The following is a 144,179-nucleotide window of genomic DNA, read 5'->3' as shown; positions in this document are numbered from 1 at the left end:
ATTACCGGCCTTGGTGTTTTGTTAAATGACTACAGAAGTGACTAGAGCATGTAGATGATAAACTTGGCGATGGATAGAAGGAAAAGGGGTCAGGGAAGCATTTATTAAACTGTATGAAGGGAGACATCATAGCAGTGACATAGCTTATATGGCAAGAGTTCAGTTGGCCCATATGATTATACAGTCATGAGAAATTCCTTAGGAACTATGGTTTTGCCATCAAGGAGCAGTGATGTCATTATACTTCAGCCCAATAAACACATGAACAGTGAACACCTTGAAAGCACCTTAAAGCCCTTTTCTGGGCAAAATGTTCACTTTAAACTCTGATCCACACGATGGCACTATTTAAATGAATAAAAAGAATAACAAGCATGATTTTGGGGACAATAGGCCCAGTGTTCTTCCATTAATGACAACAGGAAAAAACTCTGTATATGACAGTTGTCAGTTTGTTTACCCACATAAGCTACTTGAGATTTTCTACCCTTCCATAAATTAACACAGGATTACTATATTAAAGTATAACTACACTCTGAAAAATAAAAAAAAATGCTGGGAGAAAGAGATTATTGAAAAAGAGACAAGCAAAGTCTTCCTCTTTCCATTTTCTGTGCACACTGCATGGCACATGCACCATGCAGTGTATACCTCTGATTTGTTTGCAGCATAAGATGCCGAGAATGAAGCTGGGTATTGGGGATGAGGTAACTCCTGTGTACATGTGCAAGATTTACATCATTAGTAGGTGCTCAATGGTCTGGGAACCCAGAAGTAGTGGCAGCGGAAACAGTGGTGGCAGGAGACAACTAGGAGTGGTGGCTAGGAGCCTGCATCGGAGAGCACTGGAGGAGGACATACTTGAATATTCTCTAAGCTCCTCTCACATGCATATATTATATTTCCTAAACCCTGCCCTTTGTGTCCTTACTACACTGAAATACAAAGAGCATTTTTAGGTTGGAAAACGGCAATGTTTATATTTAAAGATCAGGTAATATTGTGCTAAATCACTTGCCAAATGCATTCAACACCTTTATTGGTCTCCCAGTTCAGAAGGCAACTATTGTCATCATGACCCCACTGTGACATGAATATTCAGAATACAGGATGCAAAAACTAGATTGTATAAATTATTGCTTAAAAGCCACTTAATGTTTATAACACTCCTCAGCTATTTCATAAATGACCCTTCACTGCCCAGAACATTCCATGACTCATTTGCAGGGTTGGCAGATTGGAAGGCAAGTAGATGAAGTTTGGTGCTAATACATACACATTATGAGAAACACAATTCCCGGATGGCTCATTCAAGGCTATGGAAAAGCAAATGTTCAAAAGGCTTAGTTTTCCCTAACTGCTAGAGTTCCAACTTTACCTCTATCTCGCATTGTCTCCAAGAGTTAATTGGCCATTTGTCCCTGATATTGCCACCAATTTAGATGTCAGGAGGCGAGGGAGTCCGTTCCAGACCCTGTATGTTAGATTTAAATTACTATCACATGGAGGTTTGGAACTTTTGAATGCAACTCCCGACATTTCATATTCTTGCAAGCCTACACAGTGGAGACAGATGGTTTTAATAAATTCCTCATTGTTGTTAATGAAGTGTTTAGTTTATCTACATCTAGATGCAAGGGGAGGGGGGGTCATTCACTGTACTATGAAAAACACTAGTCTGTGTTCAATGTGCGTTATGTAATAGGGGAATAGACATGAACATGTTAAGGCAGTAGGATGTATGTTGGGGTTGTGCTGCCCTGCTCCATCGTTAGGAAGAGAAATGCTAATTTGGTTCAATTTATCCTATCAGAAATGAAATACAGTTTGTTTGGTTTCCTTCTAGTTAATGCTTGTTTTTAAGCTCAATAAACCACAAACTTAGCATGTCCCTGAACTGCTACTATAATTTCGTCTTTGATATATGACCTTTTCCCAGACTGTTCCTAAACCTGCCAACTAAAACACTCCCCAATTGCTCATAAAACGTATCCATCTAACTGTGCCTATTATCTTCTACCAACAACTACTATAGCTCCAGTAACGACCCTGTAATATTTTGTTTCCACTCAGAAAGAGGCTTCATTTTTTTTACTCTTTTTATAATTGCCCATCATCAGACTTTACCTAAAGTCCCATCAACAGAGAAAGTAAAGGGGGCCTGGCTTCCCACACAAATATATGAAAAGGCTGACTCCAACATCACAGCAAATTTGGTCATAAAGATGTAAAGTAAGTAGCCACTTACCTGTTGTCAAAGAACACCATGAAAGCGAAAATGATCTGCAGCTCTGTGTAGTTCTATCACAATGTCATCTATCACAATGTCATCTTGCTTACCTTGTACTGCAGCCTGCTCTGATTCACAGGACTGGGAGGTATAAATGTAGCCAAATTCCACCTGCTGATTGATACAGTAGCCACACAGCCTGTCAGTCAACTTCATATTTTTGATGTGCTTAGGCTAACACACATTGCCTGAGCAATAGGTTTATTTCCTAGCCCAAGGCTCCAGTCTGTTAGCTCCCGCACTCCTGTATCTCTGCTTACCGATTTTGACCGATTTTGTGCATGGTCACATAGTCTTCTAGGACCTGTCAAGTGTCCCAGGTAGGGAGGGGAGGAGAACAACTTCCACTTTCGATCGCCAAGGCGATCGCAGCGGAAGTGGGAGTGGGTGCCTGTCAAATTTGGGTACCCTTTCTCTCCTGCTCCCCAAAGGTGTCAATCCTCGATGGGGAGTGGGGGACAAAGTATTAAAGCAGAACTTTCCCTTGTAAAATCCCAAATAAAATACATTTACGTTTTTGGTTGTAACATGGCAAAATGTGGAAAATGTCAAGGGGTATGAATACTTTTTTAAGGCACTGTAAATCGTTCAATGGGCATAAATAAATCAGTTTGATTTTTAACCATTTGCCCTACAGAGGATTTACCCCCCTTCCTACCCCCCTTCCTAACCGGCGCTGCGTTACTTTAACAATTGCGTGGTCATGCAATGCTGCACCCAAATGAAATTTATGTATTTTTTTCCCACAAATAGAGCTTTCTGGTATTTCATCACCTCTGTGATTTTTATTTTTTGAGCTAAAAACAAAAAAAGACCAGCAATTTTGAAAAAAACAATATTTTTGATTTTTTGCTATAAAACATATTCAATAAAAAAAATTTAAAAATCAAATTTCTTCATACATTTAGGCCAAAATATCTTTGATACAAAAAAATCCCAATACGTGTAAATTAATTGGTTTTCGTGAAAGTTATAGCGTCTACAAATGGCGGTATATATACTGGAACTTTAATTAATTATTTTTATACTTAAATGGCGGCGATCAGCGACTTATAGCGGGACTGCGGGACTCTGAAGGGCATTCTGACACTGGGTGGGAACTGAGTAACTGTCACTGACATCCCCAGGGACAATAATACAGGGATCAGTTCTAATAAAAGTGCCAGCCATCGATTCCGTGATCTCTAGCCGTCAATAGTGGCGTGGGTAGGGCATCCCGCACGCACATGCACCCCCTACCTGAAATGCAAATCACGTATATATACATATATATATATATGTGATTTTGCGCAGCCCTGACATCCTGTAGCAGTACTTCTGCTACAGGGTGGAGGGAAAGTGGTTCATGGGCAATAAACACATTAACCTTTCAATCTAGTTTCTGTTCAGCATTCATTTTCCAACCTTTTTCATTTTGGCTCAAAATATTCAAAACTGACTTGCTTATTGTGCCCATCAACTGCACGAAAAACGAACGAACTGTCTAAATGGTGGATTTTTGAATTATTTTTCTTCTAGTGCAGGGGTGTTCAACCCACGGCCCAAAACGGTAATGAAAACAGTCCACAACAAAATTCATAAACTGGCTTAAAGTGGTTGCAAACCTAAAAAACACAAATCAATCTAATCTTACAGTTGAATAGATTTTACCTTTACTAAGCATTTGAGCTTAGTTTGGTATCTTGAAGCAATCCTTTCTCCAGAAATCCCCCCTGCTCTTCTGAACAGAATAAATCCGACACAAGCAGAAAAATGGTGTCGCCACTCCCCTTCTCCTGTGAGTGACAGGCTGTGCTGAAGACGAGACCAGCATGAGCCTCCATGTAATACACTGCAAAAGGGTGTAGGAGCTGGTGTCCTCTCCCTGCTGGTCTCTGCCCTCACAAGATCAAGAACTCAGCACCAGTGATTTATGACATAGATCGGCATCACTTCAGTAATGCTGTAGTTTTCTAGGTAAGTCTGATGACAGCTGATTATTGTCCTGCTGTATTCACAGCACCTAGCTTGTGAATTGCTGTTTACAGAGTTTTACATGAAAATGTTTCCTGGTTTACATTGACACTTTAGGCTGCAAGATTTCTAGGATTTTTAACATTAACCCCTCCCTACCAGCTTTCTCCTGATTAGCACAGATCCTGTGCTGTAAGCAGAGCTGACATAGTCACTGGCACCTGTGTATTCCCCCAAATGCACTCAGGAGACATGCTCGCAGGCACAGAGATGTCAGATAGCTGTGCACTACTTTCGGCTAGAGGGGAGAGAGGACACGTCCGCTCCCCTCTCCTTTTTGTCCTGATCCAGAAGTGATGTTATGATGTCACTTCCGGGTTCCTGTTGAGAGATTCCTGGCCATGGAAGCCGGGAAAGAATGTAATGCGGTGCGATGTGCACCGCATTACATTCAGTGGAGCACAGGGGAGATATGCAGGGTCACCAAAAAATCATCACAGTTTTTTTTTTTATTGTAAAAAATTAAAGTTACACCCAAGCACATAACCATCCCCCCCAAAAAAAAAATTGAAGTCCCAAATATACACACGTACAAACGTAAAAGCACACACTGGGGCGCCTTCGCACGACGTCGATTGCGATACACGTCACATATCGCCGCACACACCAGAGGGCAATAATTCTAGCACCAGACCTCCTCTGTAATGCTAAACTGATAACCTATAAGGAGCTTTAAAAGTGTCGACCTATCGAAAATATAGGGCACTGAAGTTCGTTGCCATTTCACAAGCGCGCACAATTTAAGGTTTGACAAGTTTGATATCTATTTACTCACTGCAACCTCATATTTTACATTTTACAAAAAAATAGGATAATTTATTGCTGCTTTGTGGCCTAAAATTAACTTGTATTTTTCACTGAAACGGTTAAAGAATAAGCCTTGACCCACCCTTTCCTGAGGAGCAGCCAATTGGTACTCATTACACTGCAAGGTCTCCCTCCTCCCTGCTAGTCCCTGGGTGCAGTGCTGGAGACAGGCAGGGAGGGTAGGAGGACATAAACAGTGCAATGTTAAAAATATTAAATGTTTAAGTCGCCATAAAGCCCCTTTCGTTTTTAAAAGCCCCAGACATTCCATAAAGCACCTCCAATTTAAATACGGTTTTGGTTAAAAAAAAATTTTTTATCAGGACAAGTGGCTTGGACAAGAAGTAGATTGGGGCACCGATATAGTCTCTGGAAAAGTAGTTTTTTCAAAAATTTGCACACCCCTGCTATATCAGCGATTGATAACTTGTGATCTGCCCGACTTTTTCTGCTCATCAGCTATCCTTATTGTTAGTGTATTTTATGTGTGGCCCAGGACAATTCCTCTTCTTCCAATGTGGCCTAGGAAAGTCAAAAGGCTGGACACCCCTGGTCTAGTGTATGGTCCCCATACGTCTGTTAAGGCATTGTGCATCATAAACAGTTGCAATTTTATTTGTCATGAATTTTTTGTTTCCAGCCTTTAATTATCCGTTGTTTCATATCAAAGCTGCGGATCTCCTGCAACCATTTTTTTGCAGACACTTCCTGTGTACATGCACTCCAGCAAAAGCTATACAGTATTTTGTCAGGGCGTTTCCTAAATGGAACAATACAAACAGTGAAACACTGGAACATTGAACTATGCCTGCCAGAATTTTTTAACTGGTCAATTGTACATCAGAAGCCTATTTGGCAGGGTGACAATGCAGGAGAACAACTATGAGAAAGGGACAGAGGGTTATCACATTATAATAGGAAGCATCCCAACATGGATGTTCATGGCAGGATCAATAGATATTATTTTAAGAAAAGCTGCAAAATTGAAAATATTAAAAATTAAGTCTGAAAATATTTTAACATGATAAAGCATATTTATTAGATACTAATGACTGGGTATATATATATTCTTTAACAATTATTTCTGACACTCTTTAACCTCCCTGGCAGTATTCCCGAGTGTAGCTCGGGGTAAAGTTTCAGTACCACAAGCGGTAACTCCAAGCTACACTCGGGCTTACCATGCGGCGCTGCTCCGGGATCCCTCGATCACTTACCTTGTCCTGCGCTCCCTCGATGTCCCTCCTGCAGTGTCCCCGGCAATGTAATCCGGCAGATGCCGGCATCTGTCACCTGGGTTCCGTCCCCTGCGAGTGTCGGGAGGACGGAACTGGCGGGAAATTTGAAAATGACAAAAAGTGACATTCACTAAAATCACATAGTAAAACATTACTGTATCAAACCATTTCACATACATTTTGTCCCGAGTGCTTTGTCCTGTGCCCTGCCTGCATTTTTACTGTTCTTTCTGCCTGCAAACTGAGAAACGTCCATGGTGTCCAAAAAGCGTCCCTTTAGGTCAAAAGTGGTTTTAGAGCAGCTAGAGAACAGCGATAGTAAATCAGAACCACTTGCAGAATTGAGTGATAATGATTCGTGGAGAAATTGGTCATCAGACACTGAAAACGATTTTGCGACCTTGCTCAGTGATGTGCGAACTTGGCGCTCTATTTCAAATTTCAGTGTTTTTGGCTTGATTATATTATTGAATTAAATTTATTATTATTGCATTATTATTTTTTATGATTATTTATTAAATTATAATTTATGATTTCGTGTTTCAAGTTTTATCCTACCCGGGATGTTTACTAGACTCTTGTTCGGACAGAGTTATTCCTAAAAATTACAGGCCTACAATAAAAAAAAAAACATATTTCCATGCAAAAAAATACCACTTTGAGCACAGAAATATGGACATAATCATACCGCTAGGGAGGTTAATCCAGCTTACTATATAACTCACCCATGTCTCTGCTTTATCTCAGGATAACAAAAAGAAATGGCTGTAAAAAAGCCAACTCTGGAAATCCATTCTTCTCCCACAAATAACTATATTGTATACAGAGGTCACAGACAGCTCCATACACATCTGTCAGAACAAGCACTGATCTCCTAATCACCCACAGATATGAGACAGCAGCTGCTCCATTCAGCTGAATTGGGAAACAATTTTATGTATATGGGAAGCTCACAATTGCGTCAGTCTGCTCACTGAGAAAAGCTTTTGCTACGGTTTCCCCTGAGATAAGACAGCAATGTGCCTGTACATTGGCCCACTGTGACTACATCACAGGTTAACAGAACACTTTTAGTCTGTCTACTATCAATAAAACAATTTGTAAATCTGCAAACATAGACATGCACTGGGAAGAAGAGACCACAGTCCTTTAGCAAAGGCATGTCAACAGAAGTTTCAAATTTTATACCTTGTAATAAACACAGCTGCCAGTAAGTCAATTAATTCTCTGCTGAACATAAAATTGAACAAGTCTCCTCTCTTCTCTGAACTTCGAAACATTATAACTCAATATTAATACAGTTTACGTTTAAAGGGAACCTGTCAGCCATTTTAAACTTTAATAAATAAAACTTCTTCCATGTTAAAAAGCACCCCTTTGATCCAGGCTTCCCTTTGCAACTAAAAGAACTTCAATACTGATCCCCACCCCTGGAGCTGAGCCTACCCTTGTAATCCAATACAATCACAATGACCTCTTTGGCCACTGAGGAGCACTCACTGGAGAGGGGGATAATGGATGGGTGGGGTTTAGAGTCAAAATCAGGGAATTCAAGCCTCAACAAGATTTTTAAAAAGCTCTATGTCTTCCGAGGGTATTATCACTTTGTAATGGCGCTCTGATGAATACATTTTAAACTTTAACCATTTTGCTATAAGGGCAATTTTTAACTTGGTGTGGTGCAGCACATTCCGGCGTGAAGGCAAAACTCAACACCAAGCTTATGGCTGCAGAAGCAGGCACACTTAAAGATGGAGGCCCAGGAGGTTCCAAATTAGACTAAATACCATGGATGAGGCCACAGCACAAACAAAAATTCTGAGTGGGCACAAGGGAGGTTGCAGCTTCCTATGGCAGGGCTATAGAAGACTCCAAAGAGGACAGCCCTATAGTAACAGTGGTATCAGCATCCAGGTTACAGACATTAGTAATTCTAAAATTTGACAAAGACCCTGGCAGATGCTCTGCACACTAAACAGGAACACAGAACTCTCAGGAAAGCTATTAGTAAATTAACTTGCTCCTTTGTTACCCACATTGTTCACAAAGAAGAATCAGGTTCATGGCTGGCAAGGGTACTGATATTAATATGAGCAGTTATTGCCTCGCTAGATGCTGAGAAGCATTTGACTTGGTGGAATGGCAATACCTGTGGGCCGTATTGGCAAAATAAAGCATTGACACAAATGTATCTCTTGGGTCAACCTTCTTCATGTGCCAATACCAATATACTGTTCCCTGTTCTGTGCCCTACACCAAGGCACCTGCCGGGGCTGCTTTCTACAGAGGTAAAAAACTGTAAGGAGATAAAGGGATTTAAAAAAAGACCTACGGAGGAAAAACTTATGTTATACACAGGTGATGGTCAAATGTTAATAGAATGCTGTTTCTCTCCAAATTTACATATTTATTTTGTAATTCCCTCTAACAGGGTACCCAATTCGTTCTTCAATAAACTGAATAGAGTTGTATCTTAGTTTATTTGGACCTGCAAATCCCCTTATTCCATGGACTCTACTTTACAACTGCAGAACTCTGGACCTGGACTTGCTCTCCCCAAATTTAAAAAATACTATCTGGCATCTGTCATGTTCAATCTAGGATGGTAGCTCATCCTTCCCTCAAACAACCCAGCCATTGATTTGGAATGTGGCATTCTGTGCTTTGCAGGGATGGCTGTTGTATAGTACCCTGCTGGTATGATGGGGGTCTGGAAGGCTAGTACCGGGGGGACAGAAACCGGGATGCCCACACGTAGCTGGGACCTGGGAGTAATTCCCCCGAGGAGACCGGAAGGACCCAGTACCTCCTGATTTGGACGGATCTACCTTGTCTGGCCAGGGGTCGGGAAGGCAGAAAGTCCGCAAACCAGTGCCCCCTGAGTAGACGCCCTCAGGGGTGCCACTAGTAATACCTGGGTGTGGGACCCCACAGTGTGAAGATGGCACAAGGTCACTGTGTTTTCACTCTTTTTGCACAAGCGCCCTTAGGACCAGGCCTTTTGGCTAGGACCAGGGCAATTTTTGCTACAGGCCTCAGGGCCTGGTCTGTGCACAATTTGGCACGGCCACTTTTTTATTTTCTATTTATTTAATTTATTTTCACAAGTGACATTTTGTCACTTTTTCTTACTTTTGTGTGTGTTTTCACAGGATGGAGGGTGTGGGTCCTCGGGCCTGCCCTGAAGTCTAGGGGGAGGATGTGTGGCCTTTTGGTTCCTTCCTCCCCTGATCCCTAGGGGGTTTTCTCTTCGGGAGAGCCCCCTGACCAAGTACTGGGTGTCCGGCTTCGGCTGGACACAAGGAACGGTGGTCCACCAGGCCTTTTGGCCAGGAGGACCAAATGGGAACCTTGTCCCTGTCAGGAGCTTCGTGCCCTGGGGGATCAGGGTAGCGGTCCAGCCCCTTTAGGGGTAGGACAAAAGCACACCCCTAAGTGCACTTTTTCGTGTGGTGTTTTGCACTTGCACTTTTTTTGTGAACACTTACGGGTTTTTTCATTATAGTTGCACGTTTGCGGACTTAAAAAAATTCTGTGCTTTCCTCAGGGACTGTTTTCAACCTATAAAACCCAATGTCCGTGGTTTAGTCCCCCTACCCCCATGAAGCGGTGTCTTAGGGCCTGGCTGTATGTTAAAGTAAACAGCTCCCCCAACACCTGGTCTCTTCTCTCCCCACTCAGGTATAATCCAACTCTCTCCCATTTCTCTTCTATTCTGGATTGCCTGTTTTGATTCAGAGCAGTATAGCCACACCGCAGCATATCCTATTTGTGGACACTTTCTATGATTTTGATCAATTAAAGTCCTCCTTCAATCTGCCCATATGGATTTTTGTTCAGATACTTAAAAATCCGACATGCTTTCCACTCCCAATTTCCATCTGCACCACAGAGACAAACTGCTCCACAGTCCGATCTTCTCTCTTCTCTTTATCTGTTCCTAATGAGCTTGTAATTCACCATATTTATTCAACTTTTCATAAATGTTAGGCTGACATTCCTGAGCTTCAGGAAGAGGACTGGGGTGATGGAATTGCACAATACCTCACCCATTCGAGCCGATTCACATATGTGCAGTGTGGATTGAAGCTCAGGTTTCACAGCTAATTGATACAGTAGCTGTTCACAGGTTCACCTCAGGTTTAGGTCAGGTTCAGGACAGGATTAGCTCAGGATCTTATCTTGTTCACACATATGAGGTTTAGAAATGGTTCCCATAGAAATCAATAGCCTGTAATCCGCACCTACACCGGACCGCACTGCTCAGAAATCGGACATGACTCTTTTTAAAACCGCACTGAATCTGCACCGCAAGTGCACCAGACATGTGTGAACAGGCACCATAGGAAACATGTTTTTTCACATGTCATGCAGATTGGATGCGGTTCAAACCGCATCCAATCCACATATATGTGAACGGGCACTTACGATTACTATAAAAGAAAATATATCCAGGCAAAGTTTCTCTTCTAGGGTTACTACACCCCCTCCCCCAAAAACGTTATATAAAAATAACCCAACAATCCCTGAAACCTGCTACAAGTGCAAGGACGTGGTGGGCACTTTTATCCATGTAGTATATGTAAGGTTTGAATTTCTGCATCTTCTTAATCCAAGTAGTTGCTAAGCATAATAATGTTGTTGGTCTCTCCGTGGAGCAAGACCCTCAGCTATTACTGTATAGCTATGTGGGCATTCCTAAACATCAACATCTACTGCTCTTCTATGCTGCATTTTATGCCCGATGGGAAATCGTACTGAATCAGAAACTACTCTCTCCTCACATCTATGCAGACTGGGTTACAGCAATAAATACTGTGCTCTGGTTATATCAGCTCACCAACATGAGTAGAGGCAGCCTGGCAAATTTGACAAGGTGAGGTAAAGATGGATAACTTAATAATAAGTTCCCCTCTTACTACTCGGTCCCCTACATTATGTTCTGTGCCTGGAACATTTCTACTTCTCAACTGCAGCTTTACTTTTAACCAATCTAGCCAAGAAAGCCCCTCCAACAGGACACCTAGTGCTTCCACACTCCTTTTATTAGGCTGTACAGCATATTTCAGTAGTGTCACCCATACATTATTTAATATGGAAATTCTCCTTTATATATATATACCCATTTTATGTCCTGTTTTTCTGTTATGAGCTTTCTTTATTTTTGCCTTTGTGCTTGTACTTTAACAAAATGGCAAAATTAATAAGAAACTTACCTGTATAAAAAAAATGGAAACACCAACCCAGATAGTTTGATTCTAGAACAGTCTTGGGAAACCAACCAACAAGCATTATGGCCCTAACATTTTGAGAAGAAAACAAAATTGGAGAAAGTGTGAAACACCAATGAGATTAAAAAGAATTTATTACCGAGATGAGAAGAATTAAGAATAACTTTCCAGGCAAGTCACCCTGGCATTGGATTGACTTTCCCTCCAAAGAACACAGTGTAAAATTACCTTACAATTACTAGATTCTGGCATGTACAAAATAAAAGATTAAATAACCGCAGTGCTATAATTTTCTTGTAATTTCTAGGAAATTCTTCTAGCACTGAACTTATATGTTGTACTGCACAGTCATTTGCTAGAGACTGCCTGAATTGTTGCCCACTTGCCAATGAAAAAGCCTAGTGCTGACCTACAACCTCACTTACAGTCAGGTAATGTGTGGACATTTTTTTTTCTCTGACACTGAGCTGAAACAGCGCCTTCTCTAAAGCCGGCCACAGACAGGTCGAAATTCGGCCGCTTCAGTAAGAACCAGCCAAATTTTAATCCATCTACATTGACTGTTTCTATGGAGGAATCGAGCAATTTTCTTTCCTTCAATCCATGGTTGAAGGAAAGAAAACTGCATAATCTATGACCAGCCCAAGGTTGAAAAAAAAAAAACCCATCACAGCAGGTGAAAGCGACTACTTCTGAAAATCATGGAAAATGGTCCTGGAGATGTTGTCGTTGAAGCAAACTATGTACATAGTGTAAGCTGGGTATTGGGGTGTCTTTTTTCCTTAAAAAGCATAGCATTGCATGACTTAATTTCCCATTGCATGCCTAAAACATTGAACAAGGAACTTTGTTTTTCTTGTAACAACACATGCAAAACACAAAAATCAGACACAAATATCTTTTCACATCACAATCATTGCATTGCAAGTTTTGTCAGAAGATCTGACATTTTCTCTGTACCAGATCATAAACTTTATGTGCACACATTGAATGAAAAGAGTTGTTTGAGTTGCGGCTAGAATGCTCAGTACTGGCAAAAACAGTGAGAGGGAAATGTTAGGTCTTCAGTCACATCCAAAAATATAACCCCTTGGCTGTTACTAAATACAGCTTTGCATATGAAATTTGGCAATAAAATGTAGGTGACTACAATAATCATGCAACAGGTTTGGGGACAAAGGGAGTGAAGTCTGTAAGAATAAATATTACTATTCACCTAGATTCTTGATACCTGGTCATGTGGTTTTGCCATAATATACATTGCACTAGACCTCCGCTATCATACTGAACACAACAGGTTCTCTCAATTGCAACTCCATTGTTTTCCTGCACATATTGTTCTTCAGAGAAGTGTTTGATGGAAGGAATTCCTTTTAGGGATGGGCTGGACTTCTTATAAAGGGGCTTAATGAAAACCACTCTATTGCTAACGGCATAGTCTGAAAGACATTGTCTCAGTGGGCGATGGCATCATCGGCACCATGGTTTGTCCAATGGCTCGACATTTGGTGCTCCTTGAAGTGTGTATCAAAGAAGCACAAAATACCAAACCCTGTTCTCAGGCAAATGACCCCAGGAGCTTTCCCACAATGATTCAGTGAATGTGGTGAAAGCATTGCTTTGTATGGAAGTTATTCTCCGACATGAAATGCTGAGCACATAATTAAATAATAATGATAGTCATTTGGTCTGTTTGGTGGGGTTCGGATACCATTATTGGCCCAATGGTAGGAAACTGTAAACACTGAAGACCTGAGACAGTGGTAGATGTTCCAACACAAACTGAATTATACGATAAAATTGGCTGTGCTTTAGTTCTCTTTATAGAAGTGTTCAGCTCATTTACATTTAAGCTGGATGTAAAGAAGAGATGTAGCAAGAGCCACTGCATTCTGACACAACCATACAGACCTTCAAATCTAGGCACTTACTGTATGACTGGGGCTCATTCACACCAACTACGTTGAGTTGTGTTGATATATATAGATCAACGCAGACTCAGTCCTAGGCCAACATAGAATTTTTGCTATATGTCCTGTTCATACCACACACCTCCCACGTCTTGTCACTTTTTTCTTTACTTATGTGTGTGTTTTCACACGATGGAGGGTGTGGGTCCTCGGGCCTACCCTGAAGTCTAGGGGGAGGATGTGTGGCCTTTTGGTTCCTTCCTCCCCTGTCCCTAGGGGGTTTTCTCTCCAGGAAAGCCCCCTGACCAAGTACTGGGTGTCTGGCTTCGGCTGGACACAAGGAACGGTGGTCCACCAGGCCTTTTGGCCAGGAGGACCAAATGGGAACCTTGTCCCCGTCAGGAGCTTCATGCCCCGGGGATCAGGGTAGTGGTCCAGCCCCTTTAGGGGTAGGACAAAGCACACCCCTAAGTGCACTTTTTCGTGTGGTGTTTTGCACTTTTTTTGTGATTCACTTACGGGTTTTTCGTTATAGTTGCACGTTTGCGGACTTTAAAAAAAAAAAAAATGATGGGGCAAGGTGCTGTGCAAAGAAATGCAAACATGCTGCAGTTTCATGCAGCTCAATTTACTAAAGATAAAGAAAGGAGAAACAAGTGAACAGTGTGATATACTGCAACAGTGCATCACACCACCCCTTACTGCCCCTACACATATGCACACCAGCAGTGTTTTAGTGTGGGTACTGTTCTCTTGGCAACCGCCAAACCCAGACATGTCCATCAGATTGCCAGACAGAGAAGCATGATTCGTCACTACGGAGACCACACCTCCACTGCTCTAGAGTCCAGTGGTGGCGTGCTTTGCTCCACTACGTCTGACACTTTGCATTGCACTTGGTGATGTAAGGCTTGGATGCAGCTGCTCGGCCATGGAAACTCATTCCATGAAGCTCTCTACACACTGTTGTTGTGCTAATCTGAAGGCCACATGAAGTTTGGAGGTCTTTAGCTATTGACTCTGCAGACAGTTGGTGACTTCTGCGCACTGTACGCTTCAGCATGCGCTGACCCCGCTCTGTCATGTGACGTGGCCTACCACTTGGTGGCTGAGTTGCTGTTGTTTCCAGTTACTTCCACTTTGTTATAATCCCACTAACAGTTGAGCGTGGAATATTTTGTAGCCAGGAAATGTCACGGATGGACTTATTGCACAGGTGGCAACCTATCACGGTACCACGCTTGGAGTCACTGAGCTCCTGAGAGCGACCCATTCTTTAACAAATGTTTGTAGAAGCAGTCTGCATGCCTAGGTGCTTGATTGTATACACCTGTGGCCATGGAAGTGATTGGAACACCTGAATCCAATGATTTGGATGGGTGTCCCAATGCTTTTGGTAATATAGTTTTTCCTACTGGTTGTAGGGACCACACCATAGAAATCCAACTTGGAATCCTTCAAATTTTTCGAAACACAAGAAGAAATCTATTCATTTATATTCAGGGGAAAAAGATCTGACGACATGCTTCATGAAAAATGAAATCTGTTTTCCTGTAACCTAAGGATGCCTTGTTTGACCCAGTCAAGTCATTATACAGAATTTCAAACACGTACAAACAGCTGTCTTTAAATTCTAAATTTCTACATGGTCATAGATGTCAACGGCCCAGCATGAATAGAGGATAAAAACTGAAAATCTCCCATTTTACACTATGTTTTTAATTATAATTCCTCTTTCATTTAGAACAGACCACTATATCTTACAAAACACACAGGAGGGCTGCAAGATAACACGGCACACTCAACAGACAACATCCCAATGTGAAATGACAGGGAACTTTTGCAGACAGCCAGATCCCTGATTGTGAATTGGGCTAATTCAGGTCAGTTCTCAAACTTGAAGAATTAATTCTGTCTTCTCTTTTCATAATTCTGATGTTTTTTTAAATTAACTTTTTTTCAGCTCAAGAGATTGAATATTTCTGTGTTTCATGTATCCCTTATAATGATATAAAATAAAAACAAGTGAAATATATTATTCAAATAATTATTTCAGAGTTTCAGACTGAATTTTAGTGAAACAGTAAATCACAACTATGTAAACTACAGCGGCTTACAAATCTAAGCTTATGTTAATGAGCTGTAGAGTAGACCTGAAAAATGAAGTGCATTGTGGGAATCCATCTTGTTAGGTGTCTAATGATATCAGGAGTAAGCCGTAGCAGGACACTTTGTATATTTGTGCAGTATGCATTGATATTGTGTTTGGTAACAGGCCTCTTTTGTATACGTATATAAACATACTGTTTAAATTAGGCCCATCTCACAAATGGATCTCCAGCGGGCGGCAAGGCCTCCTGGGAAATGATACAATTTGCATATAGGATGGCAGCCCTCTGTGTGAAGTGCTATCTGATACGGGCGTTTCAAACACAAATAACGTGATGCAGGACACAAAACAGAGAATGTGCACGGGATGGATGCTGGGACTGTGTTCTGTCCCATAGATGAGAAAAGACATTATTTAGCCTTAATGCTAATGCTGGGGGTATGGGGAATTTGCATGCAAGACAGAATTGATACTAAATTATTTCACCTCTGACCTCACCACGTACCTTCAAGATCTGTAATGCATCAACCTTCTTGTACTGTATATTTTTTCCAGCAAGAGGTTTACTGTTCGGTTTCTGAAAATAAAGTAACATGGAGTTAAAATTCACATTTGACAAATAAAAAAAAAAAAAGGTCAGATGGTCTATGCTGAATATATTTCATTTGTATATATGCAATATATACACAGCACAGTGGCTAAATGGTTAGCACTTCCACCTGGCAGTACTAGGGTTGTAGGTTCGAATCCCAACCACGGCACCACCTGCCTGGAGTTTGCATGTTCTCCCTGTGCCTGCGTGGGTTTCCTCCGGGTACTCCGGTTTCCTACCACAATCCAAAGACATGCTGGTAGGTGAATTGGATCCTGTCTAAATTTGTCCTAGTATATGTATGTATGAATGTGAGTTAGGGACCTTAGATTGTACGCCCCTTGTGGGTTAGGGACTGATGTGAATGTACAATATATATGTAAAGTGCTGTGTAAATTGATGGCACTATATAAGTACCTGAAATGTCTGTATAGAGGACCTCTCAAATCGGTTATTGACCCGTTTTATGAAGATGGGGGGGGGGGGGGGGTGACACTGACCCCTGTATTATGAAAGGGGGGGGTGACACTAACCCCTGTATTATGGGGAAGGGGGTGACACAGACCTCTGTATTATGATGGAGGGATGACACAAACCCCTGTATTATGAAGGGGGGGGTGACACTGACACCTGTATTATGAAGGGGGGGGGTGACACTGACACCTGTATTATGAAGGGGGGGGGGGTGACACTGACACCTGTATTATGAAGGGGGTGACACAGACCTCTGTATTATAAAGGGGGGATGACACTGACCTCTTTATTATGGGAAGGGGGGTGACACTGACCCCAGTATAAAGACAGTCTTTCAAAGCACAAATAGTGTCTTTCTACAGCAAATCATTTGGAAAGTTGCGATTAACTCCATATGATTAGAAATGTTATTTAATCACAAAATATATGCATAATGTATACTACAAGAGTTGCTGCATGCTGCTGTGTATGGCTTTGGCTTGAAGAAAAGGTGGCAATCCTACCGCCAAGCCTGGTAATATTTCCATCTGTTTCCACTGCTGAACAGAATGGTGGGAATGGGGGGTAAATGGAATGTTAAAGCAAACCTTTTGCTGGGGCCTGTGCGGCAAAGCTTTTGGGTTACATAAGTGTTAGAGCAGAGTGAATGTTAAGGGTTAATTGTGTGACTTAGTTTAGGAGTTATATTTAAGGTTAGGTGGTAGTCTCAGCAATAAAGGTTAAAGTTATCAGTAAATGTTAAGGTTGGCAGAAATAAGATGTTAAACAGAAGTTCAGTTCTCTTCTGGGTTGAATGTCACTCAGTTTGGCCACTGCAGTCACATAACTTACCTATGATGTCCCACATCCTGCAGGCTGTCCACCGACACAGCGGATTGCGACTCCTGATAGCCGCCAGGGGATTGCTATACAAACACATGATCACAATGTTAGCAAAGCTTTTATGAATTAATTTCATTCATAATAGCTGTGATTCCTATAGAGTGATGCTGTGATTGTCCAACAGCTACCACAGCTATCACATGGTACCTAGGCCAATCACAGCACCCTGTACCATGTGATAGCTGTGGGCCAATCACAGCACACAATAATAATCACTGCTTTTATGAATGCAACCCATTCATGAAAGTTCAAAACATTGCTGTTCCAGTGATGATTGCTGTAACAGCAATCAAAGTGTTAACAAAAATCCTTGATCATCCCCCATAGTAGTACAGTGTCACTATGGTGGCACTGAACTACTCTAATAAAAGTATGTAAAAAAAAAATGTTAAAAAAAGAAAAATAATTTTAAAAAATGTAATAAAAAATAATTTTTTTTAGCATGCTGTCACCAGTCAGTATCCCTGATCACCACCACACCAGTCATATAATGATGCTGTACTGCACTGGTGACAGGATGTTAAAAAAATGTGAAAAAAGAAAAAAAAAAAAACACATTTTAATAAATTTCTTAATTTTTATAAATTATGACAAAATTACAACTTTGCCATGCTTCTTACTAAATACTTCAGACTTTATACTTTTCAAAAAGGGGTTATTTGGGGGATATTTGTTCTGTCCTGGCATTTTAGGACTTGAAGAAATGAGATACCCCATCAGACTTGATCAATTTTCAAATGCATATACTATAGTTTGTGCTATAACTTTCACACAAAACAATTAATATACACTTTCTGGGATTTTTTATTTAACCAAAGACATTTAGCAGAATAAATTTTGGCCTGACCTGAGTTTATGAAAAAATTTTATTGGATGTGTTTTATAGCAGAGTAGAAAATATTGTTTTCTATTTTGATCGAAACGCGTTGGCGCTCCCACCTGGATATTGTATGAGAATCAGTTATGAACCTATGATCAACAACAGTTTATAATGTTTATGATGTATATTGTATGGCGAGTATATCATACTGGAACCACATATTTTAGGGTATCGCAGGTTAATCGCTTTGAAATATGCATAAATAACATTATATTCTTTTAAAAATGTTTAATGTTTGGTTGCTGTCCTAAAGTCTCAAGGGGTATGAGTAGTGTGCTTTGCAATCCATTATTCCTTGCGTGCCAGCAAAAGAGAAACAGAGCGGTACAAGCAGCGCCAGAGCACTAACAAAATAGTTTAATCACTTTTATACCTTGATTAATATTTTTGTTTATTTTGGGTAGTTCCTTCTTCTATTGGGACAATTATAAATTCCTAGTTGAAGTGACACTAACAGTTGAAGCTAAACACAACAGGTAGCTATCCAGACACACTGAAATTTAGGACTTTTAGTCTGGGAATAAAACACCAACTCTCCTAATCATATGGGCATCCAGAGGGCAAGACTGTAATATGAAGTTACCATGCGTGCTGCTGTGCAGAGTGAAACAGTTATTTCCTAAACTTGTCTGGGGCTGTGATGGTAAGATCTCTGTGCTTGAAATCCCATGTTTGTACACTTGCCACTACCATGAAAAAGGGAAGCCTAGAAGAACAGATATCAGCAAAGGGACCAACAACAGACAAAGAGCAATACTGGACAAACTGATCTGACTGCATAAGGCAGCTTACAAAAAAAAGAGTTAATTTGACCATCATTCTTCAGAATTCAATACAGATTTTTTTTTCTGTCACTACCATGACTACCACTCAGAAGGATAAAGATACTGAACCGTCATGGCTGTACCATCACCCTCATGGCTGTACCATCACCCTCATGGCTGTACCATCACCCTCATGGCTGTACCATCACCCTCATGGCTGTACCATCTCTCGCACTCTCGTTTTTGTAAATATACCTTCCATGCCATTTTTGGTTCCTGGGTGCCCTTTTTAGACTCATATAAGCTTGCCCAAAATCCCATTCTCCTTCATCTGAGGGGACATAATGTGGTTATCGCATGTTCAAATAGAAGCCAGTTATTCCATTACACTAAACATGGTCCTGGTTCTGGGTGACCCACCAGCAGACTGACTAGCTGCAATTTCTATATGAAACCTACTGAAATCGCAGGTATCAGACAAAAAGTTTCCACAACCTATCTACAGCAGTCATGTAACACCGCAGTGTTTGTAGACATGAGTGATATCCCAAAGTCAACACACGTGTTTGTGATTAAAACACAGTTACACATAACCCAATATAAATTGTTTTGTGTTGCCATACAATATTCTAGTACCTTTGTGATAAATTATAACACCGTGTAACATAAATACTGTGGTTACTGTGGCCAAACTTGCAGCTGAAGACAGCCATTTCCGAGAACAATTATCCAGAATGAAGTGCTTATTACATCCCAGAGAGATTTAAATAATCATCACATGTGAGGATGTTTAGGTACCTTGGCTAATATACATATTATTTCAAGAAGCACTCCAAGTAAATGGAAAAACGTAACATATACTATATAACGGTGACAGATAATAACGCCATTTTGGTCCAGAGCAGTTTGCTAGAGACGGTTGCGGTTTTCCTCTTTCTGCTTCCTTTGGCTAGTATCTTCAGTTTCAGTAGCCTGGCTAGTTGGAGCCATGTTACAGTTAAAGTGGAGGGGTCAGTAATGTCAAATTCTTAAAGTGGTTGTAAACCTGAGAAATGAAATATGAACAAAGCATGTTCCTCTATAGTGTGTACTTGTCTCAGTCCAGAGCACTAAGTATCATTTCTGTCCAGTGCCTCAGTCCTCTGTTATAAGTATGAGTCACTTCTGAAAATTTTTTCTGACACCAAGAGAAAAAAGGTGACAAGGGAGGGCACAGCCTGTGATTGACCCTTCCCTCTAATAAGCCCTCATTGAATGCACCTTCAGTTCCCCACCCCTGCTTTTCAGAGCTTAGAGATCCTGTGTATATTCTGCACCTTGAATGGATGTAGGGGAAAGATGGCTTTAGGTAAACAAGTACAATGTATGTATGAGGATTTGTTTAATCTCTGTGTATCATACGAGGCCAGTCCCTTCCTGGGTGTATGTGATGGTTCACAACCACTTTAAAAGGCTAAACCCAACCATCAGGATTGGCTTTCTAGAACATCCTGGGAACAGAGGGCTCCTATGGCTGCAGCAGTTAATGGTGCATGGGTAGGCCAAAAAGAGAAGGAATACTAGACTTTTCTTAGTCACTTCTTCGTGTAAAACAAGATCTTTGCTAATGGGAATTATTAACCAATCTAAACTTTGATCATCACCTACAAGACCAAATACCTTTATTTATCGATCCTATGCCTCTAAAATAGTTAAGCTGACATCTGAGTATAGGTCAACTGGCACCATTAGCAGTTCCCTGACTAATTTTATGAGTTGCCTGTAGCTGCTCTCAAAGAGTGTTCCTAGAAAAAAAAGATATGGATGTTTGATGACAGCTGGCAGGTGCAGTTTCTTGCTGTGCCTTGATCTGGCTGACCACAGCTTGTCAGAGAAAAGATTGAGCAGTAAACAGAGGACCTGGCTGGGCTTGCAATCTCTGGAGGGATGGTAGGAGGACAAGAAGACAAAAGGCCCCTGGAAGATAAGAGCATTCAGGACAGCAAAGGTCCTGCAGGAACCCAAAATAAGACGCTTATCATTGAAGGGTTTCAATTGTGAGAGTGATACATGTCAAAATGACTGTGACACTTCTTTTCAATGCTCTGTAGGAGGTCTCTTCAGAAACATGGCTGTTTGCAATTCGACCACTTCAATTGTCACCAAGCATCTATTAGGATGAAGCAAGAATGCATACGTGCCATTAAACAAAACTATCAGTCTGTCAAACATTAGAAAGACAGAGCACATTGCCAGTATATTTCCAGGATCCTGCACTGTCCATGCTCATAGAGTGGACGCATACGAGCAGAAAGTTCACTTAGGAAGCCTAGCAATACAGCATAATTAAACATTGCTTATGACAGGTTATCGGGTGATGGGTCTACCAAACACATACTAAGCAAATTTAACATACTTAAGGCATGATGACCATTTTACTTATTCTGGCTTCAACTTGTCTCTATAGGGGCTACAGTTAGGGAGAACCCTATCATGTCCAGGGTGAGGTCCTGAATTAATGTTCAATCATGTTGGTGACTAGTGACCCATTTCAACAGTATTAGGTCCACTACAGTTTTATTTCAGGCGTTTTCTGGCTCCAATAGTGAGCATAGGTAGGGAATGAAGTGCCATCTGTATTGCTTTAGGATATTAAGAACAGCTGATCTAACCACCCACTACCGCCACCAAAATAAATGATCAAGCAATGCCACAGTTGCCATGTAACTTGTTTAGCAAATCAGATCAATCCACTTGTTAAAATGTCCTTTGAGTATTGAATAATACTTTTCCTGTCATAAAAAAATGGTTGAAAACAACAAACCTCCAACATGGTCTTTCATACATTGAAGATTGCAGCACATGACACTGGCATTCCAAAACAGGAATTGGATAACGGTCACCACTCACCGTAAGGGAGCTGCTCATCTGTGGCTACCCTTATCCAAACAAAACCTGTTTAATTAATGTTACTCATGTCTTCCCATGCTCTGATTTCAGCCTGTCTACAAGGCCTTTAACATATCCCTGACCTTGGTGACACTGACCTTGTATTTTAAAAAAATCGACTCCATTTATCAACAGATTCTGTCACGGACTCCAAACAGTAGATTCTCTGATCCCAGGAAACATCTTGCTGTATCCTTCATGCAATAAGTGAAGGTTAAAGTTGCTGCTCTTCTGTCTCGCCTCCCTTTTCCTCCACATCTTCTTTACCCTTCCTCACCAGCTCTCATCTATCATCGAAATGAAATCTTTCACCTCTTTTTCATTTGGAATGTTCTGTGTTCTATAAGGTATGCACTGATGTCACCCTTTCCAAAAAAAAAAAAGCCTTTTCTCATTGCAGAAGCCATCTTATGACCTCTATTCTCTCTAAGCATGAAATACTTCCCTCCAGCCTCTGTTATGCAAGACATTCAGAGACCCACAGATTCTATCGATATGACAGATTTCAGCTTGTATGGTGTAAGGAAAAGATTAGAATCCCTTCAAATGTGTTATTGTTTTCTGTGTCACTGCTAGGTAGAGTCGCTCTCTCTGTTTGTCATGGTGACCATTATCACTGAGATCAAAGGAGCAGGGAAATCCAAAATGTTACATAGGAAATCTTTCAATGGGTGGCGACTGTTTAAAAGGAGATGTCCCCTCATTTTGTAGAGATGTCCTCTCGCCTTCTGTTGAAGTAAAGCGAATAGCCACACATACATTTTAACTAGACGGCAAAAACAAGCACATGCAAGTGTTTTAATTAAAGGTCCCTTTAAATGCCAGAGACATTTCCCATCTGAACACTGCTCACCCACTTATCTACAGGTCTACTACCACACGTGTGCCATGTCCTGAGGCCTGTTACATATGCCTGCCTTCCTAACTTTTTTGCTGACCAAACACAGACATTTTGAAGGTACTGCGTATGCTAAAGAATGTGTCTATGTGATGGATGAAAAAAAACGAGGGCTGGATTGTTCAGAGACCTCTAAATATCTTTGTGTGTGGTTACCATAACTATTTCTCCCTCTCTCATTACTAATACCAGTAAAGCATTTTTTAATCATGCATTATTTTCCTCCCCGACGTTTGTAACTCCACTAATTGGACTTCTACTAGCCAAACTGGCCCCACTTTAATCCATCTTGAATATAGAACTAACTGCCAGTTTCTTAAAAAATACAATCCAAAATTCTTTCTCATTGTTAAACCTTCTTATTGCTCTTTGATGTGCTGTGACCTATGACCCTTATGTCCAGCTCCCACCCCATTTCCTAAGAGTTCTCCCATGCTACACCTACAGTCTGGAATGTAATCCTTCAGACTGTCAGACTTGTACGCTACCCTCCGAAGGTTTGCACCAGACTCTAGGAGTATGTTTATCAAATTTACTTAGCACCTTGATATCACAGCCCCCCATCCCATAGCAGCTTCACTAGTTCTCTCTCATTTTTCTATTTGAAATGACTGTCTTTAATGGACACTGAGCCTCCTGAACTGTATGAAGGTGTTTGAAAGAAAGACTGCATGAGCTCACCAATAACACATATCATGAAAGTAGAAGTGTGGCCAAAGCTGTTTTGGCTATGCTTTTCCTATGGATTACAGGAGTTCAGTTCATTCTGCACTGCTGTGACCAGTGTTCTTTTTGACCTCATATTTCGATTCAGTTTTAGTCATATTCTTGACTAAAATGCCATCTTAGTTTTAGTCCTATCTTAGTCATCTGAATTGTTTTAGTTTTAGCCATATTTTAGTCAACTAAAATCTCCAGCACATTTTAGTTGACTAAAATCTAATGGGTTTAGTTAAATTGTAATGCATTATTTAAGCATTTCTCTAGAATTTCCATACTCATTATATACTCCTGGAATAAAAATCTAATAACATGTTATTATTTATGGTATTAAGGATTGAACATGCACTACAGACACAGACTTAGCCGTTGTGATATATAAGCAGTGTTAATTTTCACGTCAAATTTCAGTTTACTTTTAGTCGTAGTCTGTTGACTAAAATGCCATTTTACTTTTAGTCGTATTTTAGTCAACTGAATTGTTTTAGCTTCAGTTGTATTTTAGTCTATGAAAATATTTTCAGCAACAAAATTAACTCTGCCTGTGACCTGTTTTCAGCCGTCAGTGGGCTTTAGCCCACTGTCAGCTGATGTCACTCATCCAGTCCAGTTTCAGGAAAGATCCTGACTTTAAAGTTGGGATCCACACAGATACCGGGACTGGCAGCTGTCTCAGCTTCTCAGCACACCTCTGAGAGCCTGAGACAGCTGCTCCCACCTCTTCCACAGCCCGATGCTCCACTGAGCGCTTGAGGGGCAGAGCAGAGAGCCGGTGATTGACAATCACCGGCTCTCTGCAAACTGAAGATTGAGAACTGAGTAATCAGTGGAGTTTGACTGTTCAGTTCTTGGTCTTAGAAGCAGCAGGGCACAGCTACAGCTGGGATCGCTCCTGAAGCCATCTAGGTGAGTATGACTGTTTTTTTCTTTTAAGCCATACTTCTCTTTTAAAGCCACAAAGCAAACAATAGCAAGATACTGGAGGTCAAGGTAATATTTAATGCAACTCTAATTCCCAAGATTCTTCTTAATAAGCGCAAGTTTCCAAAGATATGGCAACCTTGATTAGTCAATAGCTACCCACAGATTTTAAAACAGACCTTGCACCCAAATGCAAGGTCAACATAATAATTACTACCCCACCCCCAAGTAAAAATGCTGCAATCCACTAAAAAAAAAAAACCACTGCAAAAAAGCTACTTACCTTATTCCCAACTTCTGCATAGGAGAGACTGACGTCACAATTCCTGGGCAAGTACCCCAAGTCAGAAGGAATGACAAGTTCACCTAAGCACCAAGGATGAAAGTTGTGTGTGGATTGCTGCATTTTAACATAGGGGTGGGCGGTATTTAATAAGTGGACCTCACATTTCTGCCTAACAACTATAAATCCTTTTCCAAAAGATAAAGAGTACTTTATATGTGGGAGAGACTCAACACGGATCATGACCCGGGATTAGCTATATCACTGATACTAAACTGTCATTGTCTTTGAATGTAAAATATCTACCTGCTATATGTATACTGATTCTCTATCAATGTGCTCTCATACTGCATCAGGCCTTGTTATAATAATGACTGCAGTGTGGTTGTGACTCATATTATCAGAAAGCCTTACACGTCACTTCAATGCATCCTAGATTGTAAACTCGAAAGAGCAGGGCCCTCAATCCCCTCATGTTTTGCATTGTATTGGTATTGTTCTGTCACATGTTCTGTCCCCCTCTGTAATGTACAGCGCTGAGCAAACTATTGGCGCTTTATAAATACTGTATAATAATAATAATAATTACAGAGAAACAGTTACGACTTTACCTGCCTAGCTCAGTAGAGGATTCTATCCAGCGCTAAAAGCTGCCGCCAAGACTGTACTTAACGATTACTAAATTATGATATCCTTTTGTACAAGTTTCACCCTTGAAATGACATTAGCAAAAAATAATACCAGAACTCACTATTGGAGGAAACATGCTGTCTACTTCATATTCAGTATGCAGCATCTGTGCTGCTGGCACGGAATGCCCTTGGCCTTCAGATATTCTGAATGAGTGAGAGCCAAGGTCATTCTGCACCTGCACCACCTAGTGAATGACTCCCTGGAGTCAGTTAGGGTTGGGGAGATGTTAGCCCATACATGCTGCCCATAGGCATCTCAGCTCATACAGATATAAGTGCATGTAAAGCCTGGTACACACTATGAGAAAACTGGACAAATTATCATTCAATTTTCCACGAAAGTGCTTATCAAGATGTAGTTGGAATATTGACTTGTAAGAAAATTCTTGGCCGACAAAGGCAAATGTAGCTGTGGACTAGAAAAGTAGAAGAGGAAGTGAAGGATTATTCTATGCTTCTGATCATAACCATTTTTTTCTATCCGATTACTTCCATACAATTACTGTACGCATTAAAGGAAAATCGGATGTTGTGTTCGCGTACAAGAAAAATTTTCCAGCTTGCGCCTTGGTTTTTTTGCAGTCCAAAACGTCGGAATCGGCTGTCTAAAACACTACACTTACGATCAAATAATCGGCCAATCGTTTCTTATACAGAACTTTTCGTACGATTTTCTTATTGTGTTTACGGGCCATATGTCTGTATGAGCTGAGATGCACTACAGACCACATTATACACAGGATTTTGCTGGCATATCTTCCTGCATAAATTCATATGTCTGTGTGCATGAGGTTCTAAGTGTATTCTAATACAAGAATCAGGATCAGGACCCTCCTAACCCTCTTGTGTTGAACTGTATTGTTGCTGTATTGTCTCCCGTTATATTGTAAAGCGCTGAGCATTTCTATTTACTTGGTGATCCTACATCTATGGAGCAGCAGCATTGTCACTCTAGGTCAAGAGCAGGGGCGGACTGACCATTTGGAAACACGGGCACTGCCCAAGGGCCCGGGGTCAGTAGAGGGCCCCATGAGATGCCCCTGGTACCTTTTTCATAGGCTTTTTTGAGTTTGGGCAAGGACACAGGGGCCCCATGATCCCCTATTGCCCGGGGGCCCCATGAGTTGTCAGTCCGCCCCTGGTCAAGAGGTATGTTAGAACTATAGAACCCCTGCAACACATGCTCATCTCTGTAACATAGCAGGGAGGTGTTCTGCAGTCCACTGAGAGAACTGTGAACAATGCTAACTGGTAAAAGTGCAGCAGAGGCAGAGAGCACAGGAATTTCACTGGATCACTGGATTTTTGAACTTTTCAAACACACATAACAAAACACTTTTAATGCTATATGATCATAAAAGAGAGAAAATGAGAAAGAATATTTGTTAAGGTTTACTGCTTTCAGTGCTTTGTGTCAACACAGCACTTCCCCTCATCCTCCACTAGAGGGAAGCAAGTCAATTTTTTTTTTTAAATCTCATTGTGTGAAGTCATGTGTATATTATTATTTTACATTTTCCCTAAATATTCAAATGATGTATTTTTGTTATTTTAAAAGCACATTGGGCTCATGCAAACATAGGACACTGATTTAAAAGGAGGATCCATCAAACCTGTTGTAATAACAGTGAAATAAAACTTGCTGCTAGAGTGTGATTCTGCATATACTTAATAGAATAATGTCAATATAGTAGCGCTAGCATGTAAAAACAGGAAAGCTATACCTATATTCATTTGCAATCTGTATGAAATGATTACTGTATATGTTTCAGCAGTCTGCATTAATCCCAGTAAAATCTCTAAAAGGGTTGTCAGGACATTGCAGAGAGAAACAACGACAAAAAGACAAAGAGGAGATCCGGATCACTTCCCAATGGTCTATGAATGAATTTCATCTTGGAAGACTTTTAAAGAGATCCAAGACAGAAGTCATCCCTGTGTGTGTGTGTGTATTATTTATTTATTTCAGGTACTTGTATAGCGCCGTCAATTTACGCAGAACTTTACATATATATTGTACATTCACATCAGTCCCTAACCCTCAAGGGGCGTACAATCTAAGGTCCCTAACTCACATTCATACATACACATATTAGGGCCAATTTAGACAGGAGCCAATTAACCTACCAGCATGTCTTTGGAGGGTGGGAGGAAACCGGAGGAAACCCACGCAGGCACAGGGAGAACATGCAAACCCCAGGCAGGTGGGGCTGTGGCTGGGATACGAACCAATGACCCTAGTACTGCCAGGTGGAAGTGCTAACCATTTAGCCACTGTGCTGCCCTACATATGATAACATCACTAGTCTATGAACACGGGTTTGATTTGAGTGGTGTTACAGCACTATTACCTTCCACAAATACAAGATGGTGTCTCCACATGTAAGAATGCTTGTCATAGTTATTAACCAACACTGAGTCTATAGACAGACTGCTGTGGAGCCCAGAGGCATGTGAAGGATAGGAGCAAGGTGCCACAAACTACCTGACAGTAAATGAGACATCTGTTTGGTCCTTTGATTCTTCCCCCTTCTGTACATATTTGGGCCCTGCATTTGAGATGATTTTCCAGCACACTGAAAAACATTCTTTTGCCGTAATGAACATCTCTGATTTCCAACAGATTTCTTATCACCAACGTAGGACAATCTTACTGCTTGAGCACTGAGCTGTGGATACTGAGCTGTCCTAAGGCCTCCCTTATTACAAAGCAAAAAAGAAAAAGCTTTCATAAATGTACAAATGTCCACTGAGCTGGAAGAAATAAATCATTAGGCTACAATATTACTCATTTCCACACACACATATTTCAGAGTTCATCATTTTCTTGTAGAAGCATAGATACTTTCCATGATTATCATATAATCACTGCTCAATTTTTCTGAAAATAACAAAAACCATGGGATGGAAGTGTAGCCAAGTATGGGACATAAGGTTGATGATAGTTTGGGAATTAAAAAAAAAAAAACAATCATACTCACCTAGATGGCTGCAGCAATGATCCCAGCTACAGCTGTCCCCCACCAGCTCTACACCAAGAACTGAGCGATCAAAGACTGCCGATTACTCAGTTCTCGGTATTCAGTGTGCTGTCAGTCACTGGCTCTCTGTTCTGCCCCTCCAGCACTCCCTGGAGCACCTAGCTGCGGATGGGGTGTGAGTGGCTGGCTTAGGCTTTAGGCAGCTTGCTGATAGGCTGAGCCAGCTACTGGTCCAGGTGTCTGGGTGGATCTTGACATTAAAGTTGGGATTCCTCTAGAGTCTGGACTGGCTATGTGACATCAGCTGACAGTGGGCTTTAGCTTTAGCCCACTGTCAGCTGAAAACAGATCACAGAAGTGCAGAACTAAGCGCACTCCTGTGACCTATAGCAGATGTAGGGTCAAAAGAGCTACTTCTCCTTTAACTTGTTTCCTTCCTTTTTCTCTAAAGTTCCCACCAGGGGCGGACTGACAACTCATGGGGCCCTCGTGCAATAGGGGATCATGGGGCCCCTGTGTCCTCACCCACACCCAAAAAAGCCTATGAAGAAGCCAATGAAAGGTACCAGGGGCATCTCATGGGGACCCCTACTGACCCCGGGCCCTCGGGCAGTGCCCGAGTGCTCGAATGGTCAGTCCGCCCCTGGTTCCCACTGACAACAGTAATCTTTTTGCTATCTGTAAGGGTGACAATCTTCCCAATGACCATAAATATAAGGAGCATTCTTCTGTATGACTATCATGCTTATGTACTGGGAGATCTACAGTATATATAGTTATCATTAGCAGGATCCTCAAAGTTAAAGACGTAGTAAACACTTTTTGTATACTTTTAACTACAGGTAAGTTTATAATAAAGTGTACCATTTAGGAGATATTCGCTCTTTTTGAGAGCCGGCCCATGCGCTCTGAAGGAACAGCATACCTATGATGTTCTTGCAGAGCACTGTGCCATGACCCAGGACTCCCATGTGCACGTCATCGTGGCTTGGCCAGTAAGATGGATGGAGCTCACAAACCCGGATGGAAGACCAGGTGAAGATGGAAAGCCTCTGCAGTGGAGACAGCGTGCCGCGAGAGGGCTACGTTTTAAGGTAAGTCCTTCATAAAGTGCTAGTATGTGATGCATACTAGCACATTATAACATTACCTTGCAGGGGATTTTTTTTTTTTTTTTACGTGCGGTTTACTATGGCTTTAAGGAGTTCGAGAAAGTCTGGTATAGTTAGTGCAGTACAAGGGAACAATACTATACTGATAAAAGTTACAGCTGTAGTAATAATAATTACCACCATTATTCTATCAGCTGTCCTATAAGGTTTTAGCGGAGGAGAAACTCTGCTATCTTTGGTTGCACATGATTCATTTCAATCCATAGCAGAAGTTCATAAGGCAAGAGATCTACACTAGAAGGACAGCTAAGCAAATGCTCCTTACTGTGACAAGTGATGATCCCGAGGTCTGACTTCAGCTACACAGAAATACAAAGTAAAATAGTTCCCATATTTAAACTGCGCTTTTTGCTGCTTGCCTGATGTCTAAATTGAAGCCTTCACTATAAAAAAGACCTTCAGAGCCCCACAGAAACTTTTAAGCCTTATTGGGCAAGTCAGATTTTCTAACCTATTCCATTGCTTGTTACTCCTTAGCGGTACCCACATCCACCAACTTGTTTTCAAAATTCCCTGAAATATTCCTATTCCCGTAACAAATGCTACCAGTCATTAAAGGAGCCTATTATGTCATCTGATGTCTATGTTCACCTGTATTCTGCAGTCACTGTGCAGTATTTTTCTGAACTGACCAAAATCTGTTACCACTAGCTCTAAGGAGGACTAAAAGAGACATGGCCGAAGTGGCTTGTCCAAATCTTATATTAAATCTTATATTAAAAGAAGAAATATGGGAATAGAAACAAAAATAAACATTTATACTCAGTCTGATGCTGCAGCTGTCCTCCACAACTGAGACTGAGAACTGAGCAATCGCACGACCACCGAATGCTCAGTTCCTGGTCTGCTCTAATAGTCACCGCTCTGTGCGCTGACCCTCCAGAGCTCACTGGAGTGGCGGGCTGTGGAGGAGGCAGGAGTGGCTGGCTCAGGCTCTCATCGGCACACTGAAAGGCTAAACCAGCTGCTGATCAGACATCTGGGTGGATATCAACATTATTGTCAGAATTCCTGTAGAGCCTGGAGCGGTAATGTGATATCAGACAACAGCGGGCTTTAGCCCACTGTCGGCTGGTTCTGGGTCACAGGAGAGCACAAGTAATTGCAGTCTAGTGACCCAAAAGAGAAGTATGGCCAAAAATGCTTCTCTTTTAATTCAATCAGAGAGGAACTTAGCCTAGTCCATTGTTTAATACTGAAAGGGCTGTCCACTCAATGTGGGAACCTTAAAGCGGTTCTAAACCCACATGCAAAAATGTAATATATTGCAGTTTACCAAATCTTACACATGGCAGCTGCATTAGGTTTCTTTATTTAGGCTTTCTTTTTTTGTTTATTTTCACCTATGAATCCTGCAAGCAAATCTGTTATTTTTCAATTTCCTTTAACAGACCAAACTGTTGATCAAAATTGGAAGTTAGAGGTTTGAGTTGGTGCATTTTTCCACTCTGTAGTGCAATGCACATCACACTTGTACTGCACTGTGAACAGAGCACACAGAAAACAGTTATGCGTCCTAGAAGTGACTCTCATTTATCCAGTGCATAAAAATGAAGGTCACTGCAAATAGTGTGAACAAGCCCTAAACAGTACCTAGTGGAACCTAGTGCTGCCTATTCCTCTTCCATCAGCGGAAGGACGATAGTGGAGCATTGTGTCATTAACTGTCACATGTTTGCACTCTCAAAGACAGAGACAAGCACCAGAAGACAGTACTGAAGTAAAAATCACCAATTAACACCTATCAAAGTATAGTCTAACTGCAATGATTGTATATTTATTACTAAAACGGGAAGTGAGGGGAGAGATTCTGAGAGAGCGCTGGAGTGGTGACATGGAGCCAGGTAAAGGTTTAGAGACGGGATTAGGACAGGTAGTGGGGCACTTTTTATCCTAATCCACAGAATGCATTCAAATAGAAGTATGGTAAAACCATACCATACCATTTTGGCTTGTGCTCCCCTGTGACCCAGAATCAACTGACAGAAGGCTAAAGACCACTGTCAGCTGATGTTACAGAGCTGCTCCAGGCTCTGGAAGGATCCCATCCATATTGTCGGGATCCACCTGAATGCCTGATCAACATCTGGCTCAGACTCTTGGTGAGCCAGCTGCTCCCGCCCAGTGCTGGAGGAGCAAAGCAGAGATCGATGACTGGCAGTCATCGCTCTCTGGATACAAATGGAGAAACAGAAAAAGGGCGCACTGACCTAGTGCATTATCGTTTAAAATAATTTATTAAAGAAACAAAAATAGGTATCATACTCACAATGGACATAATAACACAGGCATGTCAAACTGAACAAGATGTATGATCCAAACAACATCTGAGTCCATACGATGGAACCCTGGATGACCAACCTTCTAACGCGTTTCGAGGACACAACCTCTTCCTCAGAGCCAAGTCATCGCTCTCTGCTCAGGACTGACCAAGAACAGAGTGATCAGCGGTCATGTGAACTGACAGGGAAAAGAGATGTTGCAGCCACAGAGGTGAGTTTTTACTGTATGTTTATTTTTTTCTATTCCCACACTACTCCTTTAAGGTGAAAAACTTTAAACTTAGACTTTAGAACCTACAGGTGCGACTAAGTGCAGGCGTGTTTCCACACATCGCGTGTAGGACAGCTCATTAATTTCAATGGGCTGCCCTATGCATAAGAAATGCGGAAAAGAAGTTCCTGACATTTATGAAAAGGTGCTGCATCGAACCTTGTGGTGCTGTGCCACCATGCAGTTTGGTACGTATGAAAACACATGCATTTGGGGCAGCACAGTGGCTAAATGGTTAGCATTTCCACCTGGCAGTACTCGGGTCGTAGGTTCAATTCCCAACCACGGCACCACCTGCCTGGGGTTTGCATGTTCTCCCTGTGCCTGCGTGGGTTTCCTCCAGGTACTCCGGTTTCCTCCCACACTCCAAAGACATGCTGGTAGGTGAATTGGCTCCTGTCTAAATTGTCCCTAGTATGTGTATGTATGGATGTAAGTTAGGGACCTTAGACTGTACGCCCCTTGAGGGTTAGGGACTGATGTGAATGTACAATATATATGTAAAGTGCTGCGTAAATGGACAGCGCTATATAAGTACCTGAAATAAATAAATAAATTTGCAGATGCATTGGTGCCATTAACAATTAATGGCACCGCTGTGCATCTGCTAAATGATTTTGTTCGCATTCCTGACACGCAGTAATGTAAACCTAGCCTAAAGCTTCTAGTTTGCATACTTGTGCCAGGTCAATAAAACTTATGAAGCCCTTGGATCAGCATGACAGACAGCCAAGGAGAACAAGAGGACGACAGGAGGAATTACGACAGTTTCCATACTTCTTGAGTACAGTTTTCCTTTTACAAACATCTGTGCTTCATACCTAAAAGGGGACAGCTGTGCAGGAAAAGGGGACAGAGGTACCTGGGTCCAAAGGAGGGACATTTGTGTTTGTACACATGGGTGAGTGTAGTATGTACTGCGTGGGTGAAGTAGTAAGATGAGGTGTATACTTTGTAAGTATGAATGAACAGCCAGCGTGCATTGTAATAGTCTGCAGGATCCTGCAAGTCTCCACCTCTCCTAAGTTTAACCTATAACTGCCAAGCTCCATTAAATCTAACAACACTGGACAGGCTGCCTTCAGGAACACATTAGTATGTGATCAGACAGAGCTCGGCGTTCCCCATCAACAGCAGCCCCTGTGTTACACAAGTAGTGCTGACACCGGCCAAGGAACAGACCCTTCTCATCACAGCTGAAGTGTAACTTCTACAGGAACCAAAACTTATCCTGTGCCCAACACCGACTTCTCCTGGAGGGATGGCTCATAGATGGTACTGCGCCCTGGGATGCTTTCTGGGTAAGCCATGAAGTTTTTACTGTGTGCTTTGCATTGCAATGTCAGCCATCCTTCATCTGTATTAATCTGTGCACCAAATTCATCACAGCTGGTGCTTTAACATCTGTCTGTTGGTGCCACTGAAAGCTCTTTAGATTGCTCACCTAGATATTACATAGGACTGACTGGTTCCTAATTGCTGCAGTTTGCCCAGGATGTTACCAGTGTCTGATTGTAGAGCAATGAAATATCCTACACACTGGAAAATCATTTTCCAGGAACATCTTGCTCCTGAAGCTTTGTACCTAACCTAGTAACTCATCCCATCCCATCAAAAGGTTTCATGTTCTCCGTCTCTTTAAAAGTATTTAAAAAAATGGATTAATTGAAGAGAGTTGAGATCACTGAACCCATATGCAAAGGCGATGATCTGACTTTATTTGCTGAATTGCACTTTCAGTTCACCAAAATATCGTCATGCAAATTTGCTCAGTCCTTGCAATTCATGCAGGTCATAAATCCAGACAATCACAAACTGCATGATACCTGCCTACATATGATTAAGCTGCTTTCACACTGCTGCCTTGAAAACCACAGTTTCCGGTGCATTTTGCACCTGTGAAAAAAGGACATGGGATTGAAAAAACACACAAAGACGCATGTAGCCTGCAACTGACCCGTGTGAAGAGTTCCATAGGATTTAATGGTCATGCATTTTTCTTCTGCGTTTTATAACGCAATTATGAAAGAAAAACGGATGAGTATGAAAGCAGCTCAAGATGAATTGAATATTTAAAGTGGAGTTAAGCTCACAAGTGTAGTGGTTGCATTAGTTTTTTTTTTTAGGCTTATTTTCTCTTTATTTTCACATGGTGATCTGGCCAGTAACGCACTTCCTGTCGTAGGGTGTCTCCACTCTGGATGGAGGCGACACCTCTGGATGGAGGTGACACCTCTCGACAGCAGCATTGTCAATCTGAGAAAAGGGGACTGTCAGATTCACTAACAGATTTGGGGTTCTTTCAAGGTGCTGTTCCACTCCCTCCAGAAGGTGATCCGAAAGCAGATGCCCTGCCGAACTGAAGATGAATGGGAAGGATGTCAGTTCTGTGACATCTGTGCCCATTCAATTTTTGTCCTCATTTTGACAGCGGACTGTGGTGGACCCATGATGGCTCTACAGGCAGCCGAATGTAAATGGACTTCCGGCTACATCTGATCCATCACGTTTAGGTCTGGAAAGACAGAAACAGATTCAGTCCATTAGATCTACAAACAGACATGTTCTGATCCTAATCCTTTTCCCTAAAATGACCAGGATCCACAGGCAGCTGGTTTTGTTGCCATTTAGTAAACAGACTATAGAGAACAGTACCTTATTTATCATTTTTCTTGTGATGATATAGAGTGTACCTCACCAGTCTGATCTGGATACTATATCTTGGCTCTAACACCTAATGTCCCATAAGGCTAGGTTCACATCTGAGCAGGTGGTGCCGCTGCAGATCCACATGAAAATCCATGGAGCCGCACCACCCGCACAGAGAAATGTAGTCCAGCTGCCCGCACTGGAAAACGCAACCATACTCCGAACCGAGGTTCCCGTGTGGGATGCGTTTTCGGAAGAAGTGCAGGGACTTCTTCCCTGTGTCACGGGGCACAAGAATCCATTCAAATGCCACACGGCCATATATGTGAACCGGGGCTAAGTGCACGGAGGCTCTGTTCACACAATAATACGTGTTTTTAAGGTGCATCATAGCGTGTTTTGTGCACATCGCTTGTATACATTTTTTTGTATGTACATGAGGAGGGGACTTTAAATTCCAGTGGCAGGCATTAAAACCGCACAAATGGGCTGACAATTTGTTTGGTTACCTTTCTTTTCTGTGGCAAGAATGGACACTGCCACACAAAAAGTGCTGGAAGTCTGTGATGGTGCAGTTCAAAGAATTAAACAGTTTACATGTAAGATATGTTTTTAGCATACCTGCAGGGTTTCCTTGGCATGGAAATGTTTAATACCATTGATCACCACAGAGATATGGTGCCCATCGCCAGTTTGCTGCAGAAGTAAATATAAATCTGTATTTTTTTTAGTATCTTTGCAGCTCCCAGATTTTGACCACACTTCACACCTCACACAGGCTTTTATTTAAGGAAAAGAGGGAACACCCACAGCAGCCAACCACCCATCTGACTTGTGTAAGCTGGAATCTGATTGGTTGCTGTAGCATACTGCACAACATTAATGCTCTTTGCCTAGTTGGTCATTTTCCTAGGTTTTTGGAAAAGAAGGAATTTTCATGAATATATTACACATTATAGCCACAAACATAATACCTTTTAGTAATACAATAATGATTTGAGGCAGTAAACAAAAAGCAAGTTTTTATATCAGTGATGAAAAAATCACCAGTGTATTGGACAATATGGGGTTGATTTACTAAAAGGCAGGCCATACATTAGTCAGTGTTAATGGGGGAATCCCTCTTGCAGTGCTTTTGTGTTCTGCTGGCAGGGAGTGTGAGAAGCCTTCCCCACCGGCAGAGTACAATGATTACTGCTAGCAGCTATAGCCACTGCCAGTCTTTGGGCAAAAAAACCCAACAGACTGGTTGTACTGAAGTCAATCAATGGATCAACTTCAGTACAACCAGCCTGCCCATAGATGTATAGAAATTTGCCCGATTACTGCTGAACCAGGCATATTTTGATCCATCTATGGCCAACTTTACATTCTTAGAGTCAGTGGTGTGCTGCTTCTCGTCCAATCAGCGGTTGAGGAGTGGGTTCCTTGAGAAACGGTGTTACCTAAAGTGGTTCTAAAGGCATTCTCTGCATTAAGGTAAAAAACCTTCCAATGTCTGTGCCCCCACCACCCACCCCTAAACACTTACCCGAGTCCTCGGTCAGAGAAGAGCAGGAGCCGAGAGTGCCGGCAGGGGACCCCGGAAGAGAAGGTAAGGTTTAGAATTACTTGAACTTAAAGTGGAACTAAATGAAACTAAATGAGACAAGCAATGTCTCCTCTGTGATATAATAATCCTACCTGCTTGCTCACAACCTTCTGTAGCATGTAAACAGGGCTGAGCATGTGCAGCTCAGTTTACATCGTTAGCACGGACCCCAAGTACTGGGGTGACTGACTCCTGCACATGCACATGAGTTATGTCATCCTGAGCCAGCCAATTTAGACGGCCGAAGTCCAGCATCCATAACAAAAGCCAGGAAGAAGATGCCGGTGAGGGACCATTGGAGAGGAGGTAAGTATCGGGACTTTCATTCCTCTTCAACTGGAGGTCATGAAACTGACTGTGTGGTGCCCAAATCGCAAGACTATCAAAACAGAATGACATATCTTTCAGCATGTAAGACAGTTTAAACACATGCATTTTAACTCTGCATTTAGCTGTTTGCCTGCAGACTACTTTTTAAAGCTGAACTCAAGGGAAAAGAAAAATCATCCCTTGCAGTGGGGATCCCAACTACAGAGCAAGGGATAAATGCTTGTTTATACCTAGGATACCAGTAACAAGGACCTTTACGTAACCTTATCTCTCACTGTCCTCAACTCTTCTCTCTGCGCTGAGTATTGGGAGGTCCCTATGTGCTGAGTTGTGGGCGCTCCCTATGTGCTGAGTATTGGGCAGTCCCTATGTGCTGAGTATTGGGCAGTCCCTATGTGCTGAGTATTGGGCAGTCCCTATGTGCTGAGTTGTGAGCGGTCCCTATGTGCTGAGTATTGGGCAGTCCCTATGTGCTGAGTTGTGGGCGGTCCCTATGTGCTGAGTTGTGGGCGGTCCCTATGTGCTGAGTTGTGGGCGGTCCCTATGTGCTGAGTTGTGGGCGGTCCCTATGTGCTGAGTTGTGGGCGGTCCCTATGTGCTGAGTTGTGAGCGGTCCCTATGTGCTGAGTATTGGGCAGTCCCTATGTGCTGAGTTGTGGGCGGTCCCTATGTGCTGAGTTGTGGGCGGTCCCTATGTGCTGAGTTGTGGGCGGTCCCTATGTGCTGAGTTGTGGGCGGTCCCTATGTGCTGAGTTGTGGGCGGTCCCTATGTGCTGAGTTGTGGGCGGTCCCTATGTGCTGAGTTGTGGGCGGTCCCTATGTGCTGAGTATTGGGCGGTCCCCATGTGCTGAGTTGTGGGCGGTCCCTATGTGCTGCATTGTGGGCGGTCCCTATGTGCTGAGTTGTGGGCGGTCCCTATGTGTCTTCATGTACAATGTAGAACTATTGGCCATTCGTTGTACTTGATGATGTAAGAGCACCTGTGGTCTCAGGAGCACCTTAGGGGAGGACCTGTGGCAGCTGGTCTTCGGGTGTGTAGGATACCCCTGTCTTCTCAGAGATCCTTTATTACCCAAAACCACCAGTTAGGGGACACTGTTATCCTTCTCAGAGTCCTTTACCCCGCAGAACAATATGCTGATATTGGAAACTGAGACTTTTTTATATATTGTAACCTTTTGGCATTATTGAAAAGTGTTTGAACTGAAAAAAAAATACAAGTAAAATGTTTTTCATCAAAAGAATAGATAAGTGTTCAATTCACAATAAATACAGACAAATAGGCAACTTGGTCAGATTTTCTGCATGTGCATATTTGTAAACAACAATAATTTACCGAAGGCATCATGAATGTACAGTCACCCAATAACTGAAACATGTGGCTAGTGGCTCTCCAGCTAATGTTTGCTAGTTTTTATTCAATACAGGAGGAAAGGGGGCATTGAAAATAACTTGGAGTTCTATTTTGTTTGGCATTGATAATATAAAACCAAATCCAGCTTTAAGAAAATATATAGGAATCCAATGCTCCGCCATAGTAAATACAGAAAAAAGCAGTTCTCACTGCAATGCTCACTTTACAGTTTGGTTTAAGGGCCAGTTCACACCACAAAAACGCACTCTGGATGCATTCCGGATATGTTTTTGCTTACGGTTCACATCACACGCAGTTCCGGTGCAGTTTTGGTGCTGTGTGCTATGTTCCCGTATGGTTTTGTGCAGAAAAAATGCAGCATGTTCTACTTTTTTTTCTACACCAGCAACTGACTGCACTAGTGTGAACCAGGGCCATTGGAATACATTAAAAACACTGTGCATGCATTTTTGATGCAGAAAAAAGCACACTGAACTGCATCTAGTGTGAACTAGCCCTTAAAAGATAAGTTCACCTTTCATAACATGTTATATGTTACACTCATATTCAAGGTGTAACAAGTAACAATCAGACCAGCCCCCGCTCCTCCCTGCTGTGACAGCTAGTGGGGGATCTTCTCTAAAAAAAAGACATGGCCCTGTGGGGCTCTGGCCGCGTCACTCATTCACAGTATTCTGTGAATGGGAAACTACAAGTCCCAGCAGCCTTTGCAGCTGTCGGCTTATAGTTTTCAAAGGACTACCATGGTGCTCCACAGCATTTTACATTGAAGTCAATTATCATTATCAGCACCTTTTTTCTTATATCGGCAAAACGACGATAACCCTATTTTTGCATCAGTAAGAGAGACGATATAAAATTCCATCTGATTTATCTGATTTGCTAGTCGAAAGTGAACACTGGAGGCCAGCATTCCAAGGATTCATTGCTACCCGTAGTAACATTTTGTTCAGCTCATTTTGCTTGAAATGCACCAATAAATGAGCTTTGTGTAATTTGTGTTTTCAAGTGTCAACAGCATACAGAGTGGTTATACAGGAGTTATAAAAACACTCTGCAAACTGACAATCACAACCAAGAAAGGAAAACCAACATCTTTCATGACCCCTCTCACAGCGCGCAATGTGCTGTCAATCGCTATGAATTACTGGAAAGCACATTCTGTCAGGATGATAGGCGGCTGATCATCTGCCGTTTAGCTGCTGTCTTTTTGTAAGGTATGGAAGAAACCATGATAAGTAGTTACATTCAGTCATGTCAGTTGATGATTTTGTGCAAATATCTGTCTGTTCTTGTGTCCTTTGTGTAAAATGTATGGAATGCTCGGTGTGTTGGAGGGCCATCACATATCTCCCAACTTTCCGAGGTGGGACAGAGTGCAATAACGATGACATATATTATTATTATTATTATTATACAGTATTTATAAAGCGCCAATAGTTCGCTCAGCGCTGTACATTACAAAGGGGGACAGAACATGTGACAGAACAATACCAATACAATGCAAAACATGAGGGGATTGAGGGCCCTGCTCTTTGAAGCTTACAATCTAGGAGGGAGGGGATGGTGGCACAGGAGGAGATAGCTGTGGGGGATGGAGTGGTAGGAAGAGTGGAGGAGGTCGGCAAGTTAGTAGGGGGTGGGGTAGGCTTCCCTGAAGAGATGGGTTTTCAGGGTGCGCCTAAAGGAGAGGAGAGTAGGTGATAATCTGATGGGTTGGGGCAGGGAGTTCCAGAGGATGGGTGACACCCTGGAGAAGTCCTGGAGGCGGGCATGGGAGGAGGAGACCAGGGAACTAGAGAGAAGGAGGTCTTGTGAGGAGCGGAGTGTGCGTGCTGGGTGGTACTTGGATATTAGGTCGGTGATGTAGTTCGGGGCAGTATGGTGGACAGCTTTGTACGTCAGTGTTAGGATTTTGAATTTGATCCGTTGCGCAATCGGAAGCCAGTGGAGGGATTGGCAGAGGGGGGTGGCGGAGATGGAGCGGTTGGAAAGGTGAATGAGTCTGGCAGCCGTATTCAGGATCGACTGAAGTGGGGATAGCCAGCGGTGAGGCAGGCCAGTGAGAAGGGAGTTGCAGTAGTCGAGTCGTGATATGATGAGGGAGTGGATGAGCTGTTTAGTGGTTTCTGGGGTTAGGAACGTGCGGATTTTGGCGATGTTGCGGAGGTGGAGTCTGCATGAGTTTGTTAAAGATATCCACTAATACTTTTCCTTTGCTGTTAGGATTTCTATATACTGGGGCTTAACAATAAATGCATTACATTGGAAGATGGGTACGAAATCTGGTGTAAAATAATCAGGTGGTAGTTAAACAACACAGTTATGTTGAGGTCTAGACATCAGATCGAGAGGGGAACCAGAGGAGGACAGACAGACACAAAGATCTGCTTCCAAAAGAAGGACAGGAGCTAGAAGATGAAAGAGACAGGAGCTGCAGAGTTTCTGCAGGCTGATGCTTCAAATCTTATGAAGCCAGCCAGCACAAGACCTACAATAATCTGCAATCACACTGATCATAACACATACATTTTATCAGGAATGATATTAAAGTGGAACTCCAGCCTAATCCAATCCCCTCACTTCTTTTCCTGGTGACAAGACAGGTAGTGAGGGGGAAATCTCCCCATTTGGGCCACAGAAACCAATAAAAGTCTAACAGAGGTTCCAAAAATAAAGGTTTGAGTGGAGTTCCACTTCCAAAGCCACAGAAAAGGAATTATTGGTGACAAGAGGTAAGCTGTGTCTGTGATACAGAAAGGAATTAGGAGAATGTGTATATTGATCGGTGAGCTTTGTTCCATCGTGCACTTTGTACTTTAGTAACTCACACCTAGTTACTGGTACATTATCACAGTGTCTGATTTGTTCCACAGCTTTACATTGATTTTGTTTTATTAGCGTTAGATAGAATAGGGAAGGGTTAGAAATCGGTCAGCTTTTTATTGCTGTATCCATATCAGGGAAAACAGTCCTCATTTCTTGTGTGGTTACCAGAACAGGGAGCTTCTGATGTTCCCTATTCTATCTAAAGCAAAATAAAATACAAATGTTTTTAGGTTTAAAGGCTTTTAACCACTTGACCTCTGAAAAGACTTTTACCCCCTTCATGACCAGGGCATTTTTTTGCTATTCGGCACTGTGCTACTTGCTCGGTCATGAAACACTGTATGCAAAATTACATTCATGTAATTCTTTTCCTTTCTTTTGGTGGTATATGATCACCACTGGGTTTTTTATTTTTTATTACATAAATGAAAAAAGAACGAAAATGTCGGAAAAAAATAATTTCTACTTTCTGTTAGAAAATATATCCAATTAGAAAATCAAATTTCTTCCTAAATTTAGGCCAAAATGTATTCTGCTACATTTCTTTGGTAAAAAAAAAAATCCCAACAAGTGTATATTAATTGATTTGTGTGAAAGTTACAGCATCTACAAACTATAGTATATATACTGGAATTTACACAGCTATGACGCTATAATTGTAATGGTGATGATCAGTGGCTTATAGTCGGACTGTGATTGTGTGGCGTGCAATCTGGCACTAACAGACCCTTGTTAGGAAGTACACTAACTGACACTGGCACATCGCTAGTGACACTAATACAGTGATCAGATATAATACTGTTCACTGTCACTGTACTAATGACACTGGCTGGGAAGGGGTTAAGATCAAGGGGCAATCAAAATGCCTAACAAGTGTAATGTGTGTAATATGTGCTGCTTTTACTAAGAGATCTGGCTGGTTTTTTTTCTCCCTTCAGGGAGAAGAAACAGCCAGATCACTGTTTTGTACACAGAGTCCTGTGTGTTTCAGCCATAAATCATTGGCTGAAACCTGCTGAATCTGGATTTTCTATAATTCTCCAGAACCTAACAAAAGCTGAAATATCCTTTTTATGCGGGTCATCTGTTTAAACAGCAGCTGCCATCTTTTTCCATTATTCTCTGCATACCAAATGATGTTTAAAACCAAGGTGACAGTGACATTTCTTGTAATGGATTAGAGACAAGGAGGACAGCATCAATGACTTCCACCTTTATAGTAAAAAGCTGTTGTAAAGTCAAAGCTGGTATATCCAGGTTATCCAAACACCACATTTAGAAAGAGAGCTCAAGCCTAATGGTTAGTGAGGCTGTCCATTGCATTCATGGACCAACACCAGGCATGGGAGAGGGTGGGAAAAAACTTTCCGAGAGTAAAACAGATTTTGGCTCTCACAATAGACATAGGAAGAAAGGTACACTCATAATTGTAGTTTATATCTAGTTCCCTGGTCTCCTCCTCCCATGCCCGCCTCCAGGACTTCTCCAGGGTGTCACCCATCCTCTGAAACTCCCTGCCCCAACCCATCAGATTATCACCTACTCTCATCTCCTTTAGGCGCACCCTGAAAACCCATCTCTTCAGGGAAGCCTCCCCCACCCCCTGCTAACCTGCCGACCTCCTCCACTCTTCCTACCACTCCATCCCCCACAGCTATCTCCTCCTGTGCCACCATCCCCTCCCTCCTAGATTGTAAGCTCTGAAGAGCAGGGCCCTCAATCCCCTCATGTTTTGCATTGTATTGGTATTGTTCTGTCACATGTTCTGTCCCCCTTTGTAACATACAGCGTTGAGCGAACTATTGGCGCTTTATAAATACTGTATAATAATAATAATAATTTCAACTCTGAAATATTTCTTTCGCTTTGTTTCAGGGCAGGGTGAGCGTAGTAAATGAGTTTAGGCTGAGTTTAGGATAATAAAATATGGTGTGTCTCTTTACACCAAAGAAGCCAAGTTGACTGTTAGATTAAATAGAAGCCAATCAAGGAATGGCTGCAAAAACAAAGCATGTCACACATATTTATCACAATTAGAAAAATGTGCACAATAAGTTAAAGGTCATTTAAATGTGGCCTTTGCCTGTTGAAAAATGAAATCTGACCTACCTGGTGTCCAGCATTTCTTGGCAGACCACTCTGCTTTATGTGTAGTCACCCTGTGCACTGTCCAGGCCCACTGAACTTCTGAAATAAAAGGGAGAGGTCATTACTTAGCTGCTGTAGCAATGACACTAAATCCTAGTAAATTTCAAGCCTTTACTTTTGTAAATATGTGACCACTTTCAAAATGACTGCATCCACAATAACATGTCAACTGAAACCTAGAAGTCATTAAATACTGAAAAAAGGTATCCTGGCGTGAATGTCAACTACAAAGACATCATGGCATCTTAAAAGGAGGCTGTTCAAGGTTGGATGAAGAGAGACCCTCTGTGGCCTCTAAATGATGGTTGATCTATACCCCAAGTAAAATCCATCCTTCAGCTTTCAACCTGTAGCATGATTTGTCAAGTTAGTGATAGGATTCAGACACCTAACTACAGGTGTAGCTTGGTTTATGAATGCCTCGGTTAATGTAACTTTCAGTTTACGAATGAAAATCCATTGAAAATAATGCCTCGGTTTACAAATTTTTTACTATTTTTAGAAGCAGTTGCCGGGATTTTTTTTCTTCACCATAGCTCACAGAATTAGCTGTCACTTTCCCCGGAGTTAATGGAAACTTTCTTTCTTTTAGCTGGGGGCAAAGTGACAGCTGAATCTCTGCTCCCTCCTCACTGGCAGTGACTGACAGCAATGGAAGCCAATAGCTCCCGCTGCTGTCTGAACTAATGAGGAGAGAAAAACCTGAGAGAGCCACTGTTCTCTTGCACATCGCTGGATCGATATCGAGCTTGGGTAAGGGGGGGGGGGTGGGGGGAAACTGCTAACCTTCAGCCTTTAGGACCACTTTAAGTGTAAGCCTTTATATTTCTCCCTAAAAGGATTGCCTTTGACAGTTAGAGCTTCCAAGACTATAGCTTTGGTAATAGGAGGTTAGATCTGCAAAGAAATAACGCGTGCGAAAAGGATCATTACATTTATTCTTGTTATTTTCAGCTGTCACAGATAAAAAATAATGTTATGGCCCATAATACTGCCAGGTTGGCCACAGGCTAAACACACAACAAAGCAATTTGGACCAGAAGGAATGGAGCAGATGAGTCACTGACCAGTAGGGACCCCAGTTCCTCTGGAATGGACAAGCCTCATTTATGTAAATATTGGATTGGTTCGGTCACAAATCAGCTAATGCCAGTGAAGTGCAAAAGCAAATCCGGCTAAAGCCAAGCAACAGTACCATTACAGAAAGAGCACAACATATAAGTCATTACTAGTGCCTTAATAAACAATTTCACGCTGCCAGTGAATGAATAGGCCTCATTTGTGCGATTGCCGATGTAGTTACAAAATGGCCACCCCCACAGTGAAAAGGCGAATACATCCGTGGCCATGCAACAAAGCTGTTTGTTATTGTGTATAGTGGATAATTAATTGTTCGGAAGAGATGGAAGATTCATTAAGGGAGATTAGAGGTCTCTCAGTGAGAAGTAGCAGCTGTTCAGAACATTTGCTCATATTTTGGCACCGCGGTGTGTTTTTGTGGTTTAAAGCAGAAATAAACACAAACTGATGAATCCGCCGATAGGATTTACTGGGCATATTTCTTACTTGATTAATCTTGCATTGTTTTAGCAATTTCACTCCATTGTCATTCCAGAAGCTACACTCGGTGCTACATGTAATGTAAATACCTACAAATAGTCTGTGATCTAAATAAAGTGTTACTATTCTGAATCTTAAGAACAGGATTAAAAGTGATATATACAAAGGCTGAAACAAAAATTAACATAGAAATCCCACACTAGAATATATATTATATTGGCAGAAGTTCTGCAACTACCCTTTAAAAGGGACATAATATATGGCGACAAATGAGAGGGAAAAGCAGCAGAGCTAAGGCAGGACTACAAAACTTTCAGGTGTCAATCAGGTCTAAAGCTGCCTTCTCATTATAATCTAATTATATACTGCTCAAAAAAATTAAAGGAACACTTCTTAATCAGATTGTAGCATCAAGCCAATGAAACTCCTGGGATATGGATCTGGTCAGTTAAGAAGCAGAGGGGGTTGTTAATCAGTTTCAGCTGCTTTGGTGTTAATAAAATTAACAACAGGTGCACTAGACGGGCAACAATGAGACGACCTCCAAAACAGGAATGGTTTTACAGGTGGAGGCCACTGACATTTTTTCTCTACTCATCTTTTCTGACTATTTTTCACTAGTTTTGCATTTGGCTAGGGTCAGTGTCACTGCTGGTAGCATGAGACGATACCTGGACCCTACAGAGGTTGCACAGGCAGTCCAACTCCTCCAGGATGGCACATCAATGCAAGAAGGTTTGCTGTGTCTCCCAGCACAGTCTCAAGAGCATGGAGGAGATTCCAGGAGACGGGCAGTTACTCTAGGAGAGCTGGACAGGGCCGTAGAAGATCCTTAACCCATCAGCAGGACCGGTATCTGCTCCTTTGTGTGAGGAGGTACAGGATGAGCACTGCCAGAGCCCTACAAAATGACCTCCAGAAGGCCACTGGTGTGAGTGTCTCTGACCAATCAGAAACAGACTTCATGAGGGTGACCTGAGGGGCCAACATCCTCTAGTGGGCCCTGTGCTCACTGCCCAGCACCATAGAACTCGATTGGCATTTCCCATTGAACACCAGAATTGGCAGGTCCACCATTGGTGCCCTGTGCTTTTCACAGATGAGAGCAGGTTCACCCTGAGCACGTGACAGACGTGAAAGGGTCTGGAGAAGCCGTGGAGAACGTTCTGCTGCCTGTAACATGGTTCAGCATGACCGTTTTGGTGGTGGGTCAGTGATGGTCTGGGGAGGCATATCCATGGAGGAACGCACAGACCTTTACAAGCAAGACAATGGCACCCTGACTGCCATTAGGTATCAGGATTAAATCCTTGGACCCATTGTCAGACCCTATGCTGGTGCAGTGCATTCTGGGTTCCTCCTGGTGCACAACAATGCCCGGCCTCATGTGGTGAGAGTATACCGGCAGTTCTTGGAGGATGAAGGAATTGATACCACTGAATGGCCCCCACGCTCGCCTGAACTAAATCCAACAGAACACCTCTTGGATATCATGTTTTGGTCCATTCGACACTGCCAGGTTGCACCTCAGACTGTCCAGGAGCTCAGTGATGCCCTGGTCCAAATCTGGGAGGAAATACCCCAGGACACCATCCGTCATCTCATTGGGAGCATGCCCTGATTTTGTCAGGCATGCATACAAGCACTGAGGACCATTCTGAGTTTATGCAATGAAATTTCAACAGAATGGACTCGCCTGCTGCATCATTTTATTCACTTTTATTTTCAGGGTGTCTTTGAATTCAGTCCTCCGTAGGTCGATCATTTTTATCAAATGATGGGGCATCCTCACGTTCCTAACACATTACCCAGTCCATATCAGTATAGATATCCAGCATGATATATTTCCGCATTGAGATCTGATGTGTTTTCAAAGTGTTCCTTTCATTTTTTTGAGCAGTGTATAATCCGCAAAGATTAGATTGAATTGCACAGAAATCTAAACCATGTGTGGGCTCACACATGATCCAAAGTATTAAGAAATTTTTAAATGTGTCTGTATAAAATAATGATAGGATAAACTTAACTTTTTTAATTTGACATAAACAAATTATAAAATTGCCCTCCCCCCATACACAGTTTACAATATCTTTTAACATTCTGCGTTTGTACAAATTATAATGCGTGTTCTACGTAAGAATAGTATGCCCTAAACCAGCAATAAGTCAAACTTTCAAATTCCAGATCAATGAAAAGGTATGTCCAGTGTTTATCGAGTAACCATTTAATTTGAACCTGCCTGTATTTATAATCTAAGAGTTCAAGCAGGTAAACTGCTTCTCTGTCGGCCCACAAACTGTACATGGTTAGCTGCAACCAGCAGCCACGGGGCCAGACTTGTACTCTGTACACAGACAGTTCGAGTGCACAGAAAATGTTTCTGGCTGCACACAAACTGGCCGTAGCTAATCGTCCAATTTTTATGTAGTCATAGCACAGAATATTGCAAAGGCCTTCCTGTCCTCATATACCCATCCTCTAATAGGGCACTTTCACACTGAAGCGGTGCGGTTTTCCTGCAGCATGAGTGTAAAGCAGCGGAGGTTTTTCATGTGGGTTACCTTTGCTTTACCACAGACATCTATTTCTTTCAGAAAATGCACCATAATCACCCGTTGCAATAGAAGTCTATGGAAAAGCGCAGGCAACCCACACAAAAACATAAGAAAAACAGCAGAGGGTACCAACTAAGTGCAATATAGGAAAAGATTTTATTTAAAATTACAGGTGGCAACTTAGAAGATGCATAAAGATAAGAGCATGTAATCCACCCAATGCGGTTTATCATTGGGCCTCACTGTATCTTTAGGAGCTAGGAAGCAGATGCCTGTCAGTAGCTGTATTGGACGCAAGAAACAAAACTGGAAATCCTGGTGCCACCCTGGAGCGCATAGACTGCTCAGGACTGGAAGTGGAGTCACACCTGGGGAGGCCACAGCATGGGGATCGTGGCTACATGTTTCAGATAGTAACTGCTCCTTTTTCAACCCAAAAAAACCATGGGTACACTGCACTGCACCCATGCTGCAGGAAAACCGCACTGCATCAGATCTGCAAATGCCCATAGAGTAGCGCTAAAGAATGGGCTGCAAAACACACTGGAGTGTGAAGAGTAGTGCAAGCATTACTTTTTTAGAATGCACTGCACCAAATTGCATGGTACTTTGGCACTATGATGTTTTTGGTGTACCATTAACAATTCATCAGTGCCCACAGGCACAGGATTCACCTGCCGTGCGGGAAACGCACACGGAACGTGTCTTTCCCACACTACATTTTAGTGTGAACATGCCCTTAAAGGGCTAATATCTCTCAGCTTACTAAATCCTCAGAACATGCTGGTCAATATGAATACAATGTTGATATCTCCTGCTGCATAAGAGCTCCTAAAGAAACAGACACTCGCAGTCAAGGAGCAGCAATAAATGCTTTTATCTCGTTCTGCACATTCTTAGTCTGATGAATAGTCGTGGAAAGCCAAAACTGAAACACGTAATCGCATGTATTTCATGTCCTGCAAATCCACACAAAAATGGTCTCCACAATCAATCTCATACATTAACAATGTTGGGAATGCAACCGTGTGAATTCTTTGGAAAAGTTATTCTGGTAAACTGGCAATTTCCAACACATTTTTATCGGAGATCTGTGCAGCCCTTGCTCCTTCTGCTCATTACTATCACTAATGAGAGTTCATTGATCTCATTTTATTAAGAGGGTGAGAAAACGTCAGGTTATAAGTCATCTCCTAGATTGTAAACGCCAAGGATCAGGACCCTCATAACCCTCTTGTATTGAACTGTATTGTTGCTGTATTGTCTCCCGTTATATTGTAAAGCGCTGAGCAAACCGTTGACGCTATATACCGTAAATCCTGTATAATAATAATCTTTTATCTGGACTGGTACATTAAGTATGCAGGAGGCAGTACAGCTTTCGGCAATATGGAATGACTTAGTACTTAGTACAAATGTATGGCTTTATTCTACATCCCATTGCAAAACTTATGGCAGGAAAAAAGTTTCTTATCCAAAAACTCTATTTATATATCCGATGTTATTATGCAACCTGAAGCAGAAGCATTACATGTAATCTGACTGGATGCTGGGGACAATACAGATGAGTTCTTTTTGTGATAAATAAACTTACAGTGCCTTGAGCCAGAATACTGCAGATAATTATTCAAAATGGCAATATTCACAGGAATTCTAGCACTGCATTATAACACCCACTGCTTTAAAGTAAATATCAAATTTTTTTAGCTTTTAGATACATTTTTTTGTGTCCTCATTGAAAGGCCTCTCTTCTTGTTCTGGTGACAGATGATTACACTCTTAGATCCCACCATTGTGACCTGAATGTGATGTATTACACTCTCTGATTCAGATTTTTAGAATGACACACTCACTGAGTCACTGGAGCAGATTAACTGAGCAATTAACCCTTTTCATACACAAACGCAGTAGCCAGCACCACAAGTGGAAGGCTCCATGCACACTGGCTTAAAAAAAATGCCTGTACTCCCCATATGGAAGAAAAATGTATTTGAAATATATTTTAAAAATACTCTTTCCAAATATATTGCCATATATTTGAAATACTACAATTTTGGCCATATTCAATATATTTCAGTCAATATATATATATATATATATATATATATATATATATATAAATATAGAATGTTGAAATGCGTTTTTATTACAAAATATATGAAAAATATTTTTAAAAATACATTTCAAATATACTGTATGTCTTTAAAAATACAAATCTACATTTTTGGAATGCATTTACAAATATATGTAAAAATATATGTTAAAATGACTTTTTTGTTAAAAAAATCTAAAGAATATATTTAAACACAAAATATTTTTAAAAATATATTTTCCTAAAATATATTCTTCAGATTTTTTTAACATATAAAAAAGTAATTTTTCTTCCATGTGGGTCTTGGCAGAAAAAAAAAAAACACTAATTTCGAGAGTTTTTTGTACTAGTGTTTAGCATTTTTCTGCTCAAAAACAGAAGGGTTTTTTTCTGTCTCTAAACTCTAAGCTTAAGCTTAGACTACCTAATGTGCATGGACACATAGGGGTTTATTTACTAAAGCTGGAGCGTCCAAAATCAGACTCCCTTCTGCATAGAAACCAATCAGCTTCTAACCTCAGCTTGTTCAATGAAGCTTTGGCAATGAAACCTGGAAGCTGATTGGTTTCTATGCAGAAGGGAGTCTGATTTTGGACTCTCCAGCTTTAGTAAATAAACCCCATAGTGTTTCTAGTGTGCATGGAACCATAACAGATTCACACTCTGCCGATAGCATCTACTGTTGCAATTCTGACCTTTAAAGAAACTGCCTTGGTTACTGCCACACCCAGACAGGAATGTAACAGAATTTAGAACACGGTAGCCTCCTATAGAAACAAAGACCTTCATTTCTTATGAGAGCATTTAGAGATTCAGTTGATCAATTTTTAAATACCAATTTAATGAAAAGAAAAAAGGGTGCAAGAGAATATTTACAGAAAAATATTACAAAACAGACAATGAGCAATAGTAAAATAAACATGCTAGAAAAGTGGAAGATAGTTAAAGGTAGAACTAATCCCTACCGTATTTCATCAGAAATACACCTGTGCACATTGCAGTAAAGTATTGCTGAAAAGCTTACTTTTTGATGATTTTGCATCCACTTATTTCCTCTGCGCTACCTCTTCGAATTTCTGGATGGGGAGCGCCCTCTCATAGCATTATGAGTCAGCTGATCTACTCCTGAGGAATACATGTCCCAGGATTCTTTGCACATGCGTGCCCCCTTGTTGAAAATATAATGGCTGAGGCTGTGTGTGTGAGCACACCAGAGCAAGTACTGATGGGTGGCTCTGGCAGCGCTCTGTAGGAGACTGCTAGGTAAAGGAGAAACAGGAAAGAAGGGGCAGTAATTTGGGGACCAACCAAACAAGGAAACAAGACACACTTTAAAAGAAGGTTAAGGGGTTGATTTACTAAAGTAAAAAATGGGGAAATTTCCATTGCAAAGTGCAACTTACCTTGCAAAGTGAACAGCCTATTACCTTTAGTAAATCAGTCCCTAAGCATCTAATGTAAGTGTGGACCTCCTCTGCTGAAATGTTAAAAAGGGGATTTTGCTGTATATCAATTTAAAGCAGGACTAAATAAAAAAAAATACCACTATATACAGTGAACCAATGCAGTGCTGCAAGCCAAACATAGCCTGAATCCAAAATTATTAAAAAAAAGAAATATTAAAAATAAAAAGTCCAAAAAATTCCTTCTTTATGGTGCTTACTTCCTTCTACAATCACCAAGTGCTTCAAACAGAAAAGTGCAAAATTCCACCATCAGATGTCTGCTCACCTCCAGCAGTGTGACCTCACATAATACTGTTTGGTCTAACTGCTCTTTTGGTCCCACAGTGGACACTGAAGATCAACTTGATGGATTTCAATTGTAGTTCACACCTTGTTTGGAATACAACTCTCACCAACACTTCACCTCATAAATAAAGAACTCCACATAGTGCGTAAAGCTTTAAAACATTTTAATACCAAATTTGAATACAATTACACACTCACATGTAAAAGGTGCTCCACCGCACCAGGTATACCGCCTGTTATAAATTGTTCCGCAGTCTGGAGAAACTGTGCCATGAGGAGTCATCAATATAGAGACTACAGTAGTGTGCCCTCCGTAATTGTCATCCTTGCATATGTCAGATAACATAAACCAAAGGTGCCATAATGCTCACCTGGCAATGTATCTGCCATATATGAATCAATGTGCACCACCGCCGTAGTGATCGCCGGCTCCGTACATGCATCATGATTTTAATCCAAAGCTCCTTTCCGACATGTTTCGCCATGTGACTTTCTCAAGGAAAACGCGATTCAGAAAGTGACGAGTGACGAAACACGTCGGGGAGGAGCTTTGGATGACGTTACGACGCATGTACAGAGCTCGTAATCACTGCGGCGGTGGTGCACACTGATCCATATACGGAGGATAGTAAATCTCAAGACAAGTGAGCGCTTAAAACAACTTATAAAATCAATTAGTGAACAAAATAAAACGAGAAAATAGCAGCTGAACACCAAAAAGGTACCATATAAACCTTCACAATAATCGGAATGCATAAAAGGGAGAGGTGCAGCGCTAACTTGATAAATATATAATTATATAAACCAATGTTAAGGTGCTGTTAAAGTGCAAAACGGTGACTAAAATAAGTATAGTCCATAACGTGATCAAAAACCCAAGAGAGTCTTCAAAGAGCTCCAATGCCTGGATTCGTGGATGAGGTGATAAAAGTATAAAGATTGCGCACTCACCAGATACGCAATCCAAATGCGCATTCAAAGCAGATAATCCTAGGGTCCTCATATGGATCTGGTCAGATCTGGTCACAAAAGCCCCTCGCCACTTGATAGTGTTAGCCACGCATAGAGGAGAAAAGGCCGCTCTGCAGATGTAAAGAGCTCCCACCGGAGCCCAAAGAACAAAGGAGGCCAAATAGTGTGATACCTTATAGGCAAGGGGTATTTATTCCCAAAGACACACAATATACAAGCAGAGGCAGGAGAGATACTGACCATACAAAGATAACAAATGGCCGCCGGGGCCCTCGTGGCGCCGGTCGGCGTGACGTCACACCGCTGTAGCCGCTCCCTAGGGACCTTAACATTGGTTTATATAATTATATATTTATCAAGTTAGCGCTGCACCTCTCTCTTTTATGCATTCCGATATACGGAGGATACATTGCCAGTCTTAGCCGGTGAGCATTATGGCACCTTTCGTTTATGTTATCTGACATATGGAAGGATGACAATTACGGAGGGCACACTACTGTAGTCTCTATATTGTTGACTCCTCATGGCACAGTTTCTCCAGACTGCGGAGCAATTTATAACAGAGGCGGTATATAGCTGGTGCGGTGGGGCACCTTAACATGTGAGTGCACATTTGTATTCAAGTTTGGTATTAAAATGTTTTAAAGCTTTACACACTATGTGGAGTTCTTTATTTATGAGGTGAAGTGTTGGTGAGAGATGTATTCCGAACAAGGTGTGAACTACAATTGAAATCCATCAAGTTGATCTTCAGTGTCCAATGTGGGACCAAAAGTGCAGCTAGACCAAACATAGTATTTTGTGAGGTCACACTGCTGGAGGTGAGCAGACATCTGGTGGTGGAATTTTGCGCTTTTGTGTTTGAAGCACTTGGTGATTGTACAAGGAAGAAATAACTGTAAAGAAGAAATTTTTGACTTTTTATTATTTAATATTTATTTATTCTTTTTTTTAATAATTTTGGATTCAAGATGTGTTCGGCTTGTAGCGCTGCTGGTTCACTGTATATATTCATTTTACATTATATGAGAGAAGGGTTCTGTGCTAAAACGGCTACTTAACTGGTTTTGTTACGTTTCACTATCACTAAGAGTAAGTTTGTGGTTGATCCATAGAAGCGTGCAAGATTTATTTAATTGAAAAAATACTACTGTTCCAACAGTTTGACACCCACAATGTCCCACGCCAGTGCCGGTATCTTCTCCCTGATTTCTTTCAGCTGTCTGGATTGGCCTGCAGAAGATGGCATCACTCCCATGCACAGGAGTCATTCACCTGGGCATACTGGCACTGTGCTAGAAATGCAAACTGAGCTGCACATGAGCAAATGCCCAGACGTTTTAAAAGAAAGTTTTCCTTAAATACAAAATTAATATTACCTACATGAGATAGACTAACTTTACTTGTTGTCTAAGGTTAACCTTTCACATCTTTACACATAACGGTCAATAGCAGACGATCTGTCTGTTGCACAGTGGAAGAATAACTTGTAAAAGGTTAGTGATAAGGCATTCTACACAGCAGATTCCTCAATAATCAAGCCTTTTTTCTTTGTTAGCAACAAATGTTTCTTTACCAAACACAAAATAATTAGCTTTAAACTATTTAATGAAAATCTGTCTCCATGTGTTTTAATGGAGGAAAAAAGAAACACTTTTTTTATATAATTACATATTTTCTTGTATATTTTATTCCAGAAAATAACAGTGACCTGTTTTTGTACCCGAACTGATGCCAATGTGGTCTGGACCGCAAAGTCTTTTAAACTGCTGGGACATGTAATAGAAGCTTTTTGTGAAAATCTATCATCAACATTTTGGATAATCATATTTATGTTTAAACAAAGTCTTGAAGCCGTTACATTCTATACATTTCACTGTATCATCATCTTTGAAATAATGATCTCCACATGGTTATTTCTCAAGTCCTATTTTCAGTCAGTAAACACACATACACGTATATATATATTACATATACATACATATATATCTTGCGTGTTATCTATATTTTTTACTAGTCCATCCAGTACTCAAAGCATATTTGAATATCAAACTGTCATATATATATATATATATATATATATATATATATATATATATATATATATCCTAAACATTTTTATTTTATCTCTCTGGAAAGAATTTGGAGCCTATGTCTGTGCTGGGGAGATTCACCCTCTTTATGTTTTAAGCTGGCCACACACTAATAACCAAAAATAAAAAAAATCTCACAGGTTTTTCCATCTACACAATACATTGAGGATGAATGTGTCGCCTGCTGACAGTGGCTCTCAGAATGCAGTGGGGGGCTGCCAAAAATTGACTCGAGCTGATTGGCTACAATCACCGTTCTGCTTAGAATTATCCTTGATTTTCAGATCAAAGAATGATAGGCTGTAGAGAGCCGACAGGGCCACCAACTGCTCGAATTTCAGACAGTTCATCAGAAACCGACTGAAATTTAGTCAGGGTATGACTACAGTATTTGTAGCTGCCGATTTTTAATAAAAGGACATTTATCTGTCTAGGGATCCAGGGCTGCCATGTTTACTTTGGGGAGGCAGCTGTGAGTCCCTGTGACTTCACAGCCGACTTCCCACTGCACATGCGCAAGCTGCACAGAGCTTTGTGAATGGTCCCTCAGCCTTCTTGGACCTTTGACATGTCCCGGAAGGCTGTGGGCAAAGAGAGGGAGGTCAAACTTCCACTCAGATCGCCTACTTGATGCGAGAGGAAGTGGTAGCGTGTACCTGTCAAAACTAGGTACCCACTTCCCAAAAGAAAAAAGTGTCCATGAGTGGGAGAAGAGGCAGAAAAGTAGATCTTCCCCTTTTGGGTGAAGTTCTGCTTTAAGGAAGCATTGGCACAGTTTTTTTAAGTAAGCATTTCACCAAAACAGAACGCGAGAAAAAATCCCAAATTTTGAGTTGTCACCAGACCAGAATTAGAGGAGGATGTGATCCAAAATGAAAAATTTTTCCCACTCACACCTATCTAAGAGGGAATTTCCCTCACTTTGCAATGATTTCCTCTTGCTTCCTGTTGTTTCAATGGGATACAAAGTGAGAGAAAATCTCCCCAAAGGGGCACAGGTGACAAAAACACATGGATTTAATCAATCCCTAATCTGTCCACATAGAAAAAAAAAAGTTTGGTTTTTTTCTTGATTAGTTTACAGAAGGCAGGAAACATTGTGTGTGCTTTCAGTTCACCTCACAGGAAGTGACAAGGACTCTGCATTTCTAGCAAGATCAAGAGGTATTTTCTGTACTTGCTGAAAATGTTTTTGAAAAATCTATATGAATGCAGTCACCACCATGTTATGTTATTAATAGGTTAGGATATGCTCTAAAAGAAGCCTCTATTGAGGAAGTATTTAGTCTGATCTCTTGCTGTGAAAATTCACTTTCCCTGGCTGTTGTGCTAACCCAGTATCTGCAATACTTTAAAGTAACTCTTCCCTTTTCCAGTATCTACAGAAACTTCTGGCAAATAGGAACAACTGAACGTATGAACAACTATTTGGTGCATACTCAGTTAACAAACATTTGGCTCCAATCTTTCACTAGAGTCTAAGTTACTTTCCCACTGGACACCCCAATCTTACCTCTCCACCACCATACAAAAGGTGAAATGGGACTGCAACTCAACCCTTAGGCCTCATGCACACAGGACATATTGAAAACTCTCCTAGAAGTTAGAAACTTCTGGCAGCAGCGTTTTTGCAGAAAAAACGTCTGATGATAGTAAGTGTCTAACATTTCTACAAGCGTTTAGGCAAATTTACTGACATCAAGTGCTTAGGTATCAATTCACTTCAATGATCAGAATTCTGGCCATTGAAGTGAATTAACACTCAAGCACTAAACATGCCTAACATTTACATACAAGCATCAACTGTTTTTTTTTTTCGGCCAAAATGCTGCTGTTCCTGGACACACTGGCAGTGGGGTTTTTTTCCTGCCTCTAAACTCTCCTGCCACTAAACACTGCTAAACGTGTGCATGGACACATAGGCCAACATGGAGGGGAGTTTGGAAGCAGGTAAAAAGAAAAAAGCCTGACGCCCATAGTGTACATCAATTACACGTCTGTCCTTCCCGTGACAGTCAGTCACTCTCTGCATATGTTAGCAGCCAAAAGGGAATGGTTAGAAATGAGGGCTTAGCTCTTGACTTAGTCTGGCCATATTTGAATATTTTTCCTGGATCCACACAAGCAAGGTGTATGGAGGAATCCCCCCCATTGGGACACCACAGGAACCCTTTGCTGTCAGAATACACTGATTGGCAGTGGCTACAAACCAGATGAATTTCAATCTGTCTATGACCAGATTTAGGATGCACATTTTAGGAAACTAATGCAGGCCATAGATGGTTCGAAAACCGGCCGTTTGTTTTAAAAAAAAAAAAAACAAAACGAAAAATCGGTCGTTCAATAGGCCGACGTTACCACCAGATTTAGGGCTCGTTCACACTAGGCTGTTTTGCCAACGCTTGCCAAATGCCCCTATAGCGTTTGGCAAGCGTTGGTCCGGCGTTTGCTGAGCGTTTTTTAACGCTCGGCAAACGCTCCGCAAACGCCGCATGCGCGGTTTAGCGGCGGTTGCTAGGCGTTTGCCGAGCATTACTAACGCCCCACAAACGCCTATAATGCAGTTTGAGTGGTGTTACCGCTCCGCAAACGCCCCGCAACCGCGTCGCAACCGCACCGCAAACGCCGGCCGGGCGTTTGCGGAGCGGCACCATAGACGAGAATAGGAGGCTTCAAAGCCTCCTGACTCGTCCAGAGGCGTCCGTTTTGCCGCGACGCAAACGCTCCCGTTAAAACAGCACCATGTGCTGTAATGTGCAGAATTGGCAGAGGCGTTTGGGAAGCGGTAAAAACGCTTCCCAAACGCCTCTCTGCCGCCTGCACACAAGGCTAGTGTGAACGTAGCCTTAGGATGCACATTTTAGGAAACGAATGCAGGCCATAGATGGTTCGAAAACCGTCCGTTTGTGTTAAAAAAAAAAAAAACAAAAAATGGTCGTTCAATAGGCTGACGTTACCACCAACGGTAAAAAAAAAAATCGCCCGCTTTTCATCCCGTCTACAGCCGGCATTTAATTACTTCTGTCCTTGCAGAGAGCTCCGCTATTATATTTGACATGAAAAAGTATTGCGGTTGCAACATTGTATCTATTTGTATCCATTTCGAATACAGATGGTTTTATTCGGATACAAATAGATACATTGTTGCAACCGCAATACTTTTTCATGTCAAATATAATAGCGGACTGGAATTCTTCTTCTTTTTCTTGCAGGTCACGGCTCATGCGCAGATTTTTTTATCGGTAAAAAGATTGGCCGATTTGCCCATCATCGGCCGATTTTTTTCTAACTTTACTGATTAAAAAAAGTGCCAAAATCCAGAAAAACAGCCGACCAATTAACCCATTAACGGTGCGAAAATCGGCCGATTTTTTTTTTGGCCGAAAAATCTGCCGATTTTTGACCCATCTATGGCCTGCATTAATAGTATCATTATGTTAGAGAAGTGGAAAGATTCACTTAAACGTCACTGACTGGGTTCAACTATGCAGTAGGAGCTACTCTAACCTCTGACCTCTAAAATCTGCATGCTTGTTCTGAGCCAGTGACAACCAACATTTACAAGATCAGCAATGGCACTTTTTTTTTTTTTTAAGTTTTGAGAAAACTCAAGGTGAAATCAATCAGCGTACTGCTAATGCTGTGAAAGAGACATTAGATCTGTGCAAAACGTCCAGCCAATTTACTGTTTATCCGAGTTTTATTTGGTGCAATGCTTCCAGACTTAGCAGTCTTTCCACAGTATGCCAGGCAGGAATGGACCTAAAGTCTTAAATAAACATCACCATTTCACAGCACCCTCGCTGTTCTCTAACCTAAACATATAAAAAATGATTTTGCAGCTTCAGGTCCCTGTAAGTATTGGTGTCAGATCCACCAACAGGTAGATCTGTGAGCACTAAGGCTTCCCTAGGAGCCTATATGTAGGTGCGGTCCTGGATAAGAACAGGCCAGGGCATGTTTATGTCCTGACAGTTTCTCTTTAACCACCTCTGTACCTTTGTATTGTAAGAAAACAGTGGGGAGGTAGATGTGTATTTCTGGAGTGCCATTTATAAATGATGTTCTGAAAACATTTGGGTGGCCAGTGTGACTGTTAATGGCTGTAATCTTATCTGTTTTTAGACGGTACAAATGTACATCAGAGTGGCTCTGTACCTTGTGATCACCGTGAACCAATCACAACCATCACAAGGGTAAGTACTAGTGGTGTTTGCAAACATTCAGCCCCAGCACAACAGTGGAAGCACCCCTTCCCACATTGTTAATATGCTGAATGTTTGTATATACAACAGAAAGGAGGATCATCAGATTGAAGGTCCTAAAATGCCAGTTTAAAGTACCACTGACCATCAATTACTGTGGCTTAGTTTAAAGGTGTGTGTGTGTGGGGAAGGGGAGGGGGATGGCACTGACTACCAATGATTACAGGATTTTATTTGAGGTAAAGAAATTAAAGGTAAATGTAAGCATGACCACATTTTTGGTCTTTAGAAAGCGCTGTCTCAAAAATGAATCACTTTCCGTCTGCCCTATAGCAGATTTACTGCTACAGGGCGGGCGTTCTGTGTAAAATCGTTCGCCCACTGGGGGACACGCCTGCCGCTGCAGCGCCACATCTGCTGTAACTGGACACAGCAAAAGCTGATCAACAGGTGCCGACCAATGGATGAGCGCCGGTACTTGTTGATCACCAAGGAACCTGACATAACACAGCTCTGCCTATAACACAGCCAAGGCAGAGCTGTGTTATGTCAATGGCGATCTGTTAGGTTTTATTCAAGGAATACAATCTAGCAGATTGCCTAAGAAAAACAACACACTGTACACACAAAAACACTGGCTAGGCACACAATTAGCCCTTTGATCGCCCTAGATGTTTAACCCCCTTCCCAGCCAGTGTCAGTAATACAGTGACAATGTATATTTTTAGCGCTGATCACTCTAATGGTGTCACTGGTTTCACAAAGTGTCAGTTAGGGGGGATTTACTAAAACTGGAGAGTGCAAAATCTGGTACAGCTGAGCATGGCAGCCAATCAGCTTCTAACTTCAGCTTGTTCAGTGAAGCTTTGACAATAACACCTAGAAGCTGATTGGTTCAAATGCAGAGTTGCACCAGACTTTGTACTCTCCAGTTTTAGTAAATAACCCTCTTAGTGTCAAACTGTCCGCCGCAATATTGCAGTCCCGCTAAAAGTCGCAGATCGCTGCCTTTACTAGCAGAAAAAAAAATTCCACTATATATACAGCCATTTGTAAACGCTATAACTTTTGTGCAAACCGATCAATATACACTTATTGGGATGTTGTTTACCAAAATTATGTAGCAGAATACATTTTGGCCTAAATTTATGAAGAAATTAGATTTTTATATTGGATATGTTTTATAGCTGTTTTTTTTTTTTTTTTTTTTTTAAATGTTGGTGTTTTTCATGTATAGCGCCAAAAAAAAGAAAAAACACAGAGGTGATCAAATACCACTAAAAGAAAGCTCTATTTGTGGGGAAAACAATTACATAAATTTTATTTATGTACAGCATTGCATGACCGTGCAATTGTCAGTTAAACTAACGCATCGCCGTATCGCAAAAAATTGCCTGGTCAGGAAGGGGGGTAAATCTTCCAGAGGTCAAGTGGTTAAAATGTTTTGGGTACACTGTTGCATGACTAAGTAGTTGTCAGTCAAGCTATCATAGCACTGAATACTGAAAAATGGCCTGGTAATAAAGGGGTATATACAGGCTGCTACGTGGTCAGGGGCAGACTGACCATTTGGAAACTCGGGCACTGCCCGAGGGCCTGGGGTCAGTAGGGGGCCCCATGAGATGCCCCTGGTACCTTTTTCATAGGCTTTTTTGAGTTTGGGCAAGGACACAGGGGCCCCATGATACCCTATTGCCCGGGGGCCCCATGAGTTGTCAGTCCGCCCCTGTACGTGGTTAAAGGATAAGTGCACTTTCAAACAAAGCACACTTATCCTTTGTGCACTCCACTCCTCAAATGCATACTTACCTCCTGCTTCAGGAAGTAGACCCATAGAACCCTATGGGAAGCTGCTTTGCAGGTGTGGCTGGTACATAGAAGATCAGCAGCAAAATGTAAACATTCCCAGGAGGCACAACTGCAAGCTAAAAATTAATTTGGGGAGAGGGTAGGGGGAGAGGTCAGCACAATGCTGTTGGTGGTGCTTGGAAGAAAAAAAAATGTATATTTTAAAAGTGTACTTATTCTTTAAAACCCAACTCCTCTGGAGATGCAAGGTACAGTTGTGTAATATGGTCGTATGGAATTTTGTTTTGGGGGGAGGGGGATTATAAACCCATTTTCTGCATCATACCCTCTGATGACCCACAGACACTTGTAAATATGGAACCTTATATACATATAGTAACAAAAAGGCTAGATTCAGCTCCTTGGACATTAATAAACAATGTGGGATGGGAGACATAGCTTTCATTTTTGCTGGGAGACTTAATACAGCTGCCGATCTGTATCTCTGGGCTGAGTCTCAGATCTTCCATGTTAAAATAAATTATGTGCTCATCTGGGATTGCTCTTCACACATTTACTCCAAGCAAAATACTGTAGAAGCAAAACATGGGGTGGAGAATCCATGCATGTGCACTTTTTATGGAGCGTGAACCCAATAATTCCACTGTGTCCAGCATCAGCTGGAATGGCGCCCCCCTCCTGTCATATGACCCGAACACATCAAGGCTAGTACTGACACGGAGGAGCATATAGAGGCCGGTGATTGGTTTGTTGATCATTCGCTGCTTATATGTCTCCAATTGACCCTCACATCTTTCACCATAGCACTTTGTCATGCTGGTTTGAGTGGCATTGACGACACATATGAATTTCCTATGTTTCAATGTAAACTCCTGCTCTCACCAACAACTGCACCCTTTACAATATGACAGTTACTTCCAAACTATTCTGAAGATGGCAAGTTATTGATTTTATAGATAATTAGCCAATGGTTCCTTCAGCACATCAGTTATATACAAACAATGCAAGTTCAGTTTGTGCAAATTACATTTTTAGACTAAAGTCTTCATTTGTATTTGCAGAATTTGCACTTTTTAATGTTCAAGTTATATAGATTATGGGTCTGCATCATGAGTGAACAGCCAGCTAATGCAGGTATACCTAGACAGACCAATAAATCCCCATTGGCTTTTAATGGATGAACATCAACAGTTTTTGAAATACTCAGACCAGCCGTCTGGCACCAACAACCATGCCATGTTCAAAGTCACTTAAATCTCCTTTCCTCCCCATTCTGATGATCGGTTTGAACTTCAGCAAGTTTTCTTCACCACATCTAGATGCCTAAACGCATGGAGTTGCTGCCACGTGATTGGCTGATTAGCAATTTGTGTTACCGAGCAATTGAATTACCTAACTGTGTACCTAATAAAGTAGCCGCTGAGTGTATATCGATTATTACAAATGGTAATATCTTATATCTGTCTCATCGCTCCTGTTAGCATTGCCTTTTTGTGCAGCAGCTCTGATAAATGTTCCCCACTGTTTCTCCACTGTCACAGATGTACACAGCTTCTGTACTCTGTGTTGGAATTGGACTTATCTCCTGCACACTATGGGGTTTATTTACTAAAGCTGGAGAGTCCAAAATCAGACTCCCTTCTGCATAGAAACCAATCAGCTTCCAGGTTTCATTGCCAAAGCTTCATTGAACAAGCTGAGGTTAGAAGCTGATTGGTTTCTATGCAGAAGGGAGTCTGATTTTGGACTCTCCGGCTTTAGTAAATAAAGCCCTATGTCTCATGTATGACTTCCATCTGCACTCTTCCAATACACATCTTCCTTCTACATTTACAGACATGCTTTCCTCCTTGCACTTAGCATCACCAACACTCTTTCCTCCTGCATATGCTTTCTTCCCCATTCTTCATAACTCTTCCTACACTCTTTGCCACAGACTATTCTTCCATCTGCCTTGTGTCACAGGCAAACCTTTCCCCGGCCCTGTGTCACAGACAGTCATACCCCCTGCCCTGTCATTGAGGATCCTTCCCCCTACCGTGTTACAGTCAATCCCTTCTCTTGCATGGACCACCCTTTGGTCCTTGTCTTCTTAACCTTCTCCTTGCATTTTATACTTCAAGGAATAAGACATCATTTCAAGGCCCCCAATTCACTACCAGCGGTATGCTTGGGCCCCATTTAGCTACATGTCTCAGAGACAGTAAGCACCCCCTAAATACGTGGTCGCACCACCGCAGCCCAGCACATCCAGTAACATACGTATTCACTTCCTTCCGCAACTGAGCAAGACTGGAAATAAGTGATCTGAAATATGAATTTTACACAATCCTAAACCCGCAGAACTTGCCTGAATGAAAAAGAAAACAAAAACAGGCAGAGCTCAGAAGGGGCCCCGTGGGGCCAGACCGGACTGTTTTGCTAAGCTCAGCTCTGTTATGTTTTCGATTAATTCCCTGGGAAGGAAGGCATTAGGTTCTGTCTGGCGATGATCTCCTAACCTCATTCCGGGGATGATAGTGTTTGACTTCGGGATATGATCTCATGTTTTGCCAGTTCGCTGCAAATGAGATTTATATTCATGTTCATATATTAGAATTGCACTCTGCGATTAGGGATCTTTTTTTTTCTTCTTTCCATGTTCGTGACATGAGCCAGAAGGTCTCAGAACTACAAATAAGTCGGGGCCCCTGGTTTCTAAACCGGTAACACAGATAAACTTTCTAAGTTATAATGCGGAATATGTAGCATGGATTGATAGTGTTATCTCGGCATCAGAGAGCTTTAGAAAAAGTTTTAGGTGAAGTTGGCCTCTGGACTATGTTAAACGTAAACCTGTTTGGTAACAATACAGCATTTAAAGGGGGTTTCCACTTTTTCTTGGCCTGGATTTGAGATTTCTCAGTGTAAAAACCATTTTCACTTAAAAGAAATTGCAGGATGCTTGTCATTTTGTTGTCTACATTGAAACGTGTGCAAAAAAAGTGCGTTAGATAATACGTAAAATGACTCGCAAGACACAAAGGCTTAACCCGCAATTCTCTAAGCCCCAGCCAGCATCCTCAGAAGGAAGCCCACTTGTCTGCACATTGGAGTGTACAGGGACATACATGCCAATGTTTCCAAACTCAGTGGAAGAATTTCCATCATTTCTAGGGAGTCTCCTGCACTGGGAAATCTGCTCTTTAGCAGTGAAGGGAAATTCCAGTGCCTGTGCTCCATAATATAATGCCATCTAATGGGTGTGCAGAAGCAACCTCCCACCCATTGGCACCAAATAGACACTTTCACAAATATCTCTTGTGGCTCTGAAAACGATCTAAAAAAAAGATAGTACAGCAACAGCAAGACAGCATCTGCAAACGTAATCCCTACTACTTGAGTAGCTTACGCCATAGGGAGCCTTTGTTCTATCTGTATAGCAACCAGGCTACTTAATGAAGAAGAAATACAGGTATGGCAATTTTTACATAGTTACACTGGTCCAATGTAACAATGCATATGTCCAGAGGCGGACTGACAACTCATGGGGCCCCCGGGCAATAGAGGATCATGGGGCCCCTGTGTCCTTGCCCAAACTCAAAAAAGCCTATGAAAAAGGTACCAGGGGCATTTCATGGGGCCCCCTACTGACCCCGGGCCCTCAGGCAGTGCCCGAGTTTCCAAATGGTCAGTCTGCCCCTGCATATGTCATACCTGTGGAATCCCTCTAGGACAGCTTTTCTCAACCTTTTCAACACAGAGGAACCCCTGAAATAACTTTCTAGTCTCAGGGAACCCCTGCTAAAAATTATATCTACAACTCATTATTCATTAGTATGATGGTCAGTGAGATGAATGCTCCTTACATTTGTGGTCATTGGGAAAAAGTACCCTCCTTACAGACAGCTAAAATTATCAATGGTGTCACTGGAACCTTACCCGAGAGACAGACATTTCACATTGCTCAAGGAACCCCAAGCAATCTCTGGAGGAACCCTGGTTGAAAATCCCTGCTCTAAAAGCTAGAAACCACTGTAGTAGCCACCACTACTCTGGTGACCTTCACTAGCTTCTGGGTCCCACCAACATCAGAAAACAGTTTGTATTCATTGAGAAAATGCAAAGCATTCTCTGAATGGCACCAGGGCCAAGCGGGTAACCTCCTGTGTTCACAATGCAGCAGAGTAACTGGGGAATGGAAGCTAGTGCAGATCATTGGAGAATGTTGTGTCTACTACTGAGATTTCAAGCATCTAGAGCAGAGGTTGTCAACGTAAGAGCTAAAGGGGGCCTCAAATGTGGCCCTCGACATCACCAAAGGGCCGCACATAATGTTCAGTATATGTAATGCTTGAGAGGACTGTCAAAAACTGCAGACCTAATAGAGGGTGTGAACATGCTACAATACAAAATTGGGAACACGTTACATGAAGCTAGTAGAGAGCAATGCTATTACCCTATTCAATGCTCCCACTCAGGGACGGACTGACAACTCATGGGGCCCCCGGGCAATAGGGGATCATGGGGCCCCTGTGTCCTTGCCCACACTCAAAGCACACCCAAAAGAGCCTATAAAAAAGGTACCAGGGGCATTTCATGGGGCCCCCTACTGACCCTGGGCTCGAATGGTCAGTCCGCCCCTGCTCCCACTACAGACTGTTGAGGTCCAAGGGCCACATATCATATACCAAAGGGCTGCATGTGGCCCTTGGGCTGCAGGTTGAGCACCAGGGTTCTATAGAGATCCTACAGGTATGGTACATACATAGTTACATTAGTCCAAGCCAATATAACTATGCAAACAAATGCCATACCTGTATCCTTTATCTAAAGGCTATAAAGTTATACAACAAGCCAAACTGATGTCCCAGCCCCATGCAATCCATGTCCCCTTTATCACAGCATGCTGAACTGGTCATCAGCTTTGATTGTCTGGTCAAATGCAACCATTTGTGTCATCATCGACTTTTCCACCCTTATTATCGTAACCTTTTTTTCTTGAGCTGATGGCTAACATTTGGTCAAGAGATGGCACAGCCACTCACTATTGGTAAGTTATGACTGCTGTATAAAAGAATTCATTAAACAATCGTATAGATATTTGTGAGGCTGACTTTACAGAACCTGTATGAATTTTCCCTTAGCTAAACAGCCTGATTTTTTCCTTCCTGTCAGTATATACAGTTCAGTTACGCCATGCCATGAGAACAGATGTTTTACTTTCTAGTGTCCCTTCTGGTTCTGTTTACTGAAGGCAAAAAAGCTTTACATCAATATTAAAAAAAAAAAACAGCTGGAGTGCAGGCAGTGGAAAATCGCAGACATTCTGTCATTTACAGCAAAGGGTGGTCTCGGCATTGTGAAGCATGTTCTGTGTAGTATGGTGGTGTTCAATAAATAAATGCTATTAATAATAATAAAGCAGCTAAGATGGTTGCTGGGTTTCTTCACGTTACTAAGTGTGCCTCCAAGACAGTCACATTGAACGGGTCACCCCACCCAGTGCTGGGGTTCTGCATTTGGTCTAAATCACCAGCTGACGTCTCTCATTTTTTGCTGGAACACCCTACTCATTCCTTTACCTCAGCTCTAGCCATGAAGTCTCATTCCTCTTGCAGCAATATACAAAACTATGATCTGTGCTGCAATCCTCCTGTGATCTCCATTATGTGATGAAACACAAGGACGAGTATTCCCACACAAACTGGAAATGGCCAGCTCAGGTTGTTGATGCATAGGCCTCAAATATCTTCAGCAAAGAGCCAGGAATAGACATATCAATCGGACGGGTGACTCCACCTTGCCATGAGTTATGCACTTTATGGTATTACTGTAAATAAGAGATAAAATCCCCCTATCCGCTCTCTATTGATTACTCCACACTGCAGCCTTGCATTTTATGTTTCTTTCCTTCATAAATGGTGTCTGTGGTATGTGACCTGCAGTGTTTTACCAGCTTCACTTTGCTGAATACTGCACACAGAGCTTCATAATTGGAGGAGTTCCCTGTCACATGACTTTAACAGATCACATGACACTCCTCCCAGCTTTTTTTTTTTTTAGGCATTCATTTTTCCAGCACTCTGTTTGCTTTGAAGTCCTGAAGCAAGCAGAGCAATAAGCATCTTTGTGAAGCATGTTGTTTATAGCCATGGTCTCCAAAATGCCCTTTGCTTGCCTTTACTTGGCCCTTGGGGAAACTATTCCTTCCACCAATAATAATGGTGAGGCACCATTCACTCCACTGACACCAACAATGGGCCATTATTCCTTGCTCTGACACCATTATGGAGCACTATTCCTCCCACTGACAGCAATGATTGGGCACTTTTCCCCCCACTCACACCAGTGATGTGGCATTATTCCTTCCACTAATTGGACACTATTCCTCACACTAATACTAACGATTCGAAACTATTCCCCCCACTAACATCAACAATGTGGCATTATAGGTTCCATTAATGCCAATGATGGGGCACTATTCTTCTCAATAACACCAATGATGGGGCACTATTCTTCTCAATAACACCAATGATGGGGCACTATTCTTCTCAATAACACCAATGATGGGGCACTATTCTTCTCAATAACACCAATGATGGGGCACTATTCCCCCCACTGATACCAATGATGGGGCACTATTCCTCCCACTAATACCAATGATGGGGCACTATTCCTCCCACTGATACCAATGATGGGGCACTATTCCTCCCACTGACACCAATGATGGGGCACTATTCCTCCCACTGATACCAATGATGGGGCACTATTCCTCCCACTGACACCAATGATGAGGCACTATTCCTCCCACTAATACCAATGATGGGACACTATTCCTGCCACTGATACCAATGATGGGGCACTATTCCTCCCACTGACACCAATGATGGGGCACTATTCCTCCCACTAATACCAATGATGGGGCACTATTCCTCCCACTAATACCAATGATGGGACACTATTCCTCTCACTGATACCAATGATGGGGCACTATTCCTCCCACTGATACCAATGATGGGGCACTATTCCTCCCACTGATACCAATGATGGGGCACTATTCCTCCCACTGATACCAATGATGGGGCACTATTCCTCTCACGAATACCAATGATGGGGCACTATTCCTCCCACTGATACCAATGATGGGGCACTATTCCTGCCACTGATACCAATGATGGGGCACTATTCCTCCCACTGATACCAATGATGGGGCACTATTCCTCCCACCGATACCAATGATGGGGCACTATTCCTCCCACTGATACCAATGATGGGGCACTATTCCTCCCACTGATACCAATGATGGGGCACTATTCCTCCCACCGATACCAATGATGGGGCACTATTCCTCTCACGAATACCAATGATGGGGCACTATTCCTCCCACTGATACCAATGATGGGGCACTATTCCTGCCACTGATACCAATGATGGGGCACTATTCCTCCACTGATACCAATGATGGGGCACTAATCCTCCCACTGATACCAATGATGGGGCACTAATCCTCCCACTGATACCAATGATGGGGCACTAATCCTCCCACTGATACCAATGATGGGGCACTATTCCTCCCACTGATACCAATGATGGGGCACTATTCCTCCCACTGATACCAATGATGGGGCACTATTCCCCCCACTGATACCAATGATGGGGCACTATTCCTCCCACTGATACCAATGATGGGGCACTATTCCTCCCACTGATACCAATGATGGGGCACTAATCCTCCCACTGATACCAATGATGGGGCACTATTCCTCCCACTGATACCAATGATGGGGCACTATTCCTCCACTAATAATGATGGGGCACCATTCCTCCCACTGATACCAATGATGGGGCACTATTCCTCCACTAATAACAATGATGGGGCACCATTCCTCCCACTGATACCAATGACGGGACACTATTCCTCCACTAATAACAATGATGGGGCACTATTCCTCCCACTGATACCGATAACAGGACACTATTCCTCCCACTGATACCAATGATAAGGCACCATTCCTCACAGTGACACCAATGATGGGGCATCATTCCTCCCATTCACACTAATGATGGGCCACCATTCCCCCCACTAACACCAATGATGGGGCAACATTCTGCCCCCTCATGCCAAAGATGTGGCACTATTCCTCCCACTAATACCACCAATGGAGCACTATTCATCTCACGGACACCAATGATGGGGCACCTTTCCTCACACTGACACCAATGGTGGGGCACCATTCCTCCCACTGGCACTAATGATGGGGCACTATTCCCCCACTCACACCACTGATGTGGCATTATTCTTCCCACTAATGCCAACAATGGGGCACTATTTCTCCTCCTACTCACCACAGGTGCAATGTCATTTTTTTTTACTCCCATTGACCACCAAGTCTGAGGCATTGTTTACTCCCACTGACACTGGGGCATTTTCTAACCCCACTGTCCACAGTCCGTCACTCCTAAAGTCTAAAGGACAGTAAACTGGCCCTTTATGTAGAAAGTCTGAAGACCCCTGGCTTATAGCCCCCCAATAAAACCTTGCCACTTCATTACAACCAGGGCCCTTAATGATGATATACAGCAAGGTGCTGCAAAACAGTATCAGTAATACGGACAGAAGACATTACCTCAACCTGACTGTAAGTACCAGTCATACACATTGCAGCTCACAGGAATCTAAGGAAAAAAGACATTTCTCCCTCACATCATTTAAAAGAGGAAATGCAAATACAGAGTATATATTGTACTTTTTAGCATCACAGCATATGTCTAGGATAAGCGGTGGGGAATAACAAATTATTAGTGGATTACTAATGACACTAAAGGTGCCAACCAGAACCATGTAAGACATTACCTTGAATTGCTGTACTCCATGCCATCATGAAGAAGAGCAGAACAATACAGGACTGTTAGTGCTATATTGACTGAGCAGAATTATAAAATAGTTCTCTTTTTATGGCTTTTTAAAATAGGAACAGATGGTAATTGTATATAACAGCCCCAGATACTGACTTTTTTTGTGTATTCTCAACATTGCAAGCATTTTCATGGAGCAGCCATTTATTCTGTTTAATGATCTGAAGAGCAAGCAGCAGATTGCTAATGTTTTATTCCGCTGAATATATGTATGAACACTTGGCCTATCCACATAAAATCACACAATTCATGAATAATGGCTGACTGGATTCCTAAAATATATAATTATTTGCAGATCCAAAAGACCTTCATTCAAATATTCAAAAGAATAGAAAAAGTGATGAATCTGCAACTCTCTTAACTTGCATGTTTTGTTGTTGTTTTCCAGTCATCTTTCTGTATAGGGTGAGGTCATATCGAACTTTTATGTCAGCTATACACATGTAGAAATAAATCAATTTCCTCATCATCTCCACTGCCAGTTATTGTATTCAGCCAGCCAGGACCCACAGTTGTCTAAAAAAAAAAAAAAAAAAACAGGGAGTGCAGGATTGCATTCAATGCTCAACTGATAATTTTTCATCCTACCAGGTAGATTTTTAGGCCCCATTCACATATCTCATAGCAGGAAAGAGAGTTCCCACTTGCAATTTTTTATGGAGCGATTTTCACATGATTTAACGTGTCCTAAATGGGGCAGCCTAAAAGAAGCTCCTGCTCCTTTTTTGGGTGACAAGCTTAGCGCGATTTTTTAAATGCATGTCTTGCTGCGATTGCTACGTAATTCTGTGGAGCGATAATCGCAGCAGAATCACACCATGTCAAGCATAATGGCACCCAAATGCGCATTGAGCGTTTTCCTGCAATTTGACATTTTGCCAAGTGTGAATGCAGCCTCATAGTTAAAGTGGTAGTAAACTCTTCTTTAATAATTTTACCTGCAGGTAAGCTTACAATAAAGAGCACCTGTAGGTAACATTAATATCTCCTAAACGTGAACCGTTTAGAAGATATTAGCCCTTTTTGTTATTCGGCACATGACCTCTGAAGGAACGACACGGGTATGCCGCTCCTTTAGAGCGCATGCGCCAAATATCAAAAAGGGGCACTGCCCCATGGAGTCCCGTGTGCGTGGGGGTGACGTCATCATGGCTCGTGACAGCACTCCACTGGAGGGATTCGTTTCAAGCAGGGGCGGGCTGACCATTTGGAAACTCAGGCACTGCCCGAGGGCCCGGGGTCAGTAGGGGGACCCATGAGATGCCCCTGGTACCTTTTTCATAGGCTTTTTTGAGTTTGGGCAAGGACACAGGGGCCCCATGATCCCCTATTGCCCGGGGGCCCCATGAGTTGTCAGTCCGCCCCTGGTTACAAAGTAAGCCCTTCATAATGTGCCTTTACCTTGCAGGGGATTTTTTTTGCATGGGGACACAGCTTTAACGGGGAAACTCCAGGAGACACAGATATAAAGGGGGAACTTTCACTAAAGTTGTTGCTCTTTTGTTGTCAATCATATTAAGCTGATTACAAAAGAGATCCTTGTAAAACATTAATTCATTAGAATTTTATTCATTCGTTTATAAATAGCTGATTTTTTTTCATCCTGTGAATATTTGTAAAATCTACAATGTGGCCCTGCTGCTGAAAAGTTTGGAGACGCCTCGTTTAGTCCGATCCAATAGAAGAGACTGTAGCTTAAGTTGCTGAAAAGTTAATGCTGGTTCTGATAGATAGTTCTCAGAACACACAATGCACCGCAGTTTGTTTTGTATGGGGACACTGATGTAAGAGGGGACTCTGATGGGGACACTGATGTAAGGGGAAACTCTAATGGGGACACTGATGTAAGAGGGGACTCTGATGGGGACACTGATGTAAGAGGGAACTCTGATGGGGACACTGATGTAAGGGGAAACTCTGATGGGGACACTGATGTAAGAGGGGACTCTGATGGGGACACTGATGTAAGAGGGGACTCTGATGGGGACACTGATGTAAGAGGGGACTCTGATGGGGACACTGATGTAAGAGGGGACTCTGATGGGGACACTGATGTAAGAGGGGACTCTGATGGGGACACTGATGTAAGAGGGGACTCTGATGGGGACACTGATGTAAGAGGGGACTCTGACGTAAGAGGGGACTCTGACGGGGGCACTGATGTAAGGGGAAACTCTAATGAGGACATCTGATGTAAGAGGGGACTCTGATGGGGACACTGATGTAAGAAAGACTCTCATGGGGACACTGATGTAAGAGGGGACTCTCATGGGGACACTGATGTAAAGTGGAAGAGAAAGATGCAGACTGACTTTATGTTCCAAATTATTATTAGTTCAAGTTTATTTGGAATTTCTTTGCTTTGTTTTCCTGAAGTCCTCTCTCTGTTGTTCTCAGTCATATCATGCTGGTTACAAAAAGCTTCAAGTAAAATGTTTTAATTCATTGAAACTTTATTCATTCATTTATAAATCTGATCTTTTGGTCTGTGAATATTTGTAAATTATACGGTGTGGTCTTTGTACTGAACGGTTTGGAGAGCCCTGGATTAGCCTTTCCCCCTTCTTTAGGTACACTTTATCATCAAAGATGTACATACAGCATCTCCCAGAAGTGAGTCCCCCCCTCACATTTGTGTAAATATTGTATTCTATCTTTTCATGTGACAACACTGAAGAAATGACACTTTGCTACAATGTGACGTAGTCAGTGTACAGCTTGTATAACATGTAAATTTGCTGTCCCCTCAAAGTAACTCAACACACCGCCATTAATGTCTAAACCGCTGGCAACAAAAGTGAGTCCACCCCTAAGTGACAAGGTCCAAATTGGGCCCAAAGTGTCAATATTTTGTGTGGCCACCATTATTTTCCAGCACTGCCCTAACCCTCTTGGGCATAGAGATCACCAGAGCTTCACAGGTTGCCACTGGAGTCTTCTACTCCTCCATGACGACATCATGGAGCTGGTGGATGTTAGAGACCTTGCGCTCCTCCACCTTCTGTTTGAGGATGCCCCACAGATGCTCAATAGGGTTTAGGTCTGGAGACATGCTTGGCCAGTCCATCACCTTTACCCTCAGCTTCTTTAGCAAGGCATTGGTCATCTTGGAGGTGTGTTTGGGGTCATTATGTTGGAACACTGCCCTACGGCCCAGTCTCCGAAGGGAGGGGATCATGCTCTGCTTCAGTATGTCACAGTATATGTTGGCATTCATGGTTCCCTCAATGAATTGTAGCTCCCCAGTGCCGGCAGCACTCATGGGGCCCCAGACCGTGACACCCCCACCACCATGCTTGACTGTAGGCAAGACACACTTGTCTTTGTACTCCTCACCTGGTTGCCGCCACACACGCCTGACACCATCTGAACCAAATCAGTTTATCTGGGTGTCATCAGACCACAGGACATGATTCCAGTAATCCATGTCCTTAGTCTGCTTGTCTTCAGCAAACTGTTTGCGGGATTTCTTGTGCATCATCTTTAGAAGAGGCTTCCTTCTGAGACGACAGCCATGCGGATCAATTTGGTGCAGTGTGCGGCGTATGATCTGAGCACTGACAGGCTGACCCCCCACCCCTTCCACCTCTGCAGCAATGCTGGCAGCACTCATACATCTATTTCCCAAAGACAACCTCTGGATATGACGCTGAGCACGTGCACTCACCTTGTTTGGTGGACCATGGAGAGGCCTGTTCTGAGTGGAACCTGTCCTGTTAAACCGCTGTATGGTCTTGGCCACCGCGCTGCAGCTCAGTTTCAGGGTCTTGACAATCTTCTTATAGCCTCGGCCATCTTTATGTAGAGCAACAATTCTTTTTTTCAGAACCTCACACAGTTCTTTGCCATGAGGTGCCATGTTGAACTTCCAGTGACCAGTATGAGAGAGTGAGAGCGATAACACCAAATGTAACACACCCGCTCCCCATTCACATCTGAGACCTTGTAACACTAACGAGTCACATGACATCGGGGAGGGAAAATGGCTAATTGGACCCAATGTGGACCTTGTCACTTAGGGGTGGACTCATTTTTGTTGCCAGCGGTTTAGACATTAATGGCGGTGTGTTGAGTTATTTTGAGGGGACAGCAAATTTACGTTATACAAGCTGTACACTGACTATGTCACATTGTAGCAAAGTGTAATTTCTTCAGTGTTGTCACATGAAAAGATAGAATCAAATATTTACACAAATGTGAGGGGTGGACTCACTTCTGGGAGATACTGTGCAGTATATAAAAGAAAACATACTTGCTTCATTTGCTGCTCAAAGGCAGCTCTGATAAAGAAGAAGTTCAAAATCCATCCCTTCCAGGAGTGTCAGATGACTGGTCCTGCACTGCGCTCAGTGGTTCCTCCTGCCAAACCCACGTCAATGCAGGACACAGGCGGCAGAAACCACTGAGCGCAGCGTGGGACCTGGAGACTGACACTGCCAGGAGTCACTGTTTCTGAAAAAACTTTAACCCAGTGATTAGTTGGGGGGAGGGGGAGCACATTTCTATAGATCAGCTAAATATAAACCCCCACTTTCCCATTCTGCTTTTTTCCTTACCTCATGAAGCAAGATATACTCTTCTACATAAATCCACCGCCCGGGTCCATCACCAGAGCTGTCTCCAGGTGCAAGAAATGAGATCGCCGTCAGTACATCGGGGATTCCTCCATTTTCAGATATACATTCCACAGCTAGTAGGCGCTATAACTTTCACACACACGCAGGCCTGGTTCATACCTATGCGTTTTGGGGTTTTCTGCATTTTACAGAAACACACTACAATCCACTTCATGTGGCTTCCTATGGGACACATTCACATCTGTGCGTTTTTCAGACGCTGCATTTTTTGAAAGGGTCAGGGACTTTTTTAAATGCAACATGGTGCGAGTTTTTGGTTCAATAAACGTCAATGGACATGCGGCAGAAATGCATGTAGTGCGCAACACTGTGCAGTTTTTATGTGTTTTGCGTTTTTGAGAGTTTTTTTCCCAACAGGAAATTATTGACTTTGATGTGACTTTAGCTCTGTGTGACTTGGATGTGACTGTGATGATCAGTGCCCATCAGTGCTGCCCACCTGTGCCCATCAGTGCAGCCCACCTGTGCCCATCAGTGCAGCCCACCCGTGCCCATCAGTGCAGCCCACCCGTGCCCATCAGTGCAGCCCACCCGTGCCCATCAGTGCCAGCCGTCAGTGCTGCCTATTAGTGCCACCTATCCGTGCCCATCAGTGCAGCCCACCTGTGCCCATCAGTGCAGCCCACCTGTGCCCATCAGTGCAGCCCACCTGTGCCCATCAGTGCCAGCCGTCAGTGCTGCCTATTAGTGCCACCTATCCGTGCCCATCAGTGCTGCCCACCTGTGCCCATCAGTGCCGGCCGTCAGTGCTGCCTATCAGTGCCACCTATCCGTGCCCATCAGTGCTGCCTATCTGTGCCACTTCATCAGTGCCACTTCATCAGTGCCCATCAGTGCTGCCTATCCATGCCACCTCATCAGTGCCACTTCATCAGTGCTGCCTATCCATGCCACATCATCAGTGCTGCCTATCTATGCCACCTCATCAGTGTTGCCTATCCATACCACATCATCAGTGCTGCCTGTCAGTGCCCATCAGTGCTGCCTGTCCATGCCACCTCATCAGTGCTGCCTGTCCATGCCACCTCATCAGTGCTGCCTGTCCGTGCCACCTCATCAGTGCTGCCTATCCGTGCCACCTCATCAGTGCTGCCTATCCGTGCCACCTCATCAGTGCTGCCTGTCCATGCCACCTCGTCAGTGCTGCCTGTCCATGCCACCTCATCAGTGCTGCCTATCCGTGCCCATCAGTGCTGCCTATCCGTGCCACCTCATCAGTGCTGCCTATCCGTGCCACCTCATCAGTGCTGCCTATCAGTGCCGCCTCATCAACGCAGATCAGTGAAGGAGAAAAATTACCTGTTTACAAGACTTTATAATAGAAACAAAGAAACTTTTTTTTCCAAATGTTTTGCTCTTTTTTTGTTCACAAAAAATAAACCCCCAGCGACGACTAAATACCACCAAAAGAAAGCTCTATGTGTGTGAAAAAATGATAAAAATGTCATATGGGTACAGTGTTGCATGACCACGCAATTGTCAAAGTGCGATAGCGCTGGAATCTGTAAATTGTCCTGGGCAGGAAGGGGGGGGGGGATGCCGGGTGGGCAAGGGGTTACAACACAAAACGTTACATTTTTGGTTCTATAGACTTCAATGGAGACGCTGCAGAAAAGCATGTAGTACTTTTTTGATGCGTTTTTGACGCATTTTATGCGTTTGTTGTCTTAATCTGCCCAGCAACAAGTAAAGAAAAACCATGAAAAACACAAAACGCACTGCAGAAATGAATCAAACGCAAACCGCACAGGTGTGAACAGAGCATAAGAGCTGACAGAGGTAAGTACTTCTTTATATAAATACATTCTTTATTTTTGGAAGCCATTATCACAGCAAACCATGAAGGGAAGGTACGTGTCACCTGCCCCTTCCTTTCCCAATGACACCCCCCTCAGCTCTGTCACTCACCAGCCAGGCTCAGGCGGCTCCTCGCCTCACCTCAGCCGCTTTTCCCGCTCCTCACAAACATACAGCTGCGCTGGAAGACTAACAGGTTTTGACCTATGAGGAACGAGCAGCGCATCACTGCTGCTCCCTGATTGGCCAGCTGAGGAACGCGCTGGTGGGTCTTCGCTGCTCCCGCTGTTTGCCAGCACTGCTCGTCGATTGGTTAAAATGTAAGGTACGTTTAATGTGTAGAGCCACTTTGTCGTTAAGCGGCGCTGTGCGTGTTGTGCAACAGACAACTTGTATCCATGGTGATTTCAGTCCTGTATTCCCGGACCTCCGGCCACTAGAGGGAGTATAAAGAGCTATCATTCAGGCTGGAAGTGTCTGTAGAACGGCAGCCATTTTGGGAGGGATTATAAGCATGGTATAATTATAGTATAGTCTTAATATAAGGTGTCCAAAGTCTACTAAATCTATTAGACCTCTTGCAAACTGCAGCTTGAAAAAGCTCAGTACAGCATTTGTTTAACTAATATAACATGCAGCCCATTGTTTACAATGTGCCTGTACAAACATGAGCATAAACAACCAAGGCGTATCCTTAAATACACGCAGGAGCGTAAACAAGCGCTGGGCATGCTTGAATACGCACAGCCATGAAAACAAACGATGAGCATCCTTGAATACGCAGAAGCATGTAAACAAACGCTGCACATCCTTGAATACGTGCAGGCATGTAAACAAACGCTGCTTTTCCTTGAATACGCACAGGCATGTAAACAAACTGCGCATCCTTGAATACGAACAGCCATGAAAACAAATGATGCGCATCCTTAAACACGCACTGCCATGAAAACAAGTGATGCGCATCTTGGAATACGCACAGCCACATAAACAAATGCTGTGCATCCTTGAATACGCACAGGCACGTAAACAAACGCTGCGCATCCTTAAATTTGCACAGGCAAGTAAACAAGCACCACGCATCCTTGAATATGCACAGCCATGAAAACAAGCACCGCACATCCTTGAAAACGCACAGGGACGTAAACAAGGGCTGCGCATCCTTAAATACGCAAAGGCAGGTAAATAAGCACTACGCATCCTTGAAAACGCACAGGCACGTAAACAAACATTGTGCATCCTTGAATACGCACAGTTACGAAAACAAGCACTGCGCATCCTTGAACAAGGGCAGCCACATAAACAAGCACCGCGCATCCTTGAACACGTGCAGCCACATAAACAAGCACCACACATCCTTGAACACGCGCAGCCACATAAACAAGCACCGCGCATCCTTGAACACGTGCAGCCACATAAACAAGCACCGCGCATCCTTGAACACGTGCAGCCACATAAACAAGCACCGCGCATCCTTGAACACGCGCAGCCACATAAACAAGCACCGCGCATCCTTGAACACGCGCAGCCACATAAACAAGCACCGCGCATCCTTGAACACGCGCAGCCACATAAACAAGCACCGCGCATCCTTGAACACGTGCAGCCACATAAACAAGCACCGCGCATCCTTGAACACGCGCAGCCACATAAACAAGCACCGCGCATCCTTGAACATGTGCAGCCACATAAACAAGCACTGCGCATCCTTGAACACGCGCAGCCACATAAACAAGCACCGCGCATCCTTGAACATGTGCAGCCACATAAACAAGCACTGCGCATCCTTGAACACGTGCAGCCATATAAACAACCACTGCCCATTCTTGAACATGCGCAGCCACATAAACAAGCACCGCGCATCCTTGAACACGCGCAGCCACATAAACAAGCACCGCGCATCCTTGAACACGCGCAGCCACATAAACAAGCACCGCGCATCCTTGAACACGTGCAGCCACATAAACAAGCACCGCGCATCCTTGAACACGCGCAGCCACATAAACAAGCACCGCGCATCCTTGAACATGTGCAGCCACATAAACAAGCACTGCGCATCCTTGAACACGCGCAGCCACATAAACAAGCACCGCGCATCCTTGAACATGTGCAGCCACATAAACAAGCACTGCGCATCCTTGAACACGTGCAGCCATATAAACAACCACTGCCCATTCTTGAACATGCGCAGCCACATAAACAAGCACCGCGCATCCTTGAAAAACAAATAGAAAACTCTTAGTCAGTATTTTGTGCAGGTACACACATGCGTGAATGCGCACTAATATTTGAATAAATGCGCGCAAATCAAATGTATGACATTACGCCCACAAACGCTGATGCTCAAACATCAGTACCATGTGCAAGAGAAGAACAGTAGCAATGAAATGAAAATCAGATGGATTCCCACCTCTATCCGTCCTTCAGTTTCAGCATCCCACCAGCAATCAATATACTCTCTGCTAGAGCCACTCCTGGAGTCCTTGTGGCTTTTAGGGCTTGCAGATCTGCCACCTCCATGAAAAGTGATGTCGCCTCCTCACCCCCTATTTTAACTCTGAAAATGCCAACCCACTGAGCTGCAGTCACATGCATTGCACACAGCACGGCCCCATGTGCTTGAATTGGTCATGTTCAGCAATGGTAATGCCCACCAAACACTCAAACACGATGAGGGGGTATCATTTTTGTTTCCACGTGCGTCCGTCCCTGAGTGGCTGCATGCCCTTGTTTAGGTAGGCAGTTGGAGGGTGAGAGGCGCATGGGGAAGCTTCTGGGGGCCCTAAGAATATAGTTTTACCTCCAAAATAGCATCAGTAGCATTCCTTTCCCTGTGATGGTGGAGGTGAGCAGTATCGACTAGGACTCACTTAGCAACGTCCTAGCAACGTCCTGGGAGTATCCCAGTTAGGCTTTGGGAGGTTTGTAAATGGCCTACATCTGTAGGAAGGGTATCATTTAACTTTAATCAGAGCTTTACAGTTTGTTTTTATCTACAGACGTTTCTTATAGGCAGTTTTTTGGTGAAGGTGAACTGACCCTTCAAAATGGCAGGGATGTTGGTGCCTTTCTGTGTGGTTCCAGCAGTATATACGTATTTCTATGTGTCTACAGACTGAGAAATGTCATCCATACCATTGAAGTAAAGGAGAATCTGCGGACCCATGTGCTTCAAACACCTATGAAATTCAGGAAATTAACTCCCATCTACTAGAACCAGGGGCGGACTGACAACTCATGGGGCTCCTGGGCAATAGGGGATCATGGGGCCCCTGTGTCCTTGCCCAAGCTCAAAAAAGCCTATGAAAAAGGTACCAGGGGCATCTCATGGGGCCCCCTACTGACCCCGGCCCTCAGCAGTGCCCGAGTTTCGAAATGGTCAGTCCGCTCCTGCCTAGAGCTCAAAGTACACCTGCGATTTTAGAGAGGTTTTAAGTCCTATGAGAAAAAATTGACAATGAACATTTGCGGTTCATTTTGTTTCGAATCAAAATTCGGACAAAATGTTCCTTATTTGGAGATTGGGATCTGAATTCAAATTACAATAGTAAAGAAGTTAAACGAATCCAAAAAAAGATACGACATTTTGGCTGAAATTTGAAACAAATTCGAATCAAATTTAAAAACAAATACAAATTCAAAAACACATTCAAACTATAACCATATTGCTGGCTGTTGCCGATTTCCTTCAAAGATAATGTGTAGCAGTGTTAGAATATAGCCGTCTTCTGAAACTTGGATTTCGAAAAGAATAGAATGGAAAAGAATAAAGTAAAATAGAATAGAAAATAAAAGAATAGAGTATAAAAGAATAGAATCAAATAGAAAATAATAGAATAGAAAAAAAATAGAATAAATATAGCCATCTTTCCAAACTCAAATATAGAAAAGAATAGATTAAAACAAAAAATAATAGAATAGAAAAGAATAGAGTAAAACAGAATAAAATAAAATAGAAAATAAAAGAATAGAATAAATTAGAAAATTAAGGAATAGAATAGAAAAGCATTGAATAAAAAAAAGAATAGGAAAGAACAGAATGAATATAATCGTCTTCTGAAATTTGAATTTTGAATAGAATAGAAGAATTCTTCACAATTTGGATCAATTTGATATTTTCATTTTGAATTTGAATACTTCGAATACATTTGATAAAATTGGAATCAGGTAGAAAACTAATAAACAAAACTAAACTAATTCAGTTACAAATACAACCAAACAAAATTAGTAACCTAATGAAACAAAACGCAACACATTTTTTCGTTGTGTACATGTCTAAGTGACAAGGAATTGCTGTCTAGTTGACGCTTTCCTTCAAATTTTTTATGGCTTTTTTTTTGTTTTTGCTCTGTATTATTATATTATTATTATTATACAGTATTTATAGAGTGCCAACAGTTTGCTCAGTGCTGTACATTAGAATGGGAGACAGTACACGAGACGGTACAGTAACAATACAATTCGATACACGAGGGGTTCGAGGGCCCTGCTCTTTCGAGCTTACAATCTAGGAGGGAGGGGATAGAGGTACAGGAGGAAATAGCTGTGGGGGATGGAGTGGTAGGAAGAGTGCAGGAGATCGGCAATTAGTTGAGGGCGGGGTAGGCTTCCCTGGAGAGATGGGTTTTCAGGGAACGCCTAAAGGAGAGGAGAGTAGGTGATAGTCTGATGGATTGGGGTAGGGAGTTCCAGAGGATGGGGGAAGCCCTGGAGAAGTCCTGGAGACAGGCATGGGAGGAGGAGACCAGGGAACTAGAGAGTAGCTTATTGATGGGAATCACTTGTTTATGAGAACATTTGATTGGAATTATTTCCAGAGTTCAGCTGAAATGTAACATCTAGAGGATGCAGATGTCCTCATGCACTTCTATCCGGCTTTGTAGGCTGTGAGTGATCAAAGCCAGATGTGTAGGTGAAGCGATAATCGTGACAGTGTCACATCTAGTGCAGCGGATGCCCATGTCATGTGACTCAGAGCCGGTCGGGTACACATGTTTCATCTCATCTGCAGAGTCCCCTGGATTATACACATCTGTATTTATTAAACCTGTGAGGGAAGTGATGGAGCCTAGGCCATGGTACTCACAGCGACAGTAAATTAGACTAGGCTGTCCCTCCCGCGGACCTCTCGCCTTCCCGTCTGCTGCAGAAACAAACCATGCGCACAATCTGCTTTCCATCCAGTCCGGACAAGGAAACGCTGTGCGTGGATTATCAACTCTGCAATGAATGGAGTCAGATGATAGCGGCAGGAATAAAAGTAAAGGGAAGGTCCAGATTAGCTGCAGAGCCATGGTCTTATCTGCAAAATGGTTCCATGTGCCTCAGCTATTAAAGGGCCATTGGATATTTTTTATGAGCAACGATCAGTTTTTTTGTAAGGGTTCATGCAAACAACATAAGACTCAGGTCACATTCAGAATTATTTTTTTGTTGCCTTGTGGTGCTTTTGACTTTCACTTTATGGGGAAGAACAGCAGTTTAGATGCAAACAGTTGCTCGTGCACACTAACCCTATGCAGGATGCATGTACTATAAGAAGGCTTTAGGCTTCATGTACATGAGACTACCCTGATCACAAGCAAATTGCGGCAACCGCGGTACCGCGTTTTTGTCACGTTTTGCATCTTCCCGTGGTCAAAACGTTCCTATCCTGAACGCGATTCTTCCGCGTTCAGGAGAGGGAGGGTTAACCTCACCTAAACGAGGCAGCTCCTAAACTCTGCTAAAAGCCTATGTGTACATGGACACATAGGCTTTTATGGAGTTGAGTTTCAGAGCTTTGGCAGAAAAAAAAAAAAATGCCACAAGCTCCTAAACTCGAGTTTAGGGGCTGCTCGTGCACATGAAGTCTAAGTTACCTCAATCGGCATCTGATAGGGGACAGCCAGTTTCAAGACCATTGCCAGTGCCATTGCCACTGACTAACCATGGGCCTAAAACATTATACACTTCAGAACTGGAAAATATCTTTACCTTTCAAGTTCAGACTTCCAGTTTCCAACTGCCATTTTACAGGGCAAGTCTGAATATAATTGACTTTCCTGTCACCAACATGGCAGCACACATGTGGAAGTATGCGTCCTTGGATTAGAGCCAGGAGAGGAAAATTATGGTAAGTATTTGATACAATTTTTCCAGTTTCCACTACTGCAGTGGCATGCCAGTAGCAGTTGCAGAACAGATAAAATAACCTTTTGTATTACCCTGGATATACAATAGGCTGAATTTACAATTATAACAATTATTTGCCAAAATGACAGTTATTTCCACCAATGACAGTTAATGAGGGCTGAAAATAATGGGTCAAGTGGTTTAAAATAATGATTGTGAATGGCATGAATTGAGTCTATTCTCTTGGTAAGTCATTTTTTTCCCTCTAAATAAATGACAGTTAAATAGGAACTCCAGCTAATACATTTTTAAAGTTTGTGGTGTATTTAGGAAGAGTTACACATTCTGCACTAATAGCTTTGTCATTTATTCTATGCCTGGTGACACCCATGGCATTGCATTTCGCTGAACTTTCAGTAGCCACTTTCTGAGGGGGGAATTCTCCAGACATTCCAAGACATAATCCTTTAAGGAAAAGGGAGGAGGGGGTAGCAGGGTGTTAAAGGGAGTTGATACCAGCACTCTAATGGATCTTCTATGGCAATATATTCCACAATAGGTAAACAGGGGATTAGCCCACAGGAATGCCCTGGACGTGAGTAGGTACTTTTGGACTGTAAACCAGTAATGCTTTATTGCATTGCCCAGTACTACTAACATGCTACAGGCTCTGGGAGCTGGGGGAGGAGGGGTAGTTAGGAGGGAGCATAAAGATGCATTCCGGGTATGGATATCTTACATACTGTAGTTACCAGGGGCGGATTGACAACTCATGGGGCCCCCTGGCAATAGGGGATCATGGGGCCCCTGTGTCCTTGTCCAAACTCAAAAAAGCCTATGAAAAAGGTACCAGGGGCATCCTATGGGGCCCCCTACTGACCCCGGGCCCTCGGGCAGTGCCTGAGTTTCCAAATGGTCAGTCCGCCCCTGGTAGTTACATTGGTCCACCTTGAACTACTGTAACTATGCACTGACAAGATCTGGTCGATCCTGCTGGAAACTGGAAATCACTGTAGTAGGAACCACTGTTACAGAGATATCCAATAGTTTCTGGGTCCCTTGCCAAGTAGCTGCCTTGTTGCTTACTGAACACAACAAGTTGCTCACTTGACACAGGTACCTTCCTGAGAACCCTTTGCATTTTCTCTGAATTGATGAGGTGGAGATTGTGATGTCACTGCCCTGCCTCTCCACTTCATCCAATCAGAGAACAATCTGCATTCATTGAGAGAATGCAAGGCAATTTCTAAATGGCACTCATGCCAAACAGGCAAGCTACTTTGTTTACAATACAGCAGGGCAGCCTCTCAGCATGGAACCCAGAAGCTGGTGGACATCACTGTATATAATGGTGTCTACTACAGTAAAAGCCAGCTTCCAGAGGATTCGACCAAGTATGGTTTATGCACAGTTACACTGGTCTAAGCTGGATGAGTGTGACTATGTAAAAATATCCATGCCTGGAATTCATCTTCAAGAAGTTTCTCAGCAGTGTTGTGATGATTTTTAATACTCTAATGCAGGGGTCTCCAAACTATGGCCCTCCTGCTGTTGAAGTGCTACAAGTCCCATCATGCCTCTGCCTCTGGGAACTTTGCCTGTGGCTGTCAGAGTCTTGCAAGGCCTCATGGCACTTGCAGTTCCTCAACACCTGGAGGGTCATAGTTTGGAGACCACTGCTCTAATGCATCCACTCTCAACCAGGGTTCTATGGAACCCTGGGGTTCCTCCAGATGTTGCTAGGCATCCCTTGAGCTGTGGCTGATTGAGGTACCATTTGATGGTGCCTGCATAGTTCTGGGTCTCAGCAAAGCCATCAGCATTACACCAATGATCTTTTAAGCTGACATTCTGACAACCAGGAGGCATTCTTTCCACTGACCAATGTAAGAGGCATTCTTCCTACTGACCTTCAAACTATTCACTTTAGCAGGGGTTCCCTGAGACCAGAAATTTATTTCAAGGGTTCCTCCAGTGTAAAAAGGTTGAGAAAGACTGGTCTAATGAATAGGCAGGTGACCTGAGGAGACTACGGTAGGGGGCTACAGACAAAACAATGTCCACACATGAATTTAAAAAAATGATATTTAGTTACTGGCCTTGAGTTCTGCCTTAACTTCAGAATAACAAGGAGACCAGGTCGGGAAGCGTCTTTCCTACAACCCTTATAACATGTGGCCAAGAAAGTTGACCGCAGCTGAGAATGCTGTGACCTAATACAATAATAACAAATTTAAGTGATTTTAATTTTTGGATTAGCTGCTAGAAAGACAAGGGTATCAAAATAACAGAAAACCACAGGACTGTTCCAGCCAAGCAGTTGTCTCCCAGCATGTCGAGCTCTGATCCGAGGTACAGGAGAACCTTTACAGCCAAATCTGAACTCCAAAAACCAATAACTCAGATGAAAACAGATTATATGAACAGTCAGGGTCTCCTATCGTGTATTCTGTAAACAGACATAAAAAGGAGTAAAAAAAACCTTTTCATGCACATAGAATGTCCACTGTCCTTTATTTGTGCAGCCACTTCTTGGTTCTGTTAGTGTTCTTTCATGCTATATAACTCCCTCAAACTAAAGCAACCAGGACTCCTATTTTCTGAGTCTGTAATTATTTCTGTATGAAGTTTGAGCTCTACCTCCTGACACAGTCTTCTCCCTTGCTTTCCCATATGAGCAGACAGTATTGACAATCCCAGCCTCAGCCTGATTTTACATTTCAGCTGCTGCCAGAGAACAGCAGATAACATTAGGAATTTCGTTAAATGAAATATTACAGATATTTTCAGAGAGCACAGCATAATAATGTGTTGGAAATATATGGACTAAAATCAGGAGTTAATATTGCAGAACAACTGCCAATATTTATTAAAAAAGGAGGGGGGGGGGTACATTAAGTACAGCAATACATCAACCTAATATAACCAAATTTTTATATACAAAGCCTACTTTTGATGTAGGCCTTGCAGTACCTCTATGAACAAAAGGCACCACCTTTTATAATCAAAAAAGCAGTTTTTGAGCTCTAGTCTAGCACCTTTGCCTAGGCTAAGAATATGTCACCAGTCTGCTGCAGATAGGAGGAAGCATTTCCTCAGTCTCCTCGCTTCCACTGAACAGAGCAAGTAGCAAGGCACAAGGGGAAAGGCTGCAGCAGGGGCTGATCTGTGTCAGATATCTGCCAAAAATGAACAGGTGCCTGGGTTTATATGACTGTCTGAGTCCAAGAAGTATATGCTGACCCTGGATGATTCCTGAACAAAGACGGTGCTGCACTAATGGAGAGGAAAGCAGATGAAGGTATTGTCAGGGAAACACTTTGATCTTGGTGCAAGGTAACAAATGGAATGTTACACGAACGTGTTATTTACAATGTATGCACTTAGCATGAAAACATTTAAGTGAGGTTTGGTCTTGTAACTGTTCTAATTATATTATTGGAGGGCTACAGAAGGTTGTCAGAGGTTGTCAACCTCATCAGCCTCCAATCATTTTGGCATCAGCTGCACTTGTAAACACGCGTGCTCACATACCTTGAGCATGCATGTTAAATGAAGGCGGGCAGAAGTCTAATATGTTTTCTATCCTGTCCAATCATTATTACCCATAAGATCGATCTGAAGCTGGCACAGATATGTCTTCCCATTATCAGTGGTACCAATGCCTACCACTTTTTTCCCAAACAATTTGCCGCAGACCTAAGACGTACATGTGCAGTTAACATTTTCCTTCCATTGAAGAGGGGAGAAGGATCAGCCAAGTTGACATGAGCAATAACCAGAGGTTCCCACAGTTGGAAGCAGGGGTGAACTGACCATTTGGAAACTCAGGCACTGCCCGAGGGCCCGGGGTCAGTAGGGGGCCCCATAAGATGCCCCTGGTACCTTTTTTCATAGGCTTTTTTGAGTTTGGGCAAGGACACAGGGGCCCCATGATCCCCTATTGCCCAAGGGGCCCCATGAGTTGTCAGTCCACCCCTGGTTGGAAGAGTTCATCATCAGGCGTAAACTGCCCCATCTTCGCCCAAGGATTGTATCGAGTGTGGGAATAGCAGTGGCATTGGGACATTTATGGTCACCCTATGCGTTCAACGTATGGCCAACTTCGGCTTAAGGTGCTAATGTTTAAGGACAATGAGATTCACTCAGCTCTAATTATCACGACAAAATCATTTGAAGTAACTGAGTGTCTATTAATGCATGGGAACATGCATGTCTGCGTGTGTTTATTGATGGCTTTTTATGGAAGTGAACTTGTGTTTTAAGTTTAATGGCCCTTTAAGTGCAGCTGTAAACCACTACATGACATGTCTTTATGGCTGCAGAGATCTGCCATTTGACAGCTCCTGTGATGTCATGTTCTGTACAATATGAGCCTGTTACCCTTGTCTGGAGGCTTGGAGACAGGATGGCACCCTGTTAAACCATGCGGAGACACCCTAATCCTTTCTGAATCTCCAGGAGAAAAATGCTGCCTTATCACACGGGAGCAAGACTGTTCCAGAAAGACACGAAGCATGAATCATTCAACCCACAATGACCTTCTGCATACTGTTCTATGAATATCATTTATCAGATGTGCACAGTGTCCCTGATTTCCAGGGACAGTCCTTGAATATAAAGATTTGTCCCTAAAAATATTAATATATTTATATTAATATAAATATTAATATATAATAAATATATATTAATATAGAAATATTAAATCTTGTAACAAATGCAAAAAAGGAAAAACACACACATACATAAACATATATATATATATACACATACATATATATTTTTATATCTATCTATCTATATATACAGTATATATATAGATATATATATCTCCCATGATATAATAGGGTATGCTGTTTATGAGATGGTACCATGTAAGTAGAGGACAGACATGTGCTGGATCAAAAGCAAGATGTCCCTGGGAAAATGTCAGCAAGGATGCATTTATTGTAAAGAAGTATCAGTGACAATAGCCATAGTGCAGTACAATTAGGAAGAAACTCACAGAGCTAATAGCCTGTGAAATTTTGACAGTGAAATTTAAAGTTTATCTAAAATTAAAACTTTTGTTTTTTGTTTATGATAGAGCAGCGAAAAGTTAGGTTTTTATTGCTGGCTGTGCCCCTGCTGGGGAGATTCACCCTTTTTTTCTCTCAATGACCATTGTCACCGGGACTGAAAATGAGGAAGGATCCAAATTAATTGTCACCAGAAAGAGGAGAAAAAAACCTTCCAGTGGGGGCTCTGGTGACAACTGTCTAAATAGGAGTTTCCCTCACTTTGGAGAGACCTCCGCTTGCTTTTTATTATATCTATGGGACAGGAAGTGAAGGAAAATCTCTTTGATGAGTGACAAAAGGAAAAAAAATGATTGGGGTTTTCCCTTCTCCATCTAAAACTCAAAAAGTTTGCTATTGTATTTCCCTTATACTATAAAGGGAATGTAGAGATGGTTTGGGTATATTACCAATAATGAATGCCAGTCAAATATCTAGCCAGCGGATGCCCACCTGCCAGGGCCTTGATTCTTTGTTTCTAGTGTAGCATGGGAACATTCATTTTATAATCTGGTTGCCCTGGCCAAGAAGAACGGCTCTCTTTGTGGTGGTGTTTATCACAAGGTCCTCGGTAGGTATTACATGGATTCAGTATATATGCTTTGTCTCATTCACAGCTCTAGTCTACGGAGATAAGCTTTGGGATGTTCCAGTTCCTCCTGAGCAATTTCTTACCCCTGGGAAGCTGAACCGAGAGCCTCAATGCCAATACCAACTTCGCCACCTGCAGGATGGAGCCCGTATATCTGCTGTCTTGCCTCCTAACATAGAAGGTCACTGGATCTCCACAGGGTGAGAAAATGAATAGCTCCTAGTACTGTAACCTAACCAACAGGATGTTTCCCCCACACATTACAGCAGCATTACTTCAAGGAATCAGTAAACAGCTTGCCACATAACATATTGATCACCCAGAACCCAACACTTGATTTATAGTGAACTGAGAATCACAGAAAGGCTTAGATCTTCCTAGACAATGGTGTCCTATTGACCTTGAGAATAGTTTGGTGAAGGTCCTTTTCTGTTCCAGCAGAGCTGTAACCCTGTGCTATAAGCCATCTCCATAAAGACATGGTTTGAGGAGTTTGGTGTGCAGGAACCTGAGTGGTCTGCTCAGAGCCCTGACTTCAACCCTACTGAATGCCTTTGGGATGAATTGGAATGCCAGTTGTGAGCCAGGTCCTCTCATCCATGACTAGTGTCTGACCACACAAATCTTTTGGCTGAATGGGTACAAATTCCCAGATACAAAATCTTGTTAAACATTTTCCCAGAAGAGTGGAGACTATTTTAGCCGCAAAGGAAAGTGGGTTGGGAGAAGGGCAATTCTATATGAATGCCCATGGTTTTGGAATGGGATGTCCGTAAAGCTCATATACTGTAGATGTGATGGTCAAGTGTACCCAATCCTTTGGCAATATAGTCTATAAAAAATGTAAGTTCAGAGCAAAAAACAAGACGGTGCAAGTTATACATGAAGTTATTACTGTTTTTTTTTATTATTTACTGACTACAGATGTGAAGTGCGACCAGGCCCAGAATTCCTTACAAGGTCCTACACCTTCTACCCTAGTCGTTTGTTCAAGGCTCTTCAATTCTACTACACAGACCCCCACTGTCATCACCCCTCCTACTCTCTGGTGATCAAGGGAAAACTGCGTCTACGCCAAGCATCCTGGATTACAAGGGGGGCTACCGAGGCTGATTACCACTTGCAAAAAGTGGGGATTGTTTTTTACAGCCAGGAAGCCATGAGTGACATCAGATCTCAGATGAACAGGACTTGCTCTGGCTTTGTATCCACAGGGCGGACATGGGCACCAGGGAGGGTATATGAGCTTCTCAGCGCTAAGGCGGGCAGAGACTGCACTGCTGCCGTCAGCTTCTCTATGCACGAGTTAAGTCTAGTGAGATTGGAGAAACAATACAATGGACAACAGGGCGGAGGACTGGTGGAGAAGTTGTTTCTGGGAGACACTCATACAGATCGATCGGAAAGGGCACACTACCGGCCAAATGGATACCAGCAGGCGCTACAGAGTGCTTTGGTAAGTTGACCACGGTGGCCTTCTTTATTTGTAAATTTATTTTACAAAATGTTATAGCAAAGCAAGAATAAGGTGGTTTTGTAGTTGGGATATAATTTGCCAACCCCAGTGGGAGAGTTATAAAACTGGTGCAGATCTATTTCGATTTCTGTATAGTTCTTCTTACTTATTTGTTTTCTTTCTAAGCTCATTTAATTTTAGGGTAAGACTCAATTTTGTAAAGTAAATAATAAGAAAAGCTCTCTCTTATTGTACAACACGTCTTTTGTTCCTCAAAATAACCGGTAAGATTTCAGCTGCATCTAAGAAATTGAGATAATATGGGCAAGATGGGAAATGTCCTTCCACATGCTGCATTTGTTCAGTGTCTTTCTGTATAAATTTCTGTATAAATCTAGGAAAACTGGAATAGATTATTTGTGTAGTACAGATCAGCCAATCACCCTGTTTAGGAGATGTCACCTCACTTGATGTCAGCAAGACAAGAATTGAGGGGAAAATAATAATATCATTAGATGTCCACCGTACCACATCCATATAAACACCAAACCACATCTCCAATTAGAGAAACACAAATGTTACTCTACAATATTGGAGTTTAAGGGTACACCATGAGGCAGCACATAGCTTCCATAAAAACATAGTTTCTTTACACCATATCAAAGAGAAACATGGACTGATCCCCTGAAAGGGTGAAGCAGTACAACACATATAGTTAAAAACACATACAGTATAGGTCGGGTGTCGGCAACCCGCGGCTCCAGAGCCGCATGCGGCTCTTTTTCACCTTTGCTGCGGCTCCGGAGCACACTGCCCACCAGGTGACAGGCAATAGGGTTGCCGTAGCTCAGTGGTCGGCAAACCGCGGCTCTTTTAATGCAGCTCTTCTGTGTGCCGGGCACCCGCTCCCCTCCATCCTCTCGGGCGGCCGCCCCAAAAGTCAGGACTCTGCAGCTAGCCCAGCAATGGGCAAACTACGGCCCGGCGGACAAACATTGGCTGTCAGGATGTAGGCGGGGCAGCGTGACGAACTCCTCTCCTCTCACAGTCCGCCCTGAAGACCGGAACGGCGCGGGAACACAGCGAGAGGACCGCGCGGAGCAAAGGTAAGTGAATTGACACAGGGGGGAATGAATTACTATAGGGGGGGATGAATTACTATAGGGGGGATGAATACTATAGGGGGGATGAATTACTATGGGGGATGAATTACTATAGGGGGGGTGAATTACTATAGGGGGGATGAATTACTATATGGGGGATGAATTACTATGGGGGATGAATTACTATATGGGGGATGAATTACTATGGGGGATGAATTACTATATGGGGGATGAATTACTATATGGGGGATGTATTTTCAGTTTTAAAAATGTGGCTCTCAAAATAAATTTCAATCGTGGTTTTGGCGAGATTTGGCTCAGTTGAAAAAAAAGGTTGCCCACCACTGACCTAAGGCTATGATTGTGATTATGACGATACACTGTGGCCCTGATTAACCCTTTGCTTACTGGGCCCTTAAACCCCCTTCATGACCAGAGCGCTTTTTGCAATATATGCAGTGTCGGATTTGTTTTAAATGTTGCAATGGTTTTGCGGCTCCCAGTCTTTTTTTCCCTCTCGGAAACGGGTCCAAGTGGCTCTTTATGTCTTAAAGGTTGCAGACCCCTGGTATAGGTTGATTTACTAAAATTGGAGTGCAAAATCTGGTGTAGCTGTAAATAGAAACCAATCAGGTTCCAGTTTTTGATTTGTCAAAGCTTAATTGAACAACTGACCGAAAGAGCCAAAAAGGACATTGCGCAGCACTGTGACCTGCAAAAGGTACTACAGATCTCAATCTCAGTCCTGTGAAAAAGGGGGGAGAAGTGTTTAAAATGAGATATACGTATATGCAGTGTATATAAAGTCTACACAGCCCTGTTAAAATGTCAGGTTTCTGTGAAAAAAAGAGACGAAGATAATTTCAAAACTTTTTCTACCTTTAATTTGACCTATAAACTGTATAACTCAATTGAAAAACAAATCTTTGTACGTTTCTCATGACTGATACCTTTTAACAATGAGATACCTCTGCTTTGGAAGCTCTCTGCAGACCATGGCTTTTGCTGTAGAATGTGACTAAGAAAATGTCAGGAAATTTATTTGAGGTTAATCAGAGGCACTTTAAATGATGGCCGGTGTGTACTGACGCCTATTTAACATGATTTTGAATGTAAATGCTTAATTCTGAGCACAGCTACATCCCCAGAGTGTGCACACTTATGCAACCATATTATTGTAGTTTTTTATTTTTACTTCCCTCCACCTAAAAGATTTTAGTTTCTTGTTCAACTGAATTGTACAGTTTATAAGGTCACATTAAAGGTAAAAGTTCTGAAACGATTAATCTTGGTCTCATTTTTTTTACATCACAGAAACCTGACATTTTAAGAGGTGTGTGTATACTTTTCATATCCACTGTGTGTGTACATATATATATTTATATATTACACATGCACACAAATGTTTTGCCTTTCATTTCGATTTTAAACAGAATAAGTTGTTTTACAAGGTGAAGGTTAACATATACATAGGGGCCCTATCACACATTATTACAACCTTGCTTAAAATGCAACTTTAAGTCCTGCTAGATCACTTCAGGCTGGCCCCTTTTGCAGTTAAAGCTATGTAAAAAAATTAACATTTTTTGCCTATACTGTTTAAAATCCAGTAACACACTGTCTGACCCTGCTTTGCACATGCTCAGTTTCTCTCTATTTTTTTCGGCACTGTGCTGAAAATGTAGAGGCCTATCAGCTGACAGTCTAAAGCTTTTCAGATGCTCAGGGGCTTTGGGCTTCAGCAAAATGGCAGCCTCCAGCAAGGAGAAGCAGGAACAATCATTAATGGGGAAAGTATGTTCCATACTGAAGAACATTTTGTTTTATCTAATTGCTATATGTAAAGTTCCATTTAAGGTCACAGCACAACCTTCCCATCATTTCTTAATAATGCTTAAGGTGATTTCTGTTTACTTACACCTGTGTCCTATTTGCAGCACCACGTTCACCCGTGCCACGTTTGTGGGATAATATACAACGCCAATGAGCACCAACCACCTGTCTTGCCTCGCACTCCACAACCTCCAGGCCATCTCCGAGGTGAATGGGTTAGCAGTCAATGCGAAGTACGTCCAAACGTACTCTTCCTCACTCGTTACCTAACGTTCCATGCGGATAACTACACTTGGGAAGGATTCTACTACCATTATGCCGACCCTCTCTGCAAGCAGCCGACATTTGCCCTCCGTGCTTCTGGTTACTACACTAAAGGCGTCAGCTCTGAACGTGTGAAGGGTGGCACAGAGTTGGTGTTTACAGTGAACCAAGTATGGGTTAAACCACTAAGCCAGGTCATCTTACAGATGCTGAACACTTCTCGACCCAAGAGCTGTGGTGTGGCCGGTTTGTGGTCCATAGGAGAGGAGCAAGATATTTCAGTCACCGGAGGTTGTACCACCCTGGGCATCAGCCTCCCCCACACTGAATACGAGTTATTTAAAATCGAGCAAGACAGCCATAGCCGTCTCCTTCTTTACATGGGCGAAAGGCCTACAGATGGGTCCAGTCCATCGACTCCCCAAAAAAGGCCAACATCATACCAGCCTCCACTCATCCAGTGTTCTGGGGAGCTCACAGAGCCCCTGAAGCAAAGATTATCTACAGACAATGCACCAAGCCTTGCAGCTTTACCTAGGCCTCATCCTTGGGCCTTACTCTCAGCGTTTATTGTTGTACATATTCTAAGACAAAACTGATTAATTTTGACAAACTGGGACACTCATCTTCCTCTAAGAAAGATAAAAATATGTTGAGGTTTAAGCTTTCCTTTGTATTTTTTCAAGATACTGTACATAGTATTTTATTTAGCTAATGCACTTGCTGAAAAAATATATTTTTTGTAAAAAGTCCAGGTGCTGAGGTTTTCTTATGCCAAAGCCAGATGGTGCTTCAGAAACTGAACGCACTCTTGAAGAGGACCTGTAATGTTCCTGGGGAAGCCTTCATTTGTATGGACTGAACACATGTGGAATCTGCTTTCCTGATTGACATTATAGCCAAAACATTGGCTGCATTCTTTCAGATACAGCCTTGGTGCCAAATGGCTGCTGTCATCCTATGACTATACAGGTGCTCTTTAGACCAGTATTGTGCTGCTTCTGGAAGGAATGACTGGTCTGGCTCAATGGGATTTCGCCAATAGATGGACACTGCACAGCATTCAAAAAATGGACCTGTGTTTGGTTTATATAGAGAGAATGTGTCACACAGAAAGGTTTTTTATTTTTACTTATGATGTAAAATATTTATTCTTGCAAAAGCTTCTTATAAAAATTTATCCCATTTTCCCTTTTACTTATGTAAGCATTTCACATACAGCCGCCCATTGACTTGTGTAATACTAAATTGGAATGTTTAGTGTTTGTAAAGTTTTTTTTCCTTTTAATGGGATACTCAACCTTTACATAAATATGTCCGCCCCCCCCCCCCCCCCCAACCCCATATGGCTGCCTCTAGTCCTCCATGCTCAAAGACAACAAGGTTGCCAGCCGATCCAAGGTAAATAGAAGCGGGAAGCTGGAATGTGGGGGATAAGGGATGCCGCTGGGGCAAATTTTTGTAAAGGTGGAATTTTCAACTTGTTCCTGACCAGTGTACTGTTACATAAACACAGAACACCCATTCTGTTGTTTCTCTTTATTTCATATGGACTGTATACACTTCTCTAGGTATGCAGTCCCTACAAATCTACCCTTTACCATGTACAGCACTCATTTCTAAACACCAGGACATGTTCCACGCTGCACTCGTCCTTACAATTTTTTTGAGGACCTGCAGAGTATCGGTCTGGCATGGCTATTTGACAGCTAGGTTCAGCTTGGTGTATCAGACATTGCTGTCAATGTTCCCAATGCATAGTGATCAGGCTGAGCTTTGCGGGGCTCCTGATTCACAAGCAAGCTTCAGCTCTCAACCCAACAGCTCAGCCCTGCAGGTTTCAGGTTCTACCAATACAAGATGTGAAGACCAGTACATCCAGAAACATGCCCTAGAACAGTGGTTCTCAACCTTCCTAATACCGTGACCCTTTAATACAGTTCCTCATGTTGTGGTGACCCCCAACCATAAAATTATTTACCCAGTACTCATAATTCATAAGTGTCATTTTACCTCCAATACTGCTGCTTTCAGCACAGCAGCTGCTTTCTACACAGTAGCTGCTCTTTACACATCGGAAATGTGTTTTCTGATGGTCTTAGGGACCCCTGTGTAGGGGTTGTTCGACCCCCAAAGGGGTTGCGACCCACAGGTTGAAAACCACTGCCCTAGAGCCTAGTTTACATAAACCAGTGCTGTTCCTGGAGGGACAGCCATTGCTAATACACAGAACTGGATCAGCTGCCAAAATTGACAGCCTGACACCACAGATTGCATCAACTAATCAGCAGAACTGGGCTGTCAATTCCAGATTTAGCTCAGCTGTAGATTAACTGGGGCTTCAGATACACAGAACTAGACCAGCTTTCAATATGACAGCCAGGTCACGCTCAGCACTGACAGCAGCTGTAGAAAGCCTTCCATGGAGAGAACTGCACTCATCCACGTCTCAAATGCACATTAAACTTATGCAAATCCTTTGCTATGTGAGAGGAAAGTGAATTTGTAATAAAAATACACCATATTCTATTTCTAATTTTAGTTGACAGAGCTTCTTCTAAGCTTTCATATACATTTTTCTATTTATATTGTATATATATATATTTGAGCAAAATTTACAGTTTAAAACTTTTTAGTCTGCTTTCTGTTATCATGTGGTACAGCAATGGTGCTATGCATGAGCTATTTGCAACAGAATTCCAATGCCTACACACAGTAATGAATATAATGAGGAGCATGTGTTGCCCTATGGTGCACTGGAAAAAAAAAAAATAGGCAAGTTTTTGGCCCATGAATGGATGTCACGTACATTAAGGACATGCCCATTAGCAGCACATACCTTCCATTCGCTATCCCACTTCTGACTCCCTTCCTCTCACATGACAGCACTAGTGACTGAAAAATGGCCGCTCAGGCACCCAGCACTGCCACATGGAAGCATAGCAAAGAGCCCTCAGCATCCTTAAAGGGTTATTTCACCTTTACTAAGAAAAAAAAAAAATGTAATGGTGAAAACACTGGATCCCCACCGCCCTGGTCCCCACTGTCTGTAACCCTGCAGCGGTTCAGAGATTTAAAATCTCTGCTCTTCTCCGTGCAGTGCTTCTTGGATGGACCAGATTAATTCTGATTGGCCAGTGCCTTCACAGTGAATCCATTTGGTCCCAGAAGTGCTGCTTGCAGAACAGCAGGAATTTGAAACCCCTGGACCACCTAAACAGCTTTGGGGGGCACGGACAACTCAGCAACCCTGGAGGTAAGAACTGAGTGGACCACGAGGGTGTCCGGTGTTAGGCTGGCCATACATGATACAATTTTCTTGAGATTTTTGCTTTAGATTTACCAAAAACCATATAATAGGAGGTCAAACCTATCAACACTTTCAATTGTATCCAATTAGGCAGGCCCTTGCGCTACACAGTTGAAGGTAAATCTAAAGGATATTGGGCAGAAAATTGTATAGTGTATGGCCAGCCTTAGTTCACTTTTCCATTTTTTTCTGTAAAGATGAATAAACACCAAGTTCATGAGAGGTGATAATGTGCAGCTGGCAGGATTGTATTCACCTGTTACATTGCTCTGCACTGGTGTAACACGGGCTCACTTTAATACAGAAAGGTAAAAAAACCATAAAGACACATTAGTCTGGCCTATATTCTTCATGTTATCTCAGCGTGGTAGTCGCTTTGATTCTGTGTCACAGACAGCATATAGTGGGAGAACATCATGGTTGTCATCAAAGAAATCCAGGGACAGGACCAGAGTATACGATAATGTTCAGAGGAGCTGCACTCTGCACAAAAATGCTCCTCTCAATTAACTTGTCCCCCTCCACCAGCATTTTAAATATAAATTCCATACCTAAGGCCCCATTCACACAGGATGCTTTTTCTCCTCCCCTAGATGCCTAAACTCCAGTGGAGGAAAAAGGGGAAAAGCCACATTTTCAAGCACGTTTCGGCACGTCAAGCGCTTGGGTGTTGATTCATTCCACGGGCCAGAATAAAATTTATTCTGGCCATTGGGATGACTGAAGGCCCAAGCACTTGACGCACCAAGCGTTATAGAGTGTTTAAGAATGTCAAGCTGTTTTTGATGAGGAAACACTCCACTCCTGTTCGTTTGTTTCTGCTTCTAAATGCCTATGTGTGCATGGACACATAGACTAACATAGAGGAGTGTTTAGAGGCAGATAAAAAAAAAAACAAAAACACAAAATGGCTCTAAAAGTGGTGTTTTTTTACACCATGTGTACATGGGGCCTAAAATTCTTCACTTTGTGGCCTGTCGAGCAACTCTTCAAAAGGTTTCCACCCCTCGTCCCTAATTAACGGCCGCTATTATAATTAAAATAACAAACAAGGAAAGAATCTCTTTTTTTTAAATTTCCAGTCAATGAATTTTGTAAACTATAGTCCCATGAAATACAGATCTTTATGCAAATGCTATATGAATTGAGCGTATTATGAAAATGCTGGGGAATTTTGTATATTCATTAAGTGCCTTCTTACCCCTAGAACCCCCAAAGTTTTACACAAACGCGCCAAAGCTCCTGCAAAATCCACACCACCTCTGTAAACTCAGTCCCTTGCTTCTGCGCATGTTAAGAACATCCAATTCATTCCCAAGAAAAGGCAGTCTATTAAGCAGCTCAAACCACAGACAGCGTTTCTTTTGAAATGAATGAGATTTTTCTACGCATGCACAGAAGGGACAGGCAGGGGAGGTTACAGGGCTAGTGTGTGGCTCCCTGTGAGCTTCAAAGCAAGATCCTGCAGAAACGTCAACAGGTGAGTAGCAAACTACAGCAGGGTAACTATAATTATACCGTACAAATAATTCTAAGCACCAAAAAGTGATACAGGACCACATCCTAAGCTTTACAGCACCCATAGCACGGATTTCAAAAATTGGTATGGGGGTGTGATAAAAGGCAGGGTCATCCCTAAGGTCATCCTTTGCACTTTGCATTTGCGTGGACTTGAAATATATCATGCAAATGCTGCAAAAGATGTGGTGTTGTGTCCGATACCTTGTGTTTGGTGCTTGGATGAAGAGCAGAAGCACGCTCGCTGACAAACAGCACACAGAATTATGTTTGAGACATTTTATTGGCTTGGCTGCCATTTTCAGTCCCCTCTGAAAGTGGTAGTTTCCTGGCTGCTATACTGACCCCTCTGGAATTATTTTGAGTCACTGCCCTAGAAGAAGTAAACTGACAGAACCTTTTTGTTCTAGGTCAGCGGCTCAGCAGAGCAGCCAGGCACTTACAATTTTCAGAAGGGACTCCGCAATATCCTGTACTTATCACACGCCAGGATAACATTGATATTGAACTTGACCTGGCCGAAAAACATTTCTAAAATGTATTGCTGAAGTGCAGCACTTTGTAGTACCTGCAGTCTTCAGATCGGTCCTTGTGGATCGTCAAATCAAGTTGTACACAGAGTGTTGGATTTAATCACTCCCTACCAAATACCCAAACCTCAGAGGCAGGGCTTAGCATAAGGGGAGGGACTAACTTTGGGCATGGGCGAGTCCAGTCTGAACCCAAGATCCAAGGAATATCTGCAGCAATACAGAAACTTTCCAGAAGAGTAGCAGTGGTACTTATGGACACTACACTTTAGCACTGTTACCAGCTTTTAGAGTTCAGGTTTACTTTCCATGCAGCATTGTGTTAAGGTTTCATTTATGTTTTGTTAGCTAAACTACATGTCAGGATCAATTAGACAGACCAGAGAAAAACACAAAAAAAAAATCTGAGATATTTTTGAAAGATTTAATTTACAGCAGGGACTCCTAACGGGGGGTTGGTTATATAACTGTATTCCCAATAATTTTTTTCAACTTTTTTTTGAAACTGTAGATATAAAATGGTAAAGTCTGATGTTTAACAAGACCCAAGAGATCATTTCCAAGACAGCTGAATATTTTTTTTTTTTTTTTTTTGAAGTTTTCACACACATATGGAACACACAAAGAAAAAAAACCCCAACAGATCTAGACGATGAAATCCAAGGTGTATATTGAGGTGTGTGTGTCATACATCCACACACGTACATATATGTGTTTATCCACATCAACACCTAAAGGTCACCTAAACAATAAAGTCCAAAGATATAGTTAGCGTGGGGTAAACGACTAACAATGGAGCTTTATGTGGAATTAAAGGGGTTGTGAAATAACGAAAATTCCTTCCAACACTGAATGTTAGTAAAATGCCAGGTTTAAATGAGGGGTATAGCAGAACCCTGGCAGAAACAGATTTCTTTTTTTTTTTTAAACAGCATTATACTGCATTTTGCTCAAATGCTCTCTTGTACAGCCAAACACAAAATGAACAAGCAGCATGTAATCTGATCCTAAGAGCATTACAATCTAGCATACATACTACTGGCTAGCCTATGTGCCTTGCTTTTTTCCCCCAAAAAATACAGATGTCCCTATTCTCTCTTCTGAATCTGGCACATCACATACTTGCAGGGCACAAGTCGAGGACCCAATGATCTATGAGTATGTAGAGATGCAATAACAAAACAAAAACAAAAAGAGGGACGAGCATTGATGAGAGAAAAAAAACAAAAAAAACACACATCTGCTCGCCATAATACTAACTCTTAACCTTAATAGTTACCTACAAAAATTCCTTTAAGAGGACAGTTATTGTGAAGAACTGATGCAAGTTAAAGGATGGAAATTTTAGGGTTCAACTAAGAGTATACTGTTGGTGCTTTAAGAAATACTTATTGAAGCCTAAATTCTTCCATAACCGGCCCGTTTCAGTGACTTCAAAATGCACCGTGGCAGTCAGGCTGCCTGATAATGTGTGCATCCGCTATCAACCGCCCATCACCAGCAGCTGGAAAACGCACAGAAGCATGGCCTCCCATCAACTGCCTAAATTATGAGTTTGATCTCAGTGAAATATTCTGAATAAAACACTTGCGAAGAGGCAGACGCTGGCTGGTTCAATTCATCTACATTGAATTTAGGTAAACATTCAGCTTAAGTTCCCAGCTGCGCCCACCATGCTTTAGGCCACGTGAGATACTCAACTGCTCTTGCCCGCTCTGGATCCCCCATGGGTAGAACTGGCAAACCCAGCAGGAGGTTAGATTTAGTAGTGAATATATTTAATGCAGTTAATCGTTGCTTGTTCTACTTCACCTAGCCAGACAGAATTGAAGGATGAGAGGAAAGGGAAACAGCCAGGATCTCAAACACTGCAAGAAAAAAAAAAGAAAAAAAAAGGCCATAGGATATTACACACTAACATTGGCCCAATCTCAACATTTTTTTTTTGGATGGACTAGCATTTATACATGTTCAGACAGCTTAGAAACAACTATTCTTGAGTCTACCACTTGGTCCCTTTTCAGATACAATTCTGTAGCACCCCACGTTCAATATTAAGAGACAGTATCAGATACAAGAGGCGATCACTGTACAACACAGCCTTCATCTATCAGTAAGTACAGCCAAGGAGGACTGCATGCAACCAAAGCAACACAGCTCTGTACTACACAACCTTGGCAATTGCAATGCCCACAAAGGTTCCTGAACTGGATGGCCTACCCTACCAGAAAAAAAAACAAAAAAAAAAACAGAAACACGACGGGCTTTGTGCAAATCCGAGCAGGCGTAAGATGGGCTGGACAACTCAGGAACGCTGGCACATGGGTTTCATTAATCATGAGCAGCAAGAAAGATTTATTTTATTTATATATGTATATATGTATATATTTAAGAAAGTGAATCACCCCCACCCCCACTCCCTCCCCAACCCCAACTACTGAACACTGGAGATGCAATGGCACCACCTAGAGATATCTTTCAGGAGAGATGGACATTTTTTCAGGACTTTTTGTTTTCTTAAAAGAGGTAAACCAGAAACACTTATCCGGAACTTTAAAAGTGTTTTTTTTTTTTCTTCTTTAAAATGACATTTTACAGTACGACGTTTTTGAAGAATTAGTCGTGACGTTACAGAATCGATCATGGTCTTGCTAATGAATTGTTCTGTACAACTGATCGGACCCTAGAAGCGAAAAAAAAAGTTAGCGGGAACGAACGTAAAAGGCAGGACCTGTGAAGTGTGGTACGGTTTTTGTTTTTTTCTCGTTATGAATAAATTTAATTTTCTTGCTAAACCATCAACAGTATGATTTTTTTTTTTTTAATTTTTTTGTTTTCTTTCGCTCTCGTTAAAGCATGCTCCGTCTACAAGACCACTTTCCCTACAATGACGCCAATGATGAAGAACACAACGATTATAGCGAGTATCCGGTTATTTAGGCCTTCCTCTTTTACAAGGCTAGAGGATGTAGAGCCGGGGTTACTGGAGATCGGGCTCTTTCTCATCCTTGGTCCTTCTTCCTCCTGCCAAAAGAAAGAAAAGAGAGGGGTTACTGTACCACCTAGTGGACAAAGATGGGAATCACAGCCTATAAAAGTATACCCAAATTTATAGTTCACCTAATTTTTTTTTTCTAAGGAGCCTGAAGAGTAATCTCAGGCTCCTGCAGACTTTTAGAATAACTGTCTGCCTGTACTTCGTACGTGCAGGAAGTTACCTGAGAGCAGGAAGAATCAATGAACTTCAACAGTGATCACCAGCGCAATGGGACTTATAGGCATTCATTCACAGGAAGCTGTGACTGAATGATGCAGCCATGTGGGCTGAGACCCACTCGGCCATGTTGTTTTTAAACAATACGTTCACCTTTTAACAAAAAATAATAAAAGCACATTTTTTTTTTAGAGTAAAAAGTGCATCTACTATTTCTTTGTTTTGAGAGCCTGTAAAGCATTTCACCAGTGATCAGCAGGAAGTCGGTCCTGAATATGGATGTAACATGTTACAAAAGGTGAACTTATCCTTTAAATTCTGGCAGCGGGTGTGGAGAAAGGATCTCCTACCTGATGTCTGAGGCAGGGAGGGATCAGGGATGAAGGGTGCAGATGCTGGTTGATGGTACCCTAAAAACATATCCTTTAAAGTGGTTGTAAAGGCTCAAGGTTTTTTACCTTCACGCATTCTATGCATGAAGGTAAAAAACCTTCTGTGTGCAGCAGCTCCCCCCACCCCCCCAATACTTACCTGAGCCCCATCGAGATCCATCAATGTGCACGACAGCCTCGGCTGTCCCAGGTCTCTGCCTCCGTAGTGGCTGAGACAGCAAGCAGGAGCCATTGGCTCATGCTGCTGTCAATCATAGCCAGTCAGCCAATGGTTTAGGGGGGGGGGGGTGCAAGCCACAGCTCTGCGTGTGAATGGACACATGGAGCAGTGGGTGCCCCATAGCAAGCTGCTTGCTGTGGGGGAACAGGAGGGAGGGGCCAAGAGAGCCTGTGGGGGGGCAAGCCGCAGCTCTGCGTGTGAATGAACACATGGAGCAGCGGGTGCCCCATAGCAAGCTGCTTGCTGTAGGGACACCCGACAGGAGAGAGGGGCCAGGAGAGCCTGCGGGGGGGGGGCAAGCTGCAGCTCCGCGTGTGAATGGACACATGGAGCAGTGGGTGTCCCATAGCAAGCTGCTTGCTGTGGGGTCACCTGACAGGAGGGAGGGGCCAGGAGAGGCTGCGGGGGACCCGAGGAGTATCCAGGCTGCTCTGTGCAAAACCACTGCACAAAGCAGGTAAGTATGACATGCTTGTTATTTGACAAAAAAAAAAAAAAAAGAAACAACCTTTGGTATCATTTTAATTTCCTGTCCCAGAACAGAAATAGATGAAAATCTCCCTCTAAGGTGTCACGGAAACAAGTATCCCCACTGACAAACAGAGAGAATGAATCTCCCCAGTTGTGAACAAAAAAAAGTGAAAAAATCTCAGAAGGGTTCTAACTTTTTCATGCTCAATACAGAAAAAGTCCTGGCTACTGATACACTATAATTCCCAATTGAAGAATTATATTTTTGTTCCCTTTACAGTCCTCTCCATTTGTATATGTTCATAGATTTATTCTTTTGGGTATACCTTATACCTTTTTCTCTTAGTAGGAATGCACTTCTTGCTATCCTACTCCAATGCTCTATGATGGCACTGATGAGCCAAGGCCAAAGCCCTATCACAGCCGTAATGCTAAGAATAAGAGGGGGTCTGTCACATTACAGAGTACTTAGGGTAGTGTGGTCAGATGCTGTCCTGGCGGACTGGCCATTCATATTTAAGCAATGAACAGCTTTAACAGAAGAGGACTTATAATTTCATATATATATTTCATTTTATTATAATACTTTGGATTGATATAATAATTTTTTAGATATTTTTTCTGCGCTGTTTTTTTGGTTAAAATATTTTTTGGTGTGGGTTTGCACTGATGAGCAGCAGCATTTATTTGTTTATTTGTCTAATTTTGGCACTGGTGATTTATGTATAAGAAGGTGAATGGTATTGCGAGTGACATAATTCTAGTTGTCAGTACATCTACCTGACCGATGATCTATTTCTGCGAGTTCAATTGGCAACTCAAAGCTTACACGAGGCTTTCCTTTGGTCTAGGTGGCTAAACCGAGTGGCAGGGGAGCAAAAGGAAGTACGGCAAGTAGAAGCTACCGGGGAGTCGGGTGTTCCTTTCACTTTAAAGGTTAATCAACAGACTAAAAAGTGAAATACTATTTACCAGTTTCAGGTTTTTCTTGGTTTTGAATGTTCCTTCTCGGTGTTATGGATGGCAAACTAACCATGAAACCCAGACATGCTCATATTCTGTCCACATTTACAGACTGCATTCCTATAGGACCCCCTTAGCCATCCAGGCCTCACATAGAGCGATGGGAAATATCTTACCTTAAACGGTTTGCTCTCCTCCCGTAGCCTCTGGATTTCGGTCTGCAGCCTTTTGTTATCGTCTAACACCTTCTTATACTCGGAGTCATCCAAACTGGAGCTAAAGGATTTGAACATGGTAGTGGATTCTGTCTTTGTTACACTGCTAGATATAGTCTTGTTTATTTCCCCTTCATGCTGAAATACAAGACAAAGACAAAATGAACTAGCTGCATGGACTGAGAAAAGGTGAAAAATAATTATTTATTTCAGGTACTTATATAGCGCCGTCAATTTACGCAGCACTTTACATATATATATTGTACATTCACATCAGTCCCTAACCCTCAAGGGGCGTACAATCTAAGGTTCCTAACTCACATTCATACATATACATACTAGAGCCAATTTAGACAGGAGCCAATTCACCTACCAGCATGTCTTTGGAGTGTGGGAGGAAAGCGGAGTACTCGGATGAAACCCACACAGGCACAGAGAGAACATGCAAACTCCAGGCAGTTGGTGCCGTGGTTGGGATTTGAACCAACAACCCTAGTAGTGCCAGGCAGGAGTGATAACCATTTAGCCACTGTGCTGCCACTCCACTTTCCCAGTATTGGACATTGGGGGGGTGGGGGGTTTACAAGCTAAGGTCTATAGCTCCCATCCATACATACACATACTAGGGCCAATTTAGACAGGGGCCAATTCACCTACCAGCATGTCTTTGGAGTGTGGGAGGAAACCGGAGTACCCAGAGGAAACCCACGCAGGCATAGGGAGAACATGCAAACTCCAGGCAGGAGGTGCCGTGACTGGGATTCAAACCAACGACCCTAGTACTGCCAGGCGGAAGTGCATTCATACATACACATACTAGGGCCAATTTAGACAGGATCCAATTAACCTACCAGCATGTCTTTGGAGTGTGGGAGGAAACTGAAGTACCCGCAGGCACAGGGAGAACATGCAAACTCCAGGCAGGTGGTGCCATGGTTGGGATTAGAACCAACGACCTTAGTACTGCCAGGGGGAAGTGCTAACCATTTAGCCAGTAAATAAGGAATACAATGCTGAGGATATGAACAGAGGCTATGATTTTTTGCTCTCTGGAGAGCTGTGTGCACTTGTGACTAAAACAGAAAGTGAAGTCAAGCTAAAAATTTTCAGCTTTGCAGCTATCACAGGAATAAAAGTTGAGGGGAAATCTTCGTCAAGGACACCTGTTCCACCAATAGGGAATTTCCACTCACTTTTTGTCTTCTCCATGGAAAGCAGGTGAGGAGAAGGCAGTATATCGTTGACATAGACAACAAAAGGTAATAACTAGGGATGCACCGATATCATTTTTTTTTTTTTTGTATTGGTGAGTGCGAGTACCAATACTTTCAGTTAAGTACTCGTCGATACAGATTACAAACACTCTGCGGTGCGATTTGTGTTAATGGGCTCAGATAGCACCGCAAAGAATAGCATGCAATTTGAACAGGTATGCGATTCCTGTCCAAATCACATGCGGTTTCCTGTGTACACCCAGGCTTGTCATAGCCCGACTTCACACTTGGGAAACCTCCCTGCAGGCATCCCATGCTGAGTTTCAGTGGTAGGAGGAGAGAAAGTGGCGGGGATTTGAAATCTCTGACACTTTCTTTGTTCTCCTTGTAACAATGACAGTTCGGGAAAGGCGGCATCTGATTGGTCAGCACCGTCACAATGTATCCCTAGTAATAACTCTTCTCTGCCCAGTCAAGAACTAGAAAACAATTTGGCTGACATTTCACTTTACGGATCCTAATAGGCCTGAATCATGTCTGTGTCTCCGCTGGAGAGCCGTGTGCACTGGTGATCACAGTAACTAAAACAGTAAGTGGAGGGAAGCTAACATTTTGCAGCTATCACAGGAACAAGAGGTGAGGGGAAATCATCAACAGGGACATCTGTTTCACCGCTTGGATTAACACTTGAGCGTAGCATTTTTCACGGGTTTGGTCGTGCAATTTTTTGCGAGTTTTCATACAGCGGTTTTCAGGCGTTTTTGAGCTTTGGCATTTTTGTATTAGCCAAAAAAAATAGAGAAAACATCTGTTATATGATTTATTGATAGGTTTTTCAGCTCTTCCATCAGCTTTTATTTCTCTTTTTTATTATTATTATTCATTTATTATCTTTTTTTGTTAGGGTAAGGGGTTAGGGTTAAAGTTAGGATTTGGGGTTAGGAATTGGTTTAGGGGTTAATATTTAATTTGTTGCCTTAATTTTTTGTTAGGGTTAGGGTGTTAATAATAATAATAAATAAATAAAATACACAAATAAAAATAAATAAAATACACAAATAAAAATAAATAAAATAAGTGAATAATATATAATCATAATAAAAAAATAAATAAATGAATGAATAATAATTAACCCCTTACCATTACATTTTTTTAAAAAATAAATAATAAAACATCCTTACGCAAAATAAACATTATTAATTTTTTTTGTTGTTAAGGTTTGCGTGTTTATTACTATCATTATTATTATTCACAATTTATTTTACACACACATATATATATATATATATATATATATATATATATATATATATATATACACACAATTTTGTAAGAGTTGGGGGTTAAGATTAGGGGATATTATTTAGTATTACATATTAATAAATTTCATTTCTTTCCGATTATTTTTATTTGTGTATTTATTTTAACATTTATTTACTTTTATATTATTACTATTTTTTTTTTGTAAATTTTTTTTCATTCGAGCAGAAAAACACACGACAAAGCACACGAGTACAAACAAATCACGCATTCCCAGGGGCGGACTGACCATTTGGAAGCTCTAGCACTGCCCGAGGGCCTGGGGTCAGTGGGGGGCCTCATGAGATGCCCCTGGTACCTTTTTCATAGGCTTTTTTGAGTTTGGGCAAGGACACAGGGGCCCCATGATCCCCTATTGCCCGGGGGCCCCATGAGTTGTCAGTCTGCCCCTGCGCATTCCCACCCATTTCTACAGAATTATAAACACTCAAAAACAAACAAATCTGCCCGATTTGAGCAGCAAAAAAAGCTCCAGAACTTGTTTGAGCTTCAGATGCTCAGCTTCAGGCAACTTGGAGTGCAGATGTGAACAATCTCTATTGAAAATTGATTTTTTTCTCCTCAAGCGTACTGGAGCTTTGAGCTACAAATTGCTCAAGTGTGACTGTGGCCTAAGAGGGAATTTCCACTAATTTTTTTGTCTTCTCCATAGAACAGCAAGCGTGGAAAAGGCTCTATAATGTTGACATCATAAGGTAATAACCCCTCTCTGCTCAGTCAAAAATTAGAAAACAATTTGGCTGACGTTTCACTTTATCCAACATGACTAACAGGCCTGTCATGATGACTTAAAGCGGAGTTCCACTCACCCTGTCAAAAAATAAAAGTCAGCAACTACAAAAACTGTAGCTGCTGACTTTTAAAAAACAGCCACTTACTTGTCCCTTGGTGTTACCCCGAAGCCCGTTTCACCGGTCGTCCTGTATTCCAGGACGCCGGCATCTTCAATGTGGGCACCTGGCTGTGACAGCTTGCGGCTTCACAGCGGGGTACCCACTGCGCACGTGCGAGTAGTGCGGCACTTTGTGAATGGCCCCGTCATCTTCTGGGACCTGTCACATGTCCCAAAAGAGTACAGCGAGAGAGGACACCTTCCGCGGCGATCGGACCGGACGTGGGAGCGGGTACCTGTCAAATTCGGGTACCCACTCCCCCCCCGCCCCCTAAAGGTGCCAATCCTTAATGGGGAGCAGTACTTAAAGCAGAACTTCCCCTTTTGGTGGAGCTCCACTTTAAAGTGGATACCTCGAAGAGATCACAAGCTCCACCTTAATAAAGACTACTTTCAATAACAGCAGTACAATCCATAAATGATATATTGTAAAGCGCTGAGCAAACTGTTGGCGCTATATAAATCCTGTATAATAATAATAATAAATAACTGCCTCAATCAGATCCCAGACTATTAGCCTGGGGCATAAAAAAGACACACATTGTAAATAGGAACAGAGAAATGAAATGCGGGAATGCAAAGATACTCACAGGTTTTTCATTCTCAGAGGGTAGCTCGAAGAGACACCGGAGTTTGGAGTCCATGAGGTCTTCTGGCTTTGCTTCTTTCCACTAAGAAGATTAAAAATGACAACTTAGAAGCAATGAAATTTGTAATAGGGGCAGTCTTCTACCTTCAATAAAGAAGGGGTCTCCGCACCCCCACGTTCTAGTTCTGCACTCTGCCAGCAAAGGACAAACCCAGCACTGCAGCTTGTTCAATCCTGAAATGCATGCACTTGCTTGGCCCAACACCATAGGAAACAGCAGAGTCCTGGAGAGAAGCATCCTTTATGCCTCATACACACACTGGGATCTTCAACAATGTTAATGTAAAGTAGAATGAATCTTTGAACCTACATCCTCTTCGAATCAGAATTCCAGGCAAACAGGTAACACATGGCTGAAATGCATATACATGAAATGTTTGTCTGCCAAGGATCTGTAACTGTGTTTGGCCAGTCTAGTGATTCACACGTCTGCCAGGCTGCCGTCAGGTAGGTAACAATACTATTTCCTGTTAAAGCTTTACACAGTCCTGTGTCACTTCTTCACCTTCAGCCTGCACAAACGGACATTGAATCTGCATTGTCAGCCATATCCAGCAAGAAACATCTGCACCAGGAAACATTAACCACTTTAAGTCCGGACACTTTTATCCCCCTTTCCAGTCCAGGCCAATTTTCAGCTGTCAGCGCTATCACACTTTGAATGACAATTGCGCGGTCATGCAACTCTGTACCCATATGAATTTTTTAGCATTTTTTTTGAGACTGATAAAACTTTATTTTGGTGGTATTTATTCACCACTGGGATTTTTTTTGCTATATAGATGAAAGTCCAAACATTTTGAAAACAAAAAAGTGTTTTTCTTATAAAATTTTGCAAATAAATCTTTCTTCATAAATGTTGGTCAAAATGTATTCCGCTATCTTTTTAGTAAAAAAAAAATATATATATAATAACCCACATTAGTTTATAACCAAAAACTATAATTTTTCAAAAATGTTTTTTACATTTTTATATTCTTATGTTTTTTTTTACATACTGTCACCCTAGCAGTACAGTGTCACCATAGTGACACTGTACTACTTGTGGGGGGTGATGAAGGAAGGAGGGCTCCACCCCGGCAGATAGGAGTCAGGAGGGCTCCACCCCGGCAGATAGGAGTCAGGAGGGCTCCACCCCGGCAGATAGGAGTCAGGAGGGCTCCACCCCGGCAGATAGGAGTCAGGAGGGCTCCACCCCGGCAGATAGGAGTCAGGAGGGCTCCACCCCGGCAGATAGGAGTCAGGAGGGCTCCACCCCGGCAGATAGGAGTCAGGAGGGCTCCACCCCGGCAGATAGGAGTCAGGAGGGCTCCACCCCGGCAGATAGGAGTCAGGAGGGCTCCACCCCGGCAGATAGGAGTCAGGAGGGCTCCACCCCGGCAGATAGGAGTCAGGAGGGCTCCACCCCGGCAGATAGGAGTCAGGAGGGCTCCACCCCGGCAGATAGGAGTCAGGAGGGCTCCACCCCGGCAGACGGAGTCAGGAGGGCTCCACCCCGGCAGACGGAGCCAGGAGGGCTCCACCCCGGCAGACGGAGTCAGGAGGGCTCCACCCCGGCAGACGGAGTCAGGAGGGCTCCACCCCGGCAGACGGAGTCAGGAGGGCTCCACCCCGGCAGACGGAGTCAGGAGGGCTCCACCCCGGCAGACGGAGTCAGGAGGGCTCCACCCCGGCAGACGGAGTCAGGAGGGCTCCACCCCGCAGACGGAGTCAGGAGGGCTCCACCCCGGCAGACGGAGTCAGGAGGGCTCCACCCCGGCAGACGGAGTCAGGAGGGCTCCACCCCGGCAGACGGAGTCAGGAGGGCTCCACCCCGGCAGACGGAGTCAGGAGGGCTCCACCCCGGCAGACGGAGTCAGGAGGGCTCCACCCCGGCAGACGGAGTCAGGAGGGCTCCACCCTGGCAGACAGGAGGTCTCTGCTGTGGAGTCAGGTGGGCTTCACCTAGTAGAGGTGGAAGCCAGACAAGACTGTGTGCGATTGGCTAGCTGTGTGCGGGAAAGCCATTTTTGGATAGAATCTGCAGGAGACAGACGGTAATTGGTGTACAAGCCAGAAGGCTGAATATCATTTGCTTGCTGGTGGATACCCCTGTGTGGGAAGCATTTTTGTTATTTGAACTTTCTTTTAAATAAAATTTGGCAAAAAGGCCCTTAAGAAGAAGCGAGTTGCTGTGCTTTAAAAAAGCTCTACCACTCTGAAGCGAGTTCCCACAACCCATAGAGGCTGTAAAAGCAAAACATTTCTCCTTCTCTCTGGCTGCATTCTTGCAGTCATTGAGAAATGCTGTGAGAGCTGTGATTGGTCACAGCTTGTCCCATGGTACAAGGCTGTTGTGAATAGCCTTGTACCATGTGACCTACTAGATTTCACTAGTAGTAAGCAATGTCAGAAAGTGACATCTTGCTTACTACTATTCATGTGATCAATGATTGGCCAATCAGTGATCACATGATCGGGACCTCACACAGAGGTCCCCGTACAGCGATCGGTGTTCCACTGTGTCCTCTGGACACAGTGGGCACCGGATCGTGGTGCCGCATGCTCCCAGGAAGCATGCACAGGCAGGAAATGCAGAGGATGTTTATAAACAGCCACCCGCTCCTGCACTGCTCCCGTCCACTGTTTATGTACATGGGCCGGACGGGAAGTGGTTAATGTCACCTAACTGGCCATATAGTACCCAAGAAGTGTGGGAGTCACATGACTGGTCAGAATTAGCTAGAAAATCATTTCATGTGTATTCAGGTCAAATAGGCACATGGGTTATACTTTAAGGAAAAACATTGGTTAACACAGACACTTAATTTCTAATGCAACCCATTCATTTAATATCTTGGCCCAAGTCCAACTAACGTTTTGGAAAGAATAGGGGAGAATGAATGGTGGGGAGATTTCACCTAATTTCCAATGCGGTCCCCAAGAACAGAACATTTGCAGAATGCAAGAAAGGCCTACTAATCTAAGCAGGATGGCCCTGGCATTACATATCATATTGTACAATGTGACTGCAATGTGTTTGTCCAGGTTAGTGCATAGTTTGTGCAGACTATTAGAACGTCTTTAACCCCAGGAGTAATAGCAGGAGAGGAGTATTCCATACAATGTACCATACTTACTACGGCTTCCATATCGGAAATGTCTGATGGAGCATAGATGGACTGCACCATGAACTTATGCTTGCTCTTCTCGTTGGGGTCATAGTCAAAAGGCTGGAGCATAACTGAAAAAAAGAGAAAGAAGAATACATAAATGTTTTGAAAAGAACAGATCAGTACAGACAGGAGCTTTGAAAAGACTACAATGAGGTGAGACATGTATTTCGTATGAAGTATGAAATGAGGCCTACGGGATTCAAAAGAAGAACTGTCTGTACTACACAAATGCATGAAACCTTTGGAGGCAAGTCATTTGGTTAAATGGCCAAGGCCGCATTGGTGTGTTATTTCAGAGGAGCATGCAATGAAGGTTTCTCAACACACATCTAAGACATGACATTGCGAGTGAGTTATGAAGGCGAGAGGTCATCTACAGCGAAGCAGTCACTGACATTATACACAGTTACTTCCTCTAACAGTGGAATCACCAAGCATGTCTCAGGGGTACAGGAAGCTGCTGACTTGTTCAGGAGTTAGGCAAGAGGTCACAATACTTACTACCATAAATAAACCTTCATATCCAAGATTTCTCCTAGCTGTCAGTATATTACACCGTGGCTACCATCAGCAAATCTTACACATCTCCAGAATGTTCTACATGTTCCTTTTAAAGAATTCTGCTCCAATTAAAGATTGGGATATTGTTTTCCAATGAAGAGCTGAGGAAATCACAAAACATATTGGCTTTTCTTGGGAAACTAAAAGGGATGCTGTACTTTATATAATGGAGATTGCAGTGTCTTACCAACACTTGCCATTTATATCCTGCTAAAGAGGTCTCTTTTCTATTAAAGTAGTGGTTCTTAACAGCCTAGCCATGGCTTGCCCTCTTCCAGGTCTCCAGCCAGCGGTGGATCCCTTAACTTCCCACAGTGACCCTCAAAATCTCATAGTGGCCCACAAGCCTCATGAAAGCCCTCACCCCTCAGAGTGCTTCTCAACCACTCACAGTGCCCCCCCCCCCAGACCCTCTGGGAGCCCTCAGCCTTCACAGTGCTCCTCTACTCCCTACAGTGGCACCCAGCCGGCTTCAGAGCCTCCAGCCCTCTATAGTGCTCCATACCTCCAATAGTTCTCCTACAGGGCCACCAAGTCTACTGAAGAGTCCCCTAATCCAATCCAAAACCTTCATATCCCCATAGTGACAACAGTCCCTCCATTTTTTGCATACCAATACTTTTACTGTGTGAGTATAAACTTTATTCTTCAGTGTTGGGGCATGGTAGGTTTTGGAAGAATTTACCGGACCTTGGTCTCAAAAAGGTTGGGAACCACTGTACTAGAGGGCACGCCCTATGTGAAGGACTGTTTCTCTCCCAATAGCATCCTCCAGTAAAAATCAAAAATAGTGCTGCACTAGTCACATACATATGTCATGCTCCATCCCAAAACTAGTGAATTCCATAAAAACACACTGTGATAATGAAAAAATATTCCTAAAATGCTTATATGCATACACCCCAATAAATCTTCGTATTAGTGGATAAGTGTCCACATCTTTACCAGAAAAATAAAAAGTCCAAACAAAATAGCATCAGTACTCCAAAATAGGACTACAACTCGATATTACACCTCTGTGTAGATATCAAAGATTTAGTTTATAACAAAATGGCGGACAAATGGGCATTTATATAGGCTACGGGAAAATGGTGCCTGGTTAGCCTATATAAATACTGGACCAATCATTCCCCCCTGAAGAAGTCATGTGCCCTGTGACAAAACACGCTGGGGCGGGGCTTGGATGACGTCACTACGTCCATACGGAACACAGCAAGTGGTCTGAGAGTGCATAGCGGTATTCACAAGCATTGTGACATCTACTCTTATGGGCTGTATGCCTTGGTGCGGGGCAGCACCTTATACATGTAAGTGCAATATTGTTGTTTGTGGATGCATATACATGAAATGTTTGTCTGCCAAGGATCTGTAACTGTGTTTGGCCAGTCTAGTGATTCACTTCAATATTGAGTTGGCCTGCCCTTTGCAGCTATAACAGCTTCAACTCTTCTGAGAAGGCCGTCCACAAGGTTTAGTAGTATGTCTATGGGAATGTTTAAACATTCTTCCAGAAGCGTATTTGTGAGGTCAGGAACTGATCTCAGACGAGAAGGCCTGGCTCGCAGTCTCAGCGAGGAGTTCTATCGGGTTGCAGGCCAGTCAAGTTGCTCCACCCCAAACTCACTCATCCAGGTCTTTATGGACATTACTTTGTGCACTGGTGTGCAGTCATGTTGGAACAGGAAGGGAGCATGAAATTGTCCACAATGTCTTGGTATGCTGAAGCCTTAGGAGTTCCCTTTACTGGAACTAGGGGGCCAAGCCCAACCCCTGAAAAACAACTCCACACCATAATCTTCATAGAGAAAGGGAGAGAGCACGACAAAGAAAGAGGGAGGGGGAGAGAGCGCGACAGAGAGAGAGGGAGGGGGAGAGAGCGCGACAGAGAGAGAGGGAGGGGGAGAGAGCGCGACAGAGAGAGAGGGAGGGGGAGAGAGCGCGACAGAGAGAGAGGGAGAGAGAGAGGGAGGGAGCGCGACAGGGAGAGAGGGGAGAGAGCGCGACAGAGAGAGAGGGAGGGAGCGCGACAGAGAGAGAGGGAGGGAGCGCGACAGAGAGAGAGGGAGGGGGAGAGAGCGAGACAGAGAGAGAGAGAGGGAGGGAGAGAGCGCGACAGAGAGAGAGTGAGGGAGAGAGCGCGACAGAGAGAGAGAGAGGGAGGGAGAGAGCGCGACAGAGAGAGAGAGAGGGAGGGAGAGAGCGCGACAGAGAGAGAGAGAGAGGGAGGGAGAGAGCGCGACAGAGAGAGAGAGAGGGAGGGAGAGAGCGCGACAGAGAGAGAGAGAGGGAGGGAGAGAGCGCGACAGAGAGAGAGGGAGGGAGAGAGCGCGACAGAGAGAGAGGGAGGGAGAGAGCGCGACAGAGAGAGAGGGAGGGAGAGAGCGCGACAGAGAGAGGGAGGGAGAGAGCGCGACAGAGAGAGGGAGGGAGAGAGCGCGACAGAGAGAGAGAGGGAGGGAGAGAGCGCGACAGAGAGAGAGAGGGAGGGAGAGAGCGCGACAGAGAGGGAGGGAGGGAGAGAGCGCGACAGAGAGAGGGAGGGAGAGAGCGCGACAGAGAGAGAGAGCGCGACAGAGAGAGAGAGAGCGCGACAGAGAGAGAGAATGCGACAGAGAGAGAGAGCGACACAGAGAGAGAGAGCACGACAGAGAGAGAGAGCACGACAGAGAGAGAGAGCACGACAGAGAGAGAGAGCACGACAGAGAGAGAGAGCACGACAGAGAGAGAGGGAGGGAGAGAGCGCGACAGAGAGGGAGGGAGGGAGAGAGCGCGACAGAGAGAGGGAGGGAGAGAGCGCGACAGAGAGAGAGAGCGCGACAGAGAGAGAGAGAGCGCGACAGAGAGAGAGAATGCGACAGAGAGAGAGAGCGACACAGAGAGAGAGAGCACGACAGAGAGAGAGAGCACGACAGAGAGAGAGAGCACGACAGAGAGAGAGAGCACGACAGAGAGAGAGGGAGGGAGAGAGCGCGACAGAGAGAGAGGGAGGGAGAGAGCGCGACAGAGAGAGAGGGAGGGAGGGAGCGCGACAGAGAGAGAGGGAGGGAGAGAGCGCGACAGAGAGAGAGGGAGGGAGAGAGCGCGACAGAGAGAGAGGGAGGGAGAGAGCGCGACAGAGAGAGGGAGGGAGGGAGAGAGCGCGACAGAGAGAGGGAGGGAGGGAGAGAGCGCGACAGAGAGAGGGAGGGAGGGAGAGAGCGCGACAGAGAGAGGGAGGGAGGGAGAGAGCGCGACAGAGAGAGGGAGGGAGGGAGAGAGCGCGACAGAGAGAGAGAGGGAGGGAGAGAGCGCGACAGAGAGAGAGAGGGAGGGAGAGAGCGCGACAGAGAGAGAGAGGGAGGGAGAGAGCGCGACAGAGAGAGAGAGGGAGGGAGAGAGCGCGACAGAGAGAGAGAGGGAGGGAGAGAGCGCGACAGAGAGAGAGAGGGAGGGAGAGAGCGCGACAGAGAGAGAGAGGGAGGGAGAGAGCGCGACAGAGAGAGAGAGGGAGGGAGAGAGCGCGACAGAGAGAGAGAGGGAGGGAGAGAGCGCGACAGAGAGAGAGAGGGAGGGAGAGAGCGCGACAGAGAGAGAGAGGGAGGGAGAGCGCGCGACACAGAGAGAGAGGGAGGGAGAGCGCGCGACAGAGAGAGAGGGGGAGGGAGAGAGCGCGACAGAGAGAGAGGGGGAGGGAGAGAGCGCGACAGAGAGAGAGAGGGGGAGGGAGAGAGCGCGACAGAGAGAGAGAGGGGGAGGGAGAGAGCGCGACAGAGAGAGAGAGAGAGAGAGAGAGAGAGAGAGAGGTAGAGCGCAACAGAGAGAGAGAGAGAGAGAGAGAGAGAGAGAGGTAGAGCGCGACAGAGAGAGAGAGAGGGAGGGAGAGAGCGCGACAGAGAGAGAGGGAGGGAGAGAGCGCGACAGAGAGAGAGAGGGAGGGAGAGAGCGCGACAGAGAGAGAGAGAGAGGGAGATAGAGAGAGCGCGACAGAGAGAGAGAGGGAGATAGAGAGAGCGCGACAGAGAGAGAGAGGGAGGGAGAGAGCGCGACAGAGAGAGAGAGGGAGGGAGAGAGCGCGACAGAGAGAGAGAGGGAGGGAGAGAGCGCGACAGAGAGAGAGAGGGAGGGAGAGAGCGCGACAGAGAGAGGGAGGGAGAGAGCGCGACAGAGAGAGAGAGGGAGGGAGAGAGCGCGACAGAGAGAGAGAGGGAGGGAGAGAGCGCGACAGAGAGAGAGAGGGAGGGAGAGAGCGCGACAGAGAGAGAGAGGGGGAGGGAGAGAGCGCGACAGAGAGAGGGAGGGAGAGAGCGCGACAGAGAGAGAGAGGGAGGGAGAGAGCGCGACAGAGAGGGAGGGAGAGAGCGCGACAGAGAGGGAGGGAGAGAGCGCGACAGAGAGGGAGGGAGAGAGGGCGACAGAGAGGGAGGGAGAGAGCGCGACAAAGAGAGAGGGAAGGAGAAATTTGAAAACAATAGAAAGAGAGAAGATATCTATCCATCTGCACATATCTATCATACATATATGTAGACACATATATATACACACACACAGACTGGTTTTCTTTTTCACTGTTTCTTTTGTTCGGTGTGATATTGAAGCCACTAATGCTGGAAAGGTGAGTAGGTGTCACACCAGCACTGTGCTGAACCATGTCACCATCTATTCTTGCTGACTGCAGTTTTGCCCACCGGCCAGACTGTTCCTGGAAACCGCTGATGTCTTGGATTTGGGTAGGTGTAGCAATTACGCCTTAAGCAGCCATCTGCGGGTTCCATTTCCATTTGTCTTTGCCTGCAGAGGCTGTGATTGATTCAGTTTGAAGCTGTGCTTTCTGTAACCCTTTACGTGCTTTGGACTATCTGCATGCTTGTCACCAGCTCAGTACACAGGGAATATCAACCTAACAGTGTGTATGAGAGATACAAGAAACCAATATGGCTCCTTTGCTAAGCGAAATGGAAACACATAATAAGTTGCTGTCCTTGAGTGCCGCTGCTGAGCTCAGCAGATCTTCTCAACCGGAAAAATTTCACATCACAAGACACGTGGTGAATCCATGTCTTGTACGTATCATCCTTTTCCACAACAAACTGCTCCCTCTATTAATGTCACCAAATCCTGAAGAGCAAAAATGGTGCAAAATGTCCCCAATATTTATCCGATCAGTAGTCAGTGAGGGGAGGAAGCTCTGATATGAGGGAGCAAAACCCTGTTCTCTACCAAGATGGCAGCCTCCACCCACACACAGTGGGTCCCATAGTGGCTTACTTCTGCATCAACATGAAAAATATATCTTTTGCTAGGTCACGCAATACCAGATTTCACCATCAGGTGGCAAGCTAGTCTTGTAATTGCAGGTTCTAATGGAAAACCTTGGACCTGCTAAGGATATTCTCTCCATGCTGTAACAGAGAGATGTCTGAAATGAGGACACGGGATTTCCAGCATTCCTGTAATCCTCATAACAGACTACCTGCCTCAAGGGATATGATGAAAAAAAAAAAAAAAAAAGATTATTTTCTTTGATCATCGACAGTAGGAAAACAACAGTTTGTAACTAAGCCTGCATGACAAATAAAAGCCAAGTGAAGGGCTGAAGGGCAGGGTATGAAATGGGAGCTGCTGGCAGAGCACTTACCAGACACATTGATGGAGGAGCCGGCTTCAATGACCCCACTGTTAGGCCTCACACAGTACCTACGAGGAGCGGTGGTCTTCACTTTGAAGCAGACATTTTTATCTGTAGGGTTCATGAGTTTCAGGTTTGTTGTAACGACATCTGTGAAAGGACCTGAAACGATAAAAGATGCTTGTCAAGACAGAGGTCCAAGATGGCACAAGGATTACATGGTGGCATGAAGATTAGCCTAAGGCTGGCCATACATTATACAATTTTCTTGAGATTTTTGGTTTAGATTGACCAAAAACCATATAATAGGAGGTCAAACCTAACAACACTTTCAGTTGTATCCAATTAGGCGGGCTCTTGTACTACATAGTTGAAGGTAAATCTAAAGGAATTTGGGTAGAAATTGGACAGAAAATTGTATAGTGTATGGACAGCCTTACTGCCAAGTAGTGCTCTGCTTCATAATGGGACCCAGCCAGGTCTCCATCAACATGGAGTATGCATGTCCTCGCTTTGTTCGTGTGTTCCCCCAGGTGCTCTTGCAAGCTTCCAAAAATAAACTAAGCCCTGCTTATGAAAGCATTAACATACAACCATAGCACCAGATTTACTGATTGCTGGTGAATTCAATGTATCTAAAGCCCAATCTTTTATACTTCAAATTAGATAGAGCTGGTGTCACCAACTCACAGGTCTGAAGGATCAGCAAAGCAGCCAGACAATGAGGATGTTCAAGAAAAGGTTTAACCTGTTACCCACAACATCAAAGATATGTGCAGTAGCAATAGGGTGCGCTTTAACGCCCACACATGCATCACTGGGTGGCCAAGATTTCTGTGCTGAAAGCGTTTTCACAGTGTGCTCCAAGCAACGGAGAGCAAGCTTTCAAAGACAGCTCTCATCCCCCACCAACATCAGTAGCTGGTGACACGGGCTTATGATCATGTGGCCATGGTGACAGCCAATCACAGGGTTCACATGATCACCGACCCTTCCTGCCCCTGGTTTTACAGACCCTATTAAAAGGGACACCGGGGCTGAGCAGGAAGGTGTTAACAATAGCAGTCTCATCTTTTTAATTATTTATGTACAATTAATACTTGTGCTTTACCACTCAGGGAGTAACAAGTTTGCTATAAACCCCCCATATTCACCTTTCTGTACTCCCCCCACTGCTGCGTTCAGTACCAGGAGCCTTATTATGTACCAAGTACTTCCAGCTATGGAGGAACATGTGACAGTACTGGGCCAATCAGTGCTCTTACAGGAGAGTTAATAGTCCGATGCAGGGGCGGACTGACAACTCATGGGGCCCCTGGGCAATAGGGGATCATGGGGCCCCTGTGTCCTTGCCCAAACTCAAAAAAGCCTATGAAAAAGGTACCAGGGGCATCTCATGGGGCCCCCTACTGGCCCCGGGCCCTCAGGCAGTGCCCAAGTTTCCAAATGGTCAGTCCGCCCCTGGTCCGGTGTAAGTAAGTACAATAGGGCTTTCCTTGCACTTCCAGCAGCTGCCACTATGTGGTGCTGGGGAGGGAGGAATTAAATCAAACCTGTTTTGCCCATAAATGGAGTCCCCTTCTAGTTTTATACTTGAACACTCACAAATGTTATATATATATATATATATATATATATATATATATATATATATACATATATACATATATATACATATATACATATATATATACATACACACATACATATACATATACACACACACACACACATTTCCATTTTGAGTGCCCACGTTGAATATTCCCCTCTAGCTGGTTTGCTATGTGTAGCTGCTTAGATGTTTGCCTGGAGACTGGAGGAATAACCAATGTTCCTGCTCATGGAAACCAAACTTGCTCTTGATTTTCCACCATACATAGAACAACGTGAGGACAGAATAGAGCTGCTCTAGTCAATTACGAGGCTTTTCACACTCTAGTTTTATAAATGGTCCCTAAGGACAGAACTAACAAAGTTAAAGATGGAGAAGGCCCTGGCTGGTTAGTGGGACATTCGTGTGACATAACTGACTTCTTTTCTCAAATCCTCCAAAAAACAGGTCATACACAGCAGATGATGTCATTTGTGAGGCTGAGCAGGAACACATACAAGTTAGAGTGGGCCTGAACTCAAAAAGTGAAGGTTTGCCATGTTATAGGAGCATCTAGAAATGTTCATTGTGACTGGACAGTGCTGTAAAAATTTTCTCTCTCTTGAATTCCCCCTTAAAAAAGTAGGGAATTTCCTATGCCTAGACACCCATGTGCATATCTGTATATTTGCTGTGTGAGATCATCCAAGGCACTGCTGCCTCTCACTGCTAGTGTCACCAGATTTAGTGATGGCAGTGCTGTGTTGCTCACTGGAGAGGAACATGTATCTGAGGATATGAAATGCAAGGGTCTCCCTGCTTTATTCATTATATGGATACATGCAATTTATACTTGATTCTTGAAAACTTCCCCACTAATTATTGAATAACCAGCCATGGGAGGGAACTTCGGGGAAGAAAAGGGTGGGTTGGCTCTGGCATGAGGGGGCAAACCCCTACATCTACCAAGATGGACTCCATCTTACAGACAAAGTCAAACAAGGCATGGCAAGTTAGTCATTGGGAAACAGATCAGCTGCAGGGAGGAACACAGGCAGTACTGCTTTTTTATATAAAGAATTCCTGCTAAAACTAGTTTCTGGTTTTGTTGTCCACAGCAACCAATCAGCTTCCAACTGCCATCTGTTGAAGACCGGTTAGACCAGTGTTTCTCAACCAGGTTTCCATGGAACACTAGGGTTCCTCCAGAGGTTGCTAGGGGCTCCTTGAGCAATTTCTACCTCTCAGATAAGTTCCCACTGACACCATTGATCTTTGTAGCCATCTGTAAGGAGGTAACTCTTCCCAATGACCACAAATGTAAGGAACATTCTTCCCACTAACCATCACACTAATGTATCATGAGTTGTGGATATATTTTTAGCAGGGGTTCCCCAAGATCAAAAACTTATTTCAGGGGGTCCTCGTGTTGAAAATGTTGAGAAAGACGGGGCTAGACAATAGAAGAACTGACCGATTTGTTTTCAGTCATATTAGATCATGATAGAAAATGTCAGGTAAACCCAATGTTTGTATCTTCAATTTATTCCAAACCGGAGACCTGCTGGAAAGTCTATCATATACAGTTGTGACCAAAATTATTCAACCCCCAATGCTGTAAAGGGGTTTAGGGACTATAGTGTACATTTGGAATTGTATTCAGAATCAAATCCTACAAGGACGTTGTAACTACCCAAATGCAACTAAAATGACATCAATTGTTTATGTAATACAGTAGTAAATGGTTCTTATGTGGTTTCTTCATTGCCACAATTATTCAACCCCTTAAAGACTACCACTCTGAAGAACAGAGGTTCATACAGGTGCTTTCCATCAGGTATTGAAAACACCTGTGGATGTCACCGAGCAGCAATCAAGCATAATAAGCACCAATTAGGCAGCTTTAAAATGACTGTGATACTCAGCTCCTTCTAGACATTTACTGGTGTGGTTACAAACATGGTGAAGGCAAGAGAATGGTCCAGGAAGACAAGAGAAGAGGTGATTTCTCTTCACAGGAAGGGCAATGGCTATAAGAAGATTGCAAAGATGTTAAACATACCAAGAGACACCTTAGGAAGCATCATTCGCAAATTCAAGGCAAAGGGCACTGTTGAAACGCTACCTGGTCGTGGCAGAAAGAAGATGCTGACTTCGACTGCTGTGCGCTACCTGAAGCGTAGAGTGGAGAGAAGTCCCCGTGTGACTGCTGAGGAACTGAGAAAAGATTTGTCAGATGTGGGTACAGAAGTTTCAGCCCAGACAATAAGACGCACACTGCGTAATGAAGGCCTCCGTGCCAGAACTCCCAGGCGTACCCCCTTGCTGTCTCCAAAGAATAAGAAGAGTCGACTGCAGTATGCCAAAAGCCATGTGGACAAACCACAAAAGTTGTGGGATAGTGTTCTGTGGACTGATGAAACAAAATTAGAACTGTTTGGGCCCATGGATCAACGCTATGTTTGGAGGAGGAAGAACAAGGCCTATGATGAAAAGAACACCTTGCCTACTGTGAAGCATGGTGGAGGGTCAATCATGCTTTGGGGCTGTTTTGCTTCTGCAGGTACAGGGAAGCTTCAGCGTGTGCAAGGTACCATGAATTCTCTTCAGTACCAGGAGATATTGGATGGAAACGTGATGCAGTCCGTCACACACCTGAGGCTTGGGAGACGTTGGACCTTTCAACAGGACAATGATCCCAAGCATACCTCCAAGTCCACTAGAGCATGGTTGCAGAGGAAAGGCTGGAACATTTTGGAGTGGCCATCGCAGTCACCAGACTTAAATCCGATTGAGAACCTCTGGTGGGACTTAAAGAAAGCAGTTGCAGTGCGCAAGCCTAAGAATGTGACTGAACTGGAGGCCTTTGCCCATGAAGAATGGGCGAAGATACCCGTAGATCGCTGCAAGACACTTGTGTCAAGCTATGCTTCACGTTTAAAAGCTGTTATAACTGTAAAAGGATGCTGTACTAAGTACTAAGATTGAATGTCACTTGGGGGTTGAATAAAACTGATAATGCTGTGAGCACAGAAAAGACATTTGTGGTTATTTCATTATAACTGTTATGTTATATTTGTCTGACCTACAAGTGCCTCTTTAATGTAAATGTAAGCAAGATGACTGAATGATCAAAAGCAATGTCAAACTGGCCAAAACACTCAATTTCAGTGGGGGTTGAATAATTTTGGTCACAACTGTAGGCCTTCAAGTGATAGCAAGTAAATGCCTGCTTAGTTTCACTAATAATTGTGCCCTTTTTTCTCCTGGAACACAATCTCACTTCAGAGACCCTGTAATACAAAGAATAGGCTGGCTGCACCCATGTTACAATTTTTCTTACAATCCAATTTTCTTATATTGGAGACAATTTTCAAGCAGACTCATCCAGAAAAAAAAACAAAAAAAAACCATACAAATCATTGCTAGTCTCTAATAAATGATTGAAAAATGACCGCAAACATACAAGATCTACAATCCACTGCCTCACAATGGGAACATAATGCAGAATTTACATCCACACCATGTGTCCTAATCAGCTTAAACAGATCAGTTCCACCTATTCAAAGACCACATACCACGAGTGTGATTTCTACATTGTTTCAGTGTGGTGTACAACACGGTGATCCAGCTCTACGTATGAAGCCTTTTCTTGTAGAAGAGGAGTGGCATTCTGGTATGGTTTACATAGATAATAGCGGCCTCCAGTGTGTGGAGCATGCCTTCTGAAGTCTTGAGAATGCCAAACCCGTCAAACTAGATTCTCAGCCTCAACTCCTGTTTCACCAAAGACACAGATTCCATATACACCTGACTGTACGGTACACTGCGCTCAGTCCACCACTGGATACCTTTCCTGATTAGGGTGACTCTGATGTCCAAGGCTAGGTTTACAGTGCGGTTGGGAAGGAGGGGTGGATGGTAAAACCACATGGCTGAACGAGGTATATGTAAAGCCCAAACTATTTTGGGAATGGTTTTAACCACTGTCCATGTACCACTTGTCCAGAGGTACAACAGGAAGCGAGAGGAACTTTCCCCAGAACAGATGTTCTCTTCTGGAAGAGTTCTCCTCAATACCTCTTCAGATTCCCCACCACTTTCTTCCCTTGGTGACAATGCCTTCTTGTAGCAATGGGCTCCCGGGCTCAATTCCCACCTATCTGCATGATCTAGAGCTGACCCTTTAATTTCCTTCCGATGCAACTAGCACCACAAGTCCCACCACATAAGTAACTAGAGAAGAGTGGTATGATCAGTGTTCCTGCGCACCTCAGCAATGTATGGCCTATTTATAATCCGGGAATATCCTCCAGCTGGAAAGAGCGCAGACTAAATTAGAAGCAACTAAGTCAGGCAAAGCCTCAACATTTTCTCATGTCAGAAAATATAACCAGACATCAAATTATATATATACATATACATACATATATACACACACACACTGATCTACTGTCATGACCTACAGACCTACTGCCACAGGTTCCTGGATCACAGCAGTCTATAAATAGACCTGGACCTATTCCAGGATCAGGTAGCCAAGGCACTGGAGAAAAATAAAGCTAGAACCTACATTTCTATCCCATTTTCCTGCTGTCTGTAAAGTACGTTTCGCTGCTGTTGCGACGGCCCCAAGACTGGACTGACCGGCTGCTGGGCTCCCAAATAACTTATCCTTTATTGTTTTTAACTCCATTTCAATTACTTATACAGCACTGGCAAGGCACAGCACTCTCAAAAATGTAGGACCCATTTATATCAGTCCCTGTTACCCATGAACCTACACACTAATGATCCTATGAGTCACAGGCAGGGTCCAATTTTTTTTTTTTTTGGGGGGGGGGGGGGTTTGGTTGTGCTGATTTAACCACTAGGATGATTTGAGGAAAAGGAAACAGGAGAAAATGGAAGGAACCCATACAAACTTCATGTGTATTGAGCGGCATAATCTATAGACATCACAGATCACACTACTCTCTGGTACACTATGTTGCCAAACGTATTGGGCCAGCCCTCCAAATCATTGGATTCAGGTGTTCCAATCACCTCCATGGCCACAGGTGTATAAAATCATCACCTAGGCATGCAGACTGCTTCTACAAACATTGGTGAAAGAATGGGTCGCTCTCAGGAGCTCAGTGACTCCAAGCGTGGTCCCGTGATAGGTTGTCACCTGTGCAATAAGTCCATCCATGACATTTCCTGGCTACTAAATATTCCACGGTCAACTGTTAGTGGGATTATAACAAAGTGGAAGCAACTGGGAACAACAAAAACTCAGCCACCAAGTGGTAGGCCACGTAAAATGACAGAGCGGGGTCAGCGCATGCTGAAGTGCACAGAAGTCTCCAACTGTCTGCAGAGTCAATAGCTTAAGACCTCCAAACTTCATGTGGCCTTCAGATTAGCACAACTGTGTGTAGAGAGCTTCCTGGAATGGGTTTCCATGGCTGAGCAGCTGCATCCAAGCCTTCTATCACTAAGTACAATGCAAAGCGTCGGATGCAGTGGTGTAAAGCACGCCGCCACTGGACTCTAGAGCAGTGGAGACGTGTTCTCTGGAGTGACCAATCACACTTCTCTGCCTCGCAATACAACGGACGTGTTTGGTAGAATGGTACTTGCCTGAATGCACCGTGCCAAGTGTAAAGTTAGGTGGAGGGGGGGTTATGGAGTGGGGTTGTTTTTCAGGGGTTGGGCTTGGAAAACATAACAGTGGAATGGGAAGAGTTAACAATTTAAAGGATAGGGGACAACACCGCACAGCCTTTCACCCAAACTCTTCATAATCTACACCTAATTCTATAACATCAATGGAAAGCATGCCCATCTGGTACTGGACTTTCCATCAAATGAATGGAGGCCATGCATATAGAGCAGCTATTCTCGAATTGCAGCATGGGGGAAACACTGAAATAATCTTTCCAGTCTGATGGAACCCATGCTAATAATTACTACAGCTCACAGTACGTTAGTAGGATGGTCAGTGAGAAGAATGTCCCTTACATTGGTGGTCAGTGAGAAGAACGTCCCTTACATTGGTGGTCAGTGGGATGAACGTCCCTTACATAGGTGGTCAGTGGGAAGAACGTCCCTTACATTGGTGATCAGTGGGAAGAACGTCCCTTACATTGGTGATCAGTGGGAAGAACGTCCCTTACATTGGTGATCAGTGGGAAGAATGTCCCTTACATTGGTGGTCAGTGGGAAGAATATCCCTTACATTGGTGGTCGGTGGGAAGAATGTTCCTTACGTTGGTGGTCGGTGGGAAGAATGTTCCTTACGTTGGTGGTCGGTGGGAAGAATGTTCCTTACATTGGTGGTCAGTGGAAAGAATGTTCCTTACATTGGTGGTGAGTGGGAAGAATGTTCCTTACATTGGTGGTCAGTGGGAAGAATGTTCCTTACATTGGTGGTCAGTGGGAAGAATGTTCCTTACGTTGGTGGTCGGTGGGAAGAATGTTCCTTACATTGGTGGTCAGTGGGAAGAATGCCCCTTACATTGGTGGTCAGTGGGAAGAATGTTCCTTACATTGGTGGTCAGTGGGAAGAATGTTCCTTACATTGGTGGTCAGTGGGAAGATTTCCCTACATTGGCAGTCAGTGGGAAGAATACTCCTTACATTGGCAGTCAGTGGGAAGAATACTCCTTACATTGGAGGTCAGTGGGAAGAATGTCCCTTATATTGGTGATCAGTGGGAAGAATGCCCCTTACATTCGTGATCAGTGGGAAGAATGCCTCTTACATTGGTGGTCAGTGGGAAGAATGCTCCTTACATTGATGATCAGTGGCAAGAATGTCCCTTACATTGGTGATCAGTGAGAAGAATGCCCCTTACATTGGTGATCAGTGGGAAGATCGCTCCTTACATTAATGATCAGTGGCAAGAATGTCCCTTACATTGGTGGTCAGTGGGAAGAATGTCCCTTACATTGGTCACAGGTGGGAAGAATGTCCCTTACATTGGTGATCAGTGGGAAGAATGTCCCTTACATTGGTGATCAGTGGGAAGAATGTCCCTTACATTGGTCACAGGTGGGAAGAATGTCCCTTACATTGTTGATCAGTGGCAAGAATGTCCCTTACATTGGTGATCAGTGGGAAGAATGTCCCTTACATTGGTGATCAGTGGCAAGAATGTCCCTTACATTGGTGATCAGTGGCAAGAATGTCCCTTACATTGGTGATCAGTGGCAAGAATGTCCCTTACATTGGTGGTCAGTGGGAAGAATGTCCCTTACATTGGTGGTCAGTGGGAAGAATCCCACTCTTGCAGAGAACTATACAGATCATTGCTGTCAGGGGTTGCTTATCTGACAGTCAGAAATTGCTCATTGCTCAAGGAACTTTTATCAACCTCTGGAGGATTCGTAGGGTTCCATGGCAATCTGGTTGAGAAACGCTGGTATAGAATGTAGTTGAGGCTGTGTGGCTTTGGGTAGGCAGTAGAGGGAAGATCTACAGGAGCGGGGTATAAATAAGTATAAAATGTCACCAAACTGCTGGGAGCACTAAAATGGCTTTTCCCTTTGACCAGCAAAATTTGAAGAATAAATGATGGACGGTGTGTGATATGGCAATGTCCACCTCGCTTCATCGATCTCACTTCTGTCTGGGTTGCTGCTGGAGATTTTCCTTTCATTTGCTGTCCGGTGAACCCATCATCCCCAGGACAGTAAGTAAGGGGAAGTCTCACACAGGGACTGTGTCTGTTGGCTTGTGTCAGTTGCATTACTTTGACAGTTGAGGTCAATCCATCTTACTTGTTTCAAGTGAGTGTTTCAGTCCCATAAACTTGTATTGGAATGTGAAGCCCTTCTAAAGCAAACAAAAGCCTGTCAACACAGATGTAAAAATCCAACAGGGGGGGTAACCCTTCCTCAGGCTGGACCTACACTTTAAGTTGCCTCCATATTAGAGGTCGGGCATATGGGCATGCTCCTAGTGATGAAAGCTCTATTTTACCATAATTATTTATCCATACTGGCAGGGCAGGCATGTTTATGCCTATGGAAGGGGAGAAGAGGGCCTTGACCTGGCTAGCTTGGATGAACTCTACATAGGGTTGGGCCTCTCAGGCAGATTTTAGCACTGGCCTGCCTTGCCGTGTCCCTCACACTTCATAAATAATCAGCAGTTGATCTCACACAAGCTGCAGTATGGTAATAAAGCCAGTTAAGCAATGTAATTAGCATTGACAAGGCTTGGCTACAATTACAAGAGCTGGCAAGGCAAGTCAAGTTTATTTATATTATGGAAGGCTCTCTTACACTCCAGCCCTTCCTGACTGGTTTATCTGGGAGAAACACAATCATGTAACCTCAGCCCCGAGCTGCAGGTGAAGCCGCACATCCAGCAGAACAGGACAGACATATACCATTTGACTGAATGCAGAGAAATGGCGATAAGACGGCCGTGTGCGTCCCTTATCTGGCCATGGGAGCATAGAAGAGCTCATCTGTCATTGTCTGGGGGGGGGGAAATTCATATAGAAAATATTATTATTATACAGGATTTATATAGCGCCAACAGTTTGCTCAGCACTTTACAATATAACGGGAGACAATACAGCAACAATACAGTTACAATACAAGAGGGATAGGAGGGCCTGATCCTTGGAGCTTACAATCCAAGAGGGAGATCTCAGTAGGCCTCAAGTCTGTGCACTCACCACTGCCCATAGAAACTAGATTCATTCCAGTGCTGGATGAGGCTACAATGAGACAAATGGTTGTCACGAGCAACACCAGCATGACACTGCAAATGCCCAAATATTCCTCAGCAGGCCTTGGGTGACAGCGACAGCCAATCAGACCCCTCATTTTAGTTTCTAGCCTGTGAAACAAAATGGCGGCGCACGCACACTGCCCTGCTCTGTACACATGTATGTAAAGCCATTCTTTATAGTTTTTAGGAACTATAGATTGATTTAAACCCCTGCCAGTTAATTTGATTTATTACACGTATCTATTAAATGCCAAAAACTGACACAGCGCTTAAAAACAAATCAATATATACATTCGGGTCAATTTAAAAAGGAGCCGAGTAACCTACCAGCATATCTTTGGAGTCTGGGTGGAAACTGGAGTACAGAAGTACAGGGAGAACATGCAAACTCCATGCAGATAACGTCACTCTTGGTTACACCAAGGACCCTAGTGCTGCAGACGTCCTAAACATTAAGCCAACGTGTTTTAAGTGGTTTTTATTTTTTGTCTGTATCTATTGGAAAATTTCCTCTTAACTCATGTTCTGGGCACACCTCTAAAATATTGCACTTTCCCAAACTTTCTACTAGTCAGCAGAGTAATAGGAATAGAGGAGTGAATCTTCCCAATTCATCCAAATAATGTTTCGCCTATAAATACACTTTAAAGTGGTTGTAAAGGCTCAAGGTTTTTTCACGTTCATACATTCTATGTAAGAAGGTAAAAAACATGTGTGCAGCAGTGCCCCCAGCCCCTCGAACACTTACCTGAACCCCATCCCGATCAACGATCAAGCAAGGTGCATGAGAGCCTCAACACTCCCACGTCTTTACCTCCTCATGGCAGAGGTAGCCATCGACTCCCGCTACTGTCAATCAGAGCCAATGAATTGAGAGTGGGGGCGGGGCCGAGCAGCAGCTCAGGAGTGAGCCTGTTCAGGTGCCCCCATAGCAAGTTGCTAGCTATACGGGCACTAGGCAGGAAGGAGGAGCCAGGAGCACCGGTGGGGGCCCTGAGAAGAAGAGGATCGGTGCTGCTCTGTGTAAGGCTAGATTCACATATGTGTGGGTGGTGCTGCTGCGGATCCGCAAAAAAATCCCGCAATGCGGACCCGTGGGCAGGTGCCTTTAATTCTAATGGCACGCCGCCCGCACTGGAAATTTCAACTGTACTGGGAACCGAGGTTCCTATGCAGGCTACGTTTTTCGAAGAAGTGCAGGGACTTCTTCCCTGCTTGTCCCGTGGCATGGGAGTCCATTCAAATGAATGGGCTCTCCTGCCCGCGCAAAACGCAGCCCACAGGAACGCGGATATGTGAACCAGGGGTCAAACCTTGAGAGCAGGCAAGTATAACATGTTTGTTATATAAAAAAAAAAAAAAAAAAAAAAAGATCCTTGAATATCAATTTAGCTATAAAGATTTCAATGTTAGATTAGTATATGTTCCAAGGACCTGGATGTCAGAAGCCAAGCAAACCTAACAAAAAGGTAATTAGTGTTGGGTCTAAAGTGTATCTAAAGCCAGTTTTAGATTAGAGCAGGGAGGGATCACTGCTGTCTGGGGAGATTCACCCTCTATATTAGTTCTGGTGACCGCTGTCTCTGGTACTAAAAGTGATAGAAAAAGCAAAATTTGGAGTTTTCCCCTCTATGCATCTTCTGGTGACATCTTCCAGGGTGGACACCTGTTATGGTGACAGTTGTCTGAGAGATGACATACCCCATTTTGGAGAGATTTTCTCCCACTTCATGTAATGTCTAGGTAAAAAAGGAAGTTTAGGGAAATCTCACCAAAGAGGAAAAAACAAAAACCAGACATGGGTCTTAACCATTCTTGACCCAAAGTTAACAAAAATGTCTGAGCTTTAGAAACACTTTATGATACCCAAAACAGAGCCTAACTCCACATTTAATCTCCCTTTAAATTGCTAGTTTGGACTGAGCTGGCCCAAACTGTTTACTGTACTAACAGGTGCTCTTGCTGGGCAAGCTGTATGAACTGTAGGTAGCCTCAGCTACATACAGTATAGAGAGCCATGTTACTGCAGTGGGACAAAGACTTCCCATCCTGCACCAGCACAAAACAGTCAGACTGAGCGCGCTGGTCAGTCATTCACAGGAGGCTTTGTATTCTACCAAAAAATACAAAAATTAAGTCCAGCTGCGTGCTGTTCAGTCATTCACAGGAGGCTTTGTAGTCTAGTCTGTAGTCTTTGAATAAATACAAAACTTCCTCTGATTGGTTTAAGTGAAAAGGAGGGTGGATGATATTACAACCTCCACCTTAGCCATTCAGAGGAAGCCTTGTATTTATTCAGAGACTACAAAGCCTCCTGTGAATGACTGAACATCACTCAGCTAGACTTAATTTTGTTCCAGGAGTGTGAAGGGAAGTCTCCATCCCACTGCTGGAGCACAGCGCTGTATACTGAATGAAGCTGAGGCAAAACGCACCTGTTAGTGAAGGAGATCGTTCATTTGGGCCAGCTTGGCACAAACAATTTAAAGAGATATTGAATGTGGGGTTAGACTTTAATGTTACCGATCTGGCCAGGTGATAACCCATGTCCTTGAAAAAGGTTGCTGGCTTCTTGTTTTTCAGAAGAGTGACTAGACAGGTTAGAAAGCCTTCTCTGATCACTACTGGCCAACAGCCGCACTCTGCATCTTCTCATCTCCATAGACAGGAATTTGAAATGCCGACACAAATGACCCTACAGGTTGTGGAGGGCTCTGCATGCAGCTTGCCCCAAGGGGGGGGAATAGTACATACATAAACCTTGCAGGCCTGTGTGCTACTTTAAAAGTCACCTTTCTAACTAAGAATTCTATTCTAAGATGGGGAAGAGGCACAACATTATTGGTAGGAAAGAAGCAGACACATTCTATGTAATCTATGCATCTCTAAGGCTCACCATACACATTGCTGTCTACCTTTACAATCTCCAATAGCTAGGTATTGCAAGGGCTGGCCTAATTGGATATAAATTTATTGTATATAAATAGTTTAAAAACTATTACATAGTTGTAATAAATGTAAAGTTTAATGCACAGAGATTGCATGGTCAGAGTGTGTGTGGTGATCAGGTAAGAGAAAGAATATAACCATTAAAAGGTGAAAACTCAGCATTGACAGGTTGGCCAAAATGTGCATGGAGATCAGTCTAACTATCCTCGCCTTTCTCCCAATCTCGTTATACCCACCTTCACAATGATCCCCTGACAATCCCTCCCCCAAAGATATAGGGAAGCGTGTGATCTTATCCTAGGATGCAGGGCCCAGACATAGCTGCCATTCCCTAATGCAGGCCATAGATGGGTCGAAAATCGGCCGATTTTTCGGCCGAAAATAAAATCGGCCGATTTTCGGATCGTTAGTGGGCGATTTGGTCGGCCGTTTTTCGGTATTTTGGCCGGTTTTTTTTTCCGGTAAAGTTGGAAAAAAATCGGCCGATTTTGCCGATCGGCCGATTTTCGCGGCAATTAGTGGGCAAATCGGCCGATTTTTTACCGATAAAAAATCTGCGCATGAGCAGTGACCTGCAAGAGGAAGACAAAAAGAAGAAAAAGAAGAAGAGGAAGACGATGAAGAAGAGGATGAAGAAGAAGAAGAGGAAGAAGAAGAGTATGAAGAAGAAGAAGAAGAGGATGAAGAAGAAGAAGAGGATGAGGATGAAGAAGAAGAAGAGGATGAGGATGAAGAAGAAGAAGAGGATGAGGATGAAGAAGAAGAAGAAGAGGATGAGGATGAAGAAGAAGAAGAAGAAGAAGAAGAAGAAGAGGATGATGATGAAGAAGAAGAGGATGAGGATGAAGAAGAGGATGAGGATAAAGAAGAAGAGGATGAGGATGAAGAAGAAGAGGATGAGGATGCAGAAGAAGAAGAAGAGGATGAGGATGCAGAAGAAGAAGAGGATGAGGATGATGAAGAAGAGGATGAGGATGAAGAAGAAGAGGATGAGGATGAAGAAGAGGAAGAAGAAGAAGAGGATGAGGATGAAGAAGAAGAAGAAGAGGATGAGGATGAAGAAGAAGAAGAGGATGAGGATGAGGATGAAGAAGAAGAAGTAGGATGAAAATAAGAAGAATTCCAGTCCAGCAAAAAGTGTCTCTGCAGAGAGCTCCGCTATTTCTGACAGTTCTCTGACAGTTCCTTGACATTTACAGCGGTTGAAACATTGTATCTATTTGTTTCCGAATAAAAACATCTGTATCCTAAATGGAAACAAATAGATACATTGTTGCAACTTCTATAAATGTCAAGGAAATGTCAGAGAACTGTCAAAGAAATAGCAGAGCTCTCTGCAGGGACACTTTTTGCCGGCTCTAGACGGGTAGAAAATCGGCCGATTTTTTTTTACCATTGATGGTAACGTCGGCCACTTGAACAACCGATTTTTCGTTTTTTAAAAGAAAAATCTGTAGTTTTTCTCCCCATCTATGGCCTGCATAAGTTGTTTAACCTATGACACAAATCGACTGAGTATTTTGCAGCGCCTATGATGGTGGAAAGAAAGGAACAAGGGGAAGTGTTGTGAAGACAAGTATAACTGGGTTTGTATGATGGGTTAACCTTGAATGGTCACCGTTACAGGGTCCCTTTAAAGGGTAACTCCACATTTTCAGGAAAAAAATAGCAAATAAAAAAATTATATAAACACAAGTCATATTGTAAATGAATGTTATTAAAAATTACCTTTCAACTGCTAATTGTAAATTTCCTTTTCAATTTGTGGCGCTGTAGTTTTCTGGAAAATTCAATTCAATATGACAACCTGGAGGCATTCTGTACACAGATGGTGTACAGAACACCCTCAGAAATGTCATTTCCTACTTGTGTGATTGGCTCACTGATTTTCCAAGAAGTCTGCACTAATATACAAGTCACATTTTGGGCAAAAATTTCATTTTTTGTGAGACCCAAAGGGAAATTACATCTAAAAAAGGGATGCAGACCTTGTGTCAGGAATGGGCTCGCCAATGGTGGTGGGACTCATTTGCCTTGTGGGCTGCAGTACCAGGGCTGGCCAGCGGGTGCTCTCAGCAACCAGAAGCTCACTCCTGCAATCAGCCATCACCTGAGGCTGATTGCAGGAGGTGTATTAAGGAATGGCCAGACCTGCAGTCAGGGCTTTGGTGTTTGTTTCCCATGTGCCCTGTTTCCTGTATCCTGTCTCCTGCCTGCTCGACTCTGACTCTGATAGAACTCCACCTGCACTGACCCCGGCTATTCCTGACCATACTTCTGCCTGCTCCCGTTGTACCTTTCTGCCTGATTGTTCCTGACCCGGCCTGCCTGACCACTCCACCTCTCCAGCCCTGACTGCACGTGTACCTATTAGTTTAAGGTTTGTTTTGTTTTGCACCGTGTTTGTTTATTTTGTGCAGCTCATAATAAATATTATTATTTAATCATTTCTGAAGCCTGCTGTTTCCCTGTGTCAGTCCACACATCTCTGGTCATACCTGGATTGCTGACACCTTGCCAGTTTCCTCATTAGAGCCCTGCAAGTGCAGCAGCTGATTGGTAAATACAAAAGGAAGGACTCTGCAACAAAGTTTGTAAAAATCCTTGCAATGTACATAGATCACCCAGAGAGGAATGTAGTCTTCTCAACAAAAGTGGAGTTACTCTTTAAGGCAGCGCAGGCTCCCAAGTTTGTCCCACCTTGCCATACTTGTGTGTAAAACAACCAGCAGGTCTATGAAACCAGTTTCTAGAGCTGCCGCATTCAAGTCCTGCCCATCAGCTGCCATACTGTACAATGAATGACTCAGAAATCAGCGGCACCACCATTGAAGCACTTTGACTCAGATACCATCTCCAATAACACTGAGGGCATAGGACACTTCGCTGATAACAGGGCCACTCTGGAAAACACACAGCTAGGCCTTTGCTCAGTACAAAGGCTTATGTTGCATCAGAATACTAGAACAATGCTTTACCTGAGAAGTACACAAAGATGAGCATACCCCAATACCCTTCAGAGGTAGGAAGGAGATCACCGCATAGGAGTGGACCGCAAAGGTCTACATAATGGGGCTTATTCTATAGGAACACATCCGAATACTAGAACAATGCTTTACCTGAGAAGTACACAAAGATGAGTGTACACCAATACCCTTCAGAGGTAGGAAGGAGATCACCGCATAGGAATGGACTGCAAAGGTCTACATCAGCCTTTCGCAACCAGAGGAACCCTTGGCATAACTTTCTGGTCTCAGGGAACCCCTGCTAAAAATGAATTTATCTCCAATTCATGATACATTAGTGTGATGGTCAGAGGTAAGAATGCTCCTTACACTTGTGGTCATTGAGGAGAATTACCACCTTACAGATAGCTAAAAAGATCAATGGTGTCAGTGGAACTTAGCTGAGAGGCAAAAATTGTTCATTGCTCAAGGAACCCCTGGCAACCTCTAGAGGAACCCTAGTTGAGAAACCCTGGTCTATATAATGGAGCTTATCCCGAATACTAGAACAATGATTTACTGAGAAGTATACAGAGATGAGTGTACACCTATACCCTTCAGAGGTAGGAAAGAATTCACCGCACAGCAATGGACCGCAAAGGTCTACATAATGGGGCTTATTCTATAGGAACATATCAGAATACTAGAACAATGCTCTACTGAGAAGTATACAGAGATGAGTGTACACCAATACCTACACAGGCAGGAACGAATTCACCACATAGCCATGGACCGCAAAGGTCTACATAATGGGGCTTATTCTATAGGAACACAACCGAATACTAGAACAATTATTTACTGAGAAGTATACAAAGATGAGTGTACACCAATACCTACACAGGCAGGAACGAATTCACCGCATAGCCATGGACCGCAAAGGTCTACATAATGGGGCTTATTCTATAGGAACACAACCGAATACTAGAACAATTATTTACTGAGAAGTATACAAAGATGAGTGTACACCAATACCCTTCAGAGGTAGGAAGGAGATCACCGCATATAAATGGACCGCAAAAGGTCTACATAAGGGGGCTTATTCTATAGGAACACATCCGAATACTAGAACAATGCTCTGCTGAGAAGTATACAAAGATGAGTGTTCACCAATACCCTTCAGAGGTAGGAAGGAGATCACCGCATAGGAGTGGACCACAAAAGGTCTACATAATGGGGCTTATTGTATAGGAACACATCCAAATACTAGAACAATGCTCACAAAGATGAGTGTACAAAGATGAGTGTACGCCAATACCCTTCAGAGGTAGGAAGGAGATCACCGCATAGCAATTGACCACAAAGGTCTACATAATGGGGCTTATTCTATAGGAACACATCCGAATACTAGAACAATGCTCTACTGAGAAGTACACAAAGATGAGTGTTCACCAATACCCTTCAGAGGTAGGAAGGAGATCACCGCATAGGAGTGGACCACAAAAGGTCTACATAAATGGGGCTTATTCTATAGGAACACAACCGAATATTAGAACAATGCTCTACTGAGAAGTGTACAAAGATGAGTGTTCACCAATACCCTTCAGAGGTAGGAAAGAATTCACCACATAGGAATTGACCACAAAGGTCTACATAATGGGGCTTATTCTATAGGAACATATCAGAATACTAGAACAATGCTCACAAAGAGGAGTGTACACCAATACCTACACAGGTAGGAAGGAGATCACCGCATAGGAATGGACCACAAAGGTCTACGTAATGGGGATTATTCTATAGGAACAATGTTCACTCGGGATGTACAGTGAGAAAATTATTATCCTACAGTGGCCAATCAATCCACCAATAAAGAAGTCATCTTTAATGAAGTCACCTTAAATGTGATTGGCCACTGTCAGCGTCTCATCCCCTCCCAACCCCATCACAGTGACCAACCAATAGTGAGGTTAGGAGGCAGGCTGAGGTACAGACTTCCTAGTGGAAGTCAGAATTTGCATAATAGTACTTCCAGGAGACTTCAGAGAGTAACCAGGGCAGCACAGGGGAAGGTTTGAGCCTCAATGAAGTCTTTAGTTGTGGCCTGTGTCCCCGTAGTGTACATTTCCCCTCACTTCCTGTCCGGACAGGAAGTGGGGGGAAATTTTACCAGCAGGATGATCACGGACGCCAAGTCATTCCTTTAGTAAAATGGGAAGGGTTAGGTCCTTTATCCCTCATTTCTTGTCTTCGCACAGTAAGTAAGGTGAAGTCCCCCCATTGGTCATGTCAATAAAAACTGACAGAAGCCTATAGGATCACTACAGTGCCCACCGTTTGTCCCTGTGGAAACGCTCCCTCTGGAGCCAGATGTAGCAAAACGTCATTCTGTCGCTGGCCCGCACCTCAATGTCTGTCGATCGATATCGATCGGCACGACATCTCACTACCTGCAGAGAGAGAGAGGTTTAACAAGGACATGTTTACACCAACAGTTGTGAGGCAGAAAAACCAAGCAAATAAGCCATGTTCTTACCACCCTTAAACCACTCCCCATGCAGCTGGAAAGCCAGCAGCTGTACACGTGTCGTTGCAGGAAGTATAACCCTTTCATATTCTGCGGGTACTATCGCCCGCCAGGCACCACCTATTCACGTGAATGGGGCTGCACTGCCATTTAGTGTGCATGCCCTTAAAGATTTTTTACATCACTACAGTAAAGGATGATCCTTCATTTACACAGAGCGCATATTCATTTACTCAGGACTTTGTCATATCACATGACATGCGACTGACTACAATTAGCAGTTGAAAGATATATTCCGATTGCTGGGGGTTATTGTTTTGGTTTCTAAGGGAATATCTTGGTTGCTACGGGTTACTGCTCAGGCTACCAAGGGTAATATATTGGATGCTAGGGGTTACTGCTACTGCTTTGTTTACTGAGGGAAATATATTGGTTGTTGGGGGTTACTGCATTGGTTACTAAGGGAAAAATTGTGTTGCTAGGGGTTACTGTTGCTGCTTTGTTTACTAAGGAAAATATCTTGGTTGCTAGGCTCTTCAGCTTTGGTTGTGACGGTAATATCTTGGTTGCTAGGCTCTTCAGCTTTGGTTGTGAAGGTAATATCTTGGTTGCTAGGCTCTTCAGCTTTGGTTGTGAAGGTAATATCTTGGTTGCTAGGCTCTTCAGCTTTGGTTGTGAGGGTAATATCTTGGTTGCTAGGCTCTTCAGCTTTGGTTGTGAGGGTGATATCTTGGTTGCTAGGCTTTTCAGCTTTGGTTGTGAGGGTATTATCTTGGTTGCTAGGCTCTTCAGCTTTGGTTGTGAGGGTAATATCTTGGTTGCTAGGCTCTTCAGCTTTGGTTGTGAGGGTATTATCTTGGTTGCTAGGCTCTTCAGCTTTGGTTGTGAGGGTAATATCTTGGTTGCTAGGCTCTTCAGCTTTGGTTGTGAGGGCGATATCTTGGTTGCTAGGCTCTTCAGCTTTGGTTGTGAGGGTATTATCTTGGTTGCTAGGCTCTTCAGCTTTGGTTGTGAGGGTAATATCTTGGTTGCTAGGCTCTTCAGCTTTGGTTGTGAGGGTATTATCATGGTTGCTAGGCTCTTCAGCTTTGGTTGTGACGGTAATATCTTGGTTGCTAGGCTCTTCAGCTTTGGTTGTGAGGGTAATATCTTGGTTGCTAGGCTCTTCAGCTTTGGTTGTGAGGGTAATATCTTCGTTGCTAGGCTCTTCAGCTTTTGTTGTGAGGGTAACAGCTTGGTTGCTAGGCTCTTCAGCTTTGGTTGTGAGGGTAATAGCTTGGTTGCTAGGTGTTACTGTTCCGGTTGATAAGGGTAATTACTGGTTGCTAGGAGTTACTGATTGGGTTGCTAAGGGAAATATGTTTATTTTAGTAACCATCAGTAATCCCTAGCAACCAAGAAATTTCCCATAGTAACCCAAACTAAACAGCCTAGCAACCAAGATATTTTCAGTAAACAAAGCAGTAACCCCTAGCAACAAGCTGTTTCTTTTAGGAACCAAAGTAGTAATCCCTAGCAACCAAGATCTTTTTGCTAAGGGTAATAGCTTGGTTGATAGGGGGTTACTGTATTGGTTACTAAGAGAAACATCTTGTTGCTAGGGGTTACTGTTACTGCTTTATTTACTAAGGAAAATATCTCAGTTGCTTGGTGCTTCAGCTGTGGTTGTGAGGGTAATATCTTGGTTGAGAGGTATTACTGTTCAGGTTGCTAAAGGTAATTATTGGTTGCTAGGAGTTACTGCTTGGGTTGCTAATGGAAATAGCTTGGTTTATAGGGATTACTGCATTGGTTACGAAGAGAAACATCTTGTTGCTAGGGGTTAATGTTACGGCTTTATTTACTAAGGAATACATCTCTGTTGCTAGGCGCTTCAGCTTTGGTTGTGAGGGTAATATCTTGGTTGCTAGGTGTTAATGTTTAGGCTGGCAGGGGTAATTATGGGTTGCTAGAAGTAACTGCTTGGGTTGCTAAGGGTTATATCTTTGTTACTAGGGTTACTGCTTTGATTACTGAGGGACATATACTGCTGCTAGGGGTTACTGTTACTGCTTGTGTTGCTAAGAGCATATTTACTTTCTTGGGGTTACTGCTTGGGTTGCTTAGGGCAATATCTTGGACTAAGATTACTGCTCTGGCTACTAAGGAAAATCTCTTGGTTGCTATGAGTTACTGCTTGGGTTGCTACAGGTAATATCTTGGTTGCTAGGAATTACTGTTTGGGATACTAAGGGTGATATCTTGGTTGCGGAGGGTTACTATCTTGGTTGAGGAGGGTTGCTATCTTGGTTGAGGAGGGCTGCTATCTTGGTTGAGGAGGGTTGCTATCTTGGTTGCGGAGGGTTGCTATCTTGGTTGAGGAGGGTTACTATCTTGGTTGAGGAGGGTTGCTATCTTGGTTGAGGAGGGTTACTATCTTGGTTGAGGAGGGTTGCTATCTTGGTTGAAGAGGGTTGCTATCTTGGTTGAGGAGGGTTGCTATCTTGGTTGAGGAGGGTTGCTATCTTGGTTGAGGAGGGTTGCTATCTTGGTTGCGGAGGGTTGCTATCTTGGTTGAGGAGGGTTACTATCTTGGTTGAGGAGGGTTGCTATCTTGGTTGAGGAGGGTTACTATCTTGGTTGAGGAGGGTTGCTATCTTGGTTGAAGAGGGTTGCTATCTTGGTTGAGGAGGGTTGCTATCTTGGTTGAGGAGGGTTACTAGGGTTACTATCTTGGTTGCGGAGGGATACTAGGGTTACTATCTTGGTTGCTGAGGGTTACTATCTTGGTTGCGGAGGGTTACTATCTTGGTTGCGGAGGGTTACTATCTTGGTTGCGGAGAGTTACTAGGGTTGCTATCTTGGTTGCGGAGAATTACTAGGGTTGCTATCTTGGTTGCAGAGGGTTACTAGGGTTGCTATCTTGGTTGCGGAGAGTTACTAGAGTTGCTATCTTGGTTGCGGAGAGTTACTAGGGTTGCTATCTTGGTTGCGGAGGGTTACTAGGGTTGCTATCTTGGTTGCGGAGGGTTACTAGGGTTACTATCTTGGTTGCGGAGGGATACTAGGGTTACTATCTTGGTTGCAGAGGGTTACTAGGGGTACTATCTTGGTTGCGGAGAGTTACTAGGGTTGCTATCTTGGTTGCAGAGAGTTACTAGGGTTGCTATCTTGGTTGCGGAGAGTTACTAGGGTTGCTATCTTGGTTGCGGAGAGTTACTAGGGTTGCTATCTTGGTTGCAGAGAGTTACTAGGGTTGCTATCTTGGTTGCGGAGGGTTACTAGGGTTGCTATCTTGGTTGCGGAGGGTTACTAGGGTTGCTATCTTGGTTGCGGAGGGTTACTAGGGTTGCTATCTTGGTTGCGGAGAGTTACTAGGGTTGCTATCTTGGTTGCGGAGAGTTACTAGGGTTGCTATCTTGGTTGCAGAGAGTTACTAGGGTTGCTATCTTGGTTGCGGAAGGTTACTAGGGTTGCTATCTTGGTTGCGGAGAGTTACTAGGGTTGCTATCTTGGTTGCAGAGAGTTACTAGGGTTGCTATCTTGGTTGCGGAAGGTTACTAGGGTTGCTATCTTGGTTGCGGAGAGTTACTAGGGTTGCTATCTTGGTTGCAGAGAGTTACTAGGGTTGCTATCTTGGTTGCGGAGAGTTACTAGGGTTGCTATCTTGGTTGCGGAGAGTTACTAGGGTTGCTATCTTAAGTGTTTCGGATTTCCATTAGTTAGCACACAATTCCAGCTACAGAATGACAAAGTGACCCCACCGACACAATGCTTCAGAAATACTCGGTAACAAGCACATAGAGCAATACCGATGTGCAACTCATCCAATCAGATTTCAGATAGATGATAACGCATTGGCAGCGGTCTGCAATGGGTCGCTGCCCTTTGACCTCCTGCTGCTATCATGGTGATGACACATCCGTGTGATATATAAAGTGATAACTCACCCCCCGCAGACACATGTACAGTGCACCCCTCCATTCATCACCTTCCTCCCAGGACAATGGTGACCTTCCTTCCATCTCTGAATGCTGCTGCTAGGTACAGTGATGGAGACTCATCAATATTTAATCATCTTCATTTTCAGGCCGCCTAGTCCTGATGGGATAGCGGCGGAAGCAGGCCGAGGAGATTGGCTCACCTCCCCCCCCCCCAGGTACTGGTGGCCAAAGTATATTTAAAGCTGAACACCAAACCGCTAAATACAACGAAATACATCTGTGGGAGCCGTTTTACCGACCCAAGGTTATGTATTTCTGTCCATCCAGTCCTGAGATTTACACAGCTCTGCCACACAGTACAGCAAAGGGCCTGATTTTTGCACTGCTGAGGTTGCCTAACACCTAGGGCCTGTGTTGATGGGGTTTAAGCTTTTTCCAATGACATTAGTTTGATATTGATGTCCATCCAGTCCTGAAAGTTACACAGCTCTGCCACACAGTACAGCATAGACCTGAATTTTCACTGCTGCGGTTGAATAATACCCAGGGCCTTTGCTGATAAGATTTAGGCTTTTCCTGAGGATTTCAGCTTGGGACGCTACTGACATAAATCTGAATTCACTGACGGGCTGCTGACCTCCTGATTTTTGGAGCTTCCCATTGCCACAGACTAGTGTGGGAATACAGAGCCTGCCTAAAGTAGGTCACCGGTCCTTATCCCAGCCTGTGACTGGGCGGTGAAAAGAGAAGACTAATGAGCTCATCTCTCTATCACTCTGCTCTCTCCTCCTATCAGCATGCTTTTTGTTAGAACACTCTGCTGACCTCCTGATTTTGGAGCTTCCCATTGCCACAGACTAGTATTGGAATACAGAGCCTACCTAAAGCAGGTCACCGGTCCTTATCCCAGCCTGTGACTGGGCAATGAAAGGAGAAGCAGAAGACTAATGAGCTCATCTCTCCAGCACTCTGCTCTCTCCTCCTATTGGCATGCTCCTTGTTAGAACAATCTGCTGGCTGCCTGATTTTTGAAGCTTCCCATTGCCACAGACTAGTATGGGAATACAGAGCCTGCCTAAAGCAGGTCACCGGTCCCAGCCTGTGACTGGGCAATGAAAGGAGAAGCAGAAGACTAATGAGCTCATCTCTCCAGCACTCTGCTCTCTCCTCCTATCAGCATGCTTTTTGTTAGAACACTCTGCTGACCTCCTGATTTTAAAGCTTCCCATTGCCACAGACTAGTATGGGAATACAGAGCCTGCCTAAAGCAGGTCACCGGTCCAAGCCTGTGACTGGGCGGTGAAAGGAGAAGCAGTAGACTAATGAGCTCATCTCTCTTGCACTCTGCCCTCTCCTCCTATCAGCATGCTCCTTGTTGGCACAATCTGATGAACAACTGTTTGGCTTTATATGCTGCTTCTCCCTCTCCCAATCTGAGCTCTGCTGTACAGGGAATGCAAAAGGCTGGTCCCAGGTCAGATTTAGTGACTTACCCTGCGTGTATTTGGGACATATGACAACACTGATGTGTCAGTGAACACCGCCTGTATTGATGTGTCCTTCCCACCTATGTACAGTAAACCTCACCATACGCTGTAATAGATTTTCTGGGGTCACACGGGGTTAACTCCTCATCAGTGTGGAAGAAATCAGATGATGTCAGTAATTATTCATGAGGGGGGGGGGGATTATCTCAGCCAATCCTGCGCTTTATCGCCATTTGGGGCTTACTTTACGGAAATATTTTCTGGCTCCGTACATCGTGAGCTCCTACCAACATTTGTATTCAGGGAACAGCATTTCCCCATTGGATTCCATGTCATTGTGGTCCAAACCCCGAGACATTTCCATCCGTCTCCACACACAGCAATCGCAGCCCGATCTGTACAATCACCGTTCCCCGAGTCATTCCTGTACGGGAGCCTTTCCATCCATCCCCACACGCAGCAATCGCAGCCCGATCTGTACAATCACCATTCCCCGAGACATTCCTGTACGGGAGCCTTTCCATCCATCCCCACACGCAGCAATCGCAGCCCGATCTGTACAATCACCATTCCCCGAGACATTCCTGTATGGGAGCCTTTCCATCAGTCTCCCCACATGCAGCAATCCCAGCCCGATCTGTACAATCACCGTTCCCCGAGACATTCCATCCGTCTCCCCACACACGCAGCAATCGCAGCCCGATCTGTACAATCACCGTTTTCATTCACTTCCAGGACACGACGCCGCCTAATGCGAACATGCGAGAGGCCAAAGAATCCAACTATATATAGTGCCTGGATGTCCCGATATTAGCACCATGAATCACGGCTTTTATTAGACTTTAAAGCCTTTGGGGTAACGTCCTGCTCCCAAAATACCCTCCTATCAGGGAGGAAACTGGAATGGGGAAGCTGGGGGGGGGCCCGGCCTGATGTCTGGCTCCTGGTACCAGTACAGTGGCTGGCCTGTCATCCAGGGAAGCTAGAAGGGGCCCGGCCTGATGTCTGGCTCCTGGTACCTGTACAGTGGCCGGCCTGTCAGGAATGGAAGCTGTAGGGGGCCCGGCCTGCTGCATGGCTCCTGGTACAGTGGTCAGCCAATCAGACAGGGAATCTATAAGGGGCCCGGCCTGCTGCATGGTTCCTGGTACCTGTACAGTGGTCAGCCAATCAGACAGGGAGTCTATAAGGGGCCCGGCCTGCTGCATAGTTCCTGGTACCTGTACAGTGGTCAGCCAATCAGACAGGGAGTCTATAAGGGGCCCGGCCTGCTGCATGGTTCTTGGTACCTGTACAGTGGTCAGCCAATCAGACAGGGAGTCTATAAGGGGCCCGGCCTACTGCATGGTTCCTGGTACCTGTACAGTGGTCAGCCAATCAGACAGGGAGTCTATAAGGGGCCCGGCCTACTCCAGGTCCCGGTCCAGTGGTCAGGCAGCCTCATGCCTTCCAGTTGTGGTGAATCAGCTTTGATTCAGGGTTACATCAGGTTCCCCATAGAGAATCCCATACCATGGCCATGTATACGTCTATAGACCTACACGGTGTATACAAAGACAGGAGTGATCATGTATGTGACATGTGACCCAATGTGTGTCCTATTCTGTATGAGAGCTCCAGAGTACATATACACCATTTAATATCATGTACAATGCGGTGATCACTGGAATAAGTATACATGATATATGTATGTCAGTCATCTTCTGTATGACGTGTGAGAGCAGCAGAATAACATACATGGACCAAACACATGTACTATGATGTACAATGTCATTCATGGCCTATGAGATGTGACAATAAATACATCAGTGATGCTTCTACATCCCAGCTGTACATACAGAACACGTGATATACTATATATGTATATGATCTGAGAACATGTACAATGTGTGACGGGGGGACACACACACTCCCGCGATCCGTGTACAACGTGTAATGGGGACACACACACACACACTCCCGCAATCTGCGTACAACGTGTGACGGGGGGGGACACACTCCCGCGATCCGTGTACAACGTGTGACGGGGGACACACTCCCGCAATCCGTGTAAAACGTGTGACGGGGGGGGGGGGGGGGGGGACGACACACTCCCGCGATCCGTGTACAACGTGTGACGGGGGGGGGACACACACACTCCCGCGATCCGTGTACAACGTGTGACGGGGGGACACACACACACACACTCCCACGATCCGTGTACAACGTGTGACGGGGGGACACACACTCCCGCGATCCGTGTACAACGTGTGACGGGGGACACACACTCCCGCGATCCGTGTACAACGTGTGACGGGGGACACACTCCCACGATCCGTGTACAACGTGTGACGGGGGGACACACACTCCCGCGATCCGTGTACAATGTGACGGGGGGACACACTCCCGTGATCCGTGTACAATGTGTGATGGGGACACACACTCCCGTGATCCGTGTACAATGTGTGATGGGGACACACACTCCCGTGATCCGTGTACAATGTGTGATGGGGACACACACTCCCGTGATCCGTGTACAATGTGTGACGGGGACACACAATCCCGTGATCCGTGTACAATGTGTGATGGGGACACACAATCCCGTGATCCGTGTACAATGTGTGATGGGGACACACACTCCTGAGATCCGTGTACAATGTGTGATGGGGACACACACTCCTGAGATCCGTGTACAATGTGTGATGGGGACACACACTCCTGAGATCCGTGTACAATGTGTGATGGGGACACACACTCCTGTGATCCGTGTACAATGTGTGATGGGGACACACACTCCTGAGATCCGTGTACAATGTGTGATGGGGACACACACACCTGTCCTGTAGAAGATTGTATGCCCCACCCCCAGTGCTGGTCCCATGTTGTGCACACAGGGCTCTGATCACACACTCAGCCCCCCTCAGGACACCAAGCTCCGATCACATCCGGCACACACGCTCCGATCTGAGGATATTGTGCAATGCCCCCCTCCCTCTACCCCCGGGGGCCCCTACCTTTGAATTTGAGCTCATGCTGGGGCTCCAGGACGAGGACCTGCTCGGATTTGGCCATGTCTCCTCCGGTACGGGCAGTGCATGCAGTGCTGGGGGTGCTCGGGGCCTGGGCACTCAGCTGGTGATGCAGCAAAGCGGCGGAGGGCGGAGGCTGCTGACGTCACGTACTGCAAGGCCCGGAGGAGGCTGCGCCCGGGCGCGCAGGCGCAGTGGATGGGGAGGAGGGGGAGGGTGACTGCAGGGGACAGGCCGGGCGAGCTGTGTGCATGGCTGACAGGGGCAGGACGTGGCCTGGGAAGTGTCCCTGGCTGACATGGCTCCCCGCATACCTGTGTGGGAATATGTGACAGGAAAACTGGGGTCTGAGTGTTGCATGCTTCATTATTGTGTCCTTCCTGGGCCCTGATATCACCTCACTATTGCTTAAAGAGGACCTTTCCCTCATAAAATCACTCCTACATGTCTCTGCACACTGACATCAAATCATCGGGCAGTCCTTTGTTACAATAAAGATTTGTGAAGCTTACACTTTATATCTGCCCACTTCCTGGTCTGGTGATGTAGACAGGTCCTCACATCTGCCTCCTGGGAGGGCTACCCCACCACTGCCTTCCAGAACAAATAATGACTCCTACATGTCCCTCTGAACACTGACATCAAATCATCATACAGTCCTTTGTTACAATAAAGTTTTGTGAAGCTTACACTTTATATCTGCCCACTTCCTGGTTTGGTGAGGCGCTGGTGATGTAGACAGGTTCTCA

General features: G+C 43.6%; 2 protein-coding genes across 2 annotated transcripts; one reads left to right on the top strand and one right to left on the bottom strand.

Annotated features, from left to right (window-relative positions):
* Window positions 1-33,349: 33,349 nt before the first annotated feature.
* On the top strand, window positions 33,350-93,571 carry APCDD1L (APC down-regulated 1 like). The gene is made up of 4 exons (XM_089658633.1): window positions 33,350-33,640; window positions 87,417-87,591; window positions 88,316-88,847; window positions 91,888-93,571. Exons 1-4 carry the CDS (start codon window positions 33,601-33,603, stop codon window positions 92,644-92,646), a joined length of 1,506 nt encoding a protein of 501 aa, XP_089514759.1. The 5' UTR covers window positions 33,350-33,600; the 3' UTR covers window positions 92,647-93,571.
* A 4,244-nt stretch (window positions 93,572-97,815) lies between these two features.
* VAPB (VAMP associated protein B and C) lies at window positions 97,816-143,576 on the bottom strand. The gene is made up of 6 exons (XM_089658634.1): window positions 143,416-143,576; window positions 116,286-116,438; window positions 110,075-110,178; window positions 106,897-106,977; window positions 102,842-103,018; window positions 97,816-100,429 (listed from the first exon to the last, which is right to left on the bottom strand). The coding sequence occupies exons 1-6, from the start codon at window positions 143,471-143,473 to the stop codon at window positions 100,271-100,273; spliced, it is 732 nt and encodes a 243-aa protein (XP_089514760.1). The 5' UTR covers window positions 143,474-143,576; the 3' UTR covers window positions 97,816-100,270.
* Window positions 143,577-144,179: the final 603 nt, after the last annotated feature.

This window comes from Staurois parvus, unplaced genomic scaffold (assembly GCF_062004578.1).
Source record: "Staurois parvus isolate SC_StPar_1 unplaced genomic scaffold, SC_StPar_1.0 ptg001087l, whole genome shotgun sequence".
Lineage (NCBI taxonomy): Eukaryota > Metazoa > Chordata > Amphibia > Anura > Ranidae > Staurois > Staurois parvus.
The sequence above is the reverse complement of the archived record's forward strand: the minus strand, read 5'-3'. Positions and strand labels throughout refer to the sequence as shown.

What these genes read in the sequence shown, in the direction of transcription:
- APCDD1L (XM_089658633.1), top strand. Translation starts at nt 33,601, where the DNA reads ATGGCTCATAGATGGTACTGCGCCCTGGGATGCTTTCTGG. An exon ending in CGCCCTGGGATGCTTTCTGG is followed by an intron (nt 33,641 to 87,416) that starts GTAAGCCATGAA and finishes TCTCATTCACAG; the next exon opens with CTCTAGTCTACGGAGATAAG. An exon ending in AGGCGCTACAGAGTGCTTTG is followed by an intron (nt 88,848 to 91,887) that starts GTAAGTTGACCA and finishes TCCTATTTGCAG; the next exon opens with CACCACGTTCACCCGTGCCA.
- VAPB (XM_089658634.1), bottom strand. Translation starts at nt 143,473, where the DNA reads ATGGCCAAATCCGAGCAGGTCCTCGTCCTGGAGCCCCAGCATGAGCTC. An exon ending in CTCCTCCATCAATGTGTCTG is followed by an intron (nt 110,179 to 116,285) that starts GTAAGTGCTCTG and finishes TCTTTTTTTCAG; the next exon opens with TTATGCTCCAGCCTTTTGAC. An exon ending in CCTCTGAGAATGAAAAACCT is followed by an intron (nt 103,019 to 106,896) that starts GTGAGTATCTTT and finishes CTTGTATTTCAG; the next exon opens with CATGAAGGGGAAATAAACAA.